We start from the raw sequence: 144,179 nt of genomic DNA, 5'->3' as shown, positions 1-144,179 counted from the left end.
GGCCAAAATTAAAAAAAAAAATGACGTGGGGTTCCCCCTAAATTCCATACCAGACCCTTATCCGAGCACGCAACCTGGCAGGCCGCAGGAAAAGAGGGGGGGACGAGAGTGCGCCCCCCCCTCCTGAACCGTACCAGGCCACATGCCCTCAACATTGGGAGGGTGCTTTGGGGTAGCCCCCCAAAACACCTTGTCCCCATGTTGATGAGGACAAGGGCCTCATCCCCACAACCCTGGCCGGTGGTTGTGGGGGTCTGCGGGCGGGGGGCTTATCGGAATCTGGAAGCCCCCTTTAACAAGGGGACCCCCAGATCCCGGCCCCCCCCTGTGTGAAATGGTAAGGGGGTACAAAAGTACCCCTACCATTTCACTAAAAAACTGTCAAAAATGTTAAAAATGACAAGAGACAGTTTTTGACAATTCCTTTATTTAAATACTTCTTCTTTCTTCTATCTTCCTTCATCTTCTGGTTCTTCTGGTTCTTCTGGCTCTTCTGGTTCTTCCTCCGGCGTTCTCGTCCAGCATCTCCTCCGCGGCGTCTTCTATCTTCTTCTCCTCGGGCCGCTCCGCACCCATGGCATGGGGGGGAGGCTCCCGCTCTTCTCTTCTTCTTTTCTTCTCTTCTTCTCTTCTTTTCTTCTTCATTTTCTTCTCCGGGCCGCTCCGCACCCATGCTGGCATGGAGGGAGGCTCCCGCTGTGTGACGGCGCCCCTCGTCTGACAGTTCTTAAATAATGGGGGGGCGGGGCCACCCGGTGACCCCGCCCCCCTCTGACGCACGGGACATGACGGGACTTCCCTGTGGCATTCCCCGTGACGTCACAGGGAAGTCCCGTCAAGTCACCGTGCGTCAGATGGGGGCGGGGTCACCGGGTGGCCCCGCCCCCCGTTATTTAAGAACTGTCAGACGAGGAGCGCCGTCACACAGCGGGAGCCTCCCTCCATGCCAACATGGGTGCAGAGCGGCCCGGAGAAGAAAATGAAGAAGAGAAGAAAAGAAGAAGTGAAGAAGAGAAGAAGAAGAAGAGAAGAGCGGGAGCCTCCCCCCATGCCATGGGTGCGGAGCGGCCCGAGGAGAAGAAGATAGAAGACGCCGCGGAGGAGATGCTGGACGAGAACACCGGAGGAAGAACCAGAAGAGCCGGAAGAACCAGAAGAACCAGAAGATGAAGGAAGATAGAAGAAAGAAGAAGTATTTAAATAAAGGAATTGTCAAAAACTGTCTCTTGTCATTTTTAACATTTTTGACAGTTTTTTAGTGAAATGGTAGGGGTACTTTTGTACCCCCTTACCATTTCACACAGGGGGGGGCAGGGATCTGGGGGTCCCCTTGTTAAAGGGGGCTTCCAGATTCCGATAAGCCCCCCGCCCGCAGACCCCCACAACCACCGGCCAGGGTTGTGGGGATGAGGCCCTTGTCCTCATCAACATGGGGACAAGGTGTTTTGGGGGGCTACCCCAAAGCACCCTCCCAATGTTGAGGGCATGTGGCCTGGTACGGTTCAGGGGGGCGCACTCTCGTCCCCCCTCTTTTCCTGCGGCCTGCCAGGTTGCGTGCTCGGATAAGGGTCTGGTATGGATTTTTGGGGGGACCCCACGCCATTTTTTTTTTTTTTTGGCACGGGGGTTCCCCTTAAAATCCATACCAGACCTGAAGGGTCTGGTATGGAATTTAGGGGGAACCCCACGTCATTTTTTTTTTAAATTTTGGCCGGGGTTCCCCTTAATATCCATATCAGACTTGAAGGGCCTGGTATGGAATTTAGGGGGACTCCCACGTCATTTTTTTTTTTTAATTTTGGTTCGGGGTTCCCCTTTGGGGAATTCCCATGCCGTTTTTATCAATGAACTTCTATGTGTATTGTCGGCAATGCAATAGCCGCGGGTAGTTTTAAATGAGTTTTTTCCCTCAAAATGTCATTTTGCTGTCAGACTGTTCTAAACACAGGAAACATGCGCCCCTTTACAGGCATACTACAGACACCCCCCAGGTACGAAATTTAAAGGGATATTACACTTTTATTGTTTGACTTTAAGCATTATTAAAATCACTGCTCCTGAAAAAACGGCCGTTTTTAAAACTTTTTTTTGCATTGATCCATGTCCCCTGGGGCAGGACCTGGGTCCCCAAACACTTTTTATGACAATAACTTGCATATTAGCCTTTAAAATTAGCACTTTTGATTTCTCCCATAGACTTTTAAAGGGTGTTCCGCGGCATTCGAATTTGCCGCGAACACCCCAAATTGTTCGCTGTTCAGCGAACTTGCGAACAGCCAATGTTCGAGTCGAACATGAGTTCGACTCGAACTCGAAGCTCATCCCTATTGCCCATACACCCTTCAGCTTTTACTCGTTGGGTTTTCATCGCGATGGTTTTTATTATTATGATAAGTGCCTTCCCATGGGCTGTTCCTTATCTTGTACTTACTTTGAGATTTTTTCGACATTTTTGGAGTGGGTGGTTACTTTCTTAACAGGTTCGTCTAATGTATTGCATTATCTTGATGATTTTTTATTTTTTGGTCCAGCCAATACGAATGAATGCTTGTATTTGTTGACTGAATTTCGTTTAACATGCCAACGTTTTGGAGTCCCATTGGCCCTTGAAAAGTCAGTTTGGCCGACGACTTGTATTGAATTCCTGGGTGTTACCATTGACACTGACAAGATGGAATGTCGTTTACCTCAGGCCAAATTAGATCGTTTAAGGTTTATGATTTCTTTTGTCCTTTCCAAGCCTAAAGTTACGGTTCGCACGTTACAATCTTTGTTGGGCTTACTAGCCTTTGCTACGCATATTATTCCTATGGGCTGTGTTTTTTCTAAACGATTATACAAAGCTATTGCTGGTTATAAATCTCAAAATCATTTTGTGTGGATAACTTCTTCTTTGGTATCTGACTTGTTAGTTTGGAATGATTTCTTTACATCTTACAATGGCCGTTCTTTTTGGCAAACACCTTTCCAGGATGCTTCAGTTGTTTCCTTATTCACAGATGCAGCTGGGAGTTCGGGTTATGGCGCTTTTTAATAAGGTCATTGGTCGGCTGCATGTTGGCCTGATTGTTGGTTTTCATTGGGTTATACTAAAAATATAGAGCTCCTTGAATTATTCCCGATTCTGGTTTCCTTGGAACTTTGGGGTACTCTCCTTAGCAATTCTCGTTTGTTATTTCATTCTGACAACAAGGGGGTTGCCTATGCGATTAATTGTTTGTCTTCTAAGTCTTTGCCTGTTTTAGCTGTTTTGCGTTGTATTGTTCTTAAATGTTTAGAACTTAATTTATGGATTAAAATTAAATACATCCCAGGGTATACTAATGTGATTGCTGATTCTCTTTCACGTTTTCAGCTAGATCGGTTTCGTGCACTGGCCCCAGAAGCGGATCTCCTTGGTCTACCTTGCCCGGAACACCTATGGTCCGTAGTTTGCAATCAGTGAATGCTGCATTAGTGAACTCTCTTGCACCTTCCACGTGGGCGAATTGCAACGCTGCGTGGTCATTGTGGAATGTCTTTTTGACTTCTTTAGGTGTTCCTTCTAGTTGTATCTCTGAGAATTTAGTTCTTCGATTTTTGGACCATTTGATGCAATGCTCTTATTCATATTCCCATCTTGTTAAAATTTTGGCAGGGATTTCTTTCTTTTTTAAAAGCCGTGGCTTTCTGCCTTGTTCCTCCTTTTTCTTAGTTAAGCAGGCCCTCAAAGGTTACTGTAAACGCAGTTTCCGTAGTGACACTCGTGTTCCGGTTACGTTACAATTTTTGCAACATTTGATGACGGCTTCTACATTTGTTTGTTATTCTGCTGATGAAGATTTACTTTTTAAGGTCTCTTTTAGTTTATTATTTTTCGGGGCCTTCCGCATTTCTGAATTGCTGCCTAAGTCTTCATCTTCTTTGGATGGTTTGTGGTTTTCTGATGTTTCAATGGGCCCTAATTTTATTAAAATATTTCTACGATTCAGCAAGACTGATCAGTTGGGTAAGGGCCGGTGGATTGTTATACAACAATCCTACGGTTCATCGGTATGCGCCTTCTTCTGGTTGTCTAAATATTTAAAATCTCGACCCATTGGTTCACCACAATTATTGCTTCACATCTCTGGATCTCCACTTACGCAATGCCAATTTTCCACTGTCCTTAAAAAATGTCTAACTTATCTTGATTTGAACCATTTACATGTTACTAGTCACTATTTTCGTATTGGCGCAGCGACTGAAGCGGCCAAACTGGGTTTCTCTGAGTCCGATATTAAAAAATTGGGTGGTTGGAAATCCAATTGTTACCATTCTTATATTAGACCTAATTTGTGTTTTTTATGATTTTAGGTTCTCCACGTACTGTATGGCTTATTGGACATTCATTAATTTACTGGGCACGCATTCGAGCATCCAACAGAGTTTATGGAACTAACTTAAATTTGGACAGTGCAGCTATTAATTGGCATGGTTACCGTGGATTGTCTTGGTTTGATCTCCGTTCTTTATTGGCAGAATTGCTTTCTTTTTTATCTAGTCCTGATATTATTATTGTTCATTTAGGGGGTAATGATTTAGGGATCATAAAACTCTAGATTTAGTTTCCCAAATTAAGCTTGACTTTCTTCATTTACGCTCTGTCCTCCCCTCCTCAGTCCTGATTTTTTCTGAGATTGTTCCACGATTGAAATGGTTAATTACTCCTGATCTCTTGTATCTTGAAAAAATCAGGAAGAGGGTGAACAGACTTATTACTAAATTTATGCCTTTTGTTCAAGGTTTTTCTGATAGACACATTGATTTGAAAGGTGGATTGTATGGTTTATATCGCCCTGATATGGTCCATCTTTCTGATATCGGGCTTGATATATTTAACTTGGATTTGCAAACTTGTGTGGAATTGCCCGTGGCCCGGGTGGGGTGCCAGGCTATACAAATATAGCCTGGCGTTTGATATATATAATATATATATATATATATATAGATAGATAGATAGATAGATAGATAGATAGATAGATAGATAGATAGATAGATAGATAGATAGATATAGATATAGATATAGATATAGATATAGATATAGATATAGATATAGATAGATAGATAGATAGATAGATAGATAGATAGATAGATAGATAGATAGATAGATAGATAGATAGATAGATAGATAGATAGATAGATCTATCTATATATATATATATATATATATATGTATATATGTAGATATATATATCTATATATATATCTATATATATATCTATATATATATATATATATATATAGATATATATATAGATATATATATATATCTATATATATATCTATATATATATATATATCTATATATATATCTATATATATATCTATATATCTATATATATATGTATAGATAGATAGATAGATAGATATATATATAGATATATATCTATATATATATAGATATATATCTATATATATATAGATATATATATATAGATATATATCTATATATATATATCTATATATAGATATATATCTATCTATATATAGATATATATAGATAGATATATATCTATCTATATATATATAGATATATATATATCTATATATATATATTTCGAGCTTTAATGGCTGAACTATTGGTATTAATGGTTTGAATATAGTTCGAGCTTTGATGGCTGAACTATTATTGTTTTGGTATGATTTTAGTAAGCTAATTGGTATTTATTATTATGCCAATAATAAAGGACCACGGCCATTTTTATCCAAGTTTATAGTCTGTTTGTATTTATTTATTTATCATTACATTTGAACATGAGTTTTCAGCCTCTGATCCCATACACAGAGAGATACTGAAGCAGACTACAGACACAGGTACTGATATATAAAGGCAGGCTAAAACTCACAGGTGATCACAGGAGTACAGGAAGGCTATAAGCTGGCAAAGGTACACGAGAGAAACAGAGACACCTTAATACTTACTACTGGTTCACACCAGTGAAATTTCTGGTGCGACTTGATTTGCACAGAATCAGATGACATGGAAAGGCCCATTCGTTTTCATTGTTGCCCATTTACATCAATGCAACTCTGTGATGTGCGATTTTGGAAAAGATTCCTGTGCTACTTTTGTATGATTGCAGTACAATTTGACTCCATAGAATATGCTAACCACATCCAAAGTCACTATATAATTGCACTGAAAATTGCATCACACTAGTGTGAACTGAGCCTCATAGTATACAACAAGGATACAAGTTGAAGGCAGGAACATATGGAGTGTCACTGGGAACAGGCTGGATACCACAGGGAACATGGGGGTACAGGAATCACACTTAAAGGATCTGGTAGGCACTTGAGAACAGTCACTAGGAACAAGGGGATCTGACTATAGGATTTCTAGGACTCTTGGGGTCACTAGAAACTTTCTCCCCAAGCTAGGGAAGCACTGGTGCTCACTAGAAAGCATCTTCACTAGGAAACATTGGGGAACACTAGCTCTCCTTCCACTCTGTAAATGCACTCTCTACTACTCCTTCTGACACTCCTGTCCTCTCTCCTAAAACTCTCTTACCTTCACCCCCCCTCTCCACCCCCCTGCTTATACATATCACCCTGCCTTCTGTCCTCTCCCTACTACTGCTCCTACCAACTCTTGCTCATTCTACATCCATATACTGATAAAACCTCCAGTACTCTGAGACATGCCCCTTTACATAAATCACATTCCCACATTACCTCCCTCACCCTCCTGCTTCTCCTAATCTCTGGTGACATATCCCCAAACCCTGGGCCACCATCATCTGTCTTTGCCCAATGCTCTATCCCCCTACACCCTCTGGCAGGAGCCGCAACCCACAGAACTTGGTCTCTATTCCTCCTTCCAAAACCAGCCCCCCTTTTCCTGTGCCCTGTGGAATGCTAGTTCTGTCTGCAACAAACTCACCGCCCTTCACGACCTCTTTATCACAAATTCCTTTAACCTACTTGCCATTACTGAAACCTGGCTTCATGAATCAGATACTATTTCTCCTTCTGCCCTCTCCCATGGGGGCCTTCTCTGGACTCACTCCCCCAGACCAAGTGGACGGAAGGGAGGTGGAGTGGGAATCCTTCTAGCCCCATGCAGCACCTATCAGGTACTTCACCCACCTCCCTCTCTGACACTTTCCTCTTTTGAGGCACATTGCATTTGTCTATTCTCTCCCATTTCTCTAAGAATTGCTGTCATCTACTGGCCCCCTGGACCAGTATCAGCCTTTCTTGATGACTTCTCTGCCTGGCTACCCTACTTTCTCTCTTCTGAAATCCCCACAATTATTCTTGGGGACTTCAACATCCCTGTTAACACTAACACTACTATTACTTCTAAACTTCTCAGTCTAACCTCATCGATTGACCTGAAGCAATGGATACAGGCTCCTACCCACTCCAATGGCAACACCCTTGACCTTGTATTTTCCTATCTGTGCAATCCGTGCAACCTTTCCAACAATCCACTCCCACTCTCTGATCACCACCATATTAGTTTTGCTCTCTCCCTGTCTTCCACCTCTTCTCCCTCCAACCGCCTAACAGTTACACGTAGAAACCTTTGCCACCTCAACCCTTCTATTCTCTACTCTGCTACTGATCACCTCTATGACAAAATCTCACCTCTGTCCTGCCCCAACCTAGCTACTTTCATCTACAACAGCTCACTGTCTTTCTCTCTAGACAAGCTTGCCCCCCTCACTACACGCAGAATTAGGCCCCTACTGCTACAATCCTGGCAAACAGATGACACCAGAAGTCTCAGAAAACGTAGCCGCGCTCTTGAGTGCCTGTGGCATAAGACTAAGTCCCAGGAAGACTTCACACAATATAAATCTGCCCTCCTAAAATACTACTCCTGCCTTCACACTGCCAAACAGACCTACTTTATCACGCTCATTAACACCTTCTCATCCAGTCCATGTCAACTCTTCTCTACCTTCAACACTCTACTCTGTCCTCCACTGCCTCTACCCACCAACTCAATCACTGCCAAGGAGATTGCCAATCCCTTCAAAACTAAGATTGATACAATTCATGAGGAGATCACCAATGCGCAAAAACCTCCCCCATGCAACACCCCATGTCCACAGATACAATCATTACTTCCCTCATTCAACCCTGCTACTATTACTGAGGTTGCTAAACTTTTATCTAACACTCATCTAACCACCTGCCCCCTGGATCCTGTTCCCTCGCAAATGCTACGCTCACCCTCTGACTCGATTCTACACTCTCTAACTCACATTTTCAACCTCTCCCTCTCTTGTGGCATCTTCCCAAACTCTCTAAAACATGCGCTAGTCACCCCCATACTTAAAAATCCCTCACTGGACCCCACCAATCTCAACAACTTACGTCCCATCTCCTTACTCTCCTTCTCCTCCAAACTTCTTGAAAGACTGGTCTACAACTGACTAAGCGACCATCTGACCATGAATAAACTTCTTGATCCCCTTCAGTCCGGTTTTCGCCCTCAACACTCCACGGAAACTGCTTTCCTTAAACTCTCAAATGACCTACTAATGGCTAAAGCCAATAGACACTATTCTGTACTACTTCTCCTGGATCTCTCTGCTGCCTTTGACACAGTGGACCACCCCCTCCTCCTCAAAAAACTCCACTCCTTTGGTCTCTGTGACTGTACTCTTCGCTGGTTCTCATCCTACCTATCCCACCGCTCCTTCAGTGTCACTTACAACTCTACTTCCTCCTCTCCTCTTCCTTTCTCCGTTGGGGTCTCCCAAGGTTCTGTTCTTGTACCTCTCCTTTTCTCAATCTACACCACCTCCCTGGGTCAGTTGATTGCCTCCCACGGCTTTAAATATCATCTCTATGCTGATGACACCCAAATCTATCTCTCCACCCCCCAGCTCTCTCCATCTGTTTCCTCACGCATTACCAACTTACTAGCAGACATATCAGCCTGGATGTCACATCACTTCCTCAAACTCAACCTATCCAAAACCGAGCTCATGATATTTCCTCCCTCAGGTGCCACTTCCCCTGATTTCCCTGTCAATATCAACGGCTCAACTATCAACCCATCTCCCCAAGCCAAGGTCCTAGGTGTAATCCTGGACTCTGAACTAACCTTTCGACCCCACATTCTATCACTATCCAAGATTTGCCGCCTCAATCTCCGCAACATCTCCAAGATACGCCCCTTCCTAACCAATGTCACCACAAAGCTTCTAATCCACTCCCTGGTCATCTCCCGCCTCGACTATTGCAACTCCCTCCTCATTGGTTTACCTCTAAATAGGCTATCCCCACTTCAGTCCGTCATGAATGCTGCTGCCAGGCTCATCCACCTCACAAACCGCTCAGCGTCTGCTACACGCCTCTGCCAATCCCTCCATTGGCTGCCACTCAGTCACCAAATTAAATTCAAGATACTAACTATAACTTACAAAGCCATCCACAACCTGGCCCCCAGCTACATCTCTAACCTAGTCACAAAATACCAACCTAATCGTTCTCTTCGCTCATCCCAAGACCTCCTGCTCTCAAACTCCCTTGTCACCTCATCCCATGCTCACCTTCAGGACTTCTCCAGAGCCTCCTCCATCCTCTGGAATGCTCTACCCCAATCCGTCCCATTTTCTCCTACTTTATCCACTTTCAGACGATCCCTGAAAACTCATCTCTTCAGAGAAGCCTATCTGGCCCCCACCTAACAACTGTACATTTATCTTCTCAATCAGCACATCACCCACAGTTATTACCTCTTGTATCTCTTGACCTTCCCTCTTAGATTGTAAGCTCTAAGGAGCAGGGCCCTCTGATTCCTACTGTATCAAAGTGTATTGTATTTGTACTGTCTACCCTCAAGTTGTAAAGCGCTATGTAAACTGTTGGTGCTATATAAATCCTGTATAATAATAATAATGTATTCAACACAGAAAACACTGGGGAACGCTAGGACTCTTCTCAGAAACACAAAGAAACAAAGTCGTTTTTGGATCTTGAGCTAGGAACATTAACACATTAGCTGTTGCTCAGGCAATACCTGAGGTAATTAATTCAGCTTGAAGAATGGGTACACGTTTAAAAAAATAAAAAATAAATGTACATCTTTTTTGCAGGTAAAAAAAAAATGCATTTATTATATTTTGTGTTGAGTTTAGAAAGAATTGCACTCCCGTTCAGCAGATCGTGGGTGCAATGTAGGGCACCTGCAGATTCTGTGTGTAAGCTGTCTGGTTGTACATTGTACGGCCAAGCAGTTACACACTAACAGGAAGCATCAATGAACTACCACATTGCTCAACAGTGCCATGACAGTTCATTGAGAACTACAAGCCGACATCCGCAAAGACTGCTGGACCTTGTACTGTAGTTTTCTATTCACAGAACTCTGAATGAGCTCTGCAGGGCTATGTTCTTTGCAGAGAATGAGAGAGAGCCAGGGAAAAAGATCACCCAGAACCTGTCACATTGGGGAGCTGGGGAGGTTCGGGGGCCGATCAATTTGTAACATGTTACTCCCTGAATATGTTCCAAAAGGTAAACTTATCTTTTAATTAGAACAGTATATGGTCTGGCTGGGCTGTGCCTGCTCATGTAGCTAATCTAATCAACAGCGGGTGGTTAGCCAGTCTTGAACACAAGTCTTTTGGAATAACAGGTACCATCAGAACCTTACATGTTAAAGCCATGTAACTACATGTACCAGCATGACTGGTGGTCTTTGTGAATATAGTATGTTACACAGATCAGCAGCAAAGCTGCAAAACTGTGATACTTTTTACCAAAGCACGAATACAGTTACTTAAAGAACCTGTTCTGCCATCAACTAAGCTTTAAAAATCCAGTAAACATTCAGGGCCAAGGGGAGTGGGTGGCACTCACACAAATTTTTTTGGTTCAGGTTCTAAATTAAACAGCTGAGTAAATGATATACAAGCTGACATCAGTAAACAGGGGGCAACAATCTTGTATCCTGCTTACTGTAGGGATACCCATTAGAATGCTTTGTGTATTAAATGAACAGTGTGTAAAGAGGGGGGGCATAGATTTAGTTAAAAAATATAAAACTGAAAACTGGTTGATGTATAAAAATCATTTAACTGGATTGATAGTGTGGGTTGTGTTCATACTGTTAGTGATGCAGACTTTTAACAGTTTGTTCAACTTTACTTTGCCTAGTTGTCTTGGATATGAAGTCAAGCACAAGACTCCTACTGCTGTTTTTATTGTCCCATTAATATGGCAAAACCAAAAGTGCACTAAAATGCTTTAATACAGGCCATAATCAGGGCCGGATTAAGAAAATCATGGGCCTGGTGCTGAGGATTATGGTGGGGCTTTTTATTAAGAAAAAAAAAAAATAACAATTAATAATGCAAACAATTTTTTTTATAACAAATTAAATTAAATAGAGAGAGGGAGGATGAAAGAGAGAGAAATGCCCCGTACACGCGATTGGATTTTCCGACGGAAAATGTGCGATCAGAGCGTGTTGTCGGAAATTCCGACCGTGTGTGGGCTCCATCGGACTTTTTCCATCGGATTTTCCGGCACACAAAGTTTGAGAGCAGGCTAAAAAATTTTCCGACAACAAAATCTGATTGCATCAATTCCGACCGCATGTGGACAATTCTGATGCACAAAGTGCCATGCATGCTCAGAAGAAATTCCGAGACGGAACAGCTCGGTCTGGTAAAAGTAGCGTTCGGAATGGATAGAGCACTTTCGTCACGCTGCAATGTTTATAATTGTTTAATACAGCACACTCTCTTCTTCTTTACAATGTGAGAAGAATGAAGTAGTTTTGCTGCTCATATTCACACAGACTTCTCACAAACTTCTTTCTTTATTATTTATCGTGATTCCCTCAATATATTTTGATTTGTCACATCTGACCAAATTTGTTTTTTGTTGTTTCATTTTTGTTTTGTATTTTTTTCAAGGCTGTTTTTTTTTTTGGGGGGGGGGATTTGTATTTGTTTCAAGGCTGATGTTTTTTTTTTATTTTTTATTGGTTTTACTCCATAATATTTTTGTGTGTGTTTTGTGTGTCAAGTTACCACAACACCATTGGTATCTTGTATTATTTAATCTCAAGGAGATTGCTCGGTGTTGGTGTCCCTTGTTAATTTCACATTGTCTTTTTGAAATGTACCTGCCTACTCACAAAAAAAATGTCCTTTTTGAAGGAAAACACACATAGGCGAGTATAATTGAACCAAAAATTCCTTTATTAAGGGATCAGAACCAAACAAAGAGGGAGGCAACGCTGGATAAACATCATAAATTGGCGAAGCCTTGGACCCCCAGGGCAGACATCAATTATTTTGCAGCAAAATTGGTGGCCTGAGGAGTCCATATCTAAGGGAGTGCAGTCTGGTCCAGAAGTCCCAGAGATCCGGAAAGCAGCAGATGACATCTGTGTCCCCAGGCTGTGGTACTACAAGAGGCTGCATATTTTGCCAGACCAAACTGAACCCAGGGCCATTACTCTCTGGTCTTCCTTCCACGCTTCCTTCCCGGCTGTGGCTCTGGTGTTGGAGATGTGGCAGGAGGAGGGGTAGGACCTGGAGGAGGAGATGGAGGAGGAGGAGGAGGAGTAGGACCTGGAGGAGGAGGAGGAGGAAGACTATGGGTGAGGTCACAAATGTGGGTGGCACATGTTATTTGGCCCCTCAACCCCTTATTTAGAGCTTCCAAAATTAAAAACTCACACAGGAGTCATTGGCCCTCCTCCATCTGCATCATTTTGCAGGCAGTTATGCCAGCAAAATCCTTCTCCACACTGTGGGGGGTTCTCAGGGCCTCTGTAGCCTTCCAAAAGAGGCCTATTGCTGCCTCCTCCAGGTTACTCCTCTTCCTGCCACTTTGTCTTGGAAGGTGGAGGGAAGGGATCTGGGTATCAGGCAGCCTGCTTGGCCCGGCCACCTCCTGGCTGAGACTTCCCTGTGTATGAAAAAGGGACAGGGTTTTAGTTTTTGCATCATCAATCACAATCATAAATTAGCAATCCAAACTAACATCTATTTAACATGATTGATTGGACAACCAGAAATATTTAGAAGAATGCTATACCTGGCTCAAGCTGGGCTCCTCCACATGTTGCTGCCTGGAAGGCCCAGGTTGGACATCAGAAGCCTCAGCTGGGGGGGAAGGAAGCATGGAAGGAAGAGTGGAGAGTGCTGGCCTGGGTTCAGTCTGACCTGCCAGAAAATGCAGTCTGTCATAGTACCACAGCCTGGGGACATAAATGTCATCTGCAGCTCCTGATCTCTGGGAATCCTGGACCTTCTTGTGCTCCCTTAGATAAGTGCTCCTCAGGCCACCAATTAGGACCTTCAAATAGGTGATGTCTGTCGCGGGGATCACCGACTTCACAAATTGCAGCAAATTATCCAGCGCTGCCTTCCTCTTTGTTTGGTTCTTATATTCGGGGTGGTTTATCTGCCACAGACAGGGCAGCTCCCTGAACATATCAATGAAGATTGGCATAAAGTCCTTATCTTTCAAGATATCCATTTTCACTGCAAGACACAACACAAGACAAACCCTAATGTCAGCCTAAAGTCTTCTAAACCTTTGCAAATACAGGCCTCAATCTAGAAGCAGTATAGGCCCAATTTTAAATCTTACCTTCGCAATCACGATCGGCGCCTCCGTTACTCCTTCCTCCGCTCACAGATCATACGTACTATGCACGCGTGTTATGCTTTATAGACACTGCGCATGCGTGAAACTCCGCCCGCCCCTGACGTTCTTTCTAGTCTATTCTCCGTCCCTTCTCGTTCATCGCAGTGGGGGAAGAGCACATGGCGGAAACACAGCAGGTGTCAGATAATTACACCAATGAGAGGAGGAGGAGGAAAGCCCGGAGCCTGAAATGTCCCGATCCAGAAGGAGATGATTTAAGGCCTCAAATATGTCCTTTGGGGAGATGTTGGAGATGGTGGACATCCTGAAGAAGGCCGACTATGACGGGAAGTATGGACCTCACCCCAACCCCAATGTCTGAAAGGCCAAGATCATGGCGAAAGTGGTCAAGAGTCTGCACCGGAATTTCGGGGTACAACGATCGAAAGATCAGCTCAGGAAGCGGTAGTCGGACCTCAAATTAAGAGAGCACGAGCAGTACAGAAAGATCCGGAGAGTGCTGCAAAAAAGTAAATAGTTGTCCAGTGATCCTATTCTTTATGTTTATTATATTCGTGCTGCTCCATGTGCTTTTCTTAACTGTTATCCAGTTGAAAATGGCAACTTTCATGTTCATGGGCACATTATTCGTTCGTATAAAACATTGTTCGTTTGGCCTAGAAAACACCATTGTTTTGGCCATATGCATTTGCCCACATTTTTTATGGCCTACTTGTCTGCAAATACTTTGGTTGTGTAGATGGATTTGTAACTAGAATGAAATGCAAACTAGATTCTGTGTAAGGGGAGGACACTCAGCAGCTGTTTACACATCTGGATGCTGGAGCACTAGTGTGGGACACAAGAACACACTTTTTATTAGGGGGTTCCACACAGGTGCTCCAGTGTATACTATAGGGGTGTCTCCATCTGTGAAGCTTGTACAAAACAGGTAAAGTTTTGAAGCTTGACAAAGGACACTAAAAATTCTACATCTTGGAACTCTGCCAAAATAGACAATTGTACCCCACTTCCAAGCAATGTTTCATATTCCTATTTCTGCCATCAAATATCTGTGTGTTAAGTATACCTATTTTTTTTTTTACATAGGGGATAAAAGACTCGGAGGACACCCCTCATCTGAGGAGACCACAGACCCCCCACCTCTGGAAGAAGGGGAAATCCACCCAAGCCAAGCAGAGCAGGAGGAGGAAGAAGTGGTGGAAATTGGCACCACGACAGGTGAGTGTCTGCGACCACAGGCTCAGGTAAGAGATGGATGCCGGCATATTTATAATACATGGTGTGTTTTTGTTTCTATCTTTTTAGGTGATCGTGATGTTGTGGATCCAGGCCATTTCACCTCAGAAAGTGCACAGATCCTGATCAGGGAGATCATGGGGTGTAATAGGGACTTGGAAAACATCCTGAAAAACATCAATGATGTTCAACAAAAAATGAAGAACATCATTGATGTTTTAGGGAGGTTTAAAACCCCTCAAAATCCCTTTTTTTTTGCGCTTTTTCTGAGCTAAAAATTTTTACCATTTTTTGACATATTTGCAAAAAGCCACATTTTGAAGATGCACACAGTGTGTCAACATGTGCTATCTGCCATCATGGGAGATCAATGGACGCATTTTGAGGGTGCAACCCCTTCCTCAATAATAAAGTAGCTGTGAGGAAGGGGTTGCACCCACAAAACATGTCCCTTGATCCCCCGTGATGCCAGCTAGCACATGTTGACATTCGGCAATTGGTGTGCATCTTCAAAATTTGGGTTTTCTAGGGGTGACTTCACCCCATCTGAACGCAATATCAAACACAGTTTGTAAATACTCATGTCTGATATTGCCTTCAAGTTCTACCAAATGTGAACTTTGTAAGTTCAAGATTTGTGTCTTTCTTGTTGGTTTTAATTAAACATGCCTGTTTTATCTTAAATGGACATTTCTACTTTTTCTAATGTGACCCCAAAAATTGTTATACAACAAACATGTTGGTTTGTTTTAAAAACCTTTTCTAAATGCACATGTGATTGTGCTGGTATTAAAAAGATTGTTAATCAAGAATGTGTGGATTATTGTTTCAACGCTCTAATTGGTGTTTTCAGTGACAATGGGGGTTATTTCCTAAGGGCAAATCCACTTTGCACTACAAGTGCAGTTTCAACTGCACTTGTAGTGCAAAGTGTCTTTGCCTTTAGTAAATAACACCCAACAATGCTTTGTAATGTTACACAATCACGCCATTTTCAGGACTCACCACATTTCTGTCAGGGTCAGCTAAAAGAAACACAAGCAGTAAATGTCACCAAAGATTTTAGTAGTTAAATTTTTTTTTATTTGAAAAAGGTTTCAGACATTGTCTGGCATATTGATAGCCCCCCTACCCGCAAAATATTCAAGGTATCTTAGACGGACATCACGGGCACTCAGGGGGGGCAAGCCAGGACGGCCACTTTCAAGCGCCATTAGGGTTGGCTCATTTTGAATTCCAGCCTCAGGTCCAACTGAGCCAGCATAGTTGGCAGAATGTTGCTGTAAAAAGTTGTGTAGAACACAGCACGCCAGGATGATATGATTCAGTTTGTACTCCGCCATGTGTATGGGTGTATGAAATAGGCGGAACCGGCTGGCCATGATTCCAAACGTGTTCTCCACCACTCTTCTGGCTCTGGCCAGCCAGTAATTAAAAACCCTCTGGTCCGGGGTGAGGGTCCTCATCGGGAATGGCCGCATAATATGGTCCCCCAGCGCAAACGCTTCATCTGCAATGAAGACGAACGGGAGTCCTTCCACATTGTCTTCTGGAGGTGGCAAGTCCAAGCTGCCAGTCTGGAGACGCCTGTAGAACTCTGTCTGGGCGATGACTCCACCATCGGACATCCGGCCATTCTTCCCCATGTCCACATACAGGAACTCGTAAGTAGCCGACACCACTGCCAACATTACAATATTATTGAACCCCTTATAGTTGAAATAGTATGACCCCGAGTTGGGTGGTGGGACGATGTGGACATGTTTCCCATCAATTGCCCCAACCGCTGGGCAAAGTGGGAGGCCACAGTCTGCCATTTCTGTGGCGTGGAAGGAAACTTTGGAGTCAAACAAGAAAAACAAATTAGTCATTTTGCACATAAACAGGGAAAGCAGATTAGACACAAACATTCTTGGCCAACATCAAGATAACATTTATTTGAGGGAGTTTTTAAAGACCAAAGTATAAGGTACACCTATCAGATCCCCCCCCCCCCATGGACCATTTCTAACATTTTAGGGGGGGGGGCTCTTGGACAGGTAACCCTCTCCACTTCATTGAGAGATGAATGCCTAAATAATGGGTATTACTTTGGCCAGCCCCTCCTTAGTTACACTATTGGCAGCCCACTGGACAGGTAAGAAGTGTCATAATACAAAGATATAAATACACATTGTACACATTTGAGCACATTTGGAAATTCTACTATTACCTATCAAGATAATAATGGTATACAAAAACTTTAAACAGTACCATTTGAAAGTATACAGGCAGGCCCTTGCACTACATGCTTTGGGGAATTTATCCATACATCTGACCACAAAAGAGATGGGTATAGTGTGTCTGCAGTGGCATCACTAGGGTCGGTGTCACCTGGTGTGGTAAAACATGGTGTCACCACCTCTCCTGTCTAGGCTGCCCAGTGCCCTGCAGGCAGCGCACGCTCACTGGGTGCACCCAAAACTGGCCCTTGTAAATGATAGTATACGGTGATATAGTGGCAGGGTAGGGTAGTATAGGGTGGTATAATGGCAAGCTAGGGTGGTATAGTGGCAAGCTAGGGTGGTATAGTGGCAGGCTACGATGGTATAATGGCAGGTTAGGGTGGTATAGGGTAGGTTGGGGTGGTATAGAGCAGGTTAAGGTGGTATAGGGCAGGTTGCGGTGTTATAGAACAGGTTAGGATCGTATCTGGCAGTTTGGGTGATATAGGGTAATTTGGGGTGGTATAGGGCAGGCTGGGGTGGTATATGGCAGGTTGGGGTGGTATATTTGCATTTTGTGGTGGTATAGGGCAGTTTGGGGTGGTATATTGGCAGTTTCGGGGTGTATGAGGCAGTTTGGGGTGGTATATTGGAAGATTGGGGTGTATAGGGCAGTTTGGGGTGGTATATTGGAAGTTTGGGGTGTATAGGCCAGTTTGGGGTGGTATAGGGCAGTTTGGGGTGTTATATTGGCAGTTTGGGGGTGGTATAGGGTGGTTTGGGGTGGTATGTTGGAAGTTTGGGGTGGTATATTGGAAGTTTGGGGTGATTAGGGCAGTTTGGGGTGGTATAGTGGCAGTTTGGGGGGCTATAGGGCAGGTTAGGACTTACAGCTTACACAGCAACTTACAACATGCCTGCAGATGAAGACAGACACCCGAGCGGGGCTGCTGTGTCCTTACCTCTTTCTCCTTCTTCAGCTGCGGGATCAGCCAGAATGAAGGAGTCTGTGGGAGGAGTGGAAGAGACAGCCACACCCCAGCTCCGCACACCAACACCGGCTGCCTCGAGAGATATTGGAGGTCTCGAGTGACAGCTTAGACTGACTGCAGAGTGATACAAGCACCCTCCCCCGCACGGCTGGGTGCCCTGCTCGAACCGCTAGCTTCAAGCAATATAGTGCACCGTGTAGCATCGCCGGCCCCGGTGTCACTCCTCTGGCGGGTTTCCCCCGGTGCGGGCTGCACCCCCCTCACCCCCATAGCAACGCCACTGTGTGTATGGGTTTGGCAAAGTCAGGAGATAGATGATTGAGGATAGATAGAGAATTGTTATCAGCTGACTTAGCAGTTGGGGGGAGGGAGGGTTCCAAATGATTTGGGGACCCCCCAAAAAAAGCCTGAATTTAAAGTACAAATCACATTTAAAAACATTTTAGGGGGTGTTTGGGGTAAAGCACTACTATGGAGCTGATAAAATACATTGTTAAGTGACTACATGAGGTGACTATAGGGCCAGGAGACCATGCTGGGGAGGTAAGTGAAGGCAAATATGTATGAAGGAGAAAAAAAATTACATAAAAATGCAGCATGCATGAGGACAAAGGGGACATTCACAGCATATTACAATCATGGTAATTAGGGAATGAGGAAAGAAATACAATACATTAGCAAACATTAAATACAATAAAATTAGATATTAAAGGATACAAATCTTACCTTAATATACTCCTTCTGCAGGACCTGGATGATGGCAGAACAGGTCTCTGGGATAATGATTCCCAAAGCCTGGGGGGAGATGCCTGTCGAGAACTTCAAGTTCTGCAGGCTTCTCCCCATCGCCAAGTACCGCAGGGTGGCGACTAGCCTCTACTCCGGAGTGATGGCTTGCCTCATGCAGGTATCCTGCCTGCTAATATAAGGGGTCAGCAAAGCCAACAAATGGTGAAATACGGGGTCCGTCGTCCTGAGAAAGTTCCTGAAATCATCAGGATTATTCTCACGGATCTCACAGAGCAAAGGCATATGACAGAACTGGTCACGCTGGAGCAACCAATTCTTGGTCCATGAACTCCTCCCCACCCTGTTCATGGACTGGACTTGTGTCAAGGTCAGGACCCCAACACCAAGCCCCCGCACAGCACTATGAGGAGTACGTATACGCAACATGGCTAGAAAACGGTCGGCTGCTCAGAACGAGGTAACAGAACGCACTGAAGAACAGCAAGGCCTGTGAAGAGTGATCTGAAAAACAGTAACGAACGAACAATAACACAAGGACAAGAGTCAATAATACTCGCTGCACGCACTGAAGAGCAGATACAAACCCACAAGCACAAACTGAACAGCAGAAAACGATCTGAAAACCACGAGTCTGGAAAAGTGCGAATCATCTTACACCAAACTTTTACTAACACGAGATTAGCAAAAGGAGCCCAAAGGGTGCCGCTCTTGGTTCTGAACTTGCCTTTTCTAGTCTCGTCGTACGTGGTGTACATCACCACGTTCTCGGTGATCAGAAATTCCGACAACTTTGTGCGACCGTGTGTATGCAAAACAAGTTTGAGCCAACATCCGTCGGAAAAAATCCATGGATTTTGTTTTCGAAATGTCCGATCAATGTCCGATCGTGTGTACGGGGTAAAAGGGGATAAGAGAGGGGTAAGGGAGGGCGGATGAGAGAGAGAGAGAAAGGGGATGAGAGAGTGGTGAGGGGTAAGCGAGGGAGGATGAGAAATAGAGGGGGATTAGAGAGAGAGGATGCAAATGAGCATGCGTGGAGTAGCCTACCAATAGAGCCTCTTTGAGGTAATTTCAGTTACAATACCATCAGTTGCTACAGTTTTAGAATGATTCCTTCTCATTATTTGCCTATAAATGCAGCAGGTAACCTCAAGGAACCTCTACCATGAAAATTTTTTTTGATAAAGCTGACACTGAAGTTAATTGACAATTATGTATATTCTAGAGCAGTGATGGCGAACCTTGGCACCCCAGATGTTTTGGATGTTTTGGAACTACATTTCCCATGATGCTCAACTACACTGCAGAGTACATGAGCATTATGGGGAATGTAGTTTCAAAACATCTGGGGTGCCAAGGTTCGCATCACTGTTCTAGAGATGCTGCCATAACATGTATTCATTTCGGACATTAACCACTTGCAGACCGCCCACAGTATATATACTGCAGCAGGGCAGCCGCTCTGTGCCAGATTACGTACCTAGTACATTCAAAGTAATGTTTAAAATTAGCGGTCAAGTAATACGGGCAGAGGAGTCCTGTGGATCGCTCGGCGTGGAAGGCAGAAGGAGAGGCAAAGGCTGGAAAGAATGGTGTGTTCTTAAAGAAGGAAAACAACGGGTTGTGGGGGGACTGAAGCACAAAAGAGGTCCTAAGTTTGTCCGAAAGGGAAAGGGAGTGTACCGTGATTGAATTAGAAAGATTCTTACAATCAAAGGGGCGAAGCCACTGGAGATGGCAATGGACAAGGGGTTGCCAAACACAATCAACCCAAAGAGGGGTTTCATGAACCACATGATGCTTAGGCGAATCAGATAATTGTGCAGCCTGATAGTATTTGGAGAATATGGTGGAGACCCAGTCCGCCAAGGAGTCTAGGGAGCAGTAGCATGCAGTTAAATAGACAAGGCTTTGTAATCCCCCAATTATAGTGCAAAATTCAACGTTGGAGTATACACAAAAAATGCGCCGGGGCTGGTACAGGTAAAACTCAAAATAAATAATGTATTTTTGGTAGTATTGTAATTTTCACCACATTGATCATACCAATTCATGAGATTGGAAGGGGGAACCAACGAGAGAAAAGAGATGTTAGGTGAGAGAACATTGGGCGTAATTAAGTCTATACATGTCATCCAAAGTACAAGGGAGCTTTATACCCAGGTACAGGAGCTATTGTGGGGCCCAAGAAAATGGAAAGGTAGCTTGTAAATTTAGCTCCGTCAAAAGAGGCAGGGATACATTGAGAGCTCGGGATTTCTGTGGGTTAACTGTCAGGCCAGATATTTGTCAGGCCAGGGGACATTTGCCTTCGGGTGCCTCTGCATATGCTGCCACATTGCCCCAGCTTCCCTATTGTCTAAGTAAGCAGTGTCTTTGTACCCTTCTCAGAATTTAAATTGAATGTATACAATATTAAAGATAATAATTCCCATGTCTTGAAATATGTATCAACAACATTAAGGATGGTTTGAATTTGTAATTACAATTGCAATCTATTTTACTAGATGCTTATAACTGGCTCCTTCTGAAGAAGCAGCTTTTGCTGCAAAACTTGTAAAGGACATTTGCCAAGACGCATAATACTTCACACCCCACCTCAACCTTGGGGGTAATTTTCATCCTATTGTCTGTACAATTGTTTGAAGCAGCATGTAAGGCTGTAACTATCAACTGTATTAATTATGTCAATGTGGTTTTGTTCCACCATGTTTTTATATTCTATATACTATTAAACAATTTTTATACAAACTATACATACTTTTGTCTATGTCCTTGAGGTACCGAGATAGTCCAAACCCTTTTCTCACTTTCCAGGGGCACTTCTGAGGTGACCCCAGGCACCCATTTACAGGCCAGATATTGTTGCAAACCTGTCTAACATTTGGAGAAGGGTGGGCAGTGAAGTCAGCAGGGAACTCAGGAAAAGAAGGATGTCATCAGTGAAAATGCATAGTTTATGCTGAACGCCCCCCAACTCAACCCCTGGATATTAGGATTAAGACAGATCAAAAGGCTCAATGGTTAGGGCAAACGGGGGGGGGGGGGGGGGGTCAGCCTTGTCTTGTGCCTCGGGCTATGTGGAACGTGTCAGAGTGGTAACCGACACAACTCACATAGGCGTGAGAGATATGATAAAGAGACATGACCCAACTCATCCCCTGAAGCCACCAGAAAGACCACCATTGATGCTTACTCTTTAAAGCGCTACTGGACCTGTATACGGGTCTATATTTGAGATGAGCGTGCATGCTGGCAGGTGGTAGAGCACAGTTACACTGTTTGATTAGAAGAACCACGGGTGCTGCTTGTGAAAAGTCACATGCTATTTGGGACTATTATTCATTTGCCCTCTATAAGATTTATTGGGGCATGAGTTTATTGAATTGAATCACTCATTGCTTATATATTTACTTTGGATGGTGCACTTCTATACTGCATTTGTTTATGTTTTCATACTGTCATATATATGTGTTTTTTATTTGCTATTTAATTTGTTATAGTTAATGCATCACATTTATCACTTCACAAGGTGTTTTACATCTCTGAAGGGTGTTTACATTAAATGTGCATTTATATTTTCTTCTTCACAATTTTTGTTAATATGCTGTGATTCACTCTTTTTTGTATATTATTTGATTTAGTGGGGTTAGCACCTGACTCTGGCGTTTATTTTTGTTTTTTAGTTTTTCAGTGAATTGTGTATACACGCTATATATGCTTATAGCGTGTTGGTTTTTATACACATTTATCTGCTAGTAGTTGGGCTAGCCCCTCTGTAAGGCATTTATTATTACTGTATATTACTTTTTTTCTGGGTGGGTGAGCAGTGCAGCATAATTTTTTCATTTAATGTATTTTATATTTGCTGTGGGAACACATTAGGATGCCTGCAGCACCTCCTGGATATTGTTGTTGAGTTGGCAGCACATGAGACCTCTTTATTCACTATTTAAATTTAAGTGTCTAATACAGTGATCTCCAGCTTCCAGAGGGATCCCAAAAGTATGGTGTATGCATATTTACTGTACATTTGTCCAAGCTGGACCAATGTGACTATGTAAAAATATTCATACTTGGAATTCTTCTTTAAATAAGTGAACATTCAGTCTATTGCTTTAGTAAACCAACTCATCTGTGTTTATTGTAATCATATGTCAGAGTGCCTTATAAATAAGTGAACATTCAGTCTATTATACTAATGAGACCTGACACAACCTGATTATAGCAGTGGCAAGCCTCCATCCCTAATGTGTGTTAAACAACAGAAAAGAGAAAGGAATGGGTCTTTGTATGAGGCATGTCACTGAATGGATACCTTATTCATATCATTCATAGAATTATTTATTAATTACAAATCACGTTGTAAAAAGTGTCAATCTGTGATACAGGACACGGACTCATGCCAATCATCAGGAGTAAAATGCTCTGAAATTAAATCAGTGATATCTATAAATATAGGATACCCTTTAAACGGAGAACAATCTCTCAAAATAAAGGTCTATAACCTACAATGTGGCCCAGTGGTGACGCCCAGCCTATGTCCAAGGGAAGACAGCGGACAGGGTTGATGATCTCCTCCTCCACCTCCTGGATATTCTTGTTGAGTTGGCAGTGCATGAGACCTTTTTATTCTCTATTTAAGTGTCTAATACAGTGATCTCCAGCCTCCAGAGGGATCCCAAAAGTATAGTGTATGCATATTTACTGTACATTGGTCCAAGCTGGACCAATGTGACTATGTAAAAATATTCATACTTGGAATTCTTCTTTAAATAAGTGAACATTCAGTCTATTGCTTTAGTAAACCAACTCATCTGTGTTTATTGTAATCACATGTCAGAGTGCCTAATGCCGCGTACACACGGTCAGACTTTTCGACCGGACTTGTCTGACGGACGCCAACGGACCAAATCCGGCGAACAATCTGATCGTGTGTGGGCTTCACTGGACCTTCAGTAAACTTTTCCAGTCGCAAATCTGACGGACTTTAGATTTGGAACATGCTTCAAATCTTTACGTCGTAACTCCGCCGGACCCAGAAATCCGCTCGTCTGTATGCTAGTCCGACGGACAAAAACCGACGCTAGGGCAGCTATTGGCTACTGGCTATCAACTTCCTTATTTTAGTCCGGTGTACGTTATCACATACGAATCCATTGGACTTTGGTGTGATCGTGTGTAGGCAAGTCCGGTCGTTAGAAAGTCCGTTGAAAGTCGGCCAAAAGTCCGCCAAAAGTCCATCGAAAGTCTGTCGAAAGTCTGTCGAAAGTCTGTTGGACGGGCTGTCGGACTTTTGTAGCTGAAAAGTCCGACCGTGTGTACGTGGCATAAGGCTTCATTCACACTTGTACGACTCCAAAGTTGTGCTGACTGGGGAGTGCAACTTTGATGCAACTTTGACAAGTGGCGGCCGCTCATAAGGGGGCCTAATCCATGCGCCCGGCCCCCATCTACATGCAGGGTGCCGGATGCATGGCTTTCAATGGGGTTTTTTTTTAAGCACATGATTAGAGCCTGAGGCTCTGATTGGCTTCAAAAAGGGTGGGCTCAGGCGCAGAGCACTGCGCCCCTAACCCACCTACTTGTGTGACATTAGTGAATTAATATTCACTAATTTCTTCCTGCTTCTCCTCCCGGGAGTCCTAGGAGCCAATTGGCCGGGAGTCCTAAGACCCGATTGGTCGGGAGGAGAAGCGACTGCTGTGACTCTGGAGGAGACTCGTTGAAGCTGCAACCTGGATGGGGCTAGTTAGCGGGCGGCCTGGCGCCCTCCCCAAAAAATTGAGTACCAGCCGTCACTGACTTTGATGCAACTTTATCGCAGCTTTGGATGGATGAGACTTGGATACAACTTTGGTCTTGTTCAGTGATAATAGACAACTGTTGCACAACTTGTATAACATTCAGGTATGACTTGTATGCAACCTTTGAGGGTTACTGTTGAAGTCTATGCCCCCCAAGTTGCATGAAAGTCGGACCAAAGTAGTGCATGAACTACTTTGAAGTCGCTGTAACTTTTAGTCGCACATATATGAATGCAAAAGTGAAGGAAAAGTGGGACTTTGAATGAGATGGATGACTTTGTGGAGGCAAAGTTGAAAAAATTTTATTAATGAAGAATGTTATAGAGAATATGGCAATATTATAACCACATATACATTCAGTACAATAATTCATATAGGCTCCACCCACACATAACTTGCATGAGTATGATATTTTTAAAACAGTTCAATGATACATTGCATGGGGTTGTTAAGTAGAGCCTTGAAATAAAGGACATCAACGCCAATAGAGCTGCATTTGTCTCATGTATGTTTACTTCAGAATATGCATTGTACATACAGCGGATCACATCTTCCAAGGGAATGTGATACAGAATACAAGTTGATACAGCCTTTTATAGAAAATCATAACATTGCAGTCTATGGTGGGCACAAACTCAAAGTTACACATCACAAGTACGCATTTTACTAAGTATTTCAACATAACTTTTGGCCAGCTTGTTGGGTCATCTTGACCTGGCTGATTTATAGGTGACAAGTTATTTTGATAAAAAGGGAAGAATAATTATTTCAAGGGATTTAATTTGACTTTTAAACAGGGACTTTCCGTATCAACATCTTTCCATATCAACATCTTTTCCAAGAATTGTGTCATGTCATTAGCAGAACATTTCATGTCAACTGGAGGCCAACCAAGACAGCCACATGTGTTGCAATACCAAAAGAATTCAGAAACATTTTACTCAAAATAATAAGAAATACATTTTGATGTTGAAGAGTAGGGATGAGCTTCGTGTTCGAGTCGAACCCATGTTCGACTCGAACATCGGCTGTTCGATCGTTCGCCGAATTGCGAACGTTATGGGCCGTTCGCGCTAAATTCGTGTGGCGCGTCACGGCCCATAATTCACTGCGGCATCGCAGTGCATTGCTGGCTGATGATTGGCCAAGCATGCACTATGACCCGCATGCTTGGCCAATCACAGCGCCGTCAGTAGAGAGAGCTGTAATTGGCCAAAGCCAGGGTGGCTTTGGCCAATTATGGCTCAGGGGATTTAGTACACACCCCACACTATATAAGGCCGCCTGCACGGCGGCCCTGTGTAGTGTGTGTTCCGGTGTGCTGAGAGATAGAGAGAGAGAGAGACAGTGTCATTTGATTTGAGTTAGATAGATTAGGCAGAACAGTCAGTCAGTTAGCTGCACTTACAGTGTATTGTGTATATATATGCATCCCAGGTGTTGCATATATATATATACACTGTATTCAGTTTAGCTAGATCCGTTCCTGTTATCTTCTATCTAGACTATTTACATTTAATGCAGTGCGTCCTGCTCACAGTGTTCAGCTAGATCCGTTCCTGCTATTTACATTTAGTGCAGTGCGTCCTGCTCACAGTGTTCAGCTAGATCCGTTCCTGTTATCTTCTAGACTATTTACATTTAGTGCAGTGCGTCCTGCTCACAGTGTTCAGCTAGATCCGTTCCTGCAATTTACATTTAGTGCAGTGCGTCCTGCTCACAGTGTTCAGCTAGATCCGTTCCTGCTATTTACATTTAGTGCAGTGCGTCCTGCTCACAGTGTTCAGCTAGATCCGTTCCTGCTATTTACATTTAGTGCAGTGCGTCCTGCTCACAGTGTTCAGCTAGATCCGTTCCTGCTATTTACATTTAGTGCAGTGCGTCCTGCTCACAGTGTTCAGCTAGATCCGTTCCTGTTATCTTCTAGACTATTTACATTTAGTGCAGTGCGTCCTGCTCACAGTGTTCAGCTAGATCCGTTCCTGCAATTTACATTTAGTGCAGTGCGTCCTGCTCACAGTGTTCAGCTAGATCCGTTCCTGCTATTTACATTTAGTGCAGTGCGTCCTGCTCACAGTGTTCAGCTAGATCCGTTCCTGCTATTTACATTTAGTGCAGTGCGTCCTGCTCACAGTGTTCAGCTAGATCCGTTCCTGCTATTTACATTTAGTGCAGTGCGTCCTGCTCACAGTGTTCAGCTAGATCCGTTCCTGCTATTTACATTTAGTGCAGTGCGTCCTGCGCACAGTGTTCAGCTAGAGCCGTTCCTGCTATTTACATTTAGTGCAGTGCGTCCTGCTCACAGTGTTCAGCTAGATCCGTTCCTGTTATCTTCTAGACTATTTACATTTAGTGCAGTGCGTCCTGCTCACAGTGTTCAGCTAGATCCGTTCCTGCTATTTACATTTAGTGCAGTGCGTCCTGCTCACAGTGTTCAGCTAGATCCGTTCCTGTTATCTTCTAGACTATTTACATTTAGTGCAGTGCGTCCTGCTCACAGTGTTCAGCTAGATCCGTTCCTGTTATCTTCTAGACTATTTACATTTAGTGCAGTGCGTCCTGCTCACAGTGTTCAGCTAGATCCGTTCCTGCTATTTACATTTAGTGCAGTGCGTCCTGCTCACAGTGTTCAGCTAGATCCGTTCCTGTTAAATTCCTACTGACCGGCAGGCTTGTCTGGTTACAGTATATAAAGCTACCTGAAGAAAATTACAGGTGTTCTATTTGATCCTATTAGTACCACGGTCAGGCAGCTAGACTATTTACATTTAGTACAGTGCGTCCTGCTCACAGTGTTCAGCTAGATCCGTTCCTGTTATCTTCCTACTGACAGGCAGGCTTGTCTGGTTACAGTATATAAAGCTACTTGAAGAAAATTACAGGTGTTCTATCCCAGCTTAGTGCAGCTACAGGCCATTAGTATGTCTGGAAGGCCAAGAAGGAGAGGCAGACAGTCACAAGCCAATAAGAGAGGGCAAGCAGGCTCTGTGTCTAGTGCTGGTCGTGGAGACGGTGCATCCTCATCAGCACGTGGCCATGGGACACGCTTGGCCTTTTTTTCGGCAGCTGGCCATGTTGAGCCGCAACATGCGGAAGACTTGGTCGAGTGGATGACCAAGCCGTCCTCATCCTCCTCATCCTCTCTCACCCATGCCCAGGGTGCTTTGTCTGGCAAAGCAGCGGCCTCTTCCCTCAGCTCAATGTCATCAGTGACTCCTTCCCTAGCTCCACCATGTCCTCATGAGGATTCCCTCGAACTGTTTGACCACAGTGTTGGGTACATGCTCCAGGAGGATGCCCAGCGTTTGGAAGGCTCTGATGACGATACTGAGCTCGATGAAGGCAGTAACATGAGCGCGGACAGAGGGGGTGCCCAAGAAGGACAGCAATCTGGCAGTCATGCTCCCCCTGCTGCAGCATACTGCCAGGTTTGCTCCAGTGATGAGGAGGGAGGGGATGATGAGGTCACTGACTCAACGTGGGTGCCTGATAGGAGGGAGGAGGAGGAGGAGGAGGAGGAGGAGGAGGCGGCAGCACATCACCAACGAGGCAGGATGCCCTCCAGGGGCCAGCCTAAGGGCAGCACATTGACTGCATCACACCCCAAAGCTCCACATGTGCAGGGCGCTGCAGTCTCTGCGCGTTATTCAAAAAGTTCTTTGGTGTGGGCCTTTTTTGAGACGAGTGCATCAGATCGCACCGCTGCTATTTGCAACATATGTCTCAAGCGTATCTCGCGTGGCCAAAATATCTCCCGCTTGGGTACCACATGCTTGACCAGACATATGTTGACCTGCCATGCAGTTCGTTGGCAAGCGTATCTAAAAGACCCACACCAAAGAACAAAGAGGATCTCTCCTTGCTCCTCATCAGCTGAGATTTCCAACCCCACTAGACCTTCAGTCCTCTCTGAGACCTGCAGTGAGAGGAATGAAGGTGTAGAATTAGGTGTGTCACAGCCAAGTACTTGTGGGCAATCTGCTTTTGGTACACCGACGTCAGATTGTACCAGGCAAATTTCCCTGCCCCAGCTGCTGCACCGCCGAAAGAAGTTTGCTCCCAGCCATCCACATGCCCAGCGGTTGAATGCTAGCTTGGCAAAATTGCTAGCACTTCAACTGCTGCCTTTTCAGTTGGTAGACTCTGCCCCCTTCCGTGAGTTTGTGGAATGTGCGGTTCCTCAGTGGCAGGTACCCAAACGCCACTTTTTCTCACGGAAGGCGATTCCGGCTCTCTACCGGCATGTGGAAGGCAATGTCCATGCCTCGCTGGACAGGGCAGTCAGCGGTAAGGTGCATATTACCGCTGACTCATGGTCCAGCAGGCATGGACAGGGACGTTACCTAAGTTTCACGGCGCATTGGGTGACTCTGCTGGCAGCTGGGAAGGATGCAGGACAAGGTGCAGTAGTGTTGGAGGTTGTTCCGCCACCACGCCTCCAAAATGCTGATTGTGACACACCTCTCTCCTCCACCCCCTCCTCTTCTTCTTCCTCCATGGCCTCTTCCTCGGAACCAGCGGTGCTCCGTAGGCGTTCAAGGGGCTACGCAAGTACGCAGGCCAAAAGATGCCATGCGGTGCTTGAGCTGGTGTGCTTGGGGGACAGGAGCCACACTGGGGCAGAGGTTCTGTCAGCTCTGCAGGGGCAGGTTCAGAGGTGGTTGACGCCACGCCAACTTAAGGCAGGAATGGTGGTTTGCGACAATGGCACCAACCTCCTCTCTGCCCTCCGACAGGGACAAATGACCCATGTGCCCTGTTTGGCTCACGTCCTTAACTTGGTGGTGCAGCGGTTCTTGGGCAGGTACCCGGGCTTACAGGATGTCCTGAGGCAGGCCAGGAAAGTCTGTGTGCATTTCCGCCGGTCATATAATGCCAGTGCTCGGCTGACGGACCTCCAAAAGGAGTTTAACCTGCCCAAGAACCGCCTAATCTGTGACATGCCCACCAGGTGGAACTCAACGTTGGCCATGCTGCAGCGGCTGCACACGCAGCAGAGGGCCATCAATGAGTACCTGTGCGACTATGGCACCAGGACAGGGTCAGGGGAGCTTGGTTTTTTTTCCCCACGCCAGTGGGCCATGATCAGGGATGCATGCACTGTCCTGTCACCATTCGAGGAGGCCACGAGGATGGTGAGCAGTGACAGTGCATGCATCAGTGACACTGTCCCCCTTGTCCACCTGTTGGAGCACACGCTGCGTGGAATAATGGACAGGGCACTTGAGGCAGAACAGAGGCAGGAAGAGGAGGACTTCCTTAGCTCTCAAGGCCCCCTTTATCCAGACAGTGTTCCTGCGTGCCCGCCGATCACACAGGAAGAGGACGAGGAGGAAGAGGAGGAGGAGGAAGATTGTGTCAGTATGGAGGTGGAGCCTGGCACTCAGCATCAGCAGCAGTCTTTAAGGGATCAGTCCCAAGAAACACATGGACTTGTACGTGGCTGGGAGGAGGTGGCTGCGGACCATGTCGTTCTTAGTGACCCAGAGGACTCCGGACCGAATGCCTCAGCAAACCTACGCTGCATGGCCTCCCTGATCCTGCAAAGCCTGCGTAAGGATCCTCGTATTCGTGGTATCAAGGAGAAGGACCAATACTGGCTGGCAACCCTCCTTGATTCACGTTACAAGGGTAAGGTTGCGGACCTTATCTTGCCATCGCAGAGGGAGCAGAGGATGAAACATCTTCGGGAGGCCTTGCAGAAAGGTCTGTGCAACGCGTTCCCAGAGACTGGGAGGTTACAAACTCCTGTTTCTGGACAACGTGTTGCTGAGGCTTCGGTCAGTCAAAGAAGGAGCGGTGGAGAAGGTGGCCGTCTGACCGATGCGTTCAGACAATTTTTTGGTCCGCAGCCCCAAGGTATGATCGGTTCCAGCAACCATCGCCAGCGTCTGTTTTACATGGTGCAGGAATACCTAGGGGCAAGATCAGACTTGGACACCTTTCCCACCGAAAATCCTCTGGGTTACTGGGTCTTGAGGATGGATCACTGGCCAGAGCTTGCACAGTATGCAATTGAGCTACTGGCCTGTCCTGCATCCAGCGTTCTTTCGGAACGCACATTCAGTGCTGCTGGAGGCGTGGTAACCGATCACAGGGTGCGTCTGTCCACCGACTCGGTCGATCGGCAGACCTTCATAAAAATGAATGAGTCTTGGATCACCACCAGCTACCAAGCACCTGATGCTGATGTAACCGAATAATTTTTTTTGAAATCTCAGATCCCTTCAAAGACTGCCTATGCTGATGCTGAGTGACTATCCCTGAGTAATTATCCTCTTCCTCCTCAATCATCACGCTGATAGCTTGTAAGAACATTTTTGGTTCTGGGCGCCACCACCAGTGCCTAAGGCACAATTTTTCAGCCCCTGTTTAACAGGGGCGTGTAATTACAATTTTTGATGTAATACTTTGCAGCAGGGCTCGTTCCTGCATTCCAACTAGAGTGTCTGTGAGGGGTTGCAGTGTTGTGGCACCAGCACCAGTGCCTAGGGCCCAATTTTTCTGCCCCTGTCTAACAGGGGCGTGTAATTACAATTTTTGATGCAATACTTTGCAGCAGGGCTCGTTCCTGCGTTCCAACTAGAGTGTCTGTGAGGGGTTGCAGTGTTGTGGCACCAGCACCAGTGCCTAAGGCCCAATTTTTCTGCCCCTGTCTAACAGGGGCGTGTAATTACAATTTTTGATGCAATACTTTGCAGCAGGGCTCGTTCCTGCGTTCCAACTAGAGTGTCTGTGAGGGGTTGCAGTGTTGTGGCACCAGCACCAGTGCCTAAGGCCCAATTTTTCTGCCCCTGTCTAACAGGGGCGTGTAATTACAATTTTTGAAGCAATAATTTGCAGCAGGGCTCGTTCCTGCGTTCCAACTAGAGTGTCTGTGAGGGGTTGCAGTGTTGTGGCACCAGCACCAGTGCCTAAGGCCTAATTTTTCAGCTCCTGTTCAACAGGGGCATGTAATTACAATTCTTGATCTAATATTTCACAGCAGGGCCCTGTGAGGGCTTACAGTGTTGTGGCCACAGCAACACCTAAGGCCCAAATTTCTGCTGAGTATATAGGGCAGGACCCTACTTTCAAACATCTAACTTACAAACGACTCCTACTTGCAAACGGAAGGAGACAACAGGAAGTGAGATGAAATCTACCCCTAGGAAGGGAAATTCTCTCCTGTAAGAGTTAATATGGGAAAACAATTTCTCCTTTCCACTGATGCTTTCCAATCCTTGTTCCACAAAAAAACCCAAATTTTCAAAAAACATTTTTCATTGGGACAAAAAAGTGAGGTGAAATCTTCTGAAGAGGAGGAAAGACAGCAAAACAAATGTCACAGGGGTGATAACCCTTCCCTATGTTTTCCAAAAAGCTTAGAAAAGATTTTTTGGCTGGAGCTAAACACGTTAAAAATGTTCAAAATTACAAACAGATTCTACTTAACAACAAACCTACAGTCCCTGTCTTGTTTGCACCGCCTGTATACTGCTGTTCAGAGTATATAGGGCCTGGTGGCCCCACACCTTTCCTTATTTTAATTTGGGTGCGGGGTTCCCCTTAATATCCATACAAGACCCAAAGGGCCTGGTAATGGACTGGGGGGTACCCATGCCGTTTGTCTCACTGATTTTCATCCATATTGCCATGACCCGACATGACATTAAACCCGCAAGCAGTTTTAAATGAGATTTTTTCCTTTAAAAATGACATTTGGTGCAGGGACTGTTCTAAACATGGGAAACACGCGTCACTTTACAGGCATACTATAGACACCCCCCAGGTACGATATTTAAAGGAATATTTCACTTTTTTTTTTGTACTTTAAGCATCATTAAAATCACTGCTCCCGAAAAAACGGCCGTTTTTAAAAGTTTTTTTTGCATTGATACATGTCCCCTGGGGTAGGACCCGGGTCCCCAAACCCTTTTTAGGACAATACCATGCAAATTAGCCTTTAAAATGAGCACTTTTGATTTCGAACGTTCGAGTCCCATAGACGTCAATGGGGTTCTAACGTTCGTGCGAACTTTTGGTCCGTTCGCGGGTTCTGGTGCGAACCGAACCGGGGAGTGTTCAGCTCATCCCTATTGAAGAGGAACTCTAGATACATAGAAAGATATGTCTTGTATATTTCATATCTTCACAGCCCCTCCTGTGTTTAGAATTCTTTCAGTATCCCTTTTAAGCTTCTTCTGTGTCTTTAGGTTGATCTCCAGGTATACGGACCACCATCTCATGAGCAGTTCTGACTCGAGACCTTGAGGGCTCAGATGAAGCAATATTAGTACAAGCACGTGTGGTTATCTTCAAACAACATTTGCATAACATAGGTGCGCATTTAACTATTAAGATTATGAGGACTATAATTCCTACAATATATAGACTACCATGTAAAATACCAGAAAACCATCCCGCAATACCAGAAAACCAGTTGAGAGGATTGAGCCAGGAGAGCCAGCCTTCCCAGCTACCCTCAACCAAAGCAGTTTCGGTATGCTCTTTGTGAAAATTAACCTTCATTTGTTGTACCTTTTCTACATGCGAAATGATAGCATCTTCAGGCTTAGTATCATTTCCAATGTAGTTACAACAAGTAGTTCCCACTATGGTGCATATTCCTCCTTGACTGGCCGTGATCTAGCACCAGCCGGTGCTGCAGAACCTCTTTTTTGATCATCTTTAATTCTGTAGCAAGGGCTATAAAGTTTCTATCATACAAGGCAGTAATGTTATCCATCAGGTCTGCCAAATCAATGATGAAACTGAAAGCCTTTTTAATACAACATCTATTTACCCAAGGAATAGAAAACAATGGTTTAATCTCTCTATCATGTGATTCAATATTTGTAAGGTTATCATCTGACTTAGGATAAGATGTAGGCCTATCAGGATAATTGTCATTTTTTACATTAGTTTCAGAGTCTTCTTCTTCATCTTGTCCTGGGGGTTCATCTTCTCCTGGAACTGACTGACCAGTGAGGTCCCTTTTGCTAAGATGCACAAAGTGTTTTTTAAGAAAGTGTATAGGTATTTTGTGGAGCTGTGTTTTTTGAAAGTCATTATCCTCCATATACCAAGTAGCAGGTATGACTCTACCAAAGTAACAAACCCCCTTAGAATTCAAAGGAACCCAAGTATATGCTTTCTTTCCACATATGAAGTAATAGCCTGGTGGGGCAGCACAAGCTTTATTGAAATTATATCCTTGCAGGCACATCAATAGTTTCATATTGTTCTGCCGGGAATGTTGACGATGTGTTTAGTCATGTAATTCCTGATATCTGTCAGTACTCCACACAGTATCCTTACCATCAAACCAGTACCTGATATCAGCATTATCCATGCATTTGGAGTTCCTAATCAGTCGGGTAGTACTCTGGTAACCCTGGGAAAGCAACTCAGGTGTATAGGTTCGAGTAAACTTAATGCAGATAGCTGGTTTTCTCAATGGGGCATTTGTGAACAGTAGAAGTGAAATGGCTCTGTCAATCATTGTTCTACTGACTTCACCAAAGTGTGCACTGTCCTCTATTTCAGCTAAAGTGCTAGGTATTCCTAACAAAGGTATAGTCTTATGATAAATAGGTGCATGTGTGCATATCCAGCAATTAATGATATTCAGTTTCTTGGCGGCTTGCAGGTACATAGATACAAAAGAGTTATGGAAAGGCTTTGCTAGTTTGACATGATATTCATGTGCGGCTTCCCTCCGTGCTCATAGGTCAGCATCTGAAACTGGTTCAAGTTGTGACATTTCTTCCATTACAGTAGCATTTAAAAGAAAAGTATCTTGGATCTTACCCTTTTCCTTCTTGTATATCCATTCATATGCCATGACTATAATCCATACCACCGCTCCACCGCAGAGGATAACACTCTAGAGCTTCACATTCATCTTAGGCCCTAGGAGATTCATTCTGCAGTCTTCTTGCTCGAGCACGAGTCAGTGGAGGAGACCTGGAAGGTAAAGGTACAGAAAAATTCTTGCCAGTAGCAGACCGGCTTATATTCTCTTTTGGAACTACAGACTTCTTACAGTGTGAACCATGCACCCAATACTTATAGTCTTTCAGCTTCACTGCAGTAGGAGACACAAGAATGACCTAAAATGGTCCTTTCCACTTAGGGGACAAAGTAGTCCTGGGTGTGTGATTTTTTATATACACCCAATCTCCTGACTTTAGTTTGTGAGTTCCTTCACTTGTGTCCACAGGTTGTCCTGCTTTGGCTCTGGAAAAAGTATCAGAAAACACATTTGCCAATTTGCGAACATATTCTATCATGGAATCTTGACCATTTATTAAAGTCACTGTCTCTGGCTGCACAAGGGATGAATGTAGTCTTTTAGGCGGACGCCCAAACAATATTTCAAAAGGTAACAGTCCATGTTTCTCCTTAGGGGTAGTCCTAATGGTCCCCAAGGCTATAGGTTACGCTTCTACCCATGTGCTTTGTCCATTAGCAGTTATTTTGGCTAAATACCTCTTCAGGGTTTGATTGCTGCGTTCCACCATCCCACTAGCCTGAGGTCTGTAAGGAGTGTGCAATTGCTGTTTCATACCCAAAATATTCACTACTTCTGCTATGAGTTTGTTATCAAAATGGGATCCTTGGGATCAATTCCCTCGTTAGACATTTTACTACAGTTCTGGCATCATTTTTCACCGTGGGCCAGGCTTCTGGCCAACTCGAAAATTGATCAATGCAAACCAAAAGATACTTAAATCGACCACAAGGGGGCATATCTGAGAAGTCAATTTGCACAATTTGAAATGGCTCCTCAGTATGTGGAATATGCTTCATGGGAGTGGGCACTGACTTTCCAATGTTATGCATTTGACATATAGAACATTCAATAACCTGTTTAGCAGCATATGCAGGAAAACCTGGAGCCCACCAATCTCTGGCTACCACCCGACACATCCCTCCTGTTGAGACATGGCAAGGCCCATGGCTCAAAGCAAACAAAGAAGGGAACAAAGTCGGAGGAGCAACCAGTCTGTTTTTTAATCTCCATAGACCATCTGCCCCACAAACAGCTCCTTTTGTGGTCCAAGAGGATGTATGAGGCGAGCTTGCCTGCAGGGCTGATAGGATGTCCAGATCCACTTGAAGATCTGTGAGCAGGAATGTTGGAAGCACTGTAATTAGCTCATAAGAATGTATAGCATCTTTAGCATACCTATCAGCCAAAGCATTCCCAAGGGATATATTATCATCTGCTCTGGTATGTGCTTTACATTTAATCACTGCAACTTTAAGAGGCAGCTGGACCGCTTCCAATAGTCTGACAATTAACTCTTTATGCTGTATTGGAGTTCCTGCCACTGTCAGATAACCCCTCTCTTGCCAGAGTTGTGCAAAACTATGCACTATGCCTACAGCATAGACTGAGTCACTATAAATATTTACAATAGCCCCTTCTGCTTGGGATTAATAAATTGCTGGCATAAGGAGCAAATCTAAAGTCTCCCTTTACTTCAAGTATATTTTACTTCCATTTCTTCAGAGGTTAAAACTATAGTTAGTCCTATATTTATTAGTATACATCTGTCTAGCAGACTGCCAGGGGAGTATGGCGATAAAACAAAAGAACATTAATGACACTGACCCTCCATTCTTACCTATAGAGGCTCAGTGACTTTGGCAGTAATGACATCATTACTTACCCCGACCAAAATTACCTGCTGATTCGAAGTGGAAAAATTGGCATCACATATATTTAACTCTTTGAATTGCCTTTATCTATTAAACACAGGATAGATAAACCATTAACTGACACATCAATCATTGGTTCTGTATTTTGTCCCAAATTCAAGACAGCAAGCTCAGGGAAGGAATTAAATTTTCATTAATCAAATCACCACACTCCACTATCTGCTGAACCAGAGCCCCCACTCTTGGGGCATTTCTAAAATACATCTTAGTTCTGCTAGACTTAGCTTGTCTTTCCCTTACAATTTGAACAGCCAAGACCTACACCTCAATACTTTCCATATGCAGTGCTGCTTTTCCCGATACGGGAACTTGTTATACATTCATTATTGTTTATTTTTATCTCTATCCTTATTAATCTCTCAGATTCTGTAGAATTCAAAATTCATTAGTTCTAGCGATGGCTTCTTTATCCATTCTCTAACTTCCTGTAACAATCCTCCCATGAAACTGTCAACCAGACCCTGTCTTGGACAAAGTAGTTTCATCTACTGGGATCCAATCCTTATGCTTTTGAATAGCATCTTTAAATCTATTCTTCTGAACAACATCCATCAATGCTCGCATATCTTGCCCCTTATCAAAAGTGGTTGTTACCCAATCTCATAGATTTCATTCAATCTGCTAATTGTCTCTTCATACTCAACCGGGTCTAGTGGTGGATCTTCCACCTTCATTATCCCTTGATCATATGCTCCCTTATTTCTTACAAATACATTCCATACATCCACATACTTTTCAGGCACAGCACAATCAATCAGAATCCACATATCGGTATATGTAGCTTGTTGCGTTTTCTCTATCCACATCAGCTTTTTATACCATTTCTTTGAACATTTCTCTAAGCTGGGTAGATCAGCAACAATTGCCCTAATTTCATTGGGTTTCCAGGGGACATAAACTTTTCCTATCCTTGCTGTATAATTCCCCCGGGCATCTTCCTCCCCTGGCAAAGCTATCTCTCTCAAGGGCATTTGTCCAAATGGTTCTAATTGGGATCTAAAATATTCTTTTGTCCTCTGTCTATCTTCTGGAGTACGCTGAGGCACTAATCCCAACTGTTTTGCCTGTTGCCTAGTTAGCACAGGTGAGGCAGGATCCCTGGATCCCCCTGCTGGAGGAGTACTAGTATCAGATCTACTTAATTTATTAAATCTTGCCAAGACATCTGCTCTTGCTGGAGTGTACTGCCACAGTTCCTCATCTTTTTCAAACATCATTGTACCATCTACATCATAGAATAGTTCCTCTCTACGGTAATGTGGGGCATAGTGTTTAGAAACAAGTTTACCTATGTGTCTACGCTGTGGGGTTTCTGTCATAATACTTGGAGTGGCCTGCTGATAACCAGATGCTTCTCCTATATCACTAGTTGACTCCCCTCCTGTAGTTTCCACTTGCTGTACCATAGGTGCAGACGCTCCTGACAATTCCCTTCTTATTAAGTCATAAGGGGAAGCCCAAGCATTGAGCATCTCATCCTCATCTTCTACATGTAAAGCAGCTTTTTCTGAGCACATTTTATAGGGGGGGGGGTTTATATCCTTCCTGGATACTTCTTCCCAGGCTGCTAAACATTCAATCCCCCCACAATCAGACATTTTAAAAAACAGGTTAAATAATGCATCAATTGTAGGTGCATCAAGGGACCCTCTGGCGGCCACCATTTAGATGGGTCATCTTATACTCCTTCTTTGTTAGTTTACACCATTTCACATGATTTTTCTGGGCAATTTGGGTCTCCACTCACCATCATTATGATGATAGGAGCACTTGGTTGTAATTTGGCAATACTTAGCCCTGTTGCTTTTTCTATTTTTAATAACTTTTTTGCCCTATCTTTTGTTAACCCAAATTTATTCATGACAGGTAAAACATTTTTTTCAAGCAAATTTTCCATATTTATCACAATTTATCATTACTCTCTTCAGAAATGACAATAATTTGGAACTCAGGGACTGAGAGCTCCACCGTTTATCGTTATGGCTGTGTACCAGCAGCCCAGTACAATAATCTGAGATATCTCACTCGTTCTACTCTCAGAGGACCTCTCCTTTCTGAGTGGCAATAGGCTAGTCCCTATCTAGACTCCCTACTCCAGAGAACATATAGCAGGTCACTCACCCATTTGTGGCTATCCGCTGAAGGCAAATCTATCCGCCTTAGGACCACAAATGTTCAAAAAATCATACATACAAAAAATTCAACACCACCAACTTCTACTCACTCTTTAGAAATTGTGGTACCTGCACTTATACATCCCTTTACAAAATATATATACATTGTCATTTCTGGGGATAAGGAGAAAAGGCAAGCGCTTAAAATGATCATTCCTTAGCATGCTTAAATTGTAATAGGTACCTTTAACATTCTCAGTAATCATGCAGAGACAGAATGCAGGCAAAATCAAATAGGAAACGTGTTTACCTTCTGTGGCTGCACTCCCCCAACCGTCCCCTCAACACCGCACAGAAAAGACAGTTCATATCATGAGAAATATAAATTTTTCTCACCTGAGGCCTCTTTGCTGCTGTCCGTCCTGGTGCGGGTGGAGAGCTGGTGGTGGAGATGCAGACAAGAAGACACAAATAGGGGTCACCAAATGTTAAGTAGAGCCTTGAAATAAAGGACATCAACGCCAATAGAGCTGCATTCGTCTCATGTATGTTTACTTCAGAATATGCACTGTACATACAGCGGATCACATCTTCCAAAGGAATGTGATACAGAATACAAGTTGATACAGCCTTTTATAGAAAATCATAACATTGTAGTCTATGGCGGGCACAAACTCAAAGTTACACATCTCAAGTACGCATTTTACTAAGTATTTCAACATAACTTTTGGCCAGCTTTTTGGGTCATCTTGACCTGGCTGATTTATAGGTGACAAGTTATTTTGATAAAAAGGGAAGAATAATTATTTCAAGGGATTTAATTTGACTTTTAAACAGGGACTTTCAGTATCAACATCTTTCCATATCAACATCTTTTCCAAGAATTGTGTCATGTCATTGGCAGAATATTTCATGTCAACTGGAGGCCAACCAAGACAGCAACATGTGTTGCAATACCAAAAGAATTCTGAAACATTTTACTCAAAATAATAAGAAATACATTTTGATGTTGAAAAGGAACTCTAGATACATAGTAAGATATGGCTTGTATATTTCATATCTTCACAGGTAAATTTGTATATATACATGTGACATATAGACAGCACCAGCAACAGGAGTATGGATGTAGGAAATAAAACCATGATAGATGAATAAATAAATGTCAGAATTAATAATCTACTGCAGACCAAGATTCAATGTGTCCATTACGGACACAGGTCAGCATCATCATTGATGTACAGGCACAGTGCACTTTTATACTTGCTTCATTACAATTGTATTCTGGTACGCATATTCTGTTAGGGGGGCATCTTTGATGTAATAACATTTTTAAAACGGTATCACACTATGTGGACATTTCATTCCTCCCATATGGCTTATTTGGAGCGCCAGACTGCGTGACTGACACCTGGTGGACGCATTCGTTGGAGCGCTGGAGAAGTCTTATCAAGGCGTGTTAATGCTGTACTTCTGGTGAGTGCATCCCCATAGGGAAAGTTTTCCCTCACATGGTGAAATATATGGTGGAAGTTCCCTGTACAGAACACTGCGAAAGTCACAGCTAACCTCCTCCGCTGCCTATGTTGTCTCATATATAGACTGTATATGTTAGCTTGTCCTTCTGGAACAGTTGGGACATGAAGCGCTGCTGCAATATTTAAAGAGACTTTTTACCTTGAGACTTTTTTTATTATTGCATTTCATATTTATGGTTTTATCTTAAAGTAGCTGCTTTTTTAGTGCTATTACACAACTTTTATTATTATATTGTTACCACTGGAATTCCTCGCCCAGGGTGCAGAGTGATGTTTTGTTAGGCGGGCACATTTTTTACAGAAACATCTCTTTTCACATTATCCATATACTATAATAAATATATCATGCATCCGTTGCTGTTCAGTAAACCAGTTTAGATCAATCAAACAGTATTTTGGTGCCACATTACATTTACATCTATCTGCTAATTAAGAGAGGCCAATGAGCAATTTATTTCTCACTAACATAGCTGCACACACACTGCAAACTGTCACTGGTACTCAATGGTATTCAATATTTTTCACGGATGCTTGTGTGTTATTGTGAAAAGGTACAATAACGTTAAACCAAAACTTGTCACAATAAAAGATGAAAATTCTGTAAAACTACTGTGTATAGTTTTCTTCCTTTTTTTTCTTCCTCTCAACTACTGGAATAAACTTTAATTTATAAAACTGTGAGTCCCTGTCTCAGAATGAGAACAACTTGTACAGAAGTCCATTCCCACTTGTACAGAATAACACATCTCAGTACAAACCTTGCACCTCTTGAAACCAGTCATGTTTGATGTGATTATGATCAATGATGCCTTGTTCCACTTTGTTGCTTTATTGGAGTTGAAGTCATTTTTTTTCTTTTCAAATTTCCTAGTATTCATTCATTTCCCATGGTACATGCTGTCAATGTTCATGATATGAAATCAACAGAGATCTGTCAGTCCCCTGCAAAGTGTACAAACAGCTTGTTCACATTTAAAAACATCTTTCCCAGACACAGGACATGTAATGGCTTATAATTGCCTTGTTGAGAAGGTTGACAGAAGCTATAACAATATTCTGCTGCCTGGGTTGTGAAAATCAACCTGCTTAACAGCCTAAGAACCAGTGATGATTAACCTTATGTGCCTGTGAAGGAAAAAGTATTTTACTTTTGGGTGATAAAAATTATTTACAAAGAATATTCTAACAGCATACAAAGTTAAATGTTTAATTTAAGTATTGTGTTACATTTGCATAATCTTATAGCATTTTGTAAAATATTAGGTATGTTCTTTTTAGGTTATAAAGAGAGCATTTCAGCAATAGATGTTAATTCTCCCATTTTAGCAGTTACCATTTCATAGACTGGTAGTTTTATGGAGAATATTACTCGTAATTATTTCATTATTCCTATATCAAAATGCATCTGACAATGTCATATGCCAAATGTTAGCAGGTTACAGTCTTAACTAGGACTGCATAGAGGTTAAAAAGCAGATCTGACATATAATGAGTTCTCTTGCCTTTGCATTGTCACAGCAACAAATATTCTTACTGGAATGGAATGTTATATAGGTGTGCAGTGCAGCCCTTCAAAGGTCTTATTTACTTTCTGACCTAGGTGGCATTAAAGATTTGGTAGCCCCTGTCTGGTAATGGTACAATAGTAAATCTTCTGTGACCACAAAAGGGCTTCAGTCAAGGTTCATCTAAATTTAGATACCACAGGCTAATTCATTGAAAAGCATTGCTAAAACTTGTCATTGTTGTTACAGAGCAAGTCAACAGTTAGCAAGGTAGAACTGGGCACAGTTAAAAACAGGGCTTTTTTTCAGTGGGAACACGGGGCAATGCAGTTCTGGCACCTCCAGCGCTTAATGTATGTAATGGCAAGAGGTGCTGAAGTGTGCTAGATGGTCTATTGATGCCAGCTATTGATGCCAGCTGCTGGGGAATCTATTGTTGCTGGGGTAGTCTATTGTTACTGGTGGGGGATCTATTAATGCTTGGGGGGGTCAGTTTTTGCTGGGAGGAATCTACTGTTGGGAGAGAGGTCTATTGTTGCTGGCTGCTGGTAGATCTGTTGTTTCTGGTGGACAAATCCCTTTCGGGGTGTATGCATTTTCTTGTTATCATTTTCAAATAACTTAGCATTACAAAATGATACTTGGCGCTGTATTCTCTAAAAGGGGCGGTATGCGAGATGGGTAGGGGGTGGGACCAAAGGATAGGGCTCAGAGGTGGTGTTGGAAGGCAACATGGTGGAGGTCAGAGAGAAGAGGTGACCCAGAAGGAGAGAGTACCTGCATCTATTCTCAGTGAAAAAAGTCCTGGTTAAAACATATCCTGTCACCATGTAAGAATACAGTTTGTTGAAGCATGTAAGCAATGATGTCATGACAGTTGTTATTCAGAACCTTTTGGTCCAAAGGTTCAGCATATTTCCACAGTCCTGAATAGTTGTTGTCCAGATTACAGCTTCAGAAGTGCCAAAGGACACAGTCCAGGACACACACAAGAGTTGAGGAGTGTGTTTTAGGAGTTTAGGCAATATGAAGTTGGTACGAAGTTTGGGGATTAATGGTGGGAAAATGCTGTTCTAGAGTCATGAAGTGGGGTTTGAGGGTGTCTTGGAAATGTATCCTTTAATATCCTGCAAGCTAATATATACAGGAATGGCATTTAAGCTGTAGTCATTTATGCTATGAGAAATGGTTTGCTTTGGTACTAAGAATTACAGGGTTAAAGAAATTTTGCGAAAAAAAAACATTCAGAGTCATTGCTAAAATCCTAAAAGGCCAAGGACACCCTGCATACCTAGATTGTTTTGGTGTGGTGCTTGAAACATATGTTGAAAAACAAATGGGTGTCTTTTGTACCCCTCCCACTCCCATCTTCTTCTTTACTATCTTTTACCTTTGTGGTCTTTTTTCCCCTAGCCGCTGAACTCAGAACTGAGCCAATAGTACTCTGGCCCACTGGTAATAGGGATCCCAGGCCTAGGAAAAAAGAAAGACAATGAAAAAAACACCTTATGTCGCACACACACGATCGGATTTTCTGACAACAAAATCCATGTTTTTTTCCCAACAGATGTTGGCTCAAACTTGTCTTGCATACACACGGTCACACAAATGTTGTCGGAACTTCCTAACATCAAGAACGCAGGGAAGTACAACACATACGACGGCACTATAAAAGGGAAGTTCAGTAGTCAGTGCGCCACCCTTTGGGCTCCTTCTGCTATTCTCGTGTTTATCTTGTGTTAGTAGAAGTTTCGTGAGAGACGATTCACGCTTTTCAGAATCGTGCTTTTCAGATCGTTACTGCTCTTCAGTTTGTGCTTGTCGGTTCGTATCTTGTTTTCAGTGCTTGCCCCCCCAAAGCGCACGCGAGGACCGTATAAAATATATGGAGTACATGGCGGGTAGGGGGGCCATTGATATGCCAGAAAATGTTTAATAAACATTTTAAAAATCTTTTTTTTTAGTTAAACTGAAATAACATTTCCTTTGATTTACTGCTTGTGTTTCTTTTAGCTGTCTCCTAGGTTATCCAATGCGCTTTTTTTGGCCATTTTCTTCAATAGTGCAAACGTAAATTATTTAATACACGAGGTGACAATCTCTTCTTCAGCGAAATATTATTACGTTGTGGGTCTGCTACACACACACCTTGTTTTTGTTGTTAATGTATGTAATACATTACGGATAAAAATATACATCATTTTCCTTGTCAAAAGAAGTTTATTGAGTATACAATGTTATAAAGATACATAAAGTAAGTTTACAAGAATCTATAAAGTTAGCTCATTATTTTACAGTAGGGTTTATATAGGTAAATATCATGAAATTTCAAATATTAAACATTGGGTTCACGTAAACCTAAATTAAAGATATATATATATCATTTCCTTAGTTACTTTTGTAGGTATTTAAATGATTTATACCTACTATACATATTGTTTACAAGTAGAGTGTATATAGGTCAAATAAATTCTGATAATGAGCTTTAATCGTAAGGTGGAGAAAAGGAAAGAGAAAGAAGAAAAAGGGTTGAAAGGTAGAGGTATGGTCCACAAGGTTGTCCCGCTTGTCAGTTTATTATTCTTTTTAGTTCTCTTTGAAGCCTTAGAATGGGTGTCTTTGTAAGTCATTTAATCTGTTACCATGGCAACAGGACAGAGTCATTGAAGTTTGACAGGAACTGTTTTATCCAAGGATGCCAAAGTTTTTCAAATTTTGGAATTTGATTTTGATCGATGGCTACCATCTTAGCATGGGACATTGTATTATTCATTCTGTGAATTGTTTCTGCTAGTACCAATGTAGGAGATTTCCATGCCTTGGCCACTGTTTGTTTTGCAGCCGTTATTAGTTGGATCATAAGTTTGAATTGAGAGAGTGTTAACCATTCCGGTTTTAGATTAAGTAAAGTTAAATATGGATCTGGTTGTATTATTTTTTTAAATATTTTAGATGCAATCACGAAGACTTCCTTCCAGAAGGTTTGGATTACTGGGCACGTCCACCATATGTGTAAATATGTGCCTATTTCTGGGCATCCTCGAAAACAAAGAGCTGAGGTATTAGGTGAATATTTTGCCACTCTAGCGGGTACAAGGTACCAGCGAGTTAGGACTTTATAATTTGTCTCCAGTGCTAAGATGTTGGGTGAAGATGACTTAGATGTGAGCCATATGTTAGACCAGTCCGTGTCTTCTAAAGTTCGTCCCAGGTCCTCCTCCCACCTCTGAACGTAAGAGGGTCTATTAAGATTTGCTACTCCATATAATTGATTATAAAGTGATGAAATTGTACCTTTAGCAAATGGATCTTTTGTACAGATTGATTCAAAAATGGATAATTGGGATAATGGCGTATCCCCCTTTAGGAATGGTGTATAGAAATTTTTGATTTGGAGATATCTAAATATCTCAGAGTTTGGTAGATCATATTTTTCTCTAAGCGATGGGAATGAAAGGAATGATTTAGATGCTATGAAGTCATTTAGTGTCTGAATGCCTGATGTTGTCCAAGCTTTAAAAGAATTTGGGTAGATCCATGCCTGATAAAAGGCCGGATTTCTGATAAAAGAAAGGAGAGGATTGTGTGGAGATTGTAACTGATATTTGGTTTTTAGTTTATCCCAGAGAGATAAGAAGTGTTTAGTTATGGGATTATGAATTTTAAAGCGGTCTTTAGGATCAAGCCATAATAAATTTGATATTAATAGAGGGTCATTTTCTGAAGCCTCTATAAATACCCATAATGGGATTTCCTGTTTTGCATGGTATTTGGACAGACTGGCCAAATGTGCTGCTCTGTAGTAGTTAGTAAAATTAGGGTATCCCAGTCCTCCTTTATTTTTGGGAAGATGTAGTGTGTGTATAGGTATACGTGGTTTAGAAGAGCCCCATATAAACGAAGTTGCTCTTTTTTGTACTATTCTCAAAAAATAGGAAGGAATTGGAATAGGGAGGACTCTGAATAGATAAAGCAATTTGGGTAGAATAGTCATTTTGATTGCATTAATCTTCCCTATCCAGGATAAAGGAAGTTGCGACCATTGTTTTATTAGATTTGTGATCTGTCTTAATACAGGAGGATAATTGGTTGAGAATAAGTCAGAATGAGATGCTGTTAAATGAATTCCAAGATATGGGATTGATTTTTCTGCCCATGTGAATGGGAGTGCAGCCCTAGCCGGGATCAATTCCATGTTTGTGAGTGAAATATTAAGCACTAGGCATTTCTTAGGATTAATCATAAGGCCGGATAGGGCTGCAAATCCATCAAGAGCTGGTATTAAGTTAGGACCAGAGACCTGTGGTGATGATAGAAAAAGTAATATATCGTCTGCAAATATACATAATTTGTGTGTAATACCTCCTACTTCAATGCCAGTTATAGTTTGGTTTGTTCTGATGTATTGGGCCATGGGTTCGAGTATAAGGGCAAATAATAAGGGAGATAATGGGCAACCCTGTCGGGTACCTCTTTCGATATTAAAGGCTTCAGATTTGTATCCAGCATATTTTATATAGGCTTTGGGTTTATTATATAATGCTTTGATCCATGTTAAAAAGTGGGGTCCAAAACCCCATTTTTGTAATGAATATTGCATATATTGCCAAGATACTGTGTCAAATGCCCTCTTAATATCGAGAGATAGAAAACATAAAGGGATTTTCCGTTTTTTAGCAATATGTGCCAATAACACTGCCCTGCGTATATTATCGCCTGCCTGTCTATTTGGCATGAAGCCTACTTGATCTATATGTATTAATTTTCCTATAATGCTATTGAGGCGTTTTGCTATTATTTTTGCTAATAATTTAATATCGAGGTTTAACAGAGAGATAGGCCGATAATTCACACAGGAAGTATCATCAGAAAGGGGTTTTGGGATCATACAAACAATTGCCATTAGTGTTTCTTGCCGAAAAGAATGTCCATCTAGAAGTTTGTTAAAAGTTTCAGTGAGAATGGGAGAGAGTATTTCTGAGAATGTTTTATAGTATAAAGCCGAGTAGCCGTCTGGGCCTGGTCTTTAGTTTTAGGTCTTTTATGGCGTTAGCAACTTCATCTATAGTTATAGGCTCATCCAAACTGCTTTTTTGATTCTGAGATAACTCAGGTAAGGTTATTTTTGAGAAGAAGGATTCAGCCTCTGTAGGATTAAATTCATTGTTTGTCTTGTATAAAGTTGCGAGATGTGAGTGAAATTTATGGACTATTTTAACTGGATTACAAGTGTAAACATTTTTTGATAATTTCAAACGTATTGGTTTGAAAGATTTGTTAGTTGAATTTAATGCCCGAGCCAAATATGTACCTGGTTTGTTTGTATTCATGTAGAAATTGTGTTTGGAGCGTTTGAGGGATTTATCAACTGACTCAGTGAGAAATAGATCGTATTCCAATCTAGATTTTTCCAGATGAGATTTTGTACTCTGAGATGGATTATCTTGAAATGATATGTAGGCTGCATTAAAATTGAGTTCTAGTTTTTTGCTAGATTTTTGCGTTCCCGTTTAAATAGTGCCATTTGTCTTTGTATTGTACCACGCAAGACAGGCTTATGAGCTTCCCACAGTGTTATTGGGGAGATGTCTGTTGTATTATTAATTGATATGTATTCCTTTAAAGCTTGTTCAATGGCCATCTGATGTAGTGGGTGTTTGAGCATTATGTCCGGTAAGTACCACGTTGGGTCATGCGCTTTTGTTATGGCTGAGGCTATAGTAGTGTATACTGCATTATGGTCAGACCACGGAATCGGAATTATATCTGATGCAATAATTTCTGATATCATTCCTATTGTTAGAAAAATATGATCTATTCTGGTGAAGGTTTGATGAGGGTGCGAGAAATAAGTGAATTTCTTTTTCATTGGGTTACTTTCTCTCCACGAATCTACCAGATTGTATTTGGAAAGAAGTTGAGAAAAAGGTAATCTAGAGGTTATTTTGGATGGTGTAAAAGGTGATTTATCTAGAAATGGGAGAAGGACCTGGTTTGAATCCCCACACATTATCACTGTTCCTATTTTGTGTGTATTAATCACTTGTAATATATGTGAGAGGAATGGTGTAGGTTGTTTGTTAGGAGCGTAGTAGGAAATCACTGTGATTGCTGTATCCATTATATAACCCATGAGTATCAGGTATCTACCTTCTGGGTCTTTAATTTCTGATGATAAGGTGAATGGTGTGGATCGGTGAAATGCAATTAGAGTTCCCCTTTGCTTGGTACAGGCAGAAGCTGTGTAAATTTGTTGATAAAAAGGAGAAATATATATTGGAGTAGAATCTTTGGTGAAGTGTGTTTCTTGGAGGCATACTATGTGAGCCTTCTTGTTATGGAAAGTATGGAAGGCTTTGGTCCTTTTTTGAGGGACATTTATTCCCTGAACATTCAGGGAAAGTATATTCAGTGGTGCCATGGCAATAGATCAAATAGTTTTGACTTACTTTTTGTTATGCAGAGCTGACTGCGCAGATCAACCTGTGTGGACTGAAGAGATGAATAGATAGAAAAGAAACCAGTGAATTCTGGAGTAAAGAGTAAACAAAAAACATATGAGATTAGATGATACATTGTATAAATTATTTTTTGCAAGTAATCACAATTTACCCGTGAAAGAGAATAAATATCTCTCTCAGGGGAATAAGTGCCTTCGTCACACTCCCACATAATATGGTTGGGAGAATGAGGAGGGCTAATGGGGGTACACGGATCTTCCGCTTACAGGAGAGAAGTGCTATGTCAAAAGACATCAAAATGATGTTTCATTAATTGGAGTGCAGAATATAGTTTTTGTTGAAATTATTTATTCCAGGGTGGTTGTATATGGTTAGTCTTGCCCTAGGCTAAATAATTCAGTTAGAAAGGTACTGTTAATAACTTTGGTATTGATGAAGATAGTTTGAATTATTTTGGGATTTTAACCCTTTTAGAGTAAACAATTACATATTTTATTCATATGTAACTGTTTAGATATGTTAACTCATAAAATTGAGGTTGTATTGCTTCAGATTAGAATAAACAAAAACATAATTCTAGGAACTAGTTAGGTAATAATATATTTGTTTTAAGAAAAGAAAGAAAAAGCTTCCATTACTTCTGGATTATTGAACATATTTGTCCTAAAAAGTAATAAATCTATTGTTATTACCTGATAATATATAACTGAACAAGAATTTCCTTATTTCACTTATATATTCTAAGGCTATATGAATCAGAAGTAATAAGAAATATAACTGGAATGTAACATGATCCCACACAGTGTGTGACTATCAGAATGTAGTTACATTCAGTTATAAATACAGGTTTTTTATAGAGAACCATCTCTTAGTATAATAAATGAAGAGATATCAGGAATTAGGATGTCAGTCCATTGAATCTTCTTGGTCCATGGATGATGTGGCATAACGGCCTCTTTTGTGAGAATGATGATTCCCATTTTGTTCTGAAATTTTCTGGGTGCTGCCTGAAGGTGAAGATGATGCCATTCTTCTGCGTGTGGGAGTGTTGCTGCTTGTGGGTTCTGTCAGATTTAATTTTAAAAGGGTTTGTTGTAGTTCATCTGCTGATCTGCTTCTGTAAATTGTACCTTGGTAGTTAAATCTGACTGAAAAGGGGAAGCCCCATTGATACATAATGTTGTGACGTTGCAGTTCCATTAGTTGGGGTTTCATGGATCGTCTTTTAGTAATAGTAAGTTGGGATAGGTCAGCAAAAATTTGATAATTGTGTCCTTGAAAATTAAGTTCCTTTTTTTCTCTTGCAGCAATTAGTATTTGTTCTTTCGTTCTGTAATAATGAAATTTTGTGATTATATCACGTGGGGGTCCATCTTTCTTTTTGGCTGTGAGGGCTCTGTGTACTCTGTCCAGTTCTAAACGTTCAATAGGGATATCTGGCTTTAGTTCTTGTAATAGAGCAGTAATAGTAGATTGCAGGTCTGTCACAGTTTCAGGTATTCCCCTTATGCGCAAGTTTGAACGTCTGGCTCTATTTTCGTAATCTTCGAGCTTAGTTTGAAGTATTAAATTCTCTTTTTTTAATTGTTCCAATTCTGTTATATTTTCTTGGGTTGTAATTTCAATTTCATCCATTTTTATTTCTAAGGCTGCGGTGCGGTTTCCCAGCTCTCTTATTTCTTTGGTTAGGCTTTTTGTTATTTGGTCTGAGGTTTGTTTTAAAGCCTTATGAAGCATCTTTTCAAATTGTAATAATATTACTGGGGATACTGAGGAGGCTTGTGGAGAAGTTTGTGAGAGGATTTGTTCTGTACCTGACTCAAATGGAGAGTCTTGCTGTGACATTTTCTGTCTGTGAGAGCGCCCTGATGCTGTATCTTGTGAGGTGACTGGAGCTGCTTCAGCTGCAGTGAGTGCCTGTGAGCTCTTTGTGAGGTGATTCTTATTTCTGCCACGGTTTCCTCCCAGTACCATATTTCCTGCCCAAACTTTCACAGTTTGTTCCCTGGGGCAAAAAGGTTCAAATGGATACCTTTTGAGCCTGCAGGCTCCGCTTTGTCCTTCTCTTCTCTCCTCAGCGGTGTGGAGCTCTAACAATGCATGTCTGCTCCGCTAGGCTCCGCCTCCTGCCCCCTCAATATACATCATTTTCAGCACCATGAATGAATTTTGGTGAGTCACGAAAATGGCATGATTGTGGCAAATTATAAAGCACTGTGGGAGTTATTTACTAAAGGAAAATCCACTTTGCACTCAAAGTGCACTGCAAAAGTGCATTTGAAACTGCACTGAAAGTGCACTTGTAGTGCAAAGTGGATTTGCCTTTAGTAAATAATCCCCATTTCAGTGTAAACACCAACTTATTCCACAAAATGACATTGAGCATTGAAAAAAGAAGCCACACATTGTTGAGTAGTAGACAGTTGCATTAGTTTTGTCTGAATGCATTTTCGTCCAAATTTCAGGTATTTTCGTTATCGTTTTAACAAACGATAACGAAAGTGCAGAATACGAAAAAGGAAAGATCCAACATAAACAAATGCTTTATTTTCATTTTCGTTGTGACAACAGTTTGATATAGATAGGAGATTCAACATGACGCTGACAATAACAATCTGTGTCTATCGAACCTGTGGTCGAATGTGCCTAACCTTAACTCTATTAGTCCAAGTTTATTCATACAGAGAGAGAAAAGATTTGACATAGAGAGAAAAAGATTCGACATAGAGAGAAAAGATCGCTGCTGGAATTGGGTGGGGGAAGTAAAATAAAAATAATGATGATGATGAATGTTATTGGCCGATTGTAACCAAAGAAGAGGGGCAGTAAAATAGCCAGAACTAAGTACACATGTACAGCCAACTTACTTTCACTTACGATTTGCTAGCAGAGAGAGACACACACACTGAATCATTTCAGAAGACAGTCAATCTTAGCTGGTCCGTTTGTCAGAGAACCTGAATTATTTAGCAATTAAGTATAAGCACAGCAGCAGAACAATAGTGAAACAAGCTACAGTTCAACTTAACTTTTTCAAAATAATCTGCTGATATTGTGTTATGCCCCATACACACGGTCGGACTTTGTTAGGACATTCCGACAAAAAAATCCTAGGATTTTTTCCGACGGATGTTGGCTCAAACTTGTCTTGCATACACACGGTCACACAAAGTTGACGGAAAATCCAATCATTCTAAACGCGGTGACGTAAAACACGTACGTCGGGACTATAAACGGGGCAGTGGCCAATAGCTTTCATCTCTTTATTTATTCTGAGCATGCGTGGCACTTTGTCCGTCGGATTTGTGTACACATGATCGGAATTTCCGACAACGGATTTTGTTGTCGGAAAATTTTATATCCTGCTCTCAAACTTTGTGTGTCGGAAAATCCGATGGAAAATGTGTGATGGAGCCTACACATGGTCGGAATTTCCGACAACAAGGTCCTATCACACATTTTCCGTCGGAAAATCCGACCGTGTGTACGGGGCATAAGTGTTGTGAACTTGATAGTGATACTAGTGTTGCTAGTGTTGTGATAGCCTCAGAGGCTGCCCGTGTTGTGGGGGGGATTTATTATTATAGATTCTATATTATAATGCCATATCTGCGCCCGCCATTGCACTTGGAAATTGAGAAATGAATGTGAAAGTTGGCTAACTGTTGGGGTAGAGTAGACCATTCAACATGAATGACGAAGATTCGACAAAGCAACGAAAAACATACAAACGTTGAAACTTTGGCTTATGGTGTCTGTTGAAAGTTCTAAGAAGATTTGACGGAGCAGCTAAACTGTACGACGCTGCAATCGTACATTTCCGGTCAAATGCATCCGCCCATAGGCTGTACAAAAATTCTAATGTTGGTTGACTAGTAAAATAATTAATAAATATAATTATTACTAGTCATACAACATTAGAATTCTACTACAGCTAGCTTGTAGGCGGAAAATTCGACCGGAAATGTACACGTACGGTTTAGTTGCTTTGACGAATCTTCTTTGAACATTCGACAGACACCATAAGCCTTCAATGACAGATTCGACCTTAATTAATTTGGATTTTCGGACGAATGCAATTTTTAACGAAAAACAAAATAAATAAAAACAAATTTCGGGAGTAACTAAATAAATGTATTTTTCGGACGAAAACGAAATTCCGAAACGAAATATTTCAGTGTGCACATGTCAGTAGAAAACGTTTTACTCTGTGCACATTCACATGTGCGTTAGAAAAGGTTTTTTGAACAAACCAACATATTTTAGTGATAACATATTTGTTTTTGACAGTACAGATAGCCTTTTTTGTGTTAAAACAGGCATGTTTAAAACCATAAAACAATACACAACTCAGGAACTTACAAAGTTCAACTTTGACAAACTGAAGGCAATAGCAGACATGTCCAAACTGTGTTGATATTGCCTTCATCAGATGGGGTGATGTCACCCCTGTGAAAGCCAACATTTGAAGACACAAATTCTGAGTCAAAATGTGGATTTCTCTCCTGATCCCATGCCCAATGTCAACATGTACTAGCTTCCATCATGGGGGATCAATGGATGTGTTTCGGGGGTGCAACCCCTTCCTCTCATCTACTTTAGTTGCGAGGAAGGGGTTGCACCCCCAAAACATGTACCTTGATATCCCGTGATGGCAGATAGCACATGTTGACACACTGTGTGCATGTTCAAAATTTGGCTTTCTAAAAAATATTTAAATGTGTGAAAATAATAAAAATACAAACAAACTAGAAGAATTTTGGGGTGTTTTAGATTCTGCCTAAAACATCAATGATATTTTTGAGTCTTTTTTCCACATCATTGATGTCTTACTTGATCTTCTGTAAATCACGATTGCACACCATGATCTCCCCGATGAGGACGTGTGCACTTGCACTTGTGAAATGAGATTCTTCTTCCACAACATCCACATCACCTAAAATAAAAAACACACCATGTATTATAAATATGCAGGGTTCCATCCCACGTCCTTCGCTAACAATATCCCCGAAACAGCAGTCCCAGCAGTCCAGGATAGGATAACGTCGTTGCAATCCAATTTTCAGAGAATTCAAGACACACTACACAAAACCCAGGAGGACTACAAGAAACAGTACGACCGGGGCAGAAAGGCAAACCCAAGATTCGACGTAGGAGACGAGGTCTGGCTGTCCACCGTTAATCTGAGATTACCTCTGCCATCTCGAAAACTCGGGCCTAAATTCATTGGGCCTTTTCAAGTCAGGAGGATCATCAACCCTGTGGCTGTGGAGTTGACACTTCCCAAGACATACCGGATTCACCCCGTTTTTCATGTGTCACTATTGAAGCCTGTGGTGCCCAGCCCCTTTCCGGGAAGAAAAGAACCTCCTCCTCCGCCAGTCAGAATCGATGGCGAGAATGAATTCGAAGTGGAATCCATTCTTGGTTGTAGAAAGAGGGGCAGGCAGCTACAATACCTGATTCAATGGAAGGGGTATCCCCCCGAAGATAACTCCTGGGAGCCCGCCCGGAATCTGCATGCCCCACAGTTAATTCAAACGTTTCATCAAGATCATCCGGAATTGATGGCCAGCCTTGGTGTCCAGTGTCCGCCCTTAGGAGGGGGGCACTGTCAGGAGCCAGGGAGCGCCTCCGCTCGCCGGGCTCTGGTGTGCATGCGCACGGGACGAGCGCTTCGCCGCACACCCGTCCGCGGCCTGATGGTGCGGCGCGCGCGGGTGCACGGCGGTCCCCGTGTGCGCGCCGTAGCCCGTGCGGGTGCCCGGTAGCGCGTCACACTGACGCGCTCGCCGGGCAGGGAGGCTTTATCTGACGACTCCAGCACCCAGTCGGGTTGCTGGTTTGTCGTCAGCTCTCCCTGTTCCCTGAGCCTGTGTTCCCTGTGATATTGCCTGATCTGTGTACCGAACCTCTGCTAGCCTGTTTAACTACTACTCTCCCGGATTGCCCTGTACTGATTGCCTGATCTGTGTACCGAACCTCTGCTAGCCTGTTTAACTACTACTCTCCCGGATTGCCCTGTACTGATTATACCTGCCAAATCTGTGTACCGGACCCTGGCCTGCTTAACTACCGCTCTGCTGGATCTTGTGATACCCTGATTACCACCTGTTGTTCTCTAACCTCTGCTTGTGTTCTCAGCCCTGTATCCTGCGGATCCCAAGACACCCGCTTCCAGCCTTTGGTACCAACCACCCTACCGGAAGCCCGTGCCTCCGCGTGCCTCCAGCCCTCTGTACCCATTTCGGGGGTCTGGGTGCGCGTGGTCGTAAGGGCGAGCCGCTCTCGGCATCTCGGCCTCGGTGAGTATTTGTCTCTGACACAGATATTTGAGGCAAGAAATAGTAATATGAAACATTGCTTGGAAGTGTTGTACAATTGTCTTTTTTGGCAGAGTTCCAAGCTGAAGACTTTGTTTTTTTCCCTTTATAAAGCCGGAATACTTACCTTTTTTGTACAATTTTCACACATGGAGACACCCCTAGTATCCACTGGAGCGCCTGTGTGGGAGACACCCTAAAAAGGGTGTTCTGGTGTCCCACACTAGTGCTCCTGTGTCCAGATGTGTAAACAGCTGCTGAGTGACCTCTCCTTACACTGAATCAAGTTTGCATTTCATTCTAGTTACAAACCCATCTAGACAACAAACTTCTTTCAATACAAATAGGCATGAACAAATGTAGTTAACCTGCATCTGCCAAAAAATTGTATTAGTGGGCGAACGAACAATGTTTACTGCGAATGATTACTGTGCCCACGAACCTGAAAGTTGCCATTTTAAACTGTACAACAGTAAAGAACAGTAAAGAAAAGCACATGGAACAGCATGCAAGTAGCAGCAGAACATGCTAACTGAAGGGTCTGAAGGGTCTGGTATGGATTTTGAGGGGGACCCCCATGCCATTTCTTTTTAATTTTGGTGCGGGGTTTCCCTTAATATCCATACCAGACCTGAAGGACCTGATATGGAATTTGGGGGGACCCCCACCCATTTTTTAAAAAATTTTGGTTCGAGGTTCCCCAGTGGGGGAATCCAATGCCGTTTTTATCAATTAACTTTTATGTGTATTGCCGGGACCGACAATTCATTATAACCACGAGTACTTTCAAATTACTTTTTTTCCTTTAGAAATGTCATTTTGCTCTTGGACTGTTCTAAACACGGGAACATGCTCTACTTTAAAGGCATACTATAGACACCCCCAGGTAGGAAATTTAAAGGAATATTACACTTTTATTGTTTCACTTTAAGCATTATTAAAATCACTGCTCCCGAAAAAAACGGACATTTTTTAAACTTAAATCACCCGATGTTCGAGACGAACTTACGTTCGACTCGAACATCGGGCTCATCCTTAATAGGAACACACAACAACAACTTACTTTTTTTGAAGAACTCTCTTGATCCTTCTGTACTGATCCTGCTCCCTCAATTTCAGGTCTGACCAGCCTTTCCTCAATTGATCCTTGGATCGTCGTACCCCAAAATTCCTGTGCAGCCTTTTCACAGCTTTAGTCATGATCTTGGCCTTTCTCACATTTGGGTTTGGGTAAAGGACTCCAAATATGTCCTATAAAGGACATATTTGAAGCCTTAAATCTCCTCCGGGATCGGGACGTTCATGGCTCCAGCCTTTTGTCGTTGCTGCTGTTGTCTGCATGCACTTGCTCTTTCTCCGCTATGTGCTCTCCCACTGCGCCGAAAGACAAGGGACGGGGAATAGACTAGAAAGAATGTCATGGGCAGGCGGAGTTTCACGCATGCGCAGTGTATATAAAGCATAACATGTGTGCGTCGTACGTATAATCTGTGAGCGGAGGAAGGAGTAGCAAAAGCGCTGAACATAATAACAAAGGTACAATTTGAACTTGGTGCATCAGTGGCCTATACTGCTTCTAGATTGAGGCCTATATTGGGACAATATTAGAAGAGTTTAGCCTGACATTAGGGTTAGTCTTGTGTTGTGTCTTGCAGAGAAAATGGATTCATTTAATGATAGGCGATATTCATTGCTATGTTCAGGGAGCTGCCCTGTCTGTGGCAGGTGAACCACCGTTTTTTTAATAAACTAAGAAAGAGGAAGGCAGTGCCGGAGAAACTGTTTGAATTTGGGAAGGTGATGATCCCCACGGCAGACATCACCTATTTGGTGGCACGAGGAGTACTTATCTCAGGGAGCAAAAGAAGGTCCAGAATTCCCAGAGATCAGGAGCAGCAGATGATGTTTATGTACCCAGGCTGTGGCACTATGACAGACTGCATTTTCTGTCAGACCAGTGTGAACCCAGGCCAGCACTCTCCACTCTTCCTTCAAGGCATCCTTCCACCTCAGCTGAGGCTTCTGATGTCCAACCTGGGCCTTCCACCCAGGAAGATGTGGAGGAGCCCAGCTTGAGTCAGGTAGAGCATTGTTCAACATAATTCTTGTCGTAAAAATAATGATGTTAACTAGATGTTATTATTGATCAATTGCTGATTTCACAAAGTGGTTTACATATCAGTAGACAGTAGTGGCCAAAAAGGATTGGGACAAGAATGAAAAATGCTGGGCTCAGAATGATAGTCTTTTATATTTGTTAATATTCAATTTGCAACAGTCATGAGCTCAAAATTGTGTGTGATTGATGACCAAAAAACTAAAACTATGTCCCTTTTTCATACACAGGAAAGCCTCAGCCAGGAGGTGGTGGGGGTAAGTGGCAGCCAGGAGGTCGACCATCATCCTCCTCCACCTCCTGCCACAACTCCAACACCAGAGCCACAGCCTGGAAGGAAGCGTCTAAAGAAGACAAGAGTGTGATGGCCTGGGTTCAGTCTGGTCTGGCAAAAGATGCAGGCTGTTGTATGACCACAGCCTGGGGACATATATGTCATCTGCTGCTGTTCCTGATATCTTGGACTCCTGGACCAGATTTTGCTCACTATTATATGGACTCCTCAGACCGCCAATTTTGCCTGTAAAATAGTTTTGATGTGTGCCCTGGGGTACAAAGGCTTCGCAAATTTCACCAGTTTATCCAGCCTTGCCTTCCTCTTTATTTTGTTATGACCCGTAATAAATGGCTATTGTTTTTTTTAAATACTCGCCTATGTGTTTTACTTCAAAAAGGACAGTTTGTTTGTGATTAGGCAGGTACATTTCAAAAATACAATGTCAAATTAATAAGGGACACCAACCAACCTCCATGAGGTTAAAAAATATTAATGTTGTTGTGGTAACTTGACACACAAAACGAAAAAAAAATATTATGGAGATCACTAGAAAAAAATAAATAAAACAGGAGATCTTGATAAAAAAAAAATCACTATAAAAATAAATACAAAACATTATTATGGAGAGCTGATGAAAAAAATAACTAATATTATTCATGAGATCATGAGAAATAATAAAGAAATAATTTTTTCAGAATATCAGCAGCAAAACAATTTCATTATTCTAGCATTAAAAAGAAGAGAATGCGTTGCATTAAAAGATTTAAAAATTTGCAGCATGATGAATGTGCTATCTCCATTATGAACACTAGTTTTACCAGACCGAACGCTTCCGTCGTGTAATTGATTCAGAGCATGCATGGAACTTTGTGCGTCGGAATTGTGTACACACGATCGGAATTTACGAGAATGGATTTTGTTGTCGGAAAATTTGAGATCCAGATCTCAAATTTTGTTTGTCGGAAATTCCGACGGAAAATGTCCGATGGAGCCTATACACGGTCGGAATTTCCGACAACAAGCTCCCATCGAACATTTCCCGTCGAAAAATCTGACTGTGTGTACGCGGCATTAGAATGTCAAATAATCTGATGCCTTGGAATACATATTATTGGTCTTTTAAATAACCTATAAATCTTTGAATCATGATCTGGGTCTAATATACCTTTCTTCTAATAAAATTGACTTTGATCAACTGAATTGTATACATATTATGACTGAAATGAAAAATCAAATGTATTACATTTGCTTAAAAAAATATATTAATTCAAAAATAGACAAACTGTGTTTGACCACTTTCTGTCCTTAAGCCATTTTAAAACCTCCTGGACTAAAACAAGCTCAAGACTGCATCTTCAACCATAATTTTTACATTCTTGAGATGTATCACACACCCAAAGCCACCCATGGTGGTTACTGGGCTCTCCCATTACTCCAGGATTGGGACTGTGGTAAACTGCCGGAACTGCAGTGAAAGCTGGTGGAGCTTGAGGAACACCCATTCTCTGATCTCCACCGAGATTAGTGGAGCTGGAAGCAGCCAGCATTTTTGTGATGTCTGGCTTTGAAGCTGTCATTTCCTGGCTTTGTGGCCAGGGAAGCAGCTAATCAATCTGTGCTTGATTAGCCACAGTGGAGGGCAGGTGAGAGATGGGTCTAATAGACCCATGATGTCTCTGTAAAGGCTACCTGTCTCCTTCCCATACTATCACATTAGGGGGCTTTTTAATCTCTTTGTCACAGCAATAAAGTTAAATGAAAAAAAAAATGTAAAACATTTTTACTGTAATAAAATAAATAAAAATAATTAAAACAATTAAAAGTACCTGTCTTTCCCAGGGCATACACGTGAATGCAAATGGCATAGGTCATGTACATGCATGTTAACAGTGATTGCACCACACATGTGAGGCATCACCATCCATGAATATCAGAATGAGAGCAATCATTCTAGTGTTATACTTTAAGATTACCTCTAAACCGATAATCCTGTAAAAGTCTTTAAAGGGCCAGAAAAGATTTTTGGAGATCATATTTTCTGTCTTTTCACAGGAGCACACAATTTTGAGTTTTTTGGCATGATTGGTATTTATTTACTCGATGCAATCCCATATTTTATATTTTGACAAAAAATTGGTATTTTATTTTGTTTACATGCACTAAAATTCATTTTAGTGTCCTTTTGTTTTCAGAAAATATATGTTTGACAAATAGCTGCGCAAATATTGTGAGACATACAAAAGTGCAACTGCCTGCATTTTATTTTCTAGGGCCTCTGCTTTCAGAAAATATATAATATTTCTAGTCTGTAAGTAATTTGCTAGCAAAAAAATGCTGATTTTAACATGTGTGAAAAATTAAAAAATTTCCCAGCAGGAAGATAAAAAAAAAAAAATTCACCAATCCTTACATGGGAGGTGGATGGAGGAATCCTCCTTACTGTTCCATTGTCTTCTGACAGCGGGAGTCCCCCGCTTTCAGAATTCACTGAGGCTGCAAGCCGCTGATTGACAAACATTTTCCAACAGTCCCGTTCAACAAAAGTCGATTGTCATATTGACTTGGGTTGAGCAGAAACGGCCATGAATCTATGAAAATTTGACCAGACTCATGCCCCATTTTGGTTGAAAGGGCTTCAAAGACACGCACATGGTTGTGATCATGTGTTGTACTGATGAGCCAAACACACCTGGATTCAGTATGAGCAGGTATTGGCAAACGTGAGTTCTGTTACCAAATTTGAACCCCATTGAAGTCAATTGGAGCTGACTCTTTGGGTCTAGTATGAATTTAAGGGGGATCCCATGCAAAAATCCAGAAAAGAAAGTATGGGGTCCCCCCCAAAACTTCATACCAGACCTTTATCTGAGCATTCAACCTATCTTCCCAGGAAAGGGGGGAAGCAATTGCCTCACCTTCTGAACAATACCAAGTCATATGCCCTCAACATGGGGGGGAACCTTGGAGCCCCAGGAAACCCCCCTGGCAAAGCACCTTATGTTGATAGGGACAACCCTGCGAGTTGGGGGAATATCTGGAAGCCCCTTTAAAATGTTACATTAAAAAAACAGTTAAAACACAAATACACAAGTTTCTGACATGTCCTTTAATGCAAAAAAAGTAATTCAGCCATGTAGATCCACCTCAATAATGGTGCCGCTGACCCACCATAAGAAAAGAAACATGCACCATGCCAACACAATGTTGCCGTGATGACTGTTTGCACACTTCTGACAGCTCTAATGGATGACAGCTTATATATACAAAGGGACACCATTGACCATGTTCGGTCAATGATGTAACAGTGACGCCACAACTGTTGACTCATCTCTAATGTATTGGTTTCCAGGCATTACCCTACTAGGTTTTGAATATGTAATATAGCAATGTAAAATATGCAATACTAAAAATGTAATTTATATGATAACATGCTGGATGTCACCTTTACCTGTGTATCGTTCCAGCACTGGATTTTCTCATCAGAAGGCCATCAGTGCTACAGTCAATCCATACCAAAAATGTGTCTTAAAGGGATTGTAAAGTCTCGTTTTTTTTGTTAAAAAATAACAAACATGTTATACTTACCTGCTCTGTGAAGTTGGTTTTGCACAGAGCAGCCTGGATCCTCCTCTGCTCGGGTCCCTCTTCGCTGCTCCTGGCCCCTCCCTCCTGTCAAGTGGCCCCTTTCAAGCAGCTTGCTATGGGTGCACCTGAGCTGAGTCACAGCTCCGTGTGTCCATTCAGACATGGAGCCTCCCCCCAGCCGCACTCCCTCTCTCTTCTGATTGGCTAACTGACTTTGATTGACAGCTACGGAAGCCAATTGTGCCACTGCTGTGTCTCAGCCAATCAGCCACAGCGCATCGGCGTCACGCACAGCGGCTCCATGGGTGGCGCCATGTTCGGCGCCGCAGCGGGGCCGCCTCCTTTGGTCATCTGGCCGCCAAGTTGAGCCATGGGCGGCGCATGTTGTGCACGTCCAGGTTTTCCTCTTGGCGTGCGCGTGACGTTGGTGGTAGCCCCTCCCCCCTCGGGCGTATTTAAGGCCACTCTTGGAGCGCAGTTCCCTTCTCCTCACAGATATGATAGCACGTCTACTGTTTGGAAGCCTCCTACTACTTCTACCCCAGGTATACTTATATAATATTCTACTTTAGTGCTTCCTTAACATGATTCATTTTCTTCTCAGCTTTCTCATTGCATTGTGATTTTTCTCTCTATTTAACACATACAGGTGGTTCATATCACCACTGGCCGGGACATGAAACAGAATGGCAAAGAAATAGTGCTCTCTGTTTGCAAACTATTTATTATAAAAAATATTTATTATAAAAAGTTAAAAATGTACACTCACATAGGAAGCACTCAATAGTGCATGTCAGCAGTCAAATAAGGAGAAACCTCCGTGTAGCTGTGTGGACGAGCGGCGGCTGCGGGTGACGTCACGGCGTATCCTCGTTCTGCTGATGAAGTCCCCGCCCACTGGGACGCAACGCGTCCAGAACGAGGATACGCCGTGACGTCACCCGCGGCCGCCGCTCGTCCACACAGCTACACGGAGGTTTCTCCTTATTTGACTGCTGACATGCACTATTGAGTGCTTCCTATGTGAGTGTACATTTTTAACTTTTTATAATAAATAGTTTGCAAACAGAGAGCACTATTTCTTTGCCATTCTGTTTCATGTCCCGGCCCCATTGGAGTGTTTGATTCCGGAGCCCTATGGTCTTACTGGAGTGTGTGTCACCTGTACCCTGACGGATGCTGCATCTTGTGTGATCACAATTATAAGGCGATTTTTGACCCTCTGTAATTAAAGGGTCCATTCCCCCAGGTGAGAGGCCATCTTATCCTTTGGTGGAGGGCTGCCTGAACCACTTCTCTACCTACGGGTGTCCGTTCGCACTTGAAGACATTTTATCTCCTTTATGGACTGAATTTATGTTTTTACATGTTGTATTTGGATTTTAGCGCTGCACTATTTAACTGTCATGCATACCTACTGTTTTATACACATTTTATTAATCTATTGTTATGACGTGCTGACTATACAGAACTGCGAACATGACGGTACTATTTGTATTTACATGTCATTAATTACTCAATGATTTATTATGTATTACACCACTGTCATCAAATTAACTATTTGTTTTGTATTCCAACAATAAATTTGTTATATTTTTATCTACACGTGTCAACCACCTCATTTAAAGTCCCAAATTTCCTTTGTTTTTGCCCTAAAGTGATTGTAAAGTCTCGTTTTTTTTGTTAAAAAATAACAAATATGTTATACTTACCTGCTCTGTGAAGTTGGTTTTGCACAGAGCAGCCTGGATCCTCCTCTGCTCGGGTCCCTCTTCGCTGCTCCTGGCCCCTCCCTCCTGTCAAGTGCCCCCTTGCAAGCAGCTTGCTATGGGGCACCTGAGCTGAGTCACAGCTCTGTGTGTCCATTCAGACATGGAGCCTCACCCCAGCCCCACTCCCTCTCTCTTCTGATTGGCTAACTGACTTTGATTGACAGCCACGGAAGCCAATTGTGCCACTGCTTTGTCTCAGCCAATCAGGAGGAGAGTGCCAGATGGCTAAGACACTTGTGGACATCGCTGTGGCTTCCTATTTTCCTTTTCCTAGTTCCTTCTCTGTGATCCAGTGCACTACAAGTGAACTTCCATCATTCTTGCACCTGGGTGCTTTGTGTTCTCCAAGAGAGTTCCAGACATCCTGCATCTGTGTGCTCTAATTCAATTTCCAGCATTCCTGCATCTGTGTGCTCTTTGTGAGTTTCCAGTAAACCTGCTTCTGTGTCCCCTTTATATTCCAAGTGAGCCTCCAGTGTTCCTGCACCAGTCCTTCCTGTGTACATCTAGTGAGAACTCTAGTGCTTTGTCACTTCTGCCTTCTGTAATCCCAGTACCCAAGTGCTGTAGGAAACTTTTTCTATTTCTCCTTTACTCTCCCAGTCATAACTTCAAAATATATAGTTACATATATGGTTACATAGTAGGCAAGGTTGAAAAAAGGCACAAGTCCATCAAGTCCAACCTATGTGTGTGATTTTATGTAAGTATTACATTGTATATCCCTGTATGTTGTGGTCGTTCAAGTTCTTATCTAATATTTTTTTTTAATTATCGATGCTCCCCACTGAAACCACTGCCTGTAGAAGGGAATTCCACATCCTAACCGCTCTTACAGTAAAGTACCCTCTATGCACTTTAAGGTTAAATTGCTTTTCTTCTAATTTTAGTAAATGGCCGCGTGTCTTATTAAATTCCCTTACGCCGAAAAGTTTTATCGCTATTGTGGGGTCACCAGTAGGGATGAGCTTCGTGTTCGAGTCGAACCAATGTTCGACTCGAACATCGGCTGTTCGATCGTTCGTCGAATTGCGAACGATATGGGCCGTTCGCGCCAAATTCGTGTGGCGCGTCACGGCCCATAATTCACTGCGGCATCGCAGTGCATTGCTGGCTGATGATTGGCCAAGCATGCACTATGACCCGCATGCTTGGCCAATCACAGCGCCGCCTGAACAGAGAGCCATAATTGGCCAAAGCCAAGGAGGCTTTGGCCAATTATGGCTCAGGGGATTTAGTACACGCCCCACACTATATAAGGCCGCCTGCACGGCGGCCCTGTGTAGTGTGTGTTCCGGCGTTCATTGAGAGAGAGAGAGAGAGACAGACAGTGACATTTGATTTGAGTTAGATAGATTAGGCAGAACAGTCAGTCAGTTAGCTGCACTTACAGTGTATTGTGTATATATATGCATCCCAGGTGTTGCATATATATATATATATATATACACTGTATTCAGTTTAGCTAGATCCGTTCTTGTTATCTTCCTACTGACAGGCAGGCTTGTCTTGTTACAGTATTTACAGCTACCTGAAGAAAATTACTGGTGTTCCTTTGATCCTATTAGTACCACAGTCAGGCAGCTAGACTATTTACAGTTAGTGCAGTGCGTCCTGCTCACAGTGTTCAGCTAGATCCGTTCCTGTTATCTTCTTACTGACAGGCAGGCTTGTCTTGTTACAGTATATACAGCTACCTGAAGAAAATTACTGGTGTTCTTTTGATCCTATTAGTACCACAGTCAGGCAGCTAGACTATTTACAGTTAGTGCAGTGCGTCCTGCTCACAGTGTTCAGCTAAACCTACAAGTTAGTGTGGTGCGTCCACCTCACAGTGTTCAGCTAGATCCGTTCCTGTTATCTTCTTACTGACAGGCAGGCTTGTCTTGTTACAGTATATACAGCTACCTGAAGAAAATTACTGGTGTTCTTTTGATCCTATTTGTACCACAGTCAGGCAGCTAGACTATTTACAGTTAGTGCAGTGCGTTCTGCTCACAGTGTTCAGCTAAACCTACAAGTTAGTGGGGTGCGTCCTGCTCACAGTGTTCAGCTAAACCTACAAGCTAGTGTGGTGTGTCCACCTCACAGTGTTCAGCTAAACCTACAAGTTAGTGCAGTGCGTCCTGCTCACAGTGTTCAGCTAGATCCGTTCCTGTTATCTTCCTACTGACAGGCAGGCTTGTCTTGTTACAGTATATACAGCTACCTGAAGAAAATTACTGGTGTTCTTTTGATCCTATTAGTACCACAGTCAGGCAGCTAGACTATTTACAGTTAGTGCAGTGCGTCCTGCTCACAGTGTTCAGCTAAACCTACAAAAGTTAGTGGGGTGCGTCCTGCTCAGTGTTCAGCTAAACATTCAAGTTAGTGCGGTGCGTCCTGCTCACAGTGTTCAGCTAGATCCGTTCCTGTTATCTTCTTACTGACAGGCAGGCTTGTCTTGTTACAGTATATACAGCTACCTGAAGAAAATTACTGGTGTTCTTTTGATCCTATTAGTACCACAGTCAGGCAGCTAGACTATTTACAGTTAGTGCAGTGCATCCTGCTCACAGTGTTCAGCTAAACCAACAAAAGTTAGTGGGGTGCGTCCTGCTCAGTGTTCAGCTAAACCTTCAAGTTAGTGCGGTGCGTCCTGCTCACAGTGTTCAGCTAGATCCGTTCCTGTTATCTTCTTACTGACAGGCAGGCTTGTCTTGTTACAGTATATACAGCTACCTGAAGAAAATTACTGGTGTTCTTTTGATCCTATTAGTACCACAGTCAGGCAGCTAGACTATTTACAGTTAGTGCAGTGCATCCTGCTCACAGTGTTCAGCTAAACCTACAAGTTAGTGGGGTGCGTCCTGCTCACAGTGCTCAGCTAAACCTACAAGTTAGTGTGGTGCATCCACCTCACAGTGTTCAGCTAGATCCGTTCCTGTTATCTTCTTACTGACAGGCAGGCTTGTCTTGTTACAGTATATACAGCTACCTGAAGAAAATTACTGGTGTTCTTTTGATCCTATTAGTACCAGAGTCAGGCAGCTAGACTATTTACAGTTAGTGCAGTGCGTCTTGCTCACAGTGTTCAGCTAAACCTACAAGTTAGTGGGGTGCGTCCTGCTCACAGTGTTCAGCTAAACCTACAAGTTAGTGTGGTGCGTCCACCTCACAGTGTTCAGCTAAACCTACAAGTTAGTGCAGTGCGTCCTGCTCACAGTGTTCAGCTAGATCCGTTCCTGTTATCTTCCTACTGACAGGCAGGCTTGTCTTGTTACAGTATATACAGCTACCTGAAGAAAATTACTGGTGTTCTTTTGATCCTATTAGTACCACAGTCAGGAAGCTAGACTATTTACAGTTAGTGCAGTGCGTCCTGCTCACAGTGTTCAGCTAAACCTACAAGTTAGTGGGGTGCGTCCTGCTCACAGTGTTCAGCTAAACCTACAAGCTAGTGGGGTGCGTCCACCTCACAGTGTTCAGCTAAACCTACAAGTTAGTGTAGTGCGTCCTGCTCACAGTGTTCAGCTAGATCTGTTCCTGTTATCTTCTTACTGACAGGCAGGCTTGTCTTGTTACAGTATATACAGCTACCTGAAGAAAATTAATGGTGTTCTTTTGATCCTATTAGTACCACAGTCAGACAGCTAGACTATTTACAGTTAGTGCAGTGCGTCCTGCTCACAGTGTTCAGCTAAACCTACAAGTTAGTGGGGTGCGTCCTGCTCACAGTGTTCAGCTAAACCTACAAGTTAGTGGGGTGCGTCCTGCTCACAGTGTTCAGCTAAACCTACAAGTTAGTGTGGTGCGTCCACCTCACAGTGTTCAGCTAAACCTACAAGTTAGTGTGGTGCGTCCACCTCACAGTGTTCAGCTAAACCTACAAGTTAGTTGGGTGCGTCCTGCTCACAGTGTTCAGCTAAACCTACAAGTTAGTAGGGTGCGTCCACCTCACAGTGTTCAGCTAAAGCTACCTGTAGAAGGTTGGTGGTGTTCTCATACTACAGGCAGGCAGTTGATTTTGCTAGCTGCAGTATCAGTACATATATATATATATATATATATATATATATATATATATATACATATCCCAGCTTAGTGCAGCTACAGGCCATTAGTATGTCTGGAAGGCCAAGAAGGAGAGGCAGACAGTCACAAGCCAATAAGAGAGGGCAAGCAGGCTCTGTGTCTAGTGCTGGTCATGGAGACGGTGCATCCTCATCAGCATGTGGCTGTGGGACACGCTTGGGCTTTTTTTCGGCAGCTGGCCGTGTTGAGCCAAAACATGCGGAAGACTTGGTCGAGTGGATGACCAAGCCGTCCTCATCCTCCTCATCCTCTCTCACCCATGCCCAGGGTACTTTGTCTGGCAAAGCAGCGGCCTCTTCCCTCGGCTCAATGTCATCAGTGACTCCTTCCCTAGCCCCACCATGTCCTCCTGAGGAGTCCCTCGAACTGTTTGACCACAGTGTTGGGCACATGCTCCAGGAGGATGCCCAGCGTTTGGAAGGCTCTGATGATGATACTGAGCTCGATGAAGGCAGTAACATGAGCGCAGACAGAGGGGGTGCCCAAGAAGGACAGCAATCTGGCAGTCATGCTCCCCCTGCTGCAGCATACTGCTAGCTTTGCTCCAGTGATGAGGAGGGAGGGGATGATGAGGTCACTGACTCAACGTGGGTGCCTGATAGGAGAGAGGAGGAGGAGGAGGAGGAGGCGGCACATCACCAACGAGGCAGGATGCCCTCCAGGGGCCAGCCTAAGGGCAGCACATTGACTGCATCACACCCCAAAGCTCCACATGTGCAGGGCGCTGCAGTCTCTGCGCGTTATTCAAAAAGTTCTTTGGTGTGGGCCTTTTTTGAGACGAGTGCATCAGATCGCACCGCTGCTATTTGCAACATATGTCTCAAGCGTATCTCGCGTGGCCAAAACATCTCCTGCTTGGGTACCACATGCTTGACCAGACATATGTTGACCTGCCATGCAGTTCATTGGCAAGCGTAACTAAAAGACCCACACCAAAGAACAAAGAGGACCGCTCCTCATCAGCTGAGATCTCCAACCCCACTATACCTTCAGTCCTCTCTGAGACCTGCACTGAGAGGAATGAAGGTGTAGAATTAGGTGTGTCACAGCCAAGTACTTGTGGGCAATCTGCTTTTGGCACACCGACGTCAGATTGTACCAGGCAAATTTCCCTGCCCCAGCTGCTGCACTGCCGAAAGAAGTTTGCTCCCAGCCATCCACATGGGCAGCGGTTGAATGCTAGCTTGGCAAAATTGCTAGCACTTCAACTGCTGCCTTTTCAGTTGGTAGACTCTGCCCCCTTCCGTGAGTTTGTGGAATGTGCGGTTCCTCAGTGGCAGGTACCTAAACGCCACTTTTTCTCACGGAAGGCGATTCCGGCTCTCTACCGGCATGTGGAAGGCAATGTCCATGCCTCGATGGACAGGGCAGTCAGCGGTAAGGTGCATATTACCGCTGACTCATGGTCCAGCAGGCATGGACAGGGACGTTACTTAAGTTTCACAGCGCATTGGGTGACTCTGCTGGCAGCTGGGAAGGATGCAGGACAAGGTGCAGTAGTGTTGGAGGTTGTTCCACCACCACGCCTCCAAAATGCTAATGATTGTGACACACCTCTCTCCTCCACCCCCTCCTCTTCTTCTTCCTCCATGGCCTCTTCCTGTGCTTTGTCCTCGGAACCAGCGGTGCTCCGTAGCCATTCAAGGGGCTACGCAAGTACGCAGGCCAAAAGATGCCATGCGGTGCTTGAGCTGGTGTGCTTGGGGGACAGGAGCCACACTGGGGCAGAGGTTCTGTCAGCTCTGCAGGGGCAGGTTCAGAGGTGGTTGACGCCACACCAACTTAAGGCAGGAATGGTGGTTTGCGACAATGGCACCAACCTCCTTTCTGCCCTCCGACAGGGACAAATGACCCATGTGCCCTGTTTGGCTCATGTCCTTAACTTGGTGGTGCAGCGGTTCTTGGGCAGGTACCCGGGCTTACAGGATGCCCTGAGGCAGGCCAGGAAAGTCTGTGTGCATTTCCGCCGGTCATATAATGCCAGTGCTCGGCTGACGGACCTCCAAAAGGAGTTTAACCTGACCAAGAACCGCCTAATCTGTGACATGCCCACCAGGTGGAACTCAACGTTAGCCATGCTGCAGCGGCTGCACACGCAGCAGAGGGCCATCAATGAGTACCTGTGCGACTATGGCACCAGGACAGGGTCAGGGGAGATTGTTTTTTTTTTCCCCACGCCAGTGGGCCATGATCAGGGATGCATGCACTGTCCTGTCACCATTTGAGGAGGCCACGAGGATGGTGAGCAGTGACAGTGCATGCATCAGTGACACTGTCCCCCTTGTCCACCTGTTGGAGCACACGCTGCGTGGAATAATGGACAGGGAACTTGAGGCAGAACAGAGGCAGGAAGAGGAGGACTTCCTTAGCTCTCAAGGCCCCCTTTATGCAGACAGTGTTTCTGCATGCCCGCCAATCACACAGCAAGAGGACGAGGAGGAGGAGGAGGAGGAGGAAGATTGTGTCAGTATGGAGGTGGAGCCTGGCACTCAGCATCAGCAGCAGTCTTTAAGGGATCAGTCCCACACATGGACTTGTACGTGGCTGGGAGGAGGTGGCTGCGGACCATGTTGTCCTTAGTGACCCAGAGGACTCCGGACCGAATGCCTCAGCAAACCTACGCTGCATGGCCTCCCTGATCCTGCAAAGCCTGCGTAAGGATCCTCGTATTCGTGGTATCAAGGAGAAGGACCAATACTGGCTGGCAACCCTCCTTGATCCATGTTACAAGGGTAAGGTTGCGGACCTTATCTTGCCATCGCAGAGGGAGCAGAGGATGAAACATCTTCGGGAGGCCTTGCAGAAAGGTCTGTGCAACGTGTTCCCAGAGACTGGGAGGTTACAAACTCCTGTTTCTGGACAACGTGTTGCTGAGGCTTCTGTCAGTCAAAGAAGGAGCGGTGGAGAAGGTGGCCGTCTGACCGATGCGTTCAGACAATTTTTTGGTCCGCAGCCCCAAGGTATGATCGGTTCCAGCAACCATCGCCAGCGTCTGTTTTACATGGTGCAGGAATACCTAGGGGCAAGATCAGACTTGGACACCTTTCCCACCGAAAATCCTCTGGGTTACTGGGTCTTGAGGATGGATCACTGGCCAGAGCTTGCACAGTATGCAATTGAGCTACTGGCCTGTCCTGCATCCAGCGTTCTTTCGGAACGCACATTCAGTGCTGCTGGAGGCTTTGTAACCGATCACAGGGTGCGTCTGTCCACCGACTCGGTCGATCGACTGACCTTCATAAAAATGAATCAGTCTTGGATCACCACCAGCTACCAAGCACCTGATGCTGATGTAACCGAATAATTTTTTTTTAAATCTCAGATCCCTTCAAAGACTGCCTATGCTGATGCTGAGTGACTATCCCTGAGTAATTATCCTCTTCCTCCTCAATCATCACGCTGATAGCTTGAAAGAACATTTTTGGTTCTGGGCGCCACCACCAATGCCTAAGGTACAATTTTTCTGCCCCTGTTTAACAGGGGCGTGTAATTACAATTTTTGATGCAATACTTTGCAGCAGGGCTCGTTCCTGCGTTCCAACTAGAGTGTCTGTGAGGGGTTGCAGTGTTGTAGCACCAGCACCAGTGCCTAAGGCCCAATTTTTCTGCCCCTGTTTAACAGGGGCGTGTAATTACAATTTTTGATGCAATACTTTGCAGCAGGGCTCGTTCCTGCGTTCCAACTAGAGTGTCTGTGAGGGGTTGCAGTGTTGTAGCACCAGCACCAGTGCCTAAGGCCCAATTTTTCTGCCCCTGTCTAACAGGGGCGTGTAATTACAATTTTTGATGCAATACTTTGCAGCAGGGCTCGTTCCTGCGTTCCAACTAGAATGTCTGTGAGGGGTTGCAGTGTTGTAGCACCAGCACCAGTGCCTAAGGCCCAATTTTTCTGCCCCTGTTTAACAGGGGCGTGTAATTACAATTTTTGATGCAATACTTTGCAGCAGGGCTCGTTCCTGCGTTCCAACTAGAGTGTCTGTGAGGGGGTTGCAGTGTTGTGGCACCAGCACCACCACCACCACCACCAAAGGCCCAATTTTTCTGCCCCTGTTCAACAGGGGCATGTAATTAAAATTCTTGATCTAATATTTCACAGCAGGGCCCATTTCTGCACCCACCAAGAGCGAGTGAGGACTTACAGTGTTGTGGCACCAGCACCACCACCACCACCACCAAAGGCCCAGTTTTTCTCCCCCTGTTCAACAGGGGCATGTAATTACAATTCTTGATCTAATATTTCACAGCAGGGCCCTGTGAGGGCTTACGTTGTTGTGGCCACAACAACACCTAAGGGCCAAATTTATGCTGAGTATATAGGGCAGGCCCCTACTTTCAAACATCTAACTTACAAACGACTCCTACTTGCAAACGGAAGGAGACAACAGGAAGTGAGATGAAATCTACCCCTAGGAAGGGAAATTCTCTCCTGTAAGAGTTAATATGGGAAAAACATTTCTCCTTTCCACTGATGCTTTCCAATCCTTGTTCCACAAAAAAACCCAAATTTTCAAAAAACATTTGTCATTGGGACAAAAAGTGAGGTGAAATCTTCTAAAGAGGAGGAAAGACAGCAAAACAAATGTCACAGGGGTGATAACCCTTCCCTATGTTTTCCAAAAAGCTTAAAAAAGATTTTTTGGCTGGAGCTAAACATGTTAAAAATGTACCCGTTCAAAATGACAAACAGATTCTACTTAACAACAAACCTACAGTCCCTGTCTTGTTTGCACCGCCTGTATACTGCTGTTCAGAGTATATAGAGCCTTGTGGCCCAACACCTTTCCTTATTTTAATTTGGGTGCGGGGTTCCCCTTAATATCCATACAAGACCCAAAGGGCCTGGTAATGGACTGGGGGGTACCCATGCCGTTTGTCTCACTGATTTTCATCCATATTGCCAGGACCCGACATAACATTAAACCCGCAAGCAGTTTTAAATGAGATTTTTTCCTTTAAAAATGACATTTGGTGCAGGGACTGTTCTAAACCCGGGAAACACGCGCCACTTTACAGGCATACTATAGACACCCCCCAGGTACGATATTTAAAGGAATATTTCACTTTTTTTTTTTTTACTTTAACCATCATTAAAATCACTGCTCCCGAAAAAACAGCCGTTTTTAAAAGTTTTTTTTGCATTGATACATGTCCCCTGGGGTAGGACCCGGGTCCCCAAATCCTTTTTAGGACAATACCATGTTAATTAGCCTTTAAAATGAGCACTTTTGATTTCAAACGTTGGAGTCCCATAGACGTCAATGGGGTTCTAACGTTCGTGCGAATTTTCGGTCCGTTCGCAGGTTCTGGTGCGAACCGAACCGGGGGTTGTTCGGCTCATCCCTAGTCACCAGTATGGTATTTGTACATTGAAATCATATCCCCGCTCAAGCCTCTCTTCTCCAGAGAGAACAAGTTCAGTGCTGGTAACCTTTCCTCCAGACCCTTTATTAGTTGTGTTGCCCTTTTCTGGATTCTCTCCAGTTCCAGCACATCCTTCCTGAAGACTGGTGCCCAAAACTGGATGGCATACTCCAGATGTGGCCGAACCAGAGTCTTGTAGAGTGGGAGAATTATCGTTTTAGCTCTGGAGTTAATCCCCTTTTTAATGCATGCCAATATTCTGTTTGCCTTGCTTGCAGCCTGTCATCTACTAGGACCCCCAGGTCCTATTCCATCCTTGATTCCCCCAAAGGTTCTCCCCCCAGTGAGTAGATTGCATTCATATTTTTGCCACCCAAAAGCATTATTTTACATTTTTCCACATTAAATCTCATTTGCAATGTAGTTGCCCACCCCATTCATTTGTTCAGATCTTCTTGTAAGGTTGCCACATCCTGTGGAGAAGTTATTGCCCTGCTTAGCTTAGTATCATCCGCAAATACAGATATTGAATTGTTTATTCCATCCTGCAGGTCGTTTATGAATGAATTAAATAGGATTGGTCCCAGGAGAGAACCTTGGAGGACCCCACTTTCCATCCCTGCCCATTCCGAGTACTCCCCATTTATCACTACTCTCTGAACTCGCCCCTGTAGCCAGTTTTCAATCCATGTACTCACCCTATGGTCCATGCCAACAAACCTTACGTTGTACAGTAAATGTCTATGGGGAACTGTATTGAATGCTTTTGCAAAATCCAGATATACCATGTCTACAGGCCTTCCTTTATCTAGATGGTAGCTCACCTCCTCATAAAAGGTTAATAGATTGGTTTGGCAAGAACGATTCTTCATGAATCCATGGTGATTACTGCTAATGATACAGTTGTCATTGCTAAAATCTTGTATATAGTCCCTTATCATCCCCTCCAAGAGCTTGCAAACTAATGATGTTTGGCTAACTGGTCTGTAATTCCCAGGGATGTATCTTGGCCCTTTTTTAAATATTGGTGCTACATTGGATTTTCTCCAATCAGCTGGTACCATTCCAGTCAGTAGATTGTTTGTAAAAATTAGGAACAATGGTCTGGCAATTACTTGACTGGGTTCCTTAAGGACCCCCCGGGTGCAAGCCATCTGGTCCCAGTGACTTATTAATGTTAAGTTTTTCAAGTCTATTTCTTATTCTGACCTCTGTTAGCCATGAGGGTTCTTCCTGTGATGTGCCATGAGGATAAAAATTGCAGTTTTGGCTACTGAAGCCCCCTTATTCCCTCGTGAAGACTGAGGAGAAGAATAAATGCAATACCTTCTTCATCTCTCCATCCTTAGTAACCAGATTCCCTTCATCATTTTTTATGGTACCAATATGATCTAGAAAATAAAAAACCGCGCTATAAATCTTATATAAAAAGTCCAGAAAACACAAATCCTAAGTGGAAGACGTGAATTCTTTAAGTTACAATCTTGTAGATGAGTAATCAAATGAACACATATAAGAGGTAGTGCGCTTACCAGAAGTAAGCCAAAATAAAGCGAGTGGCTTAAAACCCAGCCGGGGCCTCTGGAAACACCCAAAAAATGGAGTAGAGTCTCACTCCAACCGTAGGGGCAGATCCGTCAAGGATTTTCAAAGATATATGAGAAAAAAAACATAGCGTAATACTGATAACACAACAAATGAAAAAAGGAAAAAGGAAGACAGCACTCCACTAAACAAAAAATCATATGTATTCATACACCACATCCAGTGCTTCAACACAATCGGATAGGTAAGTGAGTGCCATGCAATCATGCAATAAGTGAAAAAAATCGCTGAGTATGTAAAGCCTTACAAATAATCTGCTTACCAGACAATTAAAGGCTAATAGACATATAACCATCACCATAAAAAATATGAAAAAGAATCCCTCAGGGTGAAACAAGTGATTTGTAGAATCTGCTTACCAGAAGTCTGATAAGAATAGGCAGGTTCAATGGACTAAATTCCACACCACATAGGAAGTGACATAAGATAAGAAGTTCCGCATACCAGGTGAAAGTACTTCTTACCAGATGTCAAATAAGGCAGGCACATTGACTCATACACAGAGCGGGAGTCCCAGCAAGAAAAGCGTGGATGCGTCCTGGTGGTCCTGACTTGCGCTCGGCAGTGTGGAATCAAGTAAAAGAAATGGCCAATAGTGTGATATTGTATAAAACCAGGACTTTAATAAAGGAAATGCACTTACAATCAATAAAAGGATAACAAACGTTGCCGGCCGGCACAAAAAGCAAAGCTCCCGTCCTCAACAGGGCGACGTGGTGACGTCAGCACGTCCCTCCCTCCCAATATGATCTAACCTCCCTTTCTTACTTTTTATGTACTTAAAGAATTTCTTGGGATTTTTCTTACTCTCCTCCGCTATGTGCCTTTCGTGTTCTACCTTAGTAACCCTGATTGCACCCTTACATTTCTTGTTGCATTCTTTTTAAAGTTGGAATGCTGATGATGATCCCTCAGCCTTTTATTTTTTGAAGGCCTTCTCCTTTGCTTTTATATGCATTTTTACATTGGAGTTAAGCCACCCAGGACTTTTATTAGCTTTTTTAAATGTATTTCCTATTGGGATGCACTGGCTAATGCCCTTATTTAATATGCTCTTAAAGCATACCCATTTCTGCTCCATGTTCTTTGCTCCTAAAATGTTATGCCAATTTGTATCTTCTAGCAAGGCTCGTAGTTTAGGGAAGTTGGCTCTTTTGAAATTCAGTGTCTTTGTATTGCCCTTATGTTTCCTATTAGTGTGATTTATACTGAAACTGTCCTGTCAGCTGAAGCCTAACCGGGTTTGCTTAAGGACCTCAATCTGGAAGCTGTTCCGCAGAAAGCTTGTGGGGTGCAAACAGTATGTGGGCTGCACTAAGCAGTCATTAGCTAAATGGGTTAAGGTAAGTTTGAGAAATATAGAAAAAGGGAAAAAAGATAACAGTATCCCTGGACAAGTTAAGTGTCACACTTACTGAACTCCCAAGGGACAAAAATGTATAGCTATTCAGAAAGTTGGACCGAAATAGAGAGCAGGAAACCCCATAGAAGCCTTAAACAAAAAGAAAGCAGAGTGGATGTTTAGCTTAAAGACATTTACCCCTGAGGGTCTTAATGCTGATTTTAATCTCAATTTTCTTTTATTAACAAAGTTATTTACCGGTATTTATTTAGCACTACTTTATACAGCAGTTTACTTGGGATTTGTACTAAGGACTCTTGTACTGTAAGGGAGGATTGCTGGTTATTAAGCTACTGTGCTGCCCTTACATTGCTTGCATAATTTAGGCATATTTTAATTTAGAAAGTATAGGGTTATAATTTGTGTTGTTTAAGAAACATTTAAATTAGCGATGAGCTAGAGTTTATAATTGTACAATCAGTAGAAATAAGGGACTTTTGAATATGCACCTCATATTTAGACATTAAAGTTCAAAATCATCCCCCCATGATAGTAGTCAAGAGTAGTCTATGCGTTTTGCTGATGTCCTTCAGGACATGAGATGTATTCTCATATAGATCCTTATAACAATATCAGTCCATCTACAGTATAAAGATAGAAGTATGCATGAGAATAAACATATGTACTGTATATGATACCATAACCTCTATGTATTCAATCATAAGGATCAAAATATATCTTGTGGTAACTGTCCCATATGTAGTGGCAAGGAGGGAAGGGGAACAGAACATATTCTTACCTAAAAACATACATGCCCAATCATACAGCTAACATACAGCTAACTCTTTTGACCTCCCAGCCTGTGAGGAGGTCAAAAGAGCAGATCAAACAGAGAGGGTGAACCTAAATTGCATGAAAAGAAATAAGAAAATCATTCTAAATACTATCTCAGTTCAATTAATTCCAAATGAGAGTTGTATATACCAAACAAATAATAAGTCGCACTTATAGGATGTACGCTCTAAATTTTAATAGAAGTCCAAGATGTCTTTAGGAGGAAAGGTATTTCCCCAAACATCACATATCATTGTGAAATTCCAAAAAATCATCTAGAAGTCCCATGTCCACACAGTTTTCACGAAAGAAAGCAGCCATAAAAGGGGGAAAAACAAAAAGAACAGGGAAGACAATTAGTATTAGCACCTTACCAATCTATGGCCAATTCAGAATAGAGTGTCCAGTCTGATAGCGCACCACAATTAAATGGACAGTATGCTAATGAGTGTGTTTCCTCCTTATATACACAATGCTCCACCTCCCAAAGACCACCCTATAGCTCCCCAATGGCATGCTCCCCCTGCCAAATTTGAGCTTAAAAATAACCCGCCAATAGGAGGATAAGGGCCGTTCTCTCCCCATGTGTGCCTACCTGCAATTAACTGCCTACTATCCAACCATAGTGTGCTCAGATTTGAAATGATGCAAGCGGAAGTGATGCCATCCAAAAACAGGAAATTACATCCAAGTCTTCAGAGTAGCACTGTGCCCAGGAAGTGATGCCATAAAAAAACAGGAAATTACGTCAAAGTCTTTAAGAAGCCTTCTATATGTGCACCATGGTGCAGAGCAAGCAGAACTTTCTCATATATGTAACTGCTTGATCCCAAATGTTTTTAATGTCTAAATATGGTAGATTTTAATGATATCTATAATTAAAAGATGTATTGATTTTATGGACGAATTCCATGTTAATCTAATGACTTCATGAGGTGCATATTCAAAAGTTCCATATATCTACTGATTGTACAATTGATTCATTTGGAATGATGCCCTTATGAATTTATTTGTATATGTTTTTAAAACTCCACAAGATTACTGTTTCCCTTATGATTCCATAGACTTTATTTTTGGTGCATTTCTCTAGGTTTAATAATGTCCCGATATCAACCCCTGTCTTAGTTGAAGGTTTTCCGAGGCAAAAATATTGAGTTTTCATACAGTTTGCTCAATGTTAACTACATTCACTTGTATGTATTATTCTTTTTATATTCTCAGCAATTGGACAATTATATTTTCTACACCAGATTGCAATCCCTTTATTTGCCCTGTATAATGCTTAATTGTTTTGTCTTGGTTCTGAAAAATCAATCAAAATGAAATGAAAAAAATCAATGCGTGTACACAGTATCTAATACAGTGTGCACAGTTTCTACTACACTTCTGGTGGTGTACACAGTACAAAATACAGTGCAGCTGTAGTACAGTTTCTAATAAAGTGCAGGCGGTGTACACAGTATCTAATTCAGTGTGTACAGTTTCTACTACACTTCTGGTGGTGTACACAGTACACAATACAATGCAGCCGTAGTAGTTTCTACTATTTTTCTGGTGGTGTACACAGTATCTAATACAGTGTGTACAGTTTCTACTACACTTCTGGTGGTGTACACCATACACAATACAGTGCAGCTGTAGTACAGTTTCCAATAAAGTGCAGGCCATGTACACAGTATCTAATACAGTGTGTACAGTTTCTACTACACTTCTGGTGGTGTACACAGTATAAAATACAATGCAGCCATTGTACAGTTTCTAATACAGTGACGGTGGTGTACACAGTATCTAATACAGTGTGTACAGTTTCTAATACACTTCAGGCGGTGTACACAGTATCTAATACAGTGTAGTGTGGTGTTGCAAAACAAAAAATACATCATGTACGGAAGGCCACCAAGGAGAGGCAGCCGCTCACAGGCCACTAAAAGAGGGCAAGCAGCCTCTGTGTCTACAGTCAACAGTGGTGGTCATGGACATGGTGCATCCTCTGCATGTGGCCGTAGGGCACGCTTGTCCTTTTTTTCTGCTGCTGGCCATTAGGGATGAGCCGAACCCCCCCCCGGTTCAGTTCGCACCAGAACCTGTCAACGGGCCGAAAATTTGCACGAACTTTAGAACCCCATTGAAGTCTATGGGACTCGAACGTTCAAAAACAAAAGTGCTAATCTTAAAGGCTAATTTGCATAGTATTGCCCTAAAAAGGGTTTGGGGACCCGGGTCCTGCCCCAGGGGACATGTATCACTGCAAAAAAAAGTTTAAAAAATGGCCATTTTTTCGGGAGCAGTGATTTTAATGATGCTTAAAGTGAAAAAAAGTGAAATATTCCTTTAAATATTGTACCTGGGGGGTGTCTATAGTATGCCTGTAAAGTGGCGCGTGTTTCCTGTGCTTAAAACAGTCCCTGCACAAAATGAAATTTTTAAAGGAGTAAAAGTAATTTAAAACTGCTTGCAGCTTTAATGTAATGTCGGGTCCCGGCAAAATGGATGAAAATCAGTGAGACAAACTGCATAGGTACCCCCCAGTCCATTACCAGGTCCTTTGGGTCTTGTATGGATATTAAGGGGAACCCCGCACCTAAATTAAAAAAGGAAAGGCTTGGGGCCCCCAGGCCCTATATACTCTGAACAGCAGTATACAGGCGGTGCAAACAAGACAGGGACTGTAGGTTTGTTGTTAAGTAGAATATGTTTGTAATTTTGAACTGGTACATTTTTAAAGTGTAGCCCCAACCAAAAAATCTATTTTAAGCTTTTTGGAAAACATAGGGAAAGGTTATCACCCCTGTGACATTTGTTTTGCTGTCTGTGCACCTCTTCAGAAGATTTCACCTCACTTTTTGTCCCAATGACAAGTGTTTTTTGACAATTTGGAGTTTTTAGTGAAACAAGGATTGTTGATAAAACATCAGTGGAGAGGAGACACGTTTTTAACATATTAACTCTTACAGGAGAGAATTTCCCTTCCTAGGGGTAGATTTCATCCCACTTCCTGTTGTCTCCTTTTGTTTGCAAGTAGGAGTCGTTTGTAAGTTGGATGTTTGAAAGTAGGGCCCTGTCCTATATACTCTGCAGAAATTGGGGCTTTAGGTGTTGGTGTTGCCACAACACTGTAAGCCCTCACAGTTACTCTTGGTGGGCGCAGGAATGGGCCCTGCTGTGAAATATTAGATCAAGAATTGTAATTGCATGCCCCTGTTGAACAGGGTCAGAAAAATTGGACCTTTGGTGGTGGTGGTGCTGGTGTCACAACACTGAAAATCCTCACAGTTGCTCTTGGTGGGTGCAGAAACGGGCCCTGCTGTGAAATATTAGATCAAGAATTGTAATTACATGCACCTGTTGAACAGGGGCAGAAAAATTGGGCCTTTGATGGTGTTGGTGGTGGTGGTGTTGCCACAACACTGTAAGTCCTCACAGTTACTCTTGGTGGGCGCTGGAACGGGCCCTGCTGTGAAATATTAGATCAAGAATTGTAATTACATGCACCTGTTGAACAGGGGCAGAAAAAGTGGGCCTTTGGTGGTGGTGGTGCTGGTCCCACAACACTGTAAGTCCTCACAGTTACTCTTAGTGGGTGCAGAAACGGGCCCTGCTGTGAAATATTAGATCAAGAATTATAATTACATGTCCCTGTTGAACTGGGCAGAAAAATTGGGCCTTAGGCACTAGTGCCACAACACTGCAACCCCTCACAGATACTCTAGTTGGAGCGCAGGAACGAGCCCTGCTGCAAAGTATTGCATCAAATATTGTAATTACACGCCCCTGTTAAACAGGGGTTGCAAAATTGGGCCTTAGGCACTGGTTCCACAGCACTGCAACCCCTCACAGATACCCTAGTTGGAGCACAGGAACGAGCCCTGCTGCAAAGTATTGCATCAAAAATTGTAATTACATGCCCCTGTTAAACAGAGGTTGAAAAATTGGGCCTTAGGCACTGGTGCCACAACACTGCAACCCCTCACAAATACTCTAGTTGAGCGCAGCAATGAACCCTCTTTGCAAAATATTGCACCAAAAATTGTAATTACATGCCCCTGTTAAACAGAGGCTGAAAAATTGGGCCTTAGCCACTGGTGGAGGCACCCAGAACCAAAAATATTCTTACAAGATCATTGAGGAGGAAGAGGATAGTCACTCAGCATAACAGGATAGTCACTCAGCATCAGCATAGGCAGTCTTGAAGGGATCTGACATTTAAAAAAAAAATTATTCAGTTACATCAGCATCAGGTGCTTGGTAGCTGGTGGTGATCCAAGACTGATTCATTTTTATAAAGGTCAGTCGATCGACCGAGTCGGTGGACAGGCGCACCCTGTGATCAGTTACAAAGCCTCCAGCAGCACTGAATGTGCGTTCCGAAAGAACGCTGGATGCAGGACAGGCCAGTAGCTCAATTGCATACTGTGCAAGCTCTGGCCAGTGATCCATCCTCAAGACCCAGTAACCCAGAGGATTTTTGGTGGGAAAGGTGTCCAGGTCAGATCTTGCCCCTAGGTATTCCTGCACCATGTAAAATAGACGCTGGCGATGGTTGCTGGAACCGGGGCTGCGGACTAAAAAACTGTCTGAACGCATCGGTCAGACAGCCACCTTCTCCACCGCTCCTTCTTTGACTGAGCGAAGCCTCAGCAACATGTTGTCCAGGAACAGGAGTTTGTAATCTCCCAGTCTCTGGGAACGCATTGCAGAGACCTTTCTACAAGGCCTCCCGAAGATGTTTCATCCTTTGCTCAATCTGCAACGGCAAGATAAGGTCCGCAACCTTACCCTTGTAACGTGGATCAAGGAGGGTTGCCAGCCAGCCATCCCTCACCTTGATACCACTAATACGAGGATCCTTCCGCAAGCTTTGCAGGATCAGGGAGGCCATGCAGCGTAGGTTTGCTGAAGCATTCGGTCCGGAGTCCTCTGGGTCACTAAGGACGACATAATCTGCAGCCACCTCCTCCCAGCCACGTACAAGTCCATGGGTTTCTTGGGACTGTAAATGATCACTTGAAGACTGTTGTTGATGCTAAGTGCCAGGCTCCACCTCCATGCTGACACAAAACTCCTCCTCCTCATCATCCTCTTCCTGTGTGATCGGTGGGCATGCAGGAACACTGTCTGGATAAAGGGGGCCTCTTCCTGCCTCTGTTCTGCCTCAAGTGCCCTGTCCATTATTCCACGCAGCGTGTGCTCCAACAGGTGGACAAGGGGGACAGTGTCGCTGATGCATGCACTGTCACTGCTCACCATCCTCGTGGCCTCCTCAAATGGTGACAGGACAGTGCATGTATCCCTGATCATGGCCCACTGGCGTGGGGAAATAAAACCAAGCTCCCCTGTCCCTGTCCTGGTGCCATAGTCGCACAGGTACTCATTGATGGCCCTCTGCTGCATGTGCAGGCGCTACAGCATGGCCAACGTTGAGTTCCACCTGGCGGGGATGTCACAGATTAGGCGGAGCTCTGCAGTGTAATGCAGTCAGTGTGCTGTCCTTAAGCTGGCCCCTGGAGGGCATCCTGCCTCATTGGTAATGTGCCTCCTCCTCCTCCTATTTCCTATCAGGCACCCACGTGGAGTCAGTGACCTCATCATCCCCTCCCTCCTCATCACTGGAGCAAAGCTAGCAGTATGCTGCAGCTGGGGGAACATGACTGCCAGCTTGCTGTCCTTCTTGGGCACCCCCTCTCTCTGGGCTCATGTTACTGCCTTCCTCTAGCTGAGTACCATCATCGGAGCCTTCAAAGCGCTGGGCATCCTCCTGGAGCATGTACCCAACACTGTGGTCAAACAGTTAGGCGGACTCCTCAGGAGGACATGGTGGGGCTAGGGAAGGAGTGACTGATGCCATTGAGCCGAGGGAAGAGGCCGTGTTGGAAGCTGCTTTGCCAGACATAGTACCCTGAGCCTGGGTGAGAGAGGATGAGGAGGATGAGGACGGCTTGGTCATCCACTCTACCAAGTCTTCCGCATGTTGCGGCTCAACATGGCCAGCTGCCAACAAAAAAGGACAAGCGTGTCCCACGGCCACGTGCTGATGAGGATTCACCGTGTCCACGGCCAGCACTATTGCCTCTAGACACAGAGCCTGATTGCCCTCTTTTATTGGCTAATGACTGTCTGCCTCTCCTTGTTGGCCTTCCAGATATACTAATGGCCTGCACTGCAGTGAGATTGAACTGGGATGTATATATATATACTGATTAAACAGCAGCTAGCAGAATGTCTGCCTGTGGTATTAATAGGATCAGAAGAAGCACACCAACACTGGTCTTCAGGTAGCTATAGGTACAACTGTGCAGGGTACACAGTACACTAACTGTAAATACTTCAAGAGCCTGCCTGTGCTATTAATAGGATCAGAAGAAGCACACAAGCACTTGTCTTCAGGTAGCTATAGGTGCAACTGTGCAGGGTACACAGTACACTAACTGTAAATACTTCAAGAGCCTGCCTGTGCTATTAATAGGATCAGATGAGGCACACAAGCACTTGTCTCCAGGTAGCTATAGGTGCAACTGTGCAGGGTACACAGTACACTAACTGAAAATACTTCCAGAGCTTGCCTGTGCTATCAATAGGATTAGAAGAAGAACACAAGCACTTGTCTTCAGGTAGCTATACTGTAGGTGCAACTGTGCAGGGTACACAGTACACTAACTGTAAATACATCAAGAGCCTGCCTGTGCTATTAATAGGATCAGAAGAAGCACACAAGCACTTGTCTTCAGGTAGCTATACTGTAGGTGCAACTGTGCAGGGTACACAGTACACTAACTGTAAATACTTCAAGAGCCGATCAGAAGAAGAACACAAGCACTTGTCTTCAGGTAGCTATACTGTAGGTGCAACTGTGCAGGGTACACAGTACACGAACTGTAAATACTGTAAAAACACCTGCCTGCCTGTCAGTATATTAGGAATAGAATAACAGGAACGGATCTAGCTAAACTGAATACAGTGTATATATATATATATATATATATATATATATATATATATATATATATATATACAACACCTAGGATGCATATATACACAATATGTATATACAATAATTCTGCGCTACCTAAAGGGAAGGAAAGCAGCTAACACAACCAACAAGTATAGAGAACAGACAAGAAAACAAAATGAGTGTAGCGCTAAGGAAGGGGATAAAAATATATGGCCTAAGAACTGGCAGTTCAAAGTTCAAATGCTGACAAAAAACGTCCTTGGAGAGAAGTTGGAAGATGGAATATGAAGTCCAATGGAACAAATATCAACCACAGTACAATCCTCTGTGAAAGAAGCCCACACACCACCGATGATAATAAAGAGGCTTACCAGATTTGGTGGACCCAACAAGGCGTACGCCAGGTGGGGTCAATCAGGCTTAGGCGGTGTTGGGCTGGAACAGGTACAGAAGAGCAAGGATGGTGGAATGACTTCCACGTGGCTGTGTCCCTCAGACGTAGTCCGGCTCAGAGGTCATAGCACTCAAATCCGTGTTGGAATGAATGGAGGAAGAAAAGGATGGGCCAAATAGTGTGAATCCGTTTAAACAAAAATGTATTAAAATTATAATATACACTTACATGGAAAGTGTCTAGAAAACAGCGCTGTGAAGAAGTGGCGACAGTGGGGTCCTACCTGACGCGTTTCGTCTGCATAGACATCATCTGGGGGGATCCCCCCACTGTAGCCACCAGATTATATATAAAGAAACCATAAAAATTATGCAAAACAGCTCCACGGATGCTCAAAGTGTCACTTCCAGTATTGGGGGAAGATGGCCGACAGGCGTGCGTTCCACGCCAGCCGGCATGCGTTCCACGCCTCATGGTGATGGGCGCCGGAAGTAAGACAAAATTAAGTAAAATAACATAACTGAAGTGAAATACAAAACCCCTATGGGGTTAATACAGGGGGGCCCTATATTACTGTGGTTGACTTCCTATATACACAATACACTGTAAGTGCAGCTGACTGACTCGACCTGCCAACTCTATCTAACTTAAATCAAATGACACTGTCTCTCTGTCTATCTATCTCTCTCTGCCGCCGCAACACACTACACAAGGCTGCCACGCAGGCAGCCTTATATAGTATGGGGCGTGTACTAAACCCCCTGAGCCATAGTTGGACAAAGCCACCCTGGCTTTGGCCATTTATGGCTCTCTGTACATACAGCGCTGTGATTTTCCAAGCATGTAGGTCATAGTGCATGCTTGGCCAATCATCAGTCAGCAATGCACTGCGGTGCCGCAGTGAATTTGGCGCAAATGGTCCTTATCATTCACAATTCGATGGTCGAACAGGTGATGTTTGAGACGATCATGGGTTCGACTCGAACTCGAAGCTCATCCCTACTGGCCATGTTATTGAGCCACAACATGCAGAAGAGTTGGTGGAGTGGATAACAAAGCCGTCCTCATCCTCCTCATCCTCTGTCACCCAGGCTCAGAGTAGTTTGCCTTCCAACGGAGCTGCCAAAGCGGCCTATTCCACTGGCTCCTTGTCCACAGTCACTCCTTCCGTAGCCCCACCATCTTGCACGGAGGAGCCCCCTGAATTATTCAACCACAGTGTCGGGTACATGCTGCTGGAGGATGCGCAGCAATTTGAAGGCTCTGATGTTGGTTCCCAGGTTGAAGAAGGGAATAACGTGAGCCTAGAGAGAGGAGGTGCCACAGAGGGACAAGAAAATGGCAGCCATGTTCCTCCAGCTGCAGCATACTGCCACGTTTGCTCCAGTGACGAGGAGGTAGGGGTTAATGAGGTCACTAACTGTACTTGGGTGCCTGAGAGAAGAGAGGGGGAGGAGGAGGCACAACTCCAACGAGGCAGGATGTCCTCTAGGAGGCAGCTTAAGGGCAGCCCCCTATTGCATCACACCATAGAGCTCCGCAGGTCCAGGGCGCTGCTGACTCCCACTGACTTTTAAAAGTTCCTTGGTGTGGGCCTTTTTCAACATGTGTGTAGCATATCGCACCGTTGCTGTTTGCAACCTATATCTGAAGCGGATCAAGTGTGGCCAGAACAGCAGTCGCTTGGGCACCACATGCTTGACCACACACATGACAACCAGCCATGCAGTCCATTGGCAACAGCACTTGAAAGACCCACATCAAAGAAAAAGGCGGACTTCTCCTTGCTCCTCATCTGGAATCTCCAACCCTACTATACTTCCAGTCCTCTCAAAAACCTGCACTGAGAGGAATGAAGGTATAGCAATAGGTGTCCTACGTATATGCAGCCAATCTGCTAGCAGTACACCACCATCTGATTTTAGCAGGCAAATTTCCCTACCCCAGTTGCTGAACCATAAAAAGAAATTTGATCCCAGCCAACCACATGATCAGCGTCTAAATGCAAGCTTGGCCAAATTGCTAGCACTGTAACTGCTGCCTTTTCAGCTGGTAGACTCTGCCCCCTTTCGTGAATTTGTGGAATGTGCTGTACCTCAGTGGCATGTTCCAAAACGCCATTTCTTTTCACGGAAGGCCAATTCCTGCTCTCTACTGGCATGTGGAAGGCAATGTTTTGGCCTTGTTGTACAGGGCTGTCAGCAGTAAGGTTCATATTACCGCTGACTCATGGTCCAGCAGGCATGGGCAGGGATGTTACCTTTCCTTCACGGCGCACTGGGTAACTCTGCTGGCAGCTGGGAAGGATGCAGGACAGGGTTTTGTGTTGTTGGAGCTTGTTCCGCCACCACGCCTCCAAAATGCTAGTGGTGATTCTGCCACAGTTCTCTCCTCCACCCCCTCCTCTTCTTCTTCCTCTATGGCCTCTTCTGCAGATTTGTCCTCTGAACCAGCTGTGCTCCGTAAGCGGTCAAGGGGCTACGCAAGCAGTCAGGCTAAAAGATGTCATGCAGCGCTTGAGTTCGTCTGCCTAGAGGACAGGAGCCATTCTGTCAGGATTCTGTCAGCTCTGCAGGGGCAGGCTCAGAGGTGGTTGATGCCACACCAGCTTCAGCCATGTATAGTTGTATGCGACAATGGCACCAACCTTCTCTCCACCCTCTGACAGGGACACTTGACCCATGTTCCATATTTGGCACACATCCTGAATTTGGTGGTGCAGTGGTCATACAATGCCAGTGCTCGGCTAGCTGACATTCAAAACGAATGCAACCTGCCCACCAACCGCCTCATTTGTGACATACACCCACCAGGTGGAACCCAACGTTGGTAATGCTGCAGCAGCTGCACACACAGCAGAGGGCCATGAATGAGTACCTGTGTGAGTATGGCATAGGACAGGGTCAGGGGAGCTTGGCTTCTTTTTGCCACGCCAGTGGCTACTGGTCAAGGATGCATGCACTGTCCTGTCATCATTTGAGGAGGCCACAAGGATGGTGTGCAGTGACAATGCATGCATCAGTGGCACTGTCCCTCTAGTCTTCCTGCTGGAGCACATGCTTTGTGGAATCATGGACAGGGCACTTGAGGTAGAACAGCGGGAGGAAGAAGAGGAATTCCTTACCTCTCAAGGCCCCCTTTATTCAGATAGCATTCCTGCGCCAAAAACACAGGAAGAAGAGGAGGAGGATTGTGTCAGCATGGATGTAGAGGATAACACTCAGCAGCAGTCTTCAAGGGGTGGTTTTCAGTCCCCAGAAACCCAAGGAGTTGTACATGGCTGGGAGGAGGTAGTTATGGATCATGTGATCTTTAGTGACCCAGAGGACTCAGAATTGAATGCCTCTGCAAACTTACGCTGCATGGCCTCCCTGATTCTGCAAAGCCTGCGAAAGGACCCTAGGATTGGTGGTATCAAGGAGAGGGATCATTACTGGCTGACAACCCTTCTTGAGCCACGTCACAAGGGTAAGTTTGCAGAACTCATCCTGCCTTTGCAAAGGGAGTAGAGGATGAAACATCTTCAGGAGGCCTTGAAGAAAGGTTTGTGCAACGCATTTCCAGACCCTGGGAGGTTACAATTTCCTGGTGCTGGACAACGTGTTGCTGAGGCTTCTTTCAGTCAGAGCAAGAGCGATGGAGAAGGTGGCTGGCTGACCGATGCCTTTAAACAATTTTTCAGTCCTCAGCGCCAAGGTCTGATCGGTTCAAGCAACAATCACCAGCGTCTGCATTACATGGTGCAGGAATATCTAGGGGCAAGAGCAGACTTGAAGACCTTCCAACAGAGCATCCACTGTGTTACTGGGTCTTGAGAATGGACCACTGGCCAGAACTTGCTCTATATGCAATTGAGCTACTGGCCTGTCCTGCATCCAGCGTGCTTTCTGAATGCACATTCAGTGCTGCTGGAGGGTTTGTAACGGATCAAAGAGTGCGCCTGTCCACCGACTCCATTGATAGGCTCACATTCATAAAAATGAATCAGTCTTGGATCGGCAGCTGTCAAGCACCTGATGCTAATGTAACTGATTGAATTGGCTATGGATGTCGGATCCCTAGAAGACTGCCTATGCTGACTATCCTTTCCTCCTCAATCTTGAGGATGCTAGCTTCCAACATTATTTTTGGCTTAGGGCACCACCACCACCACCCAAGGCCCAATTTTTCTGCCCCTGTTTAACAGGGGCATGTAATTACAATTTTTAATATAATATTTCAACGCAGGTCCCATTCCTGAGCCCAACAAGAGTAACTGTGAGGGCTTAGAGTGTTGTGGTACCACCACCAAAGGCCCAATTTTTCTGCCCCTGTTTAACAGGGGCATATAATTCAAATTTTTGATATAATATTTTTAACACAGGGCCCGTTCCTGCATGGAATTTCATGGTTGGAATTTCTCCAACTTGTCTTGCATACACATGGTCACAGAAATGTTGACCAACAATTATGAACGTAGTGACATACAAGACGTACGATGAGGCGATAAAAAGTAAATTTAATAGTTGTGCGCCACCCTTTGGGCTCCTTCTGCTAATCTCGTGTTTATCTTGTGTTAGTAGAAGTTTGGTGAGTGATGATTTGCGCTTTTCAGCCTTGTGCTTTTCAGTTTGTTTCTGCTTTTCAGGTTGTGCTTGTCGGTTCATATCTGTTCTTCAGTGCGTGCTTGTCAGGTCATTTCTGTTTTTCAGCGCGTTCTATTTATAGTTCGCTTCTGATTTTCAGTGCGTGCTTGTCCGGTCGTTTCTGATTTTCAGGTCGTGCTTGTCAGGTCCTTTCTGATTTTCAGTGCGTTCTGTCAGTTCGTTCTGAGCAGATCGTGCTTTTGTTGGGCTTGGTGTTATTGCTTTGACCCAAGTCCAGTCCATGAACAGGGGGAGGAGGAGTTCTTGGACCAAGAATTGGTTGCTTAATCATGACCAATTCTCTCATATGCCTTTGTTGTGGGAGCTCTAGAAGAATAATCCTGATGATTTCAGTAATTATCTCCGGATGACAGACCCCGTCTTTCAACGCTTGTTGGCTTTGCTGTCCCCTTATATTACGAAGCAGGACACCTGGATGCAGCAAGCCATCTCTGCTGAGCAAAGGCTCGTCACCACCTTGCGGTACTTGGAGATGGGGAGAAGTCTCCAGGACCCGAAGTTCACAACTGGGATCTCCCAGGCTCTGGGAATCATTATTCCAGAGACCCGTTCTGCCATAATTCAAGTCCTGCAGAAGGACTATATTAGGGTAAGTTTTATCATTTAACATCACATTCTACAGTATGTATTTAATGTTTGCTAATGTATTGTATTCTTTTCTTCATTCCATAATTACCATGAATGTAATATACTGTGAATGTCCTCTTTGTCCTCATGCATATTTGCCTTCACTAACCTCCCCAGCATGCTATCCTGGGCCCATACACACTTAGCCTACTATCTTAACAATGTATTTTGTCAGCTCCATTGTAGTGCTTACCCTAAACACCCCCTAAAATGTGTCCAAATGTTATTTTTGTCCTCCAATTCAGGCAGAGTGCAAGAGACATTTTTGGGGGGCCCAAACTCATTTTGAACCCTCCCTCCCCCCAACCTCTTGACTTTGCCAAACCCATACACACTATACCTACCTCTTTTGTAGTCATATTTATGGATGAATTCCCCACAGAATGTAGTGCAAGTGCCTGTCTGAATACATTCAAATGGTACTGTTTAAAGTTTTATTCTCCTATTATCTTGAAAGGTAATTGCAGAATTTTCAAAAAGGACAATCCACTTTGCCCTACAAGTGCACTTGCATTGCACTTGTAGTGCAAAATGGTTTTGCCTTTTTGAAATAAGCCCCAGTGTGTCAACATGTGCTAGCTCCCATCATGGGGGATCAATGGACATGTGCAACCTCTTCCTCTCACCTACTTTAGTTTGGAGGAAGGGGTTGCACCCACAAAACGCGTACATTAATATCTCATTATGGGAGATAGCACATGCTGACACACTGTGTGCATCTTCAAAATTTGGCTTTACAATTCATTTAAAATTGTAAAAACACATACAACATAACGACAACTTTAAAATGTATTTTTTGTTTAGATTTTGCCTAAAATATCTATGATGTTGCTCAGTCTTTTTTGAGCATCATGGATGTTTTGTTTCATCTTTTCAAAATCACTATTGCACACCATGATCTGACTGATCAGGATTTGTGCACTTGCACTGCTGAAATGAGTTTCTTCTTCCACAACATCCACATCACCTAAAAATAAAAAAACACACCATGTATTAGAAATATGCAGGCATTCATTTATTACCTGAAGCTGTGGTCTCAGACACTGACATGTTGTCGACACCATTTCTACCACTTCACCCAGCACTTCCTGAACATCTCCATCCACATCTTCAGGGTGTGTGGTGGGTTGCCTTTCTTTATTCGGTGTGGGGTTACTGGTGTCCTCAGATGTCCCTATTCTTTTCTCCCCTATGTGAATACAAAAAAGGTATACTTACCAGACAGATATGTTAGGCTAGAAATAGTAATATGAAACATTGCTTGGAAGTGTCTTCCAATTGTGTTTTGGCAGATTTCCAAGCTGAATACATGATTTTTTCCCTTTCAAAAGCTGGAATATTTACCTGTTTTGTGCAAGTTTCACACATGGAGAGACCCCTAGTATCCACTGGAGCACCTGCGTGGGACACCATAACAAGGGTGTTATGTCCAGACATGTAAACAGCTGCTGAGTGTCCTCTCCTGACACTGACTAAAGTTGTAATTTCATTATAGTTTCAAACACATCTAGACAACAATGTAATACATTTATTTTAATCAAAGTAGGCATGAACAAATGTAGTTAACCTGCATCTGCCAAAAACGACGTATTAGTGGTCGAACAAACAATGTTTAATATGAACGATTCCTGTGTCCACAAACCTCAAACTTGGCATTTTAAACTGTACAACAGTAAAGAAAAGCACATGGACCAGCACGAAAGTAATAATAATAATAATAATAGGAACACACGACAAATACTTACTTTTTTGCAGCACTTTCCTGATCTTTCTATACTGATCTTGTTCCCTCAATTTCAGGTCTGACCAGCGTTTCCTCAATTGATCCTTGGATCATCGTACCCTAAAATTCCTGTTCAGACTTCTGACAACTTTAGCCATGATCTTGGCCTTTCTCACATTAAGGTTTCTGTATGGCCCATGATTCCCATCATAGTCTGTCCTCTTTAAGATGTCCACCATCTCCACCATCTCTTCAAAAGACATATTTGAGGACTTATATCTCCTCCTGGATCTGGAACTGCCTTGCTCTGGGCTTTCGATGTTGCTGATAACAGCACACACCAGCTGTGTTTCCACCATGTTCTCTCCCACTGCCCGGAAAGAGAAGAGGCGGGGAATACACTAGAAAGAAGGTCAGGGGGGATTTTCACTCATGCGCAGTGTATGTAAAGCCTAACACGCGGGTGATGTAACGGATGTACATACAATCTGTGAGTGGAGGACGGAGGATCGTTATCGCCGATCGTTCGAACTAAGGTACAATTGTAACTTGGGGCATCAGTGGTTAGTGGCCTATACTGCTTATAGATTGAGGCCTATATTGGGACAAGATTATGAGAGCCTTTAGCCTTTAGAGAGTTTAGCCTGACATTAGGGTTTGTCTTGTGTTGTGTCTTGCAGATAAAATGGTTGATAAATTTACTGCCCCAGATTCTCTGCCAGACTTTATTGAAAAATACAGGGAGCTGCCCTGTCTCTGGCAAATACAATGAAGGGACTATTCAAACAAGCTAAAGAGGAAGGCAGTGATGGAGAAACTGTTGGAATTAGTGAAGCCTGTGTATCCCATGGCAGAAATCACCTATTTGAAGGCCAAAATTGGTAGCCTGAGGAGCACATATAATAGGGAGAGCAAGAAAGTACAGGATTCCCAGAGATCCGGAGCATTAGCAGATGACGTATATGTCCCCAGGCTGTGGTACTTTTTTGTCCGATCAGACGAAACCCAGGCCATCGCTCTCCACACTTCCTTCAACATCAGCTGAGGCTCCTGAGGTCCAACCTGGACCTTCCACCTAGGAAGAAGATGTGGAGGAGCCCAGCTTGACCCAGGTATAGCATTGTTGAAGATATTTATTGTCAAAAGTTGAATGATGTTAACTATTGAACACAAATTTCTGATTTAACAAAGTGGTTTACATATCAATAGACAGTAGTAGCCAAAAATGATTGGGACAAGAATGAACAATGCTGGGGTCAGAATGTTAATCTTTTCTATGTGTTAACATTCAATTTGCAACAGTCATGAGCTCAAAATTGTGTGTGATTGATGACCAAAAACCTAAAACTATGTACCATTTTCATACACAGGAAAGTCTCAGCCAGGAGGAGGCCGTAGCAAGCAGCCTGATCTAATTACAGGTTCCTCCCCTCCGCCCTCCAACCAAAAGGACCAGGAAGGCAAGGAACCTGGAGGAGGCCACGGCTGTTTCCTTCGACATGCTACTGTGGCAATTAGCATGGCCCCTGATGGCCAGGAGGCGTTTGGATGCGTCACAGCAAATAAATTAAAACAGATGGATGAGGCTCAACGCACTATATTCAAGGAGATAGTTCTGCCGGCCCTAAACAAGTGGATGAGGGGAAAACTCACCCATCAAACACACCTCTGTGAGTTGGACCATGCTCCTCCACCACCTCCACCAACAACACAGCCACCCCACCCACCACAGCAGCATGGAAGGAAGTCTGGAAGGAAGTGCTGAGAGTGACGGCCTGGGTTTGGTGTGGTCTGGCAAAAAATGCAGGCTGTTGTAAGACCACAGCCTCGGGACATATATGTCATCTGCTGCTGCTCCTGATCTCTCGGAGTCCTGGACCGTATTGTGCTCCCTATTAAATGGACTCCTCAGGTTACCAATTTGAACAGTCATATAATTGATGTCTGCCCTGGGGTACAAAGGCTTCACTAATTCCAACTGTTTTCTCCATCGTTGCCTTCCTCTTTATTTTGTTATGACCTTGTGCTCCCTATTAAATTAAACCAAATTTGTTTTGAAAAATACTTGGCTATGTGTTTTACTTCAAAAAGGACTGTTTGTTTGTGAGTAGGCAGGTACATTTCAAAAATACAATGTCAAATTAACAAGGGACACCAACACCAACCAACCTCTTCTAGGTAAATAAATACAAGATAATAATGGTGTTGTGGTAACTTGACACACAAAACGAAAAAAAAAAAATTCTGGAGATCACTAAAAAAAAAAAATATTCTGGCGATCACTAGAAAAAAAATATTCTGGAGATCACTAGAAAAAAAAAATATTATTCTAGAAATCACTAGAAAAAAAATAATATTATTCGGGAGATCACTAGAAAGAAAAAAAAAATAATATTATTCTCGAGATCACTAGAAAAAAAATATTATTCTGGAGATCACTAAAAAAAAACACAAAAAAAATATATTATTCTGGAGATCACTAGAAAAAAAAAACACACAAAAAAAAAATTGTTCTGGAGATCACTAGAAAAAAAAAGCAGCTTCATTATTATACCATTATTAAGAAGAAGATTAAGAAGAAGAGAATGTGCTGCATTGAAAGATTTCATAATTTGCCACGTCACAAATGTGATATCTCCATTATGAACGTTAGTTTTACAAGACCGAGCGCTTCCGGCTCGTCCTTGATTCCGAGCATGCGTGTTTGTACTTTGGACATTTGTCCGACGGACTTGTGTACACACGATTGGAAAGTCCGACAACAAACATTTCTTGGCGGAAAATTTGAGTACATGCTAGCTAACATTTGTTGGCAGAAAGTCCGACAAAAATGTCCGATGGAGCATACACACGGTCGGACTTACCGTCAACAAGCTCACAGCCAACATTTGTGTACGTGGCATAACTGTGAGGGCTTACAGTGTTCTGGTACCACCAACACCTAAGGCCCAATTTTCTGCATAGTATATAGGGCCGGTCGTATAGTATATATACTGCTGTTCAGAGTATATACTGCCTGGGTGACCCCCATGGCATTTTTTTTTTTAAATTGGGTGCGTGGTTCCCCTTAATGTTCATACCAGACCGGAAAAACATTTGGGGGTGACATCCACGCCATTTTTTTTTTTTTTTGGTATTTTTGGTATTTTTTGGTACATTATTGCTGCAAGCAATTTTAAATGACGTTTTTTCCTTTAGAAATGTCATTTTGCTGTGGCACTGTTATAAACATGGGAAAGATGCGCTACTTTAAAGGCATGCTATGGACACCCTCCAGGCACGATATTTAAAAATATTTAATTTTTATTGTTTCACTTTAAGCATTATTAAAATCACTGCTCCCGAATAAACGTCCATTTTTAAAACTTTGTTTTGCATTAATACATGTCCCCTGGGGTATGATCTGGGTCCCCAAACACTTTTTATGGCACTAACTTGCATATAATCTTTTAAAATTAGCACTTTTGATTTTTCACATTCGTGTCCCATAGACTTTAACGGGGTTCAAAAAATTTTTTGCCTGTTCGCATGTTCTGCATTGAACCGAACCGGGGGGTATTTGGCTCATCCCTATTGAGGAGACATACTCCAATATGGATACCTGTTTTGGTAACAACTGTCTAGCAGGAGATTTCCTCTCACTCCCTATTGTGTATCAATGACAAGAAGAGGAGTCAAATCTCAACAGAACAAGGACAGCAAAACATTTACTGAAAAAAAACCTGTAATATAACATTTTTGGCTGTTACTATACAGTACTTTAATCACCAATTACTAGGGATGAGCTTCGTGTTCGAGTCGAACCCATGTTCGACTCGAACATCGGCTGTTCGCCCGTTCGCCGAATTCCGAACTTTATGGGCCGTTCGCGCTAAATTCGTGTGGCGCGTCACGGCCCATAATTCACTGCGGCATCGCAGTGCATTGCTGGCTGATGATTGGCCAAGCATGCACTATGACCCGCATGCTTGGCCAATCACAGCGCCGTCAGTAGAGAGAGCTGTAATTGGCCAAAGCCAGGGTGGCTTTGGCCAATTATGGCTCAGGGGATTTAGTACACACCCCACACTATATAAGGCCGCCTGCACGGCGGCCCTGTGTAGTGTGTGTTCCGGTGTGCTGAGAGATAGAGAGAGAGAGAGACAGTGTCATTTGATTTGAGTTAGATAGATTAGGCAGAACAGTCAGTCAGTTAGCTGCACTTACAGTGTATTGTGTATATATATGCATCCCAGGTGTTGCATATATATATATACACTGTATTCAGTTTAGCTAGATCCGTTCCTGTTATCTTCTATCTAGACTATTTACATTTAATGCAGTGCGTCCTGCTCACAGTGTTCAGCTAGATCCGTTCCTGCTATTTACATTTAGTGCAGTGCGTCCTGCTCACAGTGTTCAGCTAGATCCGTTCCTGCTATTTACATTTAGTGCAGTGCGTCCTGCTCACAGTGTTCAGCTAGATCCGTTCCTGCTATTTACATTTAGCGCAGTGCGTCCTGCTCACAGTGTTTAGCTAGATCCGTTCCTGCTATTTACATTTAGTGCAGTGCGTCCTGCTCACAGTGTTCAGCTAGAGCCGTTCCTGCTATTTACATTTAGTGCAGTGCGTCCTGCTCACAGTGTTCAGCTAGATCCGTTCCTGCTATTTACATTTAGTGCAGTGCGTCCTGCTCACAGTGTTCAGCTAGATCCGTTCCTGCTATTTACATTTAGTGCAGTGTGTCCTGCTCACAGTGTTCAGCTAGATCCGTTCCTGTTATCTTCTAGACTATTTACATTTAGTGCAGTGCGTCCTGCTCACAGTGTTCAGCTAGATCCGTTCCTGTTATCTTCCTACTGACAGGCAGGCTTGTCTGGTTACAGTATATAAAGCTACCTGAAGAAAATTACAGGTGTTCTATTTGATCCTATTAGTACCACGGTCAGGCAGCTAGACTATTTACATTTAGTGCAGTGCGTCCTGCTCACAGTGTTCAGCTAGATCCGTTCCTGTTATCTTCCTACTGACAGGCAGGCTTGTCTGGTTACAGTATATAAAGCTACCTGAAGAAAATTACAGGTGTTCTATTTGATCCTATTAGTACCACGGTCAGGCAGCTAGACTATTTACATTTAGTACAGTGCGTCCTGCTCACAGTGTTCAGCTAGATCCGTTCCTGCTATTTACATTTAGTGCAGTGCGTCCTGCTCACAGTGTTCAGCTAGATCCGTTCCTGCTATTTACATTTAGTGCAGTGCGTCCTGCTCACAGTGTTCAGCTAGATCCGTTCCTGCAATTTACATTTAGTGCAGTGCGTCCTGCTCACAGTGTTCAGCTAGATCCGTTCCTGCTATTTACATTTAGTGCAGTGCGTCCTGCTCACAGTGTTCAGCTAGATCCGTTCCTGTTATCTTCCTACTGACAGGCAGGCTTGTCTGGTTACAGTATATAAAGCTACCTGAAGAAAATTACAGGTGTTCTATCCCAGCTTAGTGCAGCTACAGGCCATTAGTATGTCTGGAAGGCCAAGAAGGAGAGGCAGACAGTCACAAGCCAATAAGAGAGGGCAAGCAGGCTCTGTGTCTAGTGCTGGTCGTGGAGACGGTGCATCCTCATCAGCACGTGGCCATGGGACACGCTTGGCCTTTTTTTCGGCAGCTGGCCGTGTTGAGCCGCAACATGCGGAAGACTTGGTCGAGTGGATGACCAAGCCGTCCTCATCCTCCTCGTCTAACAGGGGCGTGTAATTACAATTTTTGATGCAATACTTTGCAGCAGGGCGCGTTCCAACTAGAGTGTCTGTGAGGGGTTGCAGTGTTGTGGCACCAGCACCAGTGCCTAAGGCCCAATTTTTCTGCCCCTGTCTAACAGGGGCGTGTAATTACAATTTTTGATGCAATACTTTGCAGCAGGGCTCGTTCCTGCGTTCCAACTAGAGTGTCTGTGAGGGGTTGCAGTGTTGTGGCACCAGTGCCTAAGGCCCAATTTTTCTGCCCCTGTCTAACAGGGGCGTGTAATTACAATTTTTGAAGCAATACTTTGCAGCAGGGCTCGTTCCTGCGTTCCAACTAGAGTGTCTGTGAGGGGTTGCAGTGTTGTTGCACCAGCACCAGTGCCTAAGGCCTAATTTTTCAGCTCCTGTTCAACAGGGGCATGTAATTACAATTCTTGATCTAATATTTCACAGCAGGGCCCTGTGAGGGCTTACAGTGTTGTGGCCACAGCAACACCTAAGGCCCAAATTTCTGCTGAGTATATAGGGCAGGACCCTACTTTCAAACATCTAACTTACAAACGACTCCTACTTGCAAACGGAAGGAGACAACAGGAAGTGAGATGAAATCTACCCCTAGGAAGGGAAATTCTCTCCTGTAAGAGTTAATATGGGAAAACAATTTCTCCTTTCCACTGATGCTTTCCAATCCTTGTTCCACAAAAAAACCCAAATTTTCAAAAAACATTTTTCATTGGGACAAAAAAGTGAGGTGAAATCTTCTGAAGAGGAGGAAAGACAGCAAAACAAATGTCACAGGGGTGATAACCCTTCCCTATGTTTTCCAAAAAGCTTAGAAAAGATTTTTTGGCTGGAGCTAAACACGTTAAAAATGTTCAAAATTACAAAGAGATTCTACTTAACAACAAACCTACAGTCCCTGTCTTGTTTGCACCGCCTGTATACTGCTGTTCAGAGTATATAGGGCCTGGTGGCCCCACACCTTTCCTTATTTTAATTTGGGTGCGGGGTTCCCCTTAATATCCATACAAGACCCAAAGGGCCTGGTAATGGACTGGGGGGTACCCATGCCGTTTGTCTCACTGATTTTCATCCATATTGCCATGACCCGACATGACATTAAACCCGCAAGCAGTTTTAAATGAGATTTTTTCCTTTAAAAATGACATTTGGTGCAGGGACTGTTCTAAACATGGGAAACACGCGTCACTTTACAGGCATACTATAGACACCCCCCAGGTACGATATTTAAAGGAATATTTCACTTTTTTTTTTTTTACTTTAAGCATCATTAAAATCACTGCTCCCGAAAAAACGGCCGTTTTTAAAAGTTTTTTTTGCATTGATACATGTCCCTTGGGGTAGGACCCGGGTCCCCAAACCCTTTTTAGGACAATACCATGCAAATTAGCCTTTAAAATGAGCACTTTTGATTTCGAACGTTCGAGTCCCATAGACGTCAATGGGGTTCTAACGTTCGTGCGAACTTTCGGTCCGTTCGCAGGTTCTGGTGCGAACCGAACCGGGGGGTGTTCGGCTCATCCCTACCAATTACCCACTTTTGTCAGTGGATAAAGTTTATTCCAAAAAGGGTTCTAGAGCTGTATTGCTAAAGAAGGAACACGCAGGTCAATACATTCAGTGCTCCAAGACAGGGATGAAGATACTGAGGTGCTTGTCCTTTGGATCCATTACCAATTCACTCTCTGCATGCAGTATGTGCAAGAGTTTTTCCAACTGTACTCCCTTTCAAGTGTAGCTTATCTGCTCATTCTGTGTTCTCCAGTCATTTGAAAATCAGCATTTGTTAAATCTCTACATTTTTTTAAAATCCTGCTATAAATACTATGTAAAATTAACTTTTTATAACTTCCCTTCTAACCTCCATGCACATCAAAAGTCAGGCTTAGAGACTGGAGTTCCAGAAAAGCCCTATGGCTGCTATTGGATTCCTTTGAGCCTCCAACTCATTGCCCAGTGATGTCATTCTGACACGCTGAATACATTGGAAGGTGGGCAGATTTATGGAATGGAATGACCACAGGGGTAACATGCATAGTACTGTAATGGTTACTAGGAAATCTGTTTTGCCAGCGTCACTGTTACTTTTTTCTATGCTCGAAAGATATCAGCCTTGCATAGAGTTAACTAGCAAAGGGGCTGCATTTGATCCTGAAATATTATGGCAGAGTGTCCTATACTATCTTATGTAATAAACCAAAAGAGGAAGTACAAAAGTACTTCCCTTAAAAGTACATAGTAACATTTTTATTTTGGTATTTTATCACAGGTTTTAAGTCCTATGAGGCATTGCAAAGCTGACAGTTACAAGTATGACTCCCTCAGGCAGAGGCATGACGGGGCTTGTAGTTCAGCAACAGCTGGAGGGCCGCCAGTTTGACACCCCTATGTTACATCAAAGAGGGTGGGGAATCAACTAAACCACCTGAGTCCTCTGAAATTAAATAAAAGTGGGATCTATACTGGGACTGGGAGTTTTCAGTTTAGGGGAGGGAAGCCCACATTACAGCGTATACAATATGATTTCTTTACATTACATGCACCTGAAATGGTAATAGATACACACATGCCCATTTACCTGCCCACAGAATGAATCACTTTTCCCAGAGGTGATCTTCAGAAAACATCTGCTATCTGTGGGTCAATCTGATTCACTGCAAATCTGGATTTAAAGGTCAACTGCACCTTGGATTTAAACAATATTGTAATGAACCTAGAACATGTATTAAATCATTATTATAAGTGTTGTACCCATTTTCAACATAAACTATTTTGCCATGGTCTGTATAACTTAACTCCATTGCTAAAATCAACCAAAATGGTAAGTGACCAGTAGGGATGAGCCGAACACCCCCCGGTTCGGTTCGCACCAGAACCCGCGAACGGACCGAAAGTTCGCACGAACGTTAGAACCCCATTGACGTCTATGGGACTCGAACGTTCGAAATCAAAAGTGCTCATTTTAAAGGCTAATTTGCATGGTATTGTCCTAAAAAGGGTTTGGGGACCCGGGTCCTACCCCAGGGGACATGTATCAATGCAAAAAAAACTTTTAAAAACGGCCGTTTTTTCGGGAGCAGTGATTTTAATGATGCTTAAAGTAAAAAAAAAAAAAGTGAAATATTCCTTTAAATATCGTACCTGGGGGGTGTCTATAGTATGCCTGTAAAGTGACGCGTGTTTCCCATGTTTAGAACAGTCCCTGCACCAAATGTCATTTTTAAAGGAAAAAATCTCATTTAAAACTGCTTGCGGGTTTAATGTCATGTCGGGTCATGGCAATATGGATGAAAATCAGTGAGACAAACGGCATGGGTACCCCCCAGTCCATTACCAGGCCCTTTGGGTCTTGTATGGATATTAAGGGGAACCCCGCACCCAAATTAAAATAAGGAAAGGTGTGGGGCCACCAGGCTCTATATACTCTGAACAGCAGTATACAGGCGGTGCAAACAAGACAGGGACTGTAGGTTTGTTGTTAAGTAGAATCTGTTTGTAATTTTGAACATTTTTAACGTGTTTAGCTCCAGCCAAAAAATCTTTTCTAAGCTTTTTGGAAAACATAGGGAAGGGTTATCACCCCTGTGACATTTGTTTTGCTGTCTTTCCTCCTCTTCAGAAGATTTCACCTCACTTTTTTGTCCCAATGAAAAATGTTTTTTGAAAATTTGGGTTTTTTTGTGGAACAAGGATTGGAAAGCATCAGTGGAAAGGAGAAATTGTTTTCCCATATTAACTCTTACAGGAGAGAATTTCCCTTCCTAGGGGTAGATTTCATCTCACTTCCTGTTGTCTCCTTCCGTTTGCAAGTAGGAGTCGTTTGTAAGTTAGATGTTTGAAAGTAGGGTCCTGCCCTATATACTCAGCAGAAATTTGGGCCTTAGGTGTTGCTGTGGCCACAACACTGTAAGCCCTCACAGGGCCCTGCTGTGAAATATTAGATCAAGAATTGTAATTACATGCCCCTGTTGAACAGGAGCTGAAAAATTAGGCCTTAGGCACTGGTGCTGGTGCCACAACACTGCAACCCCTCACAGACACTCTAGTTGGAACGCAGGAACGAGCCCTGCTGCAAAGTATTGCTTCAAAAATTGTAATTACACGCCCCTGTTAGACAGGGGCAGAAAAATTGGGCCTTAGGCACTGGTGCTGGTGCCACAACACTGCAACCCCTCACAGACACTCTAGTTGAAACGCAGGAACGAGCCCTGCTGCAAAGTATTGCATCAAAAATTGTAATTACACGCCCCTGTTAGACAGGGGCAGAAAAATTGGGCCTTAGGCACTGGTGCTGGTGCCACAACACTGCAACCCCTCACAGACACTCTAGTTGGAACGCAGGAACGAGCCCTGCTGCAAAGTATTGCATCAAAAATTGTAATTACACGCCCCTGTTAGACAGGGGCAGAAAAATTGGGCCTTAGGCACTGGTGCTGGTGCCACAACACTGCAACCCCTCACAGACACTCTAGTTGGAATGCAGGAACGAGCCCTGCTGCAAAGTATTACATCAAAAATTGTAATTACACGCCCCTGTTAAACAGGGGCTGAAAAATTGTGCCTTAGGCACTGGTGGTGGCGCCCAGAACCAAAAATGTTCTTACAAGCTATCAGCATGATGATTGAGGAGGAAGAGGATAATTACTCAGGGATAGTCACTCAGCATCAGCATAGGCAGTCTTTGAAGGGATCTGAGATTTCAAAAAAAATTATTCGGTTACATCAGCATCAGGTGCTTGGTAGCTGGTGGTGATCCAAGACTCATTCATTTTTATGAAGGTCAGCCGATCGACCGAGTCGGTGGACAGACGCACCCTGTGATCGGTTACCACGCCTCCAGCAGCACTGAATGTGCATTCCGAAAGAACGCTGGATGCAGGACAGGCCAGTAGCTCAATTGCATACTGTGCAAGCTCTGGCCAGTGATCCATCCTCAAGACCCAGTAACCCAGAGGATTTTCGGTGGGAAAGGTGTCCAAGTCTGATCTTGCCCCTAGGTATTCCTGCACCATGTAAAACAGACGCTGGCGATGGTTGCTGGAACCGATCATACCTTGGGGCTGCGGACCAAAAAATTGTCTGAACGCATCGGTCAGACGGCCACCTTCTCCACCGCTCCTTCTTTGACTGACCGAAGCCTCAGCAACACGTTGTCCAGAAACAGGAGTTTGTAACCTCCCAGTCTCTGGGAACGCATTGCACAGACCTTTCTGCAAGGCCTCCCGAAGATGTTTCATCCTCTGCTCCCTCTGCGATGGCAAGATAAGGTCCGCAACCTTACCCTTGTAACGTGGATCAAGGAGGGTTGCCAGCCAGTATTGGTCCTTCTCCTTGATACCACGAATACGAGGATCCTTACGCAGGCTTTGCAGGATCAGGGAGGCCATGCAGCGTAGGTTTGCTGAGGCATTCGGTCCGGAGTCCTCTGGGTCACTAAGAACGACATGGTCCGCAGCCACCTCCTCCCAGCCACGTACAAGTCCATGTGTTTCTTGGGACTGATCCCTTAAAGACTGCTGCTGATGCTGAGTGCCAGGCTCCACCTCCATACTGACACAATCTTCCTCCTCCTCCTCTTCCTCCTCGTCCTCTTCCTGTGTGATCGGCGGGCACGCAGGAACACTGTCTGGATAAAGGGGGCCTTGAGAGCTAAGGAAGTCCTCCTCTTCCTGCCTCTGTTCTGCCTCAAGTGCCCTGTCCATTATTCCGCGCAGCGTGTGCTCCAACAGGTGGACAAGGGGGACAGTGTCACTGATGCATGCACTGTCACTGCTCACCATCCTCGTGGCCTCCTCGAATGGTGACAGGACAGTGCATGCATCCCTGATCATGGCCCACTGGCGTGGGGAAAAAAAACCAAGCTCCCCTGACCCTGTCCTGGTGCCATAGTCGCACAGGTACTCATTGATGGCCCTCTGCTGCGTGTGCAGCCGCTGCAGCATGGCCAACGTTGAGTTCCACCTGGTGGGCATGTCACAGATTAGGCGGTTCTTGGGCAGGTTAAACTCCTTTTGGAGGTCCGTCAGCCGAGCACTGGCATTATATGACCGGCGGAAATGCACACAGACTTTCCTGGCCTGCCTCAGGACATCCTGTAAGCCCGGGTACCTGCCCAAGAACCGCTGCACCACCAAGTTAAGGACGTGAGCCAAACAGGGCACATGGGTCATTTGTCCCTGTCGGAGGGCAGAGAGGAGGTTGGTGCCATTGTCGCAAACCACCATTCCTGCCTTAAGTTGGCGTGGCGTCAACCACCTCTGAACCTGCCCCTGCAGAGCTGACAGAACCTCTGCCCCAGTGTGGCTCCTGTCCCCCAAGCACACCAGCTCAAGCACCGCATGGCATCTTTTGGCCTGCGTACTTGCGTAGCCCCTTGAACGCCTACGGAGCACCGCTGGTTCCGAGGAAGAGGCCATGGAGGAAGAAGAAGAGGAGGGGGTGGAGGAGAGAGGTGTGTCACAATCAGCATTTTGGAGGCGTGGTGGCGGAACAACCTCCAACACTACTGCACCTTGTCCTGCATCCTTCCCAGCTGCCAGCAGAGTCACCCAATGCGCCGTGAAACTTAGGTAACGTCCCTGTCCATGCCTGCTGGACCATGAGTCAGCGGTAATATGCACCTTACCGCTGACCGCCCTGTCCAGCGAGGCATGGACATTGCCTTCCACATGCCGGTAGAGAGCCGGAATCGCCTTCCGTGAGAAAAAGTGGCGTTTGGGTACCTGCCACTGAGGAACCGCACTTTCCACAAACTCACGGAAGGGGGCAGAGTCTACCAACTGAAAAGGCAGCAGTTGAAGTGCTAGCAATTTTGCCAAGCTAGCATTCAACCGCTGGGCATGTGGATGGCTGGGAGCAAACTTCTTTCGGCGGTGCAGCAGCTGGGGCAGGGAAATTTGCCTGGTACAATCTGACGTCGGTGTACCAAAAGCAGATTGCCCACAAGTACTTGGCTGTGACACACCTAATTCTACACCTTCATTCCTCTCACTGCAGGTCTCAGAGAGGACTGAAGGTCTAGTGGGGTTGGAAATCTCAGCTGATGAGGAGCCAGGAGAGATCCTCTTTGTTCTTTGGTGTGGGTCTTTTAGATACGCTTGCCAACGAACTGCATGGCAGGTCAACATATGTCTGGTCAAGCATGTGGTACCCAAGCGGGAGATGTTTTGGCCACGCGAGATACGCTTGAGACATATGTTGCAAATAGCAGCGGTGCGATCTGATGCACTCGTCTCAAAAAAGGCCCACACCAAAGAACTTTTTGAATAACGCGCAGAGACTGCAGCGCCCTGCACATGTGGAGCTTTGGGGTGTGATGCAGTCAATGTGCTGCCCTTAGGCTGGCCCCTGGAGGGCATCCTGCCTCGTTGGTGATGTGCCGCCGCCTCCTCCTCCTCCTCCTCCTCCTCCTCCTCTCTCCTATCAGGCACCCACGTTGAGTCAGTGACCTCATCATCCCCTCCCTCCTCATCACTGGAGCAAACCTGGCAGTATGCTGCAGCAGGGGGAGCATGACTGCCAGATTGCTGTCCTTCTTGGGCACCCCCTCTGTCCGTGCTCATGTTACTGCCTTCATCGAGCTCAGTATCGTCATCAGAGCCTTCCAAACGCTGGGCATCCTCCTGGAGCATGTACCCAACACTGTGGTCAAACAGTTCGAGGGAATCCTCATGAGGACATGGTGGAGCTAGGGAAGGAGTCACTGATGACATTGAGCTGAGGGAAGAGGCCGCTGCTTTGCCAGACAAAGCACCCTGGGCATGGGTGAGAGAGGATGAGGAGGATGAGGACGGCTTGGTCATCCACTCGACCAAGTCTTCCGCATGTTGCGGCTCAACACGGCCAGCTGCCGAAAAAAAGGCCAAGCGTGTCCCATGGCCACGTGCTGATGAGGATGCACCGTCTCCACGACCAGCACTAGACACAGAGCCTGCTTGCCCTCTCTTATTGGCTTGTGACTGTCTGCCTCTCCTTCTTGGCCTTCCAGACATACTAATGGCCTGTAGCTGCACTAAGCTGGGATAGAACACCTGTAATTTTCTTCAAGTAGCTTTATATACTGTAACCAGACAAGCCTGCCTGTCAGTAGGAAGATAACAGGAACGGATCTAGCTGAACACTGTGAGCAGGACGCACTGTACTAAATGTAAATAGTCTAGCTGCCTGACCGTGGTACTAATAGGATCAAATAGAACACCTGTAATTTTCTTCAGGTAGCTTTATATACTGTAACCAGACAAGCCTGCCTGTCAGTAGGAAGATAACAGGAACGGATCTAGCTGTACACTGTGAGCAGGACGCACTGTACTAAATGTAAATAGTCTAGCTGCCTGACCGTGGTACTAATAGGATCAAATAGAACACCTGTAATTTTCTTCAGGTAGCTTTATATACTGTAACCAGACAAGCCTGCCTGTCAGTAGGAAGATAACAGGAACGGATCTAGCTGTACACTGTGAGCAGGACGCACTGTACTAAATGTAAATAGTCTAGCTGCCTGACCGTGGTACTAATAGGATCAAATAGAACACCTGTAATTTTCTTCAGGTAGCTTTATATACTGTAACCAGACAAGCCTGCCTGTCAGTAGGAAGATAACAGGAACGGATCTAGCTGAACACTGTGAGCAGGACGCACTGTACTAAATGTAAATAGTCTAGCTGCCTGACCGTGGTACTAATAGGATCAAATAGAACACCTGTAATTTTCTTCAGGTAGCTTTATATACTGTAACCAGACAAGCCTGCCTGTCAGTAGGAATTTAACAGGAACGGATCTAGCTGAACACTGTGAGCAGGACGCACTGCACTAAATGTAAATAGTCTAGAAGATAACAGGAACGGATCTAGCTGAACACTGTGAGCAGGACGCACTGCACTAAATGTAAATAGTCTAGAAGATAACAGGAACGGATCTAGCTGAACACTGTGAGCAGGACGCACTGCACTAAATGTAAATAGTCTAGAAGATAACAGGAACGGATCTAGCTGAACACTGTGAGCAGGACGCACTGCACTAAATGTAAATAGCAGGAACGGATCTAGCTGAACACTGTGAGCAGGACGCACTGCACTAAATGTAAATAGTCTAGAAGATAACAGGAACGGATCTAGCTGAACACTGTGAGCAGGACGCACTGCACTAAATGTAAATAGCAGGAACGGCTCTAGCTGAACACTGTGAGCAGGACGCACTGCACTAAATGTAAATAGCAGGAACGGAGCTAGCTGAACACTGTGAGCAGGACGCACTGCACTAAATGTAAATAGTCTAGAAGATAACAGGAACGGATCTAGCTGAACACTGTGGGCAGGACGCACTGCACTAAATGTAAATAGCAGGAACGGATCTAGCTGAACACTGTGAGCAGGACACACTGCACTAAATGTAAATAGCAGGAACGGATCTAGCTGAACACTGTGAGCAGGACGCACTGCACTAAATGTAAATAGCAGGAACGGATCTAGCTGAACACTGTGAGCAGGACGCACTGCACTAAATGTAAATAGTCTAGAAGATAACAGGAACGGATCTAGCTGAACACTGTGAGCAGGACGCACTGCACTAAATGTAAAAAGCAGGAACGGATCTAGCTGAACACTGTGAGCAGGACGCACTGCATTAAATGTAAATAGTCTAGATAGAAGATAACAGGAACGGATCTAGCTAAACTGAATACAGTGTATATATATATATGCAACACCTGGGATGCATATATATACACAATACACTGTAAGTGCAGCTAACTGACTGACTGTTCTGCCTAATCTATCTAACTCAAATCAAATGACACTGTCTCTCTCTCTCTCTATCTCTCAGCACACCGGAACACACACTACACAGGGCCGCCGTGCAGGCGGCCTTATATAGTGTGGGGTGTGTACTAAATCCCCTGAGCCATAATTGGCCAAAGCCACCCTGGCTTTGGCCAATTACAGCTCTCTCTACTGACGGCGCTGTGATTGGCCAAGCATGCGGGTCATAGTGCATGCTTGGCCAATCATCAGCCAGCAATGCACTGCGATGCCGCAGTGAATTATGGGCCGTGACGCGCCACACGAATTTAGCGCGAACGGCCCATAACGTTCGCAATTCGGCGAACGATCGAACAGCCGATGTTCGAGTCGAACATGGGTTCGACTCGAACACGAAGCTCATCCCTAGTGACCAGCCAGGCTACTGTGGAGGAATGAGTACACAGGAAGGAATATAGGAGTACACCGGAAGTACTTTCCTGTTATCTACAAGATCCAGCATTCAGGGCCAATTTGAAAGCTTTTGCTTAAAAAGGGCACAGGTACCTGGGCACTGCCATGGGGGACTACTACTAATACAAAGAAAGAAACATCTTTAAAAATACAGTTCAGCAGGGAGAGACACCTTTTATTGTGACTCAATAGGTTACATTAAAATACAAAATTCCTACAGTCACATGCTTGAAGGATGCTTTAAACTTGAACACAAAGTTGTCCACCTTTGTAATGCAGTGCAAAGACACATTTATAAGGAACTACTGCTAGGAAATGACATTTCCTGGCCAACTTTGTTCTATTAATAAAAAATGGTACATGGTATTAGACATGTGCGGTTAGTTTCGTATGAATCTAAAATTCGTACAAATTTCCAAAAATGTGTTCATTTGGAAGCATCCAAAATACGAATTTCTATGCTTCCGAATTGTATACGAAATACAAAATTTCGTTGACGAATTTCGGATCCAAATTCTGTTATAACGAAAACGTGACTGGTGTTTTGTTGACCAATCAGAGGTTTTCTTCTGCTGCTGAGTGAGGGTTGGAAAAAATTTCCTTTTTTAATATGGGAGTGGGAGACTGGTACTGGTAGTCGATGGGAGATTCAGAATAGGACAAAATAAGAATGTTCGTTAATATCGTTATATTATTGTCATAATAATTATAATTATTCGTTATGATGAAGTTAAAAACCCAGGAAGTCAGCACAGCACAGGGATGGTGGGAGCCCCTCATAATGAGCACAGCACAGGGATGGTGGGAGCCCCTCATAATGAACACAGCATGTGTACAGCCCCAGGAGGAAGTCAGCACAGCACAGGGATGGTGGGAGCCCCTCATAATGAGCACAGCACAGGGATGGTGGGAGCCCCTCATGATGAGCACAGCAGGGGTACAGCCCCGGCACAGCACAGGGATGGTGGGAGCCCCTTGTAATGAGCACAGCAGGGGTATTGCCCCAGGAGGAAGTCAGCACAGCACAGGGATGATGGAAGCCCCTCATAATGAGCACAGCACAGGGATGGTGAGAGCCCCTCGTAATGAGCACAGCAGGGGTACAGCCCCAGGAGGAAGTCAGCACAGCACAGGGATGGTGGAAGCCCCTCATAATAAGCACAGCACAGGGATGGTGGAAGCCCCTCATAATGAGCACAGCACAGGGATGGTGGGAGCCCCCTCATAATGAGCACAACAGGGGTACAAACCCAGGAAGTCAGAACAGCACAGAGATGGTGGGAGCCCCTCATAATGAGCACAGCAGGGGTACAGCCCCAGGAGGAAGTCAGCACAGGGATGGTGGGAACCCCTCATAATGAGCACAACAGGGGTACAAACCCAGGAAGGAAGTCAGCAAAGGGATGGTGGGAGCCCCCTCATAATGAGCACAGCAGGGATACAAACGCAGGAAGTCAGCACAGCACAGAGATGGTGGGAGCCCCTCATAATGAGCACAGCACAGGGATGGTGGGAGACCCTCATAATGAGCACAGCAGGGATACAGCCCCAGGAGGAAGTCAGCACAGCACAGGGATGGTGGGAGCCCCTCATAATGAGCACAGCACAGGGATGGTGGGAGCCCCTCATAATGAGCACAGCAGGGGTACAGCCCCAGGAGGAAGTTAGCACAGCACAGGGATGGTGGGAGTCCCTCATAATGAGCACAGCAGGGGTACAAACCCGGGAAGTCAGCACAGCACAGGGATGGTGGGAGCCCCTCATAATGGGCACAGCAGGGGTACAAACCCAGGAAGTCAGCACAGCACAGGGATGGTGAGAGCCCCTCATAATGAGCACAGCAGGGGTACAGCCCCAGGAGGAAGTCAGCACAACACAGGGATGGTGGGAGCCCCTCATAATGAGCATAATGAGTCGACAACTGCCATATTGAGAAAGGTATTTTTTGCTTTTTAAATTCATCATAACGAACGTTCGTAATTGTTACGAAAAGTTAACGAACCTAATGAAAATTCGTATTTCGTACGAATCTAAATTGCATTTCAGACACGAAATACAAATTAACGGCTAATACGAAGTGGAACAGAATGAAACAAAACAAATGTATTGACGGCGCACATGTCTACATGGTTATCCCTCAAAATTCACTCCTGACCCTTGTCTGCTGGATAATGATCCAGTATGAATTTTGTGGGGGATTCCAGGCTGCATGTTTATTTCTTACAGGGCAGTACACATTGTTTACAAAAAATTACCAGATCTTTATCCAGGCATTCAGCCATGCTGACCAGGAAAGGGTGGGGTAGTGTGCATGCACCATACCACTATAATCATACCAGGCCACATGCCTTCAACATTAGGAGAGTACCATGTGAGAGCTGAAGAATACTATGCATGGGGCACAAATTCCTCCAAGCAAGGGGACAAGGAACTCATCCCTACATTCCTGACCCAGTAGATGTACGGGTCTGTGTGGTGGACTTATTGGAATCTGGAAGCCCTCTTTGAAATAAGGGGAGCACTTACTGTATTAAATGCAGCCCATATTAAAATGCAGCTCACCTGCATTTTAATATGACACCTCAATCTATTATTAAGAGGGTAATTGCTATTTCTAATATTAAACTTCTATTCATTAATTGACAGTTAAGATAAAGGGCACTTGACAATTAAAGAAATAGAAATTAAGAAAACAGAGCCACAGTTTCTAAATAATGTATTTTTTCCATCAAATATTTAAATTTGAAATGTTTTTACAAGCTAAAGCGTAGTTATAATTTTTAACTCCATAATTTATATGCCTCCTGTCTAGTTAGCAGATTTGATAACCCAGAGTTTGTAAATAACATTAGGATAGCTGTTTTGACTGATGACAATAAAAATACAGTGCCTTGAAAAAGTATTCACCCCCTTGGCATTTTTCATGTTTTGTTGCCTCACAACCTGGAATTAACATGGATTGTTTGAGGATTTGCATAATTTATCATCATTTATCATTTGATCATCAGAACATGCCCACAACTTTGAAGATTTTTTTTTTAATTTGAAGCAAACAACAAATAGGACAAAATAACAGAAAAAGTCAATGTGCATAACTATTCACCACCCTAAAGTCAATACTTTGTAGAGCCACCTTTTGCGGCTATCACAGCTCCAAGTCGCTTTGGATAAGTCTCTATTAGCTTGCCACCTCTTACCACTGAGATTTTTGGACATTCCTCCATGCAAAACTGCTCAAGCTCCTTCAAGTTGGATGGTTTGCGCTTGTGAACAGCAATATTTAAGTCTGACCACAGATTTTCTATTGGATTGAGGTCTGGGCTTTGACTAGGCCATTCCAACACATTTATATGTTTCCCCTTAAATTACTCGAGTGTTGCTTTAGCAGTGTGTTTGGGCTCATTGTCCTGCTGGAAGGTGAACCTCTGTCCTAGCCTCAAATCACACACAGAGTGGTACAGGTTTTGCTCAAGAATATTCCTGTATTTAGCACCATCCATCTTTCCCTCAACTCTGACCAGTTTCCCAGTCTCGACTGCTGAAAAACATCCCCACAGCATGATGCTGCCACCACCATGTTGGGGATGGTGTTCTTTGGGTGATGTTGGGTTTGCGCCAGACATAGCGTTTTCTTTGATGGCCAAAAAGTTAAATTTTAGTCTCATCAGACCAGAGCACCTTCCCCCAAACATTTTGGGAGTCTCCCACTCAAAACATGCATTTTGTATTTTGGTGAAAGTAATGGCTTTCTTCTGGCCACTCTGTCATAAAGCCCAACTGTACAGATACTCCAGTCTCTGCTGTGGAACTTTGCAGCTCCTCCAGGGTTACCTTTAGGTCTCTGTGCTGCCTCTCTGATTAATGCCCTCCTTGCCGGGTCCATGAATTTTGGTGTGTGGCCTTCTCTTGGCAGGTTTGCCGTGGTGTCATGTTCTTTCCATTTGGTTATGATAGATTTGATGGTGCTCCTAGGGATCTTAAAAGATTTGGATATTTTTTTATAACCTAACCCTCACTTGTACTTCTCAACAACATTGTCCCTTACTTGTTTGGAGAGTTCCTTGGTCTTCATGGCAGTGTTTGGTTAGTGGTGCCCCTTGCTTAGGTGTTGCAGCCTCTTGGGCCTTTCAAACAGGTGTGTATATGTAATGACAGATCATGTGACACTTAGATTGCACACAGGTGGACATAATTTCACTAATTATGTGACTTCTGAAGGTAATTGGTTGCACCAGAGCTTTTTATGGGCTTCATAACAAAGGGGGTGAATATATACGCACATGCCAATTATCAGTTTTTTATTTCTGAAAAATAGTTTTATGTATATATTTTTCTAATTTTACTTCACCAACTTAGACTATTGTGTTCTGATCCATCACATATAATTCAGATTAAAAAATTGAACTAAAGGCTGTAATGTAACCAAATAGTTAAAAAGCCAAGGGGGGTGAATACTTTTTGCAAGGCACTGTATATATATAAATTGTTGTGGATTTTAATAGGACATGCAATTATTTGAACATCAGTCTTTTATAAAGCTTGGATTGTCTGGCCTTGTCACTGGTGTTATAATACATAAATGTAAAATGTCTGACAAGTGAATATTTGTAAGAGAAAGAATGATTTAAAGTATAAAAAATTATAATGGTTCTGGCAGCTATAAGATGAATTCTGGATGTAAAAAGAATTGAACTTTTCCGTAGAAGACAGGGAATCTTTATTGAGTGAGGAGGGCACAATGCCTAAATCGCTTGTCTTATTAGAAATCAGGTTGTCAAAAATGTTATAGAATCTAGCTTTTAATCCACTACAATTGCTTTGTTCTGCATTACTGAAACATGAGGTCAGGAAAAATTACGCATTGTAGACCTGAGGGGGGTCATAAAAAAATTACACACTTTAGAACCCAGTGTTACATAATATATGCTTAGCCCAAATGATTTGGTTTCATACTTAATGAGATAAAAGAATGTGATAATGAGTTCTATTTATGCTATCGGCTTACCTCTTTGTGCTATACTTGACAATCCTGCAGAACTGGGACGATCCCATTTGATAAGTGGCTATAAAATAAGTGCTCTATCCTAGAAGTAGTGCTTTTTCTCAAAGGGTGTTGAAAGTTCATCATGCATATATTGTTAGGATGGGTAATTACACTTGTTTCTGCTTATAAAAGCCAGCAGTTTAAAATCTCCCTGACTAAAAATGTAAAGTTGGGTATACAGTACATTTAGTCAAGTTGAAATGTGTGTACAGTTTAGTTAACTAATAGCCAGCCCAGGCTGCAGAAGGGGTTAAGTGTTTTTGCTCAGTTCCCGGAGCTTTTAGTTCTAACTGGCTCAGTTGTGCTATAAAAAGAGGGAACAGCTAAGGTCTGAAGCAGCTGGAGTGGGAAAAAGAACACGGGTATTAGTGGATCCAAGTGTTGCCGACTCTTTGTGGTGATGCTGAAGGAACCAGGAATTGAAGGACATCCAAGCCATGGAAAATGCCATAATGGACTCTCACCTCAAGAAGGTATGCTGGACCACAAATTTGTTCTAGTTAAGATTAGAGACAGGATGTTGTTCATATTGAACTGTATGCCTCATCATGTTCAATAAAGTTATGTTAACCATTATGAGCCTGGTCTGCAGTTATTCAAAGGGGTGCATATTGGTTCTGGTGTATTCCAAAGAACCTGGGTCTGTAAAGCACTACTACACAAAGGATTAACTCGGCAAGAAGAGGAGTGTAGCTACTATAGGTAACCAAGTAAAGGAACCAGCTACAAGCAACCAGCCATTAAATGAGGTACCTGGTAAAGGTGACAAGTCCTTCGGTAGTGAGGGGGTTGATGTTCTGGCTCCCTCCCTAGCAGGTGGTATCCAACAGCAACCAGCAACCGGATACAAACCCGCATTGCAGGGATCTATGGCCTGGTCATGAGGTATGGAAAGAAAAGAGTTAAAGGGGTTATAAACCCTTGTGTTTTTTCACCTTAATGCATCCTATGCAATAAGGTGAAAAAACACCTGGCAGTGACCTGCCCCCAGCCCCCCCATTTTACTTACCTGAGCCCTGAAATTTCACATGCTGGAGATGCGCTCTTCCTCTGCCTGGGGTTCTCGGGTCTTGATTGGATAGATTGATAGCAGCGCAGCCATTGGCTCCCGCTGCTGTCAATCAAATCCAATGAGGCAGGCGCCAGGGGGTGGGGCTGGGTCGGGCATTCGTGTGTATAGACGCAAATGCTGGACTTGGGAGCTCACCCACAAGGTAACCCCCCAGGAGAGCGCTTCTCCTAGGGGGTTATCTGATGCAGGGAGAAGCTGCAAGAGCCGTCAAGGGACCCGAGAAGAGGATGTTCTGGGCCACTCTGTGCAAAATGAGCTGCACAGTGAAGGTAAGTATGACATGTTTGTTATTTAAAAAAAATTAAAAACAAGCCTTTACAATCACTTTAAGTGAAGAACATGCATGAGGTCCACACTAGGTGCTCGGTGGGACTCCATTCTGTTACTGGGTAACAGGTACGCTGGATTGGTGGAGTGGGCACAGGCTCAGCATGTATTTCCTAATGCAAACATACACACTTTATTACTGCACACAGTGAAGGCCCATCTCTAAGTCGGGGAACTACCTTAATGTTAGACTTTTCACATGACTGCAGTCTCCGCCTAGTCCCGGGCATTTATGAGCATGTCCCATGCAAGAGATGCAACGTGCACAGGCATAGATGACCACCCTTCCCACATATATATATATATTGAAATTTGGCTAGTTCAGCAAGAACTCCCTGTTCAATAGAAGCATATTTAATGACCTGGTTCTGTTGAATGGTCCTGCTGGAATACTAGCTATTAGCCGCTGAAGAGGTGACCGGTGTATTTTGATGGGAAGGCAATCCCTGCTGTCAGAATATAATAGTGCCAAGGGAGAGATTCCAGTATCCACATTGATTGTATGGATGCTGGAATTTGTGAGTTTTTTTTTTCTAGTCAAACTAAAAAAAAAAAACTCACAGTGTATACCCAGCTTAACTGTGGTCAAGCTTTAGACATCTTTTTAAATATTCTTAACAAACAGTAAATAAGCTTTAAAACAAGCACTCACTGACCATTGTAGCTGCAAACAGAGTGAAGTAATTTAGTCTCATTCATTCATCCACTCTCTATTCATAAAGCGCTATTCATTGTGGGAAGCAATAGTACAAATTTTAGTAATGGAGCTGGGGGGGTGAGGGGCTAAAAAAGAGGGCGTAGTCAGCACTTATGACGAGTGTCCGTGACAGATCCAGCAGCTCACATTAACCCCTGCAGCACCAGAAGACAACAGCTGCAAGGTATCTGTGTAAAAGGAGGGCAGAGAAATGTAGATTTCAATGAACAGCAGCACAAGGGATGCGCTTTATTCACTTATTTGACTTTCAAGATCTTTAGAACTGGCAGCTGAAGTGGACGTTGAGACCTGCAGCTCAGGGCAAGAGTAAGATATTAGCATGTAGTCATGTATTATTTATCTGTGAATTTAGTAAAGTTTCTAATGCATTTTAGAATATGTTAGGGCTAGCATAGTAAACAAGAGCATGGAAAAGAAAGATCATATATATTGCATTTCAAAAACGTGAGTAAAGACTGTGTAAAAAAGTTGGAAATATGTTGAAAAAGTTACTTTAGTGAACATTGAACAATTACAAGATTAATTCTTCATAGGAAGCTTTCTAAGATTATGTAGTATCAGTATGCACCAGTGCCCAGCACTGGTCTACCATATTCTAAGTATAAGGATAGCAGAGTAACATGCTCATAAATTAACCAATACATGAAAAACATTTTAGTGCCTAAAATATTGTAAGGCACCCTGGTGACCACTTATCTCCTACCTTTTAACTAAAAGAACATTTATAAAATAATTGAAATGTATTTATTTATTTATTTAATGGATTTTTTTTTTTGCTTGCATTTTCCCCTAGCATGTTTGTTTTTTTCTCACAAGGAGGAACCAGATGCAGCATGCAATTCATGGTACATGTTCTGAAGTCACTGCTGCGACCCCAAAGTTGTGTAATTTGCTTGTGGCTTCCTTGCAACTTTTGTGATTTAACATTGCAGTCTATGGCACTCAAGTCGCTGTGATTTGAGTTGCATTGATTAGGATGGCACCCATTGAAATTAATCTGTTTTGACTTGTCATACGACTTTATGTGTCGCAAGTTGTATGATAAATTACAGCATTGTGAACTGAGGCCAAAGCCCCATACACACGATAGGACTTTGTACAAACTTTCCCTTGGATTTTTTTACAAAGGGCGTTGGCCAGAAGTTTGTCTTGCATACAGACGACAGGACTTTTCCAGCCAACTTTCACCAAATCATGTGGTTTTTCAGCTCTTTACCACCACCCTTTGGTCAACTTCTGTATTGTTGTCTGATATTGTGTCAATCTTGCCATCGGCGAGATTGACACCTTGCGAGTCGGGTTCCCACCGAAAAAACAGCGTGGGGTCCCCCCAAAATCCATACCAGACCCTTATCCGAGCACGCAGCCCAGCCGGTCAGGAAGGGGGTAGGGACGAGCGAGCGCCCCCCCTCCTGAGCCGTACCAGTCCGCATGCCCTCAACATGGGGGTGGGTTCTTTGGGGGAGGGGGCATCCTGCGGCCCCCCCACCCCAAAGCACCTTGTCCCCATGTTGATGAGGACAAGGGCCTCTTCCCGACAACCCTGGCCGTTGGTTGTCGGGGTCTGCAGGCGAGGGGCTTATCGGAATCCGGGAGCCCCTTTAATAAGGTGGCCCCCAGATCCCATCCCCCCCGCCCTATGTGAATGAGTATGGGGTACATGGTACCCCTACCCATCCACCTAGGGAAAAAAGTGTCAAGAAAAAAACACAGTACACAGGTTTTTAAAGTAATTTATTAGGCAGCTCCGGCGTCTTCTCCTGGTGTCTGGATCTTCTGCCGGGCTCCTCCGATATCTTCTGCTCTTTTGCCGCTCTTTTGCTAGCGGAGGAGCCCGGACATCTGGATCGTCTTCTTCCCTCTCCTCTTCCAGAGATGTTGACACGACGCTCTGTCCGGCTGTAATGCTGTCTGTGCGCTCTACTATGACTTATATAGGCGGTGACCCCACCCCCTATGACATCACAGTCCCGGGGCATGCTGGGACTGTGAGGTCATAAGGGGGCGTGGTCATGTCATCCTTTGACCATGTCCCCTTATGACCTCACAGTCCCAGCATGCCCCGGGACTGTGATGTCATAGGGGGTGGGGTCACCGCCTATATAAGTCATAGCAGAGTGCACAGACAGCATTACAGCCGGAGAGAGCATCGTGTGAACATCTCTGGAAGAGAAGAGAGAAGAAGACGATCCAGATGTCTGGGCTCTTCCGCTAGCAAAAGAGCAGCAAAAGAGCAGCAAAAGAGCAGAAGATAGCGGAGGAGCCCGGCAGAAGGAAGAAGGCACCGGAGAAGAACCAGAGAGCACGGAGATGACACCGGAGAGAAGGAGAAGAGGCCTGAGAGACCCCCAAAGTCGGAAGAAGACCCCCAAAATCGTCAGAAGACCCCCGAAGTCAGAAGATGTCCTCTGGAGCTGCATAATAAATTACTTTTAAAACCTGTGTAGTGTGTTTTTTTTTATTGGCACTTTTTTCCCTAGGTGAATGGGTAGGGGTACCATGTACCTCATACTCATTCACATTGGGTGGGGGGCCGGGATCTGGGGGCCCCCTTATTAAAGGGGGCTCCCGGATTCCGATAAGCCCCCCCGCCCGCAGACCCCGACAACCAAGGGCCAGGGTTGTCGGGAAGAGGCCCTTGTCCTCATCAACATGAGAACAAGGTGCTTTGGGGGAGGGGGGGGCCGCAGGGCGCCCCCTCCCCCAAAGCACCCACCCCCATGTTGAGGGCATGCGGCCTGGTACGGCTCAGGAGGGGGGGCGCTCACTCGTCCCCACCCCCTTTCCTGACCGACCGGGCTGTGTGCTCGGATAAGGGTCTGGTATGGATTTTGGGGGGACCCCCACGCCGTTTTTTCGGTGTAGGGGGTTCCCCTTAAAATCCATACCTGACCTAAGGGCCTGTCATGCCCCCTGAGGGGAATTCCCTCTTGCGCTCGCCGCAATAGGAAAATGTATTTTTCCTATTGCAGCCAGCGCGAGATGTACAGTACCCTGTCGCCGAGAACCAGCGCGATGGGTTTGTGCTGGAAAAATTCTCACGGTCGCGTACTGTAGTTTGCACAAAAGTCCGATGCCCTTGTGTACACACGATCGGACTTTAATCCATCGGACTTTTGTTGCCGGAAAGTTTGTCCGTTCGCACAGCCAACAAAAGTCCGATGGAAACAGAAAAAGTTTGTCCGATAGAGCGTACACACGGTTGGATGTTGCTCCAAAACAGCTAATTTGCATTTTTGTTGTCAAAAAGTCCGATCGTGTGTACGGGCCTTTACTGACCAGCCTGTAAAACAACCAAATCGGCCTTGTCTAACAATATAATAATAATATATAATTAAAACAGAGGATTTTGTTTGCACACAATTGCAAATATATAAGTAAGCTACAGTGTCCATGCCAAGGGTCCTCTGTATATGCTGTGGTCCTAACTCAAAATTTCAGAGCCTCCATAGTAGGAGCACATATAAGAATGGGTAGATTATATGCAGGTATGCCTGGAGGGAGTCCATCCCTCCTTAAAGGCACAGGGGTTGCTCACAATGCCCAGCAAGAGCACAATGGAGGTGAAGGCATCCCACGCATCCCTGCACCCAATTTGTCCAACTGTACAAAAAAGTGGCGACCACCCTAACCTTTAACTGGCCTTTGCAGCAAGGTCCACATGGAAGGGCAACACATATCGGCCAGCCTAAAAAGAACAATTTGGCCCTAACAGTTACTTTTGTTTGTTTGTTTGTGATGTGTGTTGCTCCTCCATGTGGACCTTGCTGCAAAGGCCATTTATAGATTGGGGTAGTTGCCACTTTTTTGTACCCCTTACAGCCTTGCCTATACTTGCCTATTTCAAGTACCTACTACCAGAAGCTTAGTGGATAACAGCTACCCCCAGTGCATATTGTTGCTTTTTAGTGAAGCTTGTTTTGTCATTTTGATGTAGTAATTAGAACAAACTGATGTTTTGTTGTTTTTTTTCTTCTGAGAATTATGTATGACAAACGTGTTTAGTAATGCTGGAGGTTTTTTTTTTTTTTTTAAATATATCTATAGATATATATATTTTGCTAAATTGATCTTTTCTTGTCTTTTTGTCTTTAATATCTGCACAGCCAAAAGTATTATTGAATACAAATTATAGTAAAGGTTTGGGATATTTTAGTTTAATGGATGTTAATGATAGCTATTAGCTATCATTGCTTCACATATTACCTCCCCTAGTTTTAAGTACATAAATGTGTAAGAATAAAAAGCCTTACACTATTAGTACAGCAATAAAATAACATATTAAATATTTAAATGCTACCCTCTTGAAAGTTTACTTAAAAACACATTAGGGTTTCAGATATGTGCATTATGTTTTATTGTATTTTCTTCACAAAGCGTGTACCTGCTGAGAAAAATTGATGAGGGAACCTTTAAAATACCATTAACTTACATTCTCTGTAACTTGTGAAGTAAGAGCTGAACAATATGTGTAGCAAATGTAAGTCATTCTTTACTTGAGATCTTTATGTTTTCTTCATGCTGCATATGGCATCCTAGTCCATAAGGCAAGCAATGGAATGTATCAACTTTCTTTCTCTTATTGAGAATATAAATCTAAAAGTGCCATACTTTTTTCTACTTTTTGACAAATGCACTTTCAAAAAATCATCTTTTAAAGATTCTATATTACGAACTGTGACAAATAAATGCAAACTGTGGAAAGAAAAACAAAAAAAAATTTCTTCTTAGAAATGCATTATTTTTATATACTGTGGAAAACAAACTTGTGTTGCAAATCAAAAAGTATCACATGCAGTGATTAACTTTTATTTTACCCTCAGTTGCCAGTGACCTATCTATTTCAAGAGATAGAAATGTAATCCCAAGAAACTGCAATCTGTAAGGCCTCATGCACACTGGGCGTTTTACAACTGCTGTTTTGGGTGTCAGACTTTTTTTTTAACTGCCTCTAAACTTCCCAGCATGTTATCCAATGTTTTCATGCACACATGTGCTTTTAGAAGTGTTTTTTAACAGGAGAATTTAGTGGCAGAAAAAACATTTCTGGAGCAGCAGCATTTTTGCAGAAACTCTCCTAAACGCTGCTAAACTTTGCTAAACGCCGGTGCCCACGGTTTAGCAGTTTTTTCTTTTGAAGCAGAAGCCGCCGGGGTCCTTAACCAGTGAATAACTGGTTGTTAAGGAGCAGGCCTGGAAGCCGGCCGTCAAGTCCTTAACAACAGATGAGTCCTCAGCTGTCAGTGGGTTTCCACGCAAACAGCTGCATGTAAAAATAAAAAAATGTGAAAAAAAAAATAGCACCAGCATTGGGGCCCCCCCAATCAAACCAGGCCCTTTGGGTCTGGTATGGATTTTAAGGGGAATCCCATGCCAAAATGTAAAAAAAACAGTGTGGGGTCCCCTCCTTTATCCATACTCTTATTCGAGCATGCAGCCTGGTAGAGCAGGAGGACGAGCGAGCGCCCCACCTCCTGAAACACACCAGACCACATGCCCTCAACATGAGGGGTTGCTTTGGGGTAGGGAAGTATATGGGGTACCCCTACTCATTCACCCAAAAAAAGTGTAGTGTAAAAAAAGACAGTAGGCAGTTTTTGACAAGTCCTTTAAAAAATAAAAACAAAATCCCACGGTGTAGATTCATAGTCAATCATCACGCCTGCCACTACCATCGACCTGAAAAAGGTCACCAGATGGCCCTGTCCCTTAGTTATTGAAGAGCTGTCAGGCGGCAGGAGCCTTGGTCAGGAGAGGAGATGTTTTTATTTTATTTTTTTGGGGTTGGTGGTGGTGGCGGGCATCTCTATTGATGATGGAACTATACTGGGGGACATTTTTTATTTTTTGAGTGAATGAGCAGGGGTATAATGTACGCCATACTCATTAACATGGGGGGCGGGATCTGGGGACCATCTTGTTAAAGGGAGCTTACAGATTCCAATAAGCCCCCTGCCCGCAGACCCCCACAACCACCCCCCAGGGTGTTTTAGGGGGACAAGGTGTTTTAGGGGAGCCCCTTGCCCCAAAGCACCCCCTCATATTGAGAGCATGTGGCCTGGTATGGTTCCGAAGGGGGGACACTCGCTCGCCACCCCCTTTTCTGGTCTACCAGGCTGCATTCTTGGATAAGAGTCTGGTATAGATATTGGGGGGACCCCACTCCATTTTTTTCACACTGTTTTATTGCCGGCAATGTTTTTTTTTTTTACCTTCATCTGTCAGTGGACAACCCCGCTGACAGCTGATGACTCATCCTTTGTTAGGGATGTGGTGGCTAGCTTCCCAGCCTGCTGCTTAACCACCAGCTATTGACTGATTGTTAAGGATGCCTGTGGCTCCACTCCCTAATGCTACAGCAACTAAACATAGCTTGCACACTAGGTTAAAAACTCTGCTGGTCGCCAGCAAAAAATGCTAAAACAATATAATTTTTTCTCCAGCGTTTCTAAAGTCGTTTTTAGCTTTCTAGTGTGCATGAAGCCTTAAGCCTAGCACACACAGTTTGAATGTCAGCTGGCATCCGTCAGTTCAGTAGAAACCAGCCAACATTCGGTCCGTGTGTATAGCAGCCGGTCCTACAGAAACTGGTTACTGGCTGAGAGCGCTGACCAGAGTGTTCTGGCAGGGGGCTAGACCCACAGGGTAGATCGCTGCATTAACATCGGATTGTTACTACAGCGCCTCCGACCTGAGCTGTCAGTGGTGACTAACACAACCAGTGGTGTGTATGAGGCTTTATAGTAAAAAATATACACAGAGATCATTAAAGTTTTTACAGCTTCAAGATAAGAGTGACCATTATCAGGATCATTATTCTTTGAGCCCTTTTCACATCACTTTCTGCATGGAGAGTGGCAGTCAACATCCCCTATGCTACCTTCTAAGCATGGGTTTTTCTGCCTATCCTCTGCGATCTTCAGTCATTTAAAAACTGCTTTTTTTTTAAATACTGCTAAGCCTTCTGTTAAAACTGAACTTATGTCTCTTCTGCAATAAATCTAACTTCCCTGCTTGCTAGCAAGTTTCTTTAGCTTGTGGAGCATGTATAGCTGAGTGTACATTCTCAGAATGTCTTGGGTGTCTCGATAAATTAAGTCCCATGCACAGGAGTTACGTCCTACAGGGTGGAGCAATCAAGATGGGCGAGAATCAGTGGCAGCCCATCCATAAGGGGCACATGGGCGCCACCCCCCAACCAGCAGGCACAATTTTTTTTTTTTTAAAGTCCCTTTAAAAAAAATAAAATAGAAACAATGTTTATTTAACTGCACTGTGTTCGGGCGCCGGACACAGTGCACTATGGGAAGCGCCACGTCAATGCAATCACGAGATTGCAGACAAGGCAGCCTTTTGACCAGCTTTGCGGCGCAATCCAAAGCACCGAACAGCTTCTGGAGCTTTGTTGTTCAAGTTAAGAGATTACTTACGGTTTCCCTGTTCCACAGGGAAACCGGACGTGATGTCGGCAGCTCCGTGGAACTCACGACCCGAGCGGAGCTGCCTGTAAGGTAAGTGAGGCTGCATTTGGTGGAGCACAGTAAGGTTGCATATGATGGGGCACAGTGAGGCTGCATATGATGGGGCACAGTGAGGCTGCATATGATGGGGCACAGTGAGGCTGCATTTGATGTGGCACAGTGAGGTTTGTTGAGGCTGCATTTGATGGGGCACAGTGAGGCTGCATTTGATGGGGCACAGTGAGGCTGCATTTGATGGGGCACAGTGAGGCTGCATTTGATGGGTCACAGTGAGGCTGCATTTGATGGGGCACAGTGAGGCTGCATTTGATGGGGCACAATAAAACTGCATTTGATGGGGCACAGTGAGGCTGCATATTATGGGCACAGTGGCTGCTATGATGGGGCACAGTGGCTGCATAAGATGGGCACAGTGGCTGCATAAGATGGGCAAACTAGTTGTATTTGATGGGGCACAGTGGCAGCATTTGATGGCACAGTGGCAGCATTTGATGGCACAGTGACAGCATTTGATGGCACAGTGGGAGCATTTGATGGCACAGTGGCTGCGTTTGATGGGCACAGTGGCTGCGTTTGATGGCACAGTGGCTGTGTTTGATGGTACAGTGGCAGCAATTGATGGGCACAGTGGCTGTGTTTGATGGCACAGTGGCTGTGTTTGATGGCACAGTGGCGGCAATTGATGGGCACAGTGGCTGCGTTTGATGGCACAGTGGCTGCAATTGATGGTACAGTGAGGCTACAATTGATGAGGATTTTTTTTTCTGAATTTTTCAGTTTGTTTGTGCCCCCCCAAAAATTCTGAGCACCAGCCACCACTGGCGAAAATGCCAAACCTGGAGGAAGACCAGGTGAAGAATTTGCAGCCATTGCATCCCTGGAAGGGAATTACATGCAGCAGACTTTAGCTCAACTTTAACTTACTATAGTCGACATGCAAACCAAATATCATGCTGAGTTCTCAGGTGCCAAATATTTGGTACTATGAGCCAGTAACTCGTTGCAAATAATTCTGATTCGATAAGCACTGGAAACAGCGGTAGGTTTACAGAAGGGGATACTGGTCTTGGGATCTCTTACAATGAGTATGTTTAGGCAAATTTGCTCTACTGGTTTGTAAGCATAGTAGATGTTGTTAGTAAATTCAGATGTTGCCCTGAAATAGTAAAAGGCTCAGTCTGATGACAGAATTGCAAGAGAATTACTACCTCCTGTGATTTACCATACCCAATACTGACTCACAATAAGTACTTTCCTTTTAAAGAATAGTATTTCTTTTTTATATATATTACATCACAGTAAGGATCCTGACTTACAACCCATTGCACCCAGAGGTTTATTTTTATATAATATTATGGAATAGAGGTTTAGGAGCCTAGTCCCCAAACAAGGCTCACCAGAAGCAAGAGAGCAAATGGACTATCTCGGTACGATATAGAAAAATGTACAAATAGGAGGAGTTTACTACCCCTCTCATCTCCTTCATCGTCACCATTGATATATTCCTTGGCATATATCTTGCTACCAGTGGGACCTTTCCCTCCGGTTCCAGTACTTTGGTACTCTGCCAACTAGGTACATATTACATCACTTGTTCACCTGTGCACCTGTGCTGCCATACCTCACCATTCTCACACCCCAGCCACCTCCCCCTGTTCTTTTTCAGGGTGTTTCTCTTACAAACCTCTGATCTATACTATCTGTTTCCTAGTCTTTCACCCTCCTTTTCCTCCCCTTTTTTTCTGTTTTTTCTTTTCTTTATTTTCCTTTCTTTCTCTCTTCCTTTCTCCTCCCCTCTCCCTCCTCCTTACCCACCTTTATTTCCCCACACTCTTCATCTTTCCATATTCTTTCCCTCCCTTGGTTCTTTCTTTCTACTAATTCCCCTCCTTCTTCCCTTTCTCTTTCTTTTTTTTCTCCCTCCCCTTCTTTTTTCTTTTATTTACTGTTTTTCTTTTTCTCTTCTTTCTGGGGACGGGGGGCTTATCGGAATCTTGAAGCCCCCTTTAGCAAGGGAAACCCCAGATCCTGCCCCCGTGTGAAATGGTAAGGGGGTACAAAAGTACCCTGTGATGTCAGAGGGGGCGGGGTCACTCATTACTTAACAGGTGACCCTGCCCCCTCTGACATCACAGGGAATGCCACAGGGAAGTCCCCGTCAAGTCCCCGTGCGTCAGAGGGGGGCGGGGTCACCGGGTGGCCCCGCCCTCTGTTATTTAAGAAGCATCAGAAGATGAGAAGCATCACACAGTGGGAGCCTCCCATCATGGATGCGGAGCGGCCCGAGAAAGAAGAAGAAGGGAAGAAGATGCCGCAGAGGAAGATGCCGGACGAGAACACCGGAGCAAGAAGCAGGGGATCGGAGGAAGAAGAAGATGCAGGAAGAAACCGAAGGAAGATAGAAGAAAGAAGATAGAAGAAAGAAGATGGAAAAGAAGAAGACTTTAAATAAAGGAATTGTCAAAAACTGTCTCTTGTCATTTTTAAAATTTTTGACACTTTTTTTGTGAAATGGTAGGGGTAGTTTTGTACCCCCTTACCATTTCACACAGGGGGGGCCGGGATATGGGGGTCCCCTTGTTAAAGGGGGCTTCCAGATTCCGATAAGCCACAACCCCCACAACCACCGGGCAAGGGTTGTGGGGATGAGGCCCTTGTCTCCATCAACATGGGGACCCCAAAGCACCCTCCCAATGTTGAGGGCATGTGGCCTGGTACGGTTCAGGAAGGGGGCCGCTCTCTCGCCCCCCCTCTTTTCCTGCGGCCTGCCAGGTTGCATGCTCAGATAAGGGTCTGGTATGGATTTGTAGGGGGACCCCATGCCATTTTTTTTTAAATTTTGGCGCAGGGTTCCCCTTAATAGCCATACCAGACCTGAAGGGCCTGGTATGGCATTTAGGGGGACCCCCATGCCATTTTTTTAAAAATCTTGGTTCGGGGTTCCCCTGTGAGGAATCCCATGCCGTTTTTATCAATGAACTGTTATGTGTATTGTCAGACCGACAATTCATTAATAGCCGCAAGTAGTTTTAAATGACTTTTTTCCTTTAAAATGTCATTTTGCTGTCAGACTGTTCTAAACACGGGAAACATGCGCCCCTTTACAGGCATACTATAGACACCCCCAGGTACGAAATTTAAAGGAATATTATACTTTTATTGTTTCACTTTAAAATAACTGCTCCTGAAAAAATAGCCATTTATAAAACTTTTTTTTTCATTGATCCATGTCCCCTGGGGCAGGACCCAGGTCCCCAAACACTTTTTATGACAATACCATGCATATAAGCCTTTAAAATTAGCACTTTTGATTATTTATGTTCGAGTCCCATAGACTTTAACGGTGTTCGCGTGTTCGAACAAATTTTTTGCCTGTTCGCATGTTTTGGTGCGAACCGAACAGGGGGGGTGTTCGGCTCATCCCTGATTCTATATATACTGTGATACCAAATATGCTGCGAAAATCTCCTTCCATTTTAACTGTGGGCGGCTGTTGCTGCTGCCTGTTCACTTCCTGAATTTACACAGACACACACAGAGGCACACCTCCATCTCTGCAGCTCTCATTGGCCCTCTTATGACTCATCCCCCCTCCCTTCCTGGCAAACTCTCATGAGAGAGCTGTGCATGTTGTCATAAACCTAGGCTTTTTACCAGACAAGAAACAGGAAGTGGGCTGTATAAGGTATTTATTGGCAGAAAAAAGTTTTACTATCCAAAGTTAAAACAACAAGGGCAGAAGATTTAATAATGGAAAGTTGAAACATTTCCTAGATTAATTCTAGTTTATGAATTATTTTGTTATATTTTGTTTGCCTTCTTTTCTTTAAATCTATTTTGTCTGCTTGTGTTTGCTTCTTGTAAGTTTTAAAGAGTAACTCCATGTCCTGTTTGTTAGTCTGTGTCCATGTGCTGAGCAAATCTGTATTGGAGTAATTTTATAATTATCAGTCAGCTGCTGCACCTGCAGGGCTTTAATGAGGAAAGTGGCAGAGTCTGCATCCATTTAACAATGATAAGTGGTTGGACTATGGCCAGGGGATAATTCAGAAGGATCTCCCAATCCCTAATAAGTATACACTAAAAACGAAAAAAGGAGGATAAACCCCCTTCTCAAAGGCAAATGGGATTTTGCAGGGAAAAGAATACGTCCATAGATAGTAGGTAAAGATCAATCAAGTTGATAAAATATACAAATTTTATTGAGACATAATTAAAATATAACAGAAAATGACATTTAAGAAAATATGACCATCCAGTAGTTCATTTCAGAATTCATATGTGACTGTCAGCCAACATGTTTCGCAAAAAACGTATCGCTTCATCAGGGCTAATTATGATTCCTATTGACTGTATAAACAACAGATAAGCTATAATTATATGGTGGTCATACATACTATCAAATCATAATAATAATAATACAACAGTTCCAAAACAGAATTCATTTCAGTAATTCTCACCAACTATTATAAGTCTAAAACACAGAGCAATCACCACCACTCGCCAGGCGTCATCTATTGGACCAACTGGTGCAGATTATCCATGGGTGCCAGATCCCAATAGGATAATGCCAACAAGAGGACTGGACCACACAATTGAAGGCAAGAGTCTAAGAAAACTTGTACTATAAAGAAACAGGAAACCAATAAGTTCTTACATAGAAATTGTAAATAATTGTAGATAATACTACTATATAGCAATATTGGTAAATCATTTATCTTCATTTGTACTCACAGATGAATCAATTGGATCTATTTGGTATTAGATCTAGTCCCTGAACTTATATAGGGGAGCATATAGATAACTGAAAAGGCTAAGAAGCTGGGAGGCTGTGATGCACATAGGAAGCACATTTGGCTGGAAAGCCCCACTCACTAGGGGGGGGGGGGCCCGGAGGGAAAACACAGAGAGAGAAAAAAGTGTGTAAGTGAACAGGTATCAACTTTCTATATCCTGATAGCCTGGCGGGGTGGTAAGACCCCCAAGGTCCTATAGGGCAGTGTATTGGTCATACTATCAAGTAGTTAGGTATATGAAGGCTATTGCTAGGTCTCCTCCCTAAAGCGCCAGCTATCCTCCCCAGTCCATAGCAAAAACAAGTAGCAGTTGCCCTACCTATAGTGGGAAAAGGGCATGCAGCGTAGCTCCTAGCCAGGAGAGTAGATTCCTGCCAACAGCGATGGGTAGCTCCGGTTGCGTCTGTCAGACAGCACCGGCGCTCCCATCTTCCCACCGGAAGAAAAAAGGTCAAGGATGACCTCCGGCATTGCTTCCGGTCCGGACATCCCTGCACATGATGCGCACGCACCCGAGGGGCGAACGCGCACACATTCATACAGGAAAGAGACTGCCGGGAATACCATTTTACATTTCTCCAACTCTCATCCCCGTACACTGGTATATAGCATACCCTACAGCCAATATCTCCGGTTGCGACGGAATTGTGCAAGAAATTAAGATTTCGAAAGAGAAGCAAAGGCACTATATGACAGTTTGCTTAATAGAGGCTACAGTAAGAAAGTCCTGAAAAGGGCCTACCAACGAGCCAGGCAGAATACACATGATACTCTCATCTTCAAACAAAAAGTATGTGACTCCCATTCCACCACAAAATTGGTTACCATGTTTACTGCCCATCAACAGGTAATTCGAAATCTCATCAGCAGTAACTGGCATTTCCTCTCAGAGGATCCGATCATCTCGAAATATGTAGCCAATGCGCCACAAATCACCTATAGAAAGTCACGGTCCATTAGGGACACCTTGGTTCACAGTCACTTGCAACCCTTGACACCTTTATTGGGGGCAGAGGGTGGTAATGGTACTTTCCGATGTGGACATTGTGAATTCTGCCCGTGGATCAAGGAGGGCATCGGATGCCCCCTCCCAAGAGGAGGCTTCCATAAATTAAAGGGCTACGCAGACTGCTCCACGACTGGCATTGTTTACCTTGCCATGTGCCGTTGTGGCGCGTTTTATATAGGCAAAACAAAACGTCCATTTGCTAAAAGAATCCAGGACCACCTATATTACTTGGATGCAGGGCTACTGTACACCCCCATCTGCAAGCACATTGGCCTTCAACATAGTTTCAATCCCAGTTTTGTCTCTTTCTTTGCCCTAGAGTTCATACCTGACTTCGAAAGGGGAGGAAATGTAGACAAAAAAATACTGCAACATGAGGCCAGATGGATATTTAACCAACGAGCTACTTACCCACCGGCCTAAACACAGCACTTTCATATAAATCCTTTCTATGATGGGTGGAGTTGGGATAACATGGTTAGCACATAAAATAATACATACAAACAGTATCCATATATAAGTCGTGTATCCTTAAATTTCCATGTCATACATACAGGACTTCTCTGTTATGTCTCAAACTATCTTCCTTTCACTGGTCCCACACTGTATGTCCTTCTACCTGCTGGGTGGGGCAATCCTATGTGGGGGGGAGAGATGCAGGGCACTAGGATCGTGCCCTGGGTCTCTCAACCCCAATTGTCCCACCACAGCATTGATTGAATGAATGCAATGTATTTTTGAATTACGTTTTGCCTATACATGCATGTTTTGCTTGAAGGGAAAGATCCCTGTATAGGCTTTTATATGTAAATGTATTTATATATGGAGCTATTTTATTTATTTATTTTATTTCAGGTTACTTATATAGCGCTGTCAATTTACGCAGCGCTTTACATATACATTGTACATTCACATCAGTCCCTACCCTCAAGGAGCTTACAATCTAAGGTCCCTAACTCACATTCATACATACTAGGGACAATTTAAACAGGATCCAATTAACCTACCAGCATGTCTTTGGAGTGTGGGAGGAAACCCGGAGGAAACCCACGCAGGCACAGGGAGAACATGCAAACTCCAGGCAGGTAGTGTCATGGTTGGGATTCGAACCAGCGACCCTTCTTACTGCTAGGCGAGAGTGCTACCCACTACACCACTATAAATATCTAATATATATAGTCCTTGCGGGACTATCTTATGGGCTCCCCCACTTCTGGGTTGTCATGCTGTGTTCCTCTGGTTGCAGAAGCCTCAGATAGGGGGATTCGGACGTCCCTGCCTGAGGGGCGGAGCTGCCTTTTCCGCCCCTACTTGCCCTTCACGCCGACGAGCGTAGTATGGGCAATGCGCGCACCTCTGGGTGTGAATGCATGCGCGTTCGCCCCTCGGGTGTGTGCGCATCATGTGCAGGGACGTCCGGACTGGAAGCAATGCCGGAGGTCATCCTTGACCTTTTTGCTTCCGGTGGGACCGCACGATTTAAAAGATGGGAGCGCCGATGCTGTCTGACAGATGCACCCGCAGCTACCCATCGCTGTCGGCAGGAATCTACTCTCCTGGCTAGGAGCTACGCCACATGCCCGTTTCCCACTATAGGTAAGGCAACTGCTACTTGTTTTTGCTATGGACTGGGGAGGATAGTTGGTGCTTTAGGGAGGAGACCTAGCAATAGCCTTCATATACCTAACTACTTGATAGTATGACCAATACACTGCCCTATAGGACCTTGGGGGTCTTACCGCCCCGCCAGGCTATCAGGATATAGAAAGGCATGTTGATACCTGTTCATGTACACACTTTTTTCTCTCTCTGTGTTTTCCCTCCGGGCCCCCCCCAGTGAGTGGGGCTTTCCAGCCAAATGCGCTTCCTATGTGCATCACAGCCTCCCAGCTTCTTAGCCTTTTCAGTTATCTATATGCTCCCCTATATAAGTTCAGGGACTAGATCTAATACCAAATAGATCCAATTGATTCATCTGTGAGTACAAATGAAGATAAATGATTTACCAATATTGCTATATAGTAGTATTATCTACAATTATTTACAATTTCTATGTAAGAACTTATTGGTTTCCTGTTTCTTTATAGTACGGGTTTTCTTAGACTCTTGCCTTCAATTGTGTGGTCCAGTCCCCTTGTTGGCATTATCCTATTGGGATCTGGCACCCATGGATAATCTGCACCAGTTGGTCCAATAGATGACGCCTGGCGAGTGGTGGTGATTGCTCTGTGTTTTAGACTTATAATAGTAGGTGAGAATTACTGAAATGAATTCTGTTTTGGAACTGTTGTATTATTATTATTATGATCTGATAGTATGTATGACCACCATATAATTATAGCTTATCTGTTGTTTATACAGTCAATAGGAATCAGTGATGTCGTAATTAGCCCTGATGAAGCGAAAAGTTTTTTGCGAAACATGTTGGCTGACAGTCACATATGAATTCTGAAATGAACTACTGGATGGTCATATTTTCTTAAATGTCATTTTCTGTTATATTTTAATTATGTCTCAATAAAATTTGTATATTTTATCAACTTGATTGATCTTTACCTACTATCTATGGACGTAGTCTTTTCCCTGCAAAATCCCATTTGCCTTTGAGAAGGGGGTTTATCCTCCTTTTTTCGTTTTTTCTGCATCCATTTAGAAGTGATTTCCCTTTGAGAGTATCACACCAAAAATGAAATTTTTGTTGCAGGGAATTCTCAAAATCTGATTTGTATCTTAGTGCAGACTCCTGGGACAATCAGTAAGCCCATCACACAAGCAGAAAATGACATTTCTGGGGGTGGTGTTCTGTACACCACCTGTGTACAGAACGCCTCCAGGTAGCCACATTGCATATTAAATTTAATTGCAGATTAAAAGGAAAGGTAATTTTTAATAACATTCAACTGCAACATGACTTGTGTCACAATTGTATATGCTATATTGTTCTTTTTGAATTAGCTTTTTTTTTTTCTTACCACAAAAGTGGAGTTACCCTTTAACTTACCAGTTTTATTTTTTAATTCCAATAGATTTTTATTGCTTTTTCAAAACAGTATCAATATAAACCGTATGTAGGCCTGCAAGGCCCGAATCAGTATACAAATCAAGTAGACAATATTTGTATATACTAAAAGAATACAAACATGTTAGAAATAAGACATAAACAGTGATATACCATCTGCATGAGGCATAACATAATAATAAATTAAATAATGGGTGACTGCGCTTAGGATACCCACTAGGTATGCAGCCTCCCGCAATATAGCGCCCCTGAGAGGTTTATAAAGGTGTGAGTGTACTAAGAGGGGATGATGGCGCTCCCTAGATATCGTATAGTGGCCAATTAATGGTGTGTACCTATTTAGGTATGATATACCTAAAAGTAGTGGCTAAATAATATTATGTGTGTGCATCACACCACAAACGAGTATAGTGACCAAATAACCTACAGGTGCATAAACAGTGCTTAAAATATACCAATCAAGGGATCAGGAATAACCCAATCAAGAAATCAAAAATTAACCACAAAAAAAATTAAACCAAGAAATGAAAAATAAAAATAAAATGCATTCATATACATAATTGTCTGCTGTGAGTGGGGTAACCTATACGCAAACCCGCTCCAATACCGTGATTCCACAGATGTAGATAGTATGTAAAAAATGCTTATAAGTGAATATACAAATAATAGTCCATATATTCTAATGTTCATTCACAAATGAATAACACACAAATGGTGACTTATGTGTTTTCAGAAAAGCTTGAAAGAATGTTATATAAAAGAAAAGTGTTCATAAATAAATGTGCAAAATATTAGTTCATATAGTAAGATAATATCTTCACTCAGCGTGAGTAACACACAAAATGGTGACTTTAGCTGTTTTCAACGAAATTCTCTCGTGACTTTGTGCTCCCCCTCCTGGGTCCCTACTCACCGCATCCACTCACCCCCACATGGGTAAAGCGCTTGTAGTTATGACCACTGCGATCACTCCACCACCATAGTTATTCTGATGCCTAGAACATCCCTCCTTTCTTCAGGTACTTTAGATGTATCTGTAGTAGGTTCCTCATAGAGGGAGACAAATGTGGGCTTCCATAGTGTAGTAAATGAATGCTTTTATTTAAAAGTAATATATAGACAGTCACTGGATACAGAAATTAAAATTAAAAAATATAAACAAGTTTAAAAAATCCAAAAAGGCCTGGAAGGCTGATTTGTATCACCAAAGAGCCGCTCCCCACACACTGGTATAATAAGAGCCGGCTAATGGTAGTAATAAAGCCTAGTAGTGCAGCGAACGCTGGTGACTTGCATTGGAGACAGCAGCATCGCGCTGTGTTCCACCTGCGCTCCACCTGCAACTACTCCAGGAAGTAACGTAGCGTGCGTGGTGCCGTCGTACGCGTTTCGTCATAGACGTCCTCAGAATTTCGTTGAAAACACCTAAAGTCACCATTTTGTGTGTTACTCACGCTGAGTGAAGATATTATCTTACTATATGGACTAATATTTTGCACATTTATTTATGAACACTTTCCTTTTATATAACATTCTTTCAAGCTTTTCTAAAAACACATAAGTCACCATTTGTGTGTTATTCATTTGTGAATGAACATTAGAATATATGGACTATTATTTGTATATTCACTTATAAGCATTTTTTACATACTATCTACATCTGTGGAATCACGGTATTGGAGTGGGTCTGCGTATAGGTTACCCCACTCACAGCAGACAATTATGTATATGAATGCATTTTATTTTTATTTTTCATTTCTTGGTTTAATTTTTTTTGTGGTTACTTTTTGATTTCTTGATTGGGTTATTCTTGATCCCTTGATTGGTATATTTTAAGCACTGTTTATGCACCTGTAGGTTATTTGGTCACTATACTCGTTTGTGGTGTGATGCACACACATATTATTATTTAGCCACTACTTTTAGGTATATCATACCTTAAATAGGTACACACCATTAATTGGCCACTACACGATATCTAGGGAGCGCCATCATCCCCTCTCAGTACACTCATAACAAAATAATAATATTATTGTAACTGGAGTGATAAAAGGCCAGGTAAGAAATTCTATTTGTCATAAAAATAGAGTATCATTACAAGTCTATGTTATATTTTGAATACCATAATGTCCACAAAAGCCAAAGATCATTGATAAATTCAAATCTACCTTGTGTGTGTGAATCTAACTTCATAGCTGTAGTGGAGTTGAACTATCTTTATTATATCATTTATTGAGGGTACATATGATGATTTCCATAATTTTGCTGCGCAAAGCCCAGTGGCAAGGAGAACATGAGTCACAATTAGTCTAAAAGTTGGAGGAATAGCCTCCGTGCTGATGTTTAAAATCGCCAGACTTGGTGAGGGGTGTATGTTGGAACCTATAATTTGCGATATCATAGCAATAACTGCTGGCCAAAGCTTGGAAAGTTTACTACAAGCCCAAAAGATATGGTATAGTTTGCCATTTTGATGGCATTGCCTCCAACAATGTGGTGAAGTGCTGTTGTGGAATTTGGAGATGCAGGTGTCAGATACTATCGTAACATAAGTTTATGTGATATTTCTCATAGCCCAACACATTTGGTTACTGTATAAGTCATGAACAGTGTGTTCTTCCATTGGTCTGTTGTAAAAGATATCTCAAAATCTTTTACCCAAAATCTCCTTTGGGTCTGGAGCTGGGTCTAAGAAATTGAGCTATCTTCAACAGCACCTTACATTTGATATCAGGGATCCTGTGCAATAAGGATGCTATGCGCAAATAATTATAATGCTCAGCTTGCGGTAAGGCATATTCCGAGCATAGAGTGAAGAATGTTTTCAGAGAATCATCTCTGTATAGGTCCGAGACCCAGGAGATGTCTGGGATCCAATGGGATCCAATGGGACAGAGACAAGTCTGGGATTAGGTAGGTTAGTGTTGCGAGAGGAGTAGAGAGTTCAGGCAGAGATTTGGAACCCCTATATTGGTAGTAAAAAATGTCATGCTGTTAAGGTAGCTCGTACCGTAGGAGGGAGAGTGTCTGGTATATGTTGCAGATAAAAACTTGTATATAGAAAGGCTACTAAGTCACTGTGGGGCATCATTGCCTGTTCTAGTTCACACTACAATGATTAAGGAAAATGTATGAACTATTGTTTACTTTGCACTGGATTTGCGGCTAGATAGTAATCCCATAGATCTGTTAGTCAAAACCCCCCCTGCCATCCTAAGTTTTATCAGTTGTCTAAAGGCACAATGAGCCTTCTTCCCTTGCCATAAGTATTTATTTACTATAGATTTCAACATATTGAAAAAAGATTGCAGGACTGGGATGGGTACTGTTCTAAAGGTGTAGATAATGTGAAGAAGTAGTTGCATTTTTAATGCCGCTAGGCAGCCTGACCATAACAATTCATGCTGTGTAAGATGTGATAACTGGTTTTTGAGCTTTCCTATCCAAGGGAGATAGTTGGCTGAGTATAAGGAATCAGGGAACATAGTAAGTATAGTTCCCAAGTATGGGATACTCTCATCTTTTCATGTAAATGGATAGACTTTTTGTAGAGATTTTCTAATTTTCCAATCCACTCCTAGGTCTAGGATATATGACTTTGACTCATTCACCTTTTAATTTGAAATTCCATTAAAGAGATGGAGGGACTAATACACTGCTACTGTCATGTACCTTACAGCGGAACCCGAGATGATGAGGGTGGCCTCTTGCAGGTGTCCGAGCACTCCTGGTGGTGGAGACAGGGACTGCTGAGGCAGCGGAAGGGTGCAGGTGCCTGCTGGCAGTGGAAGCCGGCTGAAGCTTGACGACACCGACACTCTTGTTGTGGTGACATGGAAGCTGGTCACAAGACTTGTTCAGCGGAAGCCGGACAGGCAGGTGCAGATTCAGAATTGGTTGCGAAGTCAGGAACAGGCAGAGGTCGGTACTGGGCTGGCAGTGAGGTATCCGATCAGAAAGCAGAGCCATAGTCAAAAGTCCAAGCCGGGGTCAGCAGTGTAGGCAACAGGCAGATAAACAGGCAGGGATGATCCAAGAGAATAGTCAGATGGAGGCCGGGTTTTCAGGAACAAGGTCAGCAGATAAGGAATAGTAATCAGGAATACAGGAACAAGCTGAAGATAATCCAGCACTGAAGCTAGGCACCCTCTCCCTTTAAATAGGGTGTTCTTGCCAGAATTCGTGGGTGCGTGCATGTGTGCGCACACTAACGCACATGCGCAAGCACACACGCTCTTATGGGTGCACCATTGCGCATAGATTGGGGCCAAAAAACCCACATTTCGAGAATGTTTTGCTATAATAGCCTAGTGTATCCTATCAAACGCCTTCTCTGCATCCAAAGCAAGAAGCAGAGAAGGCATCCCAAACTGGTTTGTCCAATGAATAACATTGATCATTCTTCTTGCAACATCTGAAGATTGTCTCCACTTGGTAAAGCCAGACTGATCCATATTGATTAGAATTGGCGTAATATCCATCAGGCGAAGGGCAATATGTTTGGCATATATCTTGATATCATTATTTAATATGGAAATTGGGCGGAAATTTGGGGGTTTGCCTTTGTTGCGGGAGATCCAGGAGAATAATCCTGATGATTTCAGGAATTATCTCCGGATGACGGACCCCGTTTTTCACCGTCTGTTGGCTTTGCTGTCCCCTTATATTACCAAGCAGGACACCTGCATGTGGCAAGCCATCACTCACGAGCTAGTCACCACATTGTGGTACTTGGCGACAGGGAGAAGTCTGCAGGACATCAGGTTCTCGACAGGCATCTCCGCCCAGGCTCTGGGGATCATTATTCCAGAGACCTGTTCTGCCATTGTTTAGGTCCTGCAGAAGGATTATATTAAGGTAAGATTTCTCCTTTTTTTTTTTTTTTTTTTTTTTTCAACAAATATAAATCTGCATAACAAAAAATATAAGAGAGAATTGTGACAATTTAACATAGAAGCAATCAGAAGCTAAGTACAAACAGTGTAAATAAGCTTGGTGGGGATATCTGTACAGATAGATGTCAGCTTCTTCCCGTATTGGGTCATACAAACAGAAAAGAAGTTCCATACAGTATCCATGCTTCTGTTTCAACTACATATTCAAACACAAGGATGCTCAAGAAATAGTGTGAGTTGGAATCAAAAAGGAGCAGAAATGAGAGAATCAGAAGAAAAAATTGAATCATCCCAAGGTTTCCAGATTTTTTCAAATTGGGGAAGTTTACCTTCGATTTTTGCGGTTAAATGTTCCATTTTACGCATATCTGCAATAATGGAAATGGCGTGGTGTAAGGTGGGAGCGGTGATAGAAAGCCAAAGTCTAGAGATGGCTCTTTTTGCTGAAGTACAAAAGCCCCTAGTCTCTGTAGTGATTTAGGAATACCCGGGAAAGGTAGGCCCAAAAGAAAGTGTATGGGGTTTAATGGGATAGATGTGGCAAAGAGTGATTGTAATAAATTTTGTATCTCGGTCCAATACGCACTTAAGATATGACAATCCCAAAAGATGTGAAGGTGCGTACCTACGGACTGTCCACACCTCCAGCACATATCAGAGAGAGAGGGATTTTGAGCATGTAGCAACTCAGGAGTTTTGTACCAAAAAAATATTATCTTAATAGCGGTCTCCTTTTGTGCCACACATCTGGAAACTTTGAAAGCCGACTCCCAGATTTTACCCCAATCTAATAATGAGATTGATCTATTTAGCAATTTGGACCATTTTGTCATGTATTTATGTATGGAGTCCATTAAAGGGGGTATTGCCTGAAGTATTTTATATATAGATGAGATTAGTTTTGGTTCGTATGGGCCATTTGTACACAGCATTTCAAAATCTCTGGGTTTTTCTAAGGATAATGAGGGGAAGCTGGATTGAAAAAAATGTTTAATTTGTAAGTAAAAGTATTCTGTAGAGTTCGATAAAACGTGTTTTTCTTTGAGGACTGAGAAAGGTAAAAGCTTACGTGTTACTGGGTGAACCAAATGTCGCAGTTGAAATATACCTGCATGAGTCCACGGAATTGTTCGCAAATAAGATAGTCCATCCGGGATGTCTGGGTTGAAGAGAATATTCTGGAGAGGGGAGCAAGGTAAGGAAAGATGAAATTTATCCATACATCTTTTCCAGATAGATAACGTAAAAATCATCGGGGATAGACACAAAGACCTTAGTTGAGGTATGAATTTCTTTGAGGATGGCCATAACATATAGCATGGGTGTACTGGGGCAGTAATCCCCATTTCAATTTCAGCTCATCTATTTGCAGCTTTTCTTGAGATCCATGTAGTCAGTACCCTAAGATGAGAGGCATAATAGTATTTAATGAAATCGGGGGCGGCCAACCCACCTTTAACTCTAGGGGAAAGGACTACCGATTGAGCAATTCTATGGGATGCATTATTCCAAACAAAGTTAAGGCACTTTCTCTGGAGATTTTTCAACTGCGACAAAGGGACTGAAACCGGGAGCGTTTCAAAGAGATACAATAATTTGGGCAGTACCGACATTTTAAGAACGTTAATCCTGCCAAGAAGGGAGATTGGGATGGAAGACCGATGTTGTAGGAGTTTAGCAATTTCTGCGAACAAAGGAGGGAAATTAGCTTGATAAAGAGAATGATATGAGGGGGTAAGATGAATTCCTAAATATTTTAGTGAGGTTTGGCACCATCTATACTTAAATCTGTTTTGTAAGAAGCTGAGCATGTCTGAGGGTATATTGATGGGGAGAGCTTCTGTTTTGGTCTGATTAATACGAAGACCTGATAAGGACCCAAATGTGGAGAGAGTTTCATGTAAGGAGGGTAGAGAAGTATCGGGATGTGTGATGGTTAGTAAAATGTCGTCTGCGAAGAGAGAGAGTTTGTAGTCCTGATGTCGCAGTGGAATTCCCCTGATATTAGGATGAGATCTAATAGCTGCTGCTAAAGGTTCTAGACTTAGTATAAATAATAGGGGCGACAGAGGGCAGCCTTGTCTCATGCCATTACTGAGAGTAAATCGTTGTGAGATATAGGAGGACAACTGGACTTGAGACGTGGGGAGGGAATATAGGGTATGTAGAGCTTGTATAAAGGGTCCTGAGAATCCGAATCGGGTTAAAACTGCGAATATAAAGGGCCAACTTAATCGATCGAAAGCTTTTTGCGCATCTAAGCTCAAGACTATGGTGGGACGTTTGGTTCTAGTTATTAGGTCTATCAAATCTATGGTTCTTCTGGTATTATCTCCAGCATGTCTCGTGGGAACAAATCCTACCTGATCCCTGTGAATCAGGGACGTTAATAGAGGGGATAATCTATTAGCTAATATCTTGGTAAAAATTTTGTAATCTGAATTTAATAGAGCAATTGGGCGGTAGTTGTCGGGCAATGCAGGGTCCTTACCTGGCTTAGGGATTACTGTTATGTTTGCATGTAAGAATTGTGAATGTGGGATGGTTCCCCTGAAGAAAGAGGAGAATAGGGATTGTAGATAGGGGGTTAAAATTTGTGTAAAAGTTTTATAATAAATGTAAGGAAGACTGTCAGGGCTCGGGATTTGTGAATTGGAAGGTTTTTTATCACCTCTCCTATTTCCTCCTCCGTAATCGGAGAGTTAAGAGAGGTCACATGATCGGCAGAGATTTTTGGTTGCGGTAGGGAATCCATAAATTTATCAAACTCAGATTGTGAGAATTGAGGATGCGAATCAGGACCTAAGCAGTTATATAGCCGACTATAAAAGTCTCCAAAGACTTTTGACATAGCTTTCGGACAATATGTGGGGGTGCCATCAGATTGTATCAAATGGTCGGGGATCGATAGAAAGGGCCGTGGTTTTAATTTGTTAACCAGCATCCTATGTGGTTTGTTTGCGTAATCATAAAATTTTTGCTTGGCCCACAACATGGATTTGGAAATTTGATTCAGATCAAAAGATTTGATCCGATCCCGGATTGAGGTGACATTTCTCAATTTTTCCACCGTGGGTGAGGCCAGTAAGGTTCTTTCAGCTATCTACAGTTGAGTAATGTGACAGACCTGGCCGGAACAGAGGCTGTTGGAGAGGACTGTATGCAAGCCTGTTGCCTTTTGATTATGGGCCCTGGATTTTCAATGGAACAATACTCTTTGTGAGGTGAATGAGAAATCCAGGCTGAACTGTACTAATCGGACTCAGTCGTGTATATATGTATATATTGTATGGGGACTCCTTACTGTAGATTTGTGTCTCTGAAGAGGGAGGGGGGATTCCTCCAGCAGCCCCCTGCTGATAAGACTGATTCATTCTGTTGGGACACATCCTGTGAGGAGATGCTGGGTCATCAATTCCAACTACCTGTGTTTATGTTAATTGAATGAGCTGATGACATTGTCCTCTATACAATGTAGGAGACGGGACGACTCCTATTGGAGCTGCTATTGTGTTGATATAACTGTGTGAAGCTCGGTGACCACAAGTCTGGGCGAAAGGTCATGTCTCAGTCACCTGGGCTGTATAAAGGATTAGATAATTAGCTCATGTTAATTAAGTTACAGTTGTATTGTTAGAGGAGGTTCCAACGGCATATAAAGTCTTGTAATTTTGATTCTAAAAAGTGAGTTCTTGGTAGCAACAAGCAAGTGTCGCCTTGTTTTGTGCTCAGAGAGGTTGGGATATCTGTATACAGACTGGGAGGAAGTGGTATATGACGGAAGCACTCAAGCGGAGTGTGGGACGTTCCGTGACATTGGTGGCAAGCAGCGGGAAAGCTTCCTGCAGTCTGGGAAATTTAAACCTCCACCTGGATCCAAGATCAGGATAGCAGACTTCAGTCACCCCAGCGGAGAAATGGACCTGGCATCAGAATTCCCGGGGCTGCTGCGAATCATCCTTTCAACATACTCCAGGACTGTGTCTGTGGATGAATACCTGGAGCTTAGGCAGCAAATTCGGGTGGAGCTCTGGATTGCAGCCCTCCGTCTCGCTGGTATAAAACAGGGCAAGTGCTTTCCAACCCAAGAGCAACGGGCCAGTGACCAACGGGCATTGCGGATGGCATTCCTGGGAGAGCAGCCCCAGGAGCAATGGGTGACTGAGTTGGACAGGTTGGTCCAGCAGGAGATAGAGCTGGACAATCGTTATTGGGCTCTGCAATGGCACGCAGAGGAGGGATATTTAGGGGAGACGACAGAATGCTCTCCAGAGGCATATGACTTTGGCGGCCCTGGATTGCTGTGGGAGAACCTTACAGATCTTTTTATGTTTGGCGATGAAGGGGAACCTGACCTTGAGGACCTGAGAGAATATAGAGAGTCTATGCTCGGTCTTGCAGGGGTCTCAGAGCTCAAACCTGATCTGGACCATTTGCTAAGGAAGGAACAGCATCTGGAAAGGGCATACAGGAAACTTCTAGAACAAGTTCAGCAGCATGCCAGAGAATCGGCAGTGGAAAATCTGGAGATTGCCGTCCCCAAACCTGAAGTGCTGACAACAGGGCAGAGCTCTGCTAACCTCTGCCCAGAAATGATAGCATCTTCTGGGTTCCATGGACAGGAGATGGTGAACCTCTATCCCCAGACATCAGTTGCAGAGACATGGGATTTGATAGACTTTTCTGCTGAGGAAAAACAACCTGATGAGCCTCCAGCAGAAGAGCTGCTATCAGGGCCAAAGTTCACTGTCTTCTGCCCAGCACCAACAGTGGCTTCGGCCTTCTTGAGAGAAGAGGTAGTCGGCCTTTCTCCCACAACACTGACAGGGACATGTGATTTTCTGCCAGCAGCATCTATGGAGTTAAAACAAACTTCTCCAGCTGAAGATCTGGTAACTGAACAGAGGGTCCAAGACCTCTGTCCCACACTTTTACCACTTCCAGAGACTGGGAGATTTAATAGACGTTTCTGTAGAGGAGGAACCACCTGGCAAACCCCCAGCAGAAGTGCTGGCAACCGGACAGAGGGTCCAAGACCTCTGCCCCACACCTGCAGCAATTGTGGAGGCCCAAGGTGAGGAGGTGGCAGTCTATCGCGAGCTGCAGATCAGGATCCAAGGAGAGAATGCAGTCATCACCTCACAACTGCAGCTTGATCTGGTGTCGGTTGATGGGGCTTCAGTCCCCACCTGTATACCCCAGGGATGCTGGGCAGTCGGCCCAGATCCCCGACAGCAGGATGGAGTGAGCCCAGTCCCCCTGTCTTCTCTCCAGCGGCAGAAAGGACTCCAGGGAGAAGGGCCAGTCCGGGCCTCTCCCCAGCGGCGGATATGTTCTCTGAGAGAGGCAGAGGATGGCTGGGTGAGTAATACTCTGTTTGGAATAATTTGTTTGGGGTACTGTGTGGGTACAGGCAGTAGAGGACTGGAACTATGGACTAACTTCGGAGTCAACCCGTCTGGGGTCTCCTCCTGTGTTAGTCCCCTGCCGAAAGGGGAGAAATGTGACAGACCTGGCCGGAACAGAGGCTGTTGGAGAGGACTGTATGCAAGCCTGTTGCCTTTTGATTATGGGCCCTGGATTTTCAATGGAACAATACTCTTTGTGAGGTGAATGAGAAATCCAGGCTGAACTGTACTAATCGGACTCAGTCGTGTATATATGTATATATTGTATGGGGACTCCTTACTGTAGATTTGTGTCCCTGAAGAGGGAGGGGGGATTCCTCCAGCAGCCCCCTGCTCATAAGACTGATTCATTCTGTTGGGACACATCCTGTGAGGAGATGCTGGGTCATCAATTCCAACTACCTGTGTTTATGTTAATTGAATGAGCTGATGACATTGTCCTCTATACAATGTAGGAGATGGGACGACTCCTATTGGAGCTGCTATTGTGTTGATATAACTGTGTGAAGCTCGGTGACCACAAGTCTGGGCGAAAGGTCATGTCTCAGTCACCTGGGCTGTATAAAGGATTAGATCATTAGCTCATGTTAATTAAGTTACAGTTGTATTGTTAGAGGAGGTTCCAACGGCATATAAAGTCTTGTAATTTTGATTCTAAAAAGTGAGTTCTTGGTAGCAACAAGCAAGTGTCGCCTTGTTTTGTGCTCAGAGAGGTTGGGATATCTGTATACAGACTGGGAGGAAGTGGTATATGATGGAAGCACTCAAGCGGAGTGTGGGACATTCCGTGACAAGTAATAAGGTCATTTTTGAGTTGTGCAGAATCTTTTTTTAGGCGAGAGCCCATAGCTATGCATTCACCTCTAAAAAAGGCTTTGTGGGCCTCCCACAGGGTGGAAATCTCTGAAACAGAGCCATCATTAATCTGGAAAAATTCCGTTAGTTTCTGCTGTAGTTGGGTTTGAGATAAAGGGTTTTTAAGCAACGATTCATTGAGGCGCCAGTGGCAGGATTTAGTAAAAGACTTCATCAACAGGATACTGAGTTCAATAGGCGCATGATCCGACCAGGTAATAGGATTTATTTCAGAAGAGACTACATAGGGAAGCAGAGGGCCTGTAACCAGGAAATAATCTAGTCTAGAATAAGACTTGTGAGGGTGAGAATAAAATGTATAATGTTTTTGGGTTGGGTGTTTTATCCTCCAGGAGTCAAAAAGATTATAGGATCTAACTAGTTTGCGAAAGGATGTTGATAATTTCTTGGAGGCAGATTGTGGGGTGGTTTGGAATAAAGTTTTCCTATCCCTGGTCGGGGACATGCACGCATTGAAGTCGCCTCCTATGATCATAAAAGGCTGGGAGAAGGGTTATAGTTTCTCAAAAACCTTTGCAAGGAAACCGATTTGTCCTACATTTGGTGCGTATATGTTTACCAAAGAAAAAGAGGTATTTAGGTGACTACATTTCAGGAATATGAACCTACCATGAGGGTCTAATTAGGAAGAGAGAATCTTAATTGGGCATGAGCGTTTAATAAGAATTTGCCACTCCCGCTTTTCCAAAGGGATCAGAAGCAGTATATGCTACGGGAAAGTGTCTAGAAGCAAATTTAAAAGAGCCCCCAGTTGTAAAATGGGTTTCCTGAACCATAATCACCTCTGCTCTGGATGATTTGAATTCTCTTAAAGCCTGCCATTGTTTGCCTATAGAATTTAATCCTTTTACATTACAGGAATAAACCTTGAGGGCCATATTTGGTCATACAGAAAAATGCTAATATAGTATAAAAACTAAGAGCATATAAATGAGCATCCTTAAAAAAGAACATTTGAAAACAAACATATCTTGCAGTTGGTATATTAATGTAAGTATAGCACTGAAAAAACATATAAAGGTCAAAAAGGAAAAAAAGAAAAACGACCTGCATATGAAAACACCAAAGGAGGTAAAAAAAAAAACAAAAAAAACAGGGAAAAAATTGAATGAGAAGAGAAAAAAACAATAAAAAAGGAAAAAGGAAAAGATTATTTTTGAAAAGCCTGAGAAAAAATTTCAGGCTGCCCAGGCAAAAGCCTTGGGTCATAAGGGGGGGCATGTTAGCCTGCAGGAACTAATGGAGGAGGGGGGAGGTGGGGAGGTCCTCATCTCTGCTTTTTGTAAAAGGAAAAACAAACAGACAGGAGGAACAAAGGTATTTGGCATATTATTATAAACAAGCAGATAAATCTTAGACAAGCTGGTAAAAGAAAGTGGAGAAAATGTAAAAGGTGGAAAACGGCCACCAAAAAGGCATCAAATGGAAACATCAATAAGAGGTGTGACCTCTCAACAAAGTGACCCAATCACAGTGAGGTCACTGGTGTAGCCATGACAAGTATTATCCAGCCATGGAAAAAAGGAGCAAAAATTGAAAAAAAGAAGGAAAAAAAAAAAGTAAGTTACATCAGGTTGGATATCTGTGATTATTGGCTCGTTGTGGGGTGGAGAAGTTCTTCTGGGATCTTCGTTGAACTGGGGTCCAGATTTTGGCTGACGTGGTGAGTGGTTTGGGATTCGGAGCTTGGGGTAGAAAATCTTCCTCGGGTAAAGGCGGAAGGCCTAGACTGCGGATAAAAACTTCACTTTCATAAAGGTCTCTCAGGGAATGTTGAACGCCATCTTTTAAAACGGTTAAGCGGTAGGGGAATCCCCAGCGGTATGGAACCTGGTGGTTTTGTAGATGAGTAGTGACAGGATGGAAACTGCGCCTTTTGGCCAGAGTGATTGGGGAGAGGTCATTGAATATCTGAATCTTGTGTTGTATATAGTCTATACGTGACTTGTTACGCGTTGCAAATGTGAGGGCTTCCTTGCTCTCGTAGAAGTGGAAGCGGACAATGACATCCCTGGGGTTAGCATTAGGAGGAGGTTTTGGGGCCAGAGATCTGTGCGCCCTGTCCATACGCCAGTCTATGTCCGGGATGTGTGGGGCTAAAGTAACGAACAGGCCTAAAAGATAGGGACGTAATTCCTTGTCACTCACCGCCTCAGGGATTCCCCTGATCCTCAGGTTCTGACGTCTTTCACGGTTTTCCATATCTTCCTGTTGAAGCTGGAGTTGGGAGACTGTGTGTTTCAGGCTGGAGTTGTCCTCTTCGAGAACGTGTACATATTGGGTCAGTTCATCGAATTTGTTCTCCAATGTGTTGGTGTGTTCTCCTAGCTGGTCAATTTCACCACGTAACTCATGCGCTATTTTGCCCACTTCTTTAGCGATGCTGCGGGTTAGATCGTGTAGTAATGAGTTTAACTTTGTATCTAGAACAGCTACTGTCACTACATCGGGGTGGTCGGGTGGGAGAGAGTGCTGAGATAATTGGGATCTGTTATCATCCTGGGTCATGCCTTCCGGCAGAATATGAGAGTCAGCAGTGTCCGAAGATCCCAACTGTTCATTGGAGGTCGGGGATCGCTGTTTATATAAAAAACGCTCCATGTTATTGGGGGTCCGCGGCAATGGCGGTGGGATAAAGCCTCTATATATTGCGTTTTGGAAGCCAATCTTCTCCATGCAGTGTTAGGAAGGATCAGATAGTTTGTTGTTATATCGCCCCTGTAATTAATAAGGATCCACTAGCTTTGTAGGAGCAATAATAAAGAGACGGGGACCAATGTTCTCCTCTTACATGTCTGCTTTCCTGCACGCCAAACTGGAGGTGGTCACATTAGATATCAAGGAGAGCTGAGGAAATAGTTATGAAGTTTGCAGGTAATTGAAGGTTTTGAAGTTTGCAGGTAATTGATAGGTTATTAAACTGAAGGGATTAGGCTGGAGGGGTACTTGGAATACCAAGATGGCCGCCGGCTTCCAAGACTAGGCCGGAGCTGCGGTCTTTCCTAATAGCTGAGGCTGGTCAGGAGAGTGCCGCTCTTCACAGGCCCGAATCGGACCTTTAGGGCCTAAAGATAGGGTCTCAGGGGGTCAGATACTATGGAGGGCAGCAGCGGAGAAAGGATCGGGTGGATGCCCTTTTACTCACAGAGTCCAGGGCTGAAGGTGTCCGGATGATATGCCTAAAAATGGCGGCAGGCCGTGTGGGGATCAGGGATGAAGGGAAGAGGTCTCGTTCGGCTCTCCTTCACCATGCGGACATCCAGGTCTCCCCGATGGCGTCCCGGATGTCCCGGGTCGGGGGTTCCGATCAAGGCCTTTGTTTGTCTCCCGGTCCGCAGCGTAGGAAAATGTCAGGCTCAGAACGAGCCATAGGCCCCAATATGGTGGCGGGAGATCGTAGTGCGGGACAGACAGTAGGCCCAGAGAAGCTTCATTTTGCTTGATTACAATCAAGATCCAGCCGGATCTGTAGCGGAGAGGGCCCAGGTTGTTTCCAGCTGTAAATAGCCTTTCCTCGAGGGTAGATGAGGCAGGGATGGCAGTGGATAGTATTTGCCTGGACGGAGCACAGCGTCCACACGTCCTCCCTGTATCTCGTTCGGCCACGCCCCTCCAAGATTTCTCCTTTAACATCACATTACATGTATTTAATTTTTGCTAATGTATTGTATTTCTTTCATCATTCCCTAATTAACATGATTGTAATATGCTGTGAATGTCCCCTTTGTTCTCGTGCATGCTGGAATTTTTTAAAGTTCTTTTTTTTGTCCTTCATGCATATTTGCCTTCACTAACTTCCCCAGCATGCTATCCTGGCCCATACACACCTAGCCTAGTCACTTAACAATGTATTTTGTCGGGGGGGGCGTGTCCAAGATGGCGCTGGGAGCGGACGTCTAGTACCAGAGCTCCCACTCCGGACTTATCTCCTCCTAATATCCTGGTGTGGATTTTGCATCTAATTCCCTGCCATATATCACCAGAAACCCCCGGTGGCTCAGGGAATGCGCAGATACAAAAAAGGAGC

This window comes from Aquarana catesbeiana, linkage group LG01 (genome assembly GCF_042186555.1).
Source record: "Aquarana catesbeiana isolate 2022-GZ linkage group LG01, ASM4218655v1, whole genome shotgun sequence".
In the NCBI taxonomy this organism is placed as follows: Eukaryota; Metazoa; Chordata; class Amphibia; order Anura; family Ranidae; genus Aquarana; species Aquarana catesbeiana.
This window is presented reverse-complemented; position numbering follows the sequence as displayed.